The 119,371-nt window shown below is 39.5% G+C and overlaps 3 protein-coding genes across 5 annotated transcripts; 2 read left to right on the forward strand and 1 right to left on the reverse strand.

Annotated features, from left to right (window-relative positions):
• Window positions 1-11,305: 11,305 nt before the first annotated feature.
• ODF2L (outer dense fiber of sperm tails 2 like) lies at window positions 11,306-33,961 on the reverse strand. Its single transcript, XM_075424070.1, has 13 exons — window positions 33,848-33,961; window positions 30,790-30,852; window positions 30,485-30,556; window positions 28,580-28,696; window positions 25,463-25,648; window positions 24,010-24,119; window positions 22,486-22,621; window positions 21,813-21,923; window positions 18,076-18,234; window positions 15,933-16,018; window positions 15,685-15,847; window positions 14,581-14,706; window positions 11,306-12,575 (listed from the first exon to the last, which is right to left on the reverse strand). Exons 1-13 carry the CDS (start codon window positions 33,950-33,952, stop codon window positions 12,447-12,449), a joined length of 1,563 nt encoding a protein of 520 aa, XP_075280185.1. The 5' UTR covers window positions 33,953-33,961; the 3' UTR covers window positions 11,306-12,446.
• Window positions 33,962-47,354: 13,393 nt separating this feature from the next.
• On the forward strand, window positions 47,355-68,069 carry LOC104338842 (calcium-activated chloride channel regulator 1). The gene is made up of 14 exons (XM_009944921.2): window positions 47,355-47,519; window positions 49,208-49,348; window positions 49,508-49,658; window positions 50,326-50,443; window positions 51,169-51,340; window positions 53,080-53,307; window positions 55,127-55,351; window positions 56,784-56,961; window positions 59,326-59,432; window positions 60,770-60,994; window positions 61,156-61,423; window positions 63,025-63,189; window positions 64,072-64,299; window positions 67,363-68,069. Exons 1-14 carry the CDS (start codon window positions 47,361-47,363, stop codon window positions 67,782-67,784), a joined length of 2,787 nt encoding a protein of 928 aa, XP_009943223.2. The 5' UTR covers window positions 47,355-47,360; the 3' UTR covers window positions 67,785-68,069.
• Window positions 68,070-75,606: 7,537 nt separating this feature from the next.
• SH3GLB1 (SH3 domain containing GRB2 like, endophilin B1) lies at window positions 75,607-103,836 on the forward strand. 3 transcript variants are annotated; one of them, XM_075424854.1, is made up of 11 exons: window positions 75,607-75,809; window positions 80,310-80,451; window positions 82,627-82,755; window positions 84,062-84,195; window positions 84,583-84,675; window positions 86,753-86,839; window positions 88,270-88,293; window positions 92,582-92,671; window positions 93,204-93,304; window positions 98,342-98,573; window positions 99,564-103,836. In XM_075424854.1, exons 1-11 carry the CDS (start codon window positions 75,738-75,740, stop codon window positions 99,669-99,671), a joined length of 1,212 nt encoding a protein of 403 aa, XP_075280969.1. In that variant the 5' UTR covers window positions 75,607-75,737; the 3' UTR covers window positions 99,672-103,836. The 3 variants fall into 3 exon arrangements, with proteins under 3 accessions (XP_075280969.1, XP_075280970.1, XP_075280972.1); XM_075424855.1 differs by having other exon boundaries at window positions 86,753-86,791; XM_075424857.1 differs by lacking the exons at window positions 86,753-86,839; window positions 88,270-88,293.
• The last annotated feature ends 15,535 nt before the right edge of the window (window positions 103,837-119,371 follow it).

The following is a 119,371-nucleotide window of genomic DNA, read 5'->3' on the forward strand; positions in this document are numbered from 1 at the left end:
GTGCTGGCGCAGAACCAGATGTGAGGGAACCGCTTGGTCTGGATGCAGAAACCCTCCATGGGTGATGTCTTGCTGTCAAGCTGCTCAGACTCCAAGATCTGAGAGAAACAAGTAATAAGGAATTGGTCAGGACTCAATTTCATTTCCAATGAATTTGGTGTAAAAACATATTCTTCATTGCTCACATATATCTGCAAAAGTTGGGTGCTGCTGAAAATACATGCAAGCTTTGTAGCAGGAAATGTGTAAAAGGTCTTGCTTTGAATATTAATAATAAATGGAAAGCCTACACCTTCTTTGGGAACTGTTTAATATAGCTGTACTCTCTGGACTTCTTGGGAGGATTTTTTTCATGTCAATGCATTCTTTATTTTATGTTGGGAAACCTGAATGAGCCATGAATATATATATAGGATAGTATATATAATCGCATATGACAGTTAAAGGAAGTCTACAGGAACGACTTGTTTACACTGAGCAAACAATTTTTTTAAATGAACATCTGATATAAATTAATAGAACGTCAATCACATCTAGCCTGAATCAGCTTTAACTCACTATAGGAAAGGTATTGATATATTGTGCAATGCAGAATGGAGAATAATCATGCTTTCTTCCATTTGCCCTGAGACATTTCCATGGACGTTACAGCTGCCAAACCTTTCACAGCTCAGAGTTTCTATGGCCATTTTTGGTACCATCATTATCACAAATCATTAATAATATGAGACTATAATCAATTTAATTGGATACTGTGATACAGCAGCCTAGAGAGTTTAATTGTGAGACCCATAGGAGAATAACTATGTTTTGGAAATTTGAACAGAATCAACCTGGTTTGAGAGTTCATGCGGCTGACAGAAATAATGCTGTGCTGCATTTAATTTCCTCCCCCATTTCCAGTGCTAGTACTAAAACAATACTACCAAGAATATTCCTGCATAAGCCACCATAAGTATCACAGCAGTGTAAACCCTTATATCGTGCAGAAACACGAGAAGTACGCATGCTTTCTGAAACGGAATCAAACAGCGTCCCTTTGGAGGCATTTTGCTGTCATACCTCCATGGTGAAGTTGGTTGTTTTCATTATTCCTGCTGTGAATACAGGCTATTAACACCCCTAAAATGATTCTGCCCCTGTGAATATTTTTGTAAGAGCAATGGCTGTGGAAAAAGCAGACTGTAAAGCTGTCTAGAAAGCGATAGTAGCTTTAATGAGCAAATCCACGACAAACAAGACATTTAGGCATGAAAGTAGCAAATAGGCAGCCACAAGGATTTAGTTTCATTCCTAGTCTGCTGTATTTCTGGTTTTAGATGGCTGGAAGTACATTTTAAAGAGAGCTAGTGACACTAGCACGCAGCTGAAAAGATCATAGAAACCATTCGCAAGGTTGTATTGAACGACAAATTGTTTTTTAAAAAAAAAGTTATGTCAACATTTTCCAAGGTATAAACTGGATATTGTATGTGTGCACTTCCACGCCCACTCAGCTCCTAGCATATGCGTATGTTTGGAGAATGTAAGAATTCATCAAAATTTGGGGTTGTTTGGGAATAGATAGGAAGAAACCAAGGTTCTAGGTTCAGGCAGGTGCATGGTATTTATTCTTGAGGACTGATTCCTGGCCTTACTGACTGCACTGAACTCCTTGTCGCTGAAAAAACAGCAGAGAGAAACATCCACTTTGCCTGATTTTCTCCAGTTCACAAGCTCTCCAGCTCTGAAAGTCTGTTTGAAATTGTGAGGAAGGCAAAGAAGACTTCCAGATTCAAGCAAACTCTCCTTCCCTGGGGAAAACTCCTTCCCAGCCACCACCAGTGATGCAAGGGACAGAATATCCCGTGCCAAGAAAGAGCAAAAGGTTGCTCAGATAGTTCCAGCTCCTCATGATCCTCAAGGCAGAAAGAAAAGAGCTGGCTATTTTTGCTTACCATGGCTGGCTGTGCCTGAGGCTCAGAGGATGTCTTTGGTGGGGCAGGACAGTTTCTCGAGGGTGAGAGGGAGTTCACCAAGAAAGTGAATAGTCATGCCTCTTACCAGCACTCCGACTGGACCTACTTCAGTAGTCTGACAAGTGTGCATTTGGTCCTCTGCAGGATTTTCTTTTCTCCTTCTTGCCATACTATAGCCCCATTTTTTCCAATTATTATCGTCTGCTGTGATGCCCTGCCAGGAAGGACACAGGAGGTGGCGTGTGCCTGAGCTGTAACATTGAAAGATGCACTAGATGCAATCTTGCTAAAATTAGGGCCTGTTCACTTGCAAGCACAGCTTTACAAGAGTTTCTCTGTCCAACATATGAAGCATAGATCCTCTCGAAGCAAATGTAGGCAAATGAGCAAAGTCTGATGTATGGTGAGTATTCAGGAAGAATAAAGTAAAATAACAAAAAGGTAATTTCTTCCATGCTGTGAGTCTGAGATTTCCTCGGTGCCTTACATAAAGTTTTACTGTTTGATGCGTGAGTAGAATTTTCCCAATTTCAATCATTACCTCCTTTCTTTTATAAGATCAATACACTCATTAAGAAGAAGGGTGTCAGCTAATGAGGACAAAATAATTGAAAGGCTATTCAACATCCTTTTTCTTGAGCAAATGCTCCAGAGAGTCAACCCCAACTTATCATTTAGTTTCACAGAGTTTAAGGTTATGTTAAGAACTACAACCCCCCTGATTATTTTTTTAAAGGAATCCAAATATAGCTTGTTTTAATGTTTTAGTACCTAGCGAATAAAACAGCTGTCAGCAATGTGTTCTTCTGAGAGACATTCATATGCATAATAAGTCTGTTGTTTCTAATTTTAAAAATATGGCCATAGTCAATAGTCACCCGCAGACAGGTGTGCAGTCCAAATATAAATTCTGTATTTGCCAGCACATATGCACATTAAATATGAAGATGGTAATACTAAGTTTTACACAGTGGAACAGTAAGAGCTCTAAAATTAATATCAAATGCCTTAACACTGTCAGATGGTTACCAGGTGTCTTACCCTATGAATTTTACATCATTAGGGTCATATTTAAGAAACATGATTTGTGGTGCTACATGTCACTGAAATTGCCAAATTTAAACATTGAATTATGTTGGGTAAAATAACTTCTCACATTTGACAGATTTAAGTGGCTTAATGCATGGAAGTTATTTTTGTACTATGGGCTGTGTGAGCACTTCATACAGATATTTTCAAGTGGGCAAGTTAAGGACCTGGAACAGGATCACTGACTGAAAAGGTGCCACGCTTGTCTGTGGCCGGGTTGAATCGGTCCACTGTTCTCTGTAGTTCTGAATAAAACAATAACCCCAGCTTCAGAAACCAGCTGCAGAATTTTACGTCATGTACAGTGAGTAGAAAAGTAAGTGACAAAGCCCTGGCCATGTTGATGTCACTGGCAAAACTCCTGTGGAATTTTAATAGAAACTGGCCTGGCCATTGCCTCTAACAGGTACTGTTAGAATATTAAAAAAATGGATTAGGTAAAGAATGAGCATAAGAGTAGGAGTTGCTTCATTTAAGGTAACATTGTGTGAATTAAACTTTACTTTTTGTCTTTGTTTCTTCTCAGCTAAGAATAATAGCACATGAGGACATGTAGAAAAAGTTGCGTACAACCTCCAAGTAAGGCTGTGATACTGAAGTTCACAAATTTGTGAGTTTCTTTTCCCACGAAACTGTGTGCAAACATTGTTTTTAAAGAAGTAAGGGAGGGGAAGTAGAGGAATGAAACCAAGCATTCTAAGATATTTCTGTATGAGAGTATTATTTCATTTAGCTAGGAATAGCGTGTATGCCAGACAAAAAGAGCGTATTCTGAAACAAGGGCACAATAACTGCAGCCACAAATATTCACACTCTTGCTTTGCTTACAAAATCCTTTTTTTTCACGTTTCTGTGCATGCCTGAAATATGTCACATGTCCGGACATTGCTCTTACAAGTGTGGGACTGTGACTCGCCACCATGTGTGCCTTCATCTCTGGGCACTGGACAGAAGCACGTTCCATGAGTAAACAGGAGACCATCAAAAGTCATTGCAGAGGCAAAATAAACACAGCAGTTTACTGAGAGCAGTTTACTGCTTTGAAGGAAATGTCTGAGACAGATACTGACCCCGAAAGCCTTTATTGATGGCCTATGGATATTTAGTTAATAAAGTTTTGGTACGTTGAAGTTAATCTTGAGTAACGTATTGGTATGGAAACAATCTAGTTCAAAGGATGATTAATCCATTCCAGTGTGATAAACGTTGAGCAAGGATAATTAATACCAGATTTTTAGATTAAAGAACTTAAGTTTCTGAATGGCTAATCAACTACATACAAGAGTAAGATAATTCAGGAAGTCTGATCACATCTCACATGCCTCACCAGAGGCCTCATCTATCATAAAATAAATAATCCTGTTCTCAGGGCAACTTGACAGCACAGTCAGACATTGTACCTAAAACTATCCATCCCACATCTAGCCATCCATCCAAAACAAACAGCTTGGGCATTCACCTCGGAAGGGTTTCTGTAATCCATATGCTCTTTCACACAACTTTGCAAGTGTGTATGAGTCTTCATTACAATCTCCTGTTGGAAGCTCTCAGTTTGTATCTTCCCAGACCAAAGCAGATCTTAAATCACTAAAATCTGGAATCAAATCTGGAAGCCTGGGACATACCTTTAAATAATTCTTCCATGTGTAGAGTTCTTAGACGCATCTCTTCATACTTCAGGAAGTGAAGTCTGACATGCAAAACGAAGTGTAAAGTTCACTACTATAAACCAATATTTATCCAGGAGGTAATAGTTACAGTAAAAGTACAATTTTCCCCTATTTAAGTAAATGATACTCTGAGACTAATAACTAATAATAATAATAATAATAATTTTAAAACATAAGTTGTAGCCGAAAAAGGAAAACCCAGCAAACTTAGGATGGTCCTGAACAAGTAAGGAGATTCATAGGGAACATATGAGGGAGGGAGGTTGTTGTTGTTGTAGTCTTCCTGTAAGATTTGGGCTACTTGTGCTAGAGGCAAACAGAAAAAAATAGTACCAGAGAATAATTACTGAGTTCACACTGAGGTATTTTTGGCATGATTGTCTTGTTTCCAGTACTTCATTGGTGAAATTACAGCTGCCACTGAAATGTGCCATTTGTGAGAAAAATGAAATGAAATGGCTATTCAAAAGCAAGTCTTCACTCTAGAGTTGTATAATCCCTGGCAAGTACCTCATCCGGAGTTTCTGAAACTTCCACAGCTAATGTAAACAGCAAGATGTAAAGCACAGACAAAATGAAAATCAGCAACAAGTCTTGGTGCCAAATTACATCTTCACTTGGACTGTTGCAGCTGCAGCGAATAGAAAACCCAGGCATTAGACTTTAATGTGTGCAAAGGTATTTCTAATGTAACTCTGATCTGACTTCCAAAATAGGTGTTAGAAAATTATTTAAAAATGTGTTTGTTCCTGCCTAGTAAAAAGTTTGAAGGAAGGACTTCACTTCAAGAGTTTCAATATTGTTCAAGGAAAGGACCAAATCATCAGGGTGTCCTTTCAAAACCGTGGAGAGTGGTTAGATCAAGTAATGTGAATTTGCCCAAAGGCACAATGAGAAAGGAGGCTTAGGAGGCTTGTGAAAAACTAGGTGCCTGGGCACTTGAAGTTTTCATACTTTGTTGGACTGTTCAAATAAAGTACCTTCACGAAAGACACCTTCACAGAAAGAGCCACTATTTTTCTGTTACATGATACTGAAAAGCACTCCAAAGGGTGCAGAATTGGATGGATGGAGCAAAGTTCCTATTTTAACACTGAATTTTATTTTATTAAATACAGAGAGAAGACAGAAGAGAAAGGAAATTCTCGATATTCACCATTCAAAACCAGATATTATGCCAAAAACTGAGAAATTATTAGGCTGCTAGAAAGAAACAAGTCATTGTATAAAAATCATAAAGTCATCCTGTTTCCAGACATTAGCTGGGTAATGAAGAAGAGCTGAATCCTATCAAGCAACATCTTATAAAAAACACGAACTGCAGTCAATAGCACTGTTCCCAGTACCCCCAGCAGATGTGAGTATTGCTTAAGCACGCTAAGTTTGGGAGTGGAACCATACCAAGAATGCTATCAACAAGCAGTACCTAGCAGGATTCAAAGGATGTCTTCTGCAAAACAACAGCACCGAGTTTTTGTTTCTGTTGCAGGGATTTGTTTCCTTCTGGGGAGCTCGTTTTTGTTTCAGATCTTGGGATGATGGGTCTACTAGAAACGTTATTAGAAGACAACTGCATTTCGCCTCCATTATTAGAAGTGCACACTGAAAGAGAAATCAGCAAGACTACCACCTCTGAATGCTTCTGTCTGAGGAAATCTCCCATGAAATACTAGTATGCAAAGAAGTACATAAATGTCTATTTCTGCGTCTCACATGATTCATAAAATACAGTGGTGCTTCAGTATACCTGCATCGAATTACTAAGGGTTGGAATGTCATCCGTAGATGTCAGAACAGTATTTGAACTCACCATTTATAGAACTGGAACTCCATTTTTCTTTACAGGGTTACTATAGGAATATATCTCTTTAGAAATATCCATGTATTTCTCCTAAAATGTTTGTGTATTGTAGCAGTTTAATGTACTGATTTTCTCAAGCAGGGAGAGGAGGAGGAAACCTTACTGTGGAGGAACAGCCAATGTCCTGAAAAGAACCTGAAATGCCAACTTAGCATTTTTGCACTTCAGAATTGTCTTTGACTTTCCTAAACAGGCACGATGGCAAAATTGAGGCTGTTAAAAGTACATGGTTTACTTCAGTAGTTTATAATTCACAGTAGCATTTAGTGGGTGGAGTTGTAAATTAGTGAGTGGACTGCTGCCACAGCAGAGTACGCTCCTGCTCTGCAAAGGAGAGCTTTTGCTAAGAATAGGAACGCGGTCAGAGTGATAATGAACCAGGGCTCGGCATGCCTGAAACTCGATGGGAGATCTAGAGATGGTTGTTGGGCGTGTGACAACTGCTCTAGAAATTAGATGGTATGAAAGATTTTTTTGAAAGCTTGAGCTGGGTGAAAAGCATGCAAAGCTTAACCAATAAAACCTAGTTTCAATTTTTAGTAGTATCACTGAAAGGAAGAGTGGCATATGAGAAATTTATGTTGTCAATAAATTGGAAGGTACAGTTTTACAGTCAACAAAATGCTATGTTTATTCTGTCGTAAGAGGGAGGCAAGATCGCAACAGAGTCTCTCCACATAAAACCATCTTTTCTCTATGGCTTTTAAATGAAGTAGATTAATCTGCTATAAAAGTAACATGATACGCTGATCAGGTATTTGATCTGGTCTATCAACCACTCACACAAAAAAGGCCTGTTTACAAGTCAGTTACTTCCTGGAAAGATTATTATTGTTCTCAGTAAAACCAGCATTTTAAAGACACTAGATTTCCCTGAGTGGGAATGATTTACTTGTCACGAGGATGATATTACTTTGGACTGTTCGTAGCCGTAAAAGCCTCATCCAAAGGTTGCAAGCCAACAGCATTACATCAAGAATCCTGAGTGAAAGGTGCAGATAGATGCGGACAGCAATATAAAACACACTGCAGCTTCAAACATTTGGAAGCTTTACTACTGAATGACAGCTACTATATGATTACTGTTCAGCCACATGTACACAAGAAAATATTCTGAACCCAAATGCATACCAGGGTGACCTGTGTGACTGCAATAAATTCATGTTTTTGACTGCTTGAAATCCCTGTCAGTGGACATCAACATAGTGGTCTCACTTCCCTGGCCTTAAGGAACATGCTTCAGCTATGTCAGCCTTAAAATGATCCACAGGAAGCTTTTCTTGAAAAAGCAAAAAGAGATCTGTATGAAATCGCTGTGTCTACTTCACACCCTGCACAACCCCTTGCTATGGGGCCCTGCTTTGATCCCTGTTTGTGCTGGCCAGCCCCAGGCCTCCCAGCGCAGTAAGGGCTGTACACAGATGTTACACTGCTGAACGGCTTCTCAGCAGAGGGAGCCACATCACTTTTCCTGTAGGAAAATCATCAACAAAGTGGTTTTGTCACAGAAAGTCTAATCTGGCTCTTTTCTGAGGCAGGATACTGGATATGATTGTAGCAGAAGACATTTTGAGCTACATGAAAACAGTCCCTCCTTAAACTTTCCACAGAAATCCAAGTGTTGATTTCTTTCCCTGTTAAATAGACAAAAGGCCTTGCCAGAAGAAATGTTGTGCAAGTAATCTATCACACTTGATGGACGGGCCGTCCGTATGGAGCTCAATGATTGCTACATGTCTTCGATAAAGAAATCCCTTAAGGAGGCAGGTGTCCAGAGAGCAATCACCGAGTTCTCCTGTCTTGCTGGAAAGATTCCTTCTTACAACAGAATTTATAGCAGGTTTTGTGCCACAGATAGGAAAAAGATAAAGTTCTTCAATCAACCTTAAGCCACTAATAATAAGCTACTTGGCAGACAGGATTAAAGGGAGTAGGACCCCAAGTAGCTCTAAGACTGATGCTTCTGCTTTGAATTCTGTGTCCCCATACATTAAGAAATCTAAAGCATATGATAAAATAGTGATCATCATCTTCAAATCCTTTCTTTCTCCAAACCAGCAAGAAACCAGGCACTGACGTGTTACTGTCCATTGTATCACAGATAAAGCATTGCAGGAGCAGGGAGTCCAGGTCAACTCTTTAAGGTTTGCCGATTTCAGGACTCTACATGCTTACAATTTAACCTAATAAAAGCTCTGAAATTAGGATTGAATATGTCAATTCACTGGCTAGAAAGTGAATCTGCCAACCTCAAAGCACGTCATTGTTCGTAACTCTGAAATCCTGTCACATCATGACATGCACGCAGCAGGCACCGCCCTGGCGAGGAACGCCGTACAGATTTAAATGCAGTGTGATCTCTAAACTGCATTTGAAAATGCAATCTTGAAAGTTGCCAGTGTGGACAAAGCTGGTCAAAGCAGGGAAACCAGTGACAGGAGGATCCGTTCCCAGAGCCTGACTCCCCCAGCCTGGCTGATACCTGCTGGGCCAGCCAAGGCCCCACACGGAGCTTACAAGGGATCGAGAGCCTCACAGCTCATTAAATCCCGGCTATCTTCGGTGTGTGCTAGCCAGTCGATAACTGCCGTATGCGGGTTAAATTGTGTGTGTCCTGCTGGCAGCGTCTCTCTGCACCCAGCTATAAATGACAGAACAAACTGACCCAAAAGCAGGGCCATAGCAATCACAAGCCATTCCTGGAAAGCTCTACAGAAAAAGATCTATTTAATTATTTAACATGGGTAGCAAATAAAGCAATATACAGATATTGGGGAAGACCCGTAGCATTGTAGGTGGCTGTACTTGATTTACAAAAAGAACATTAGCGTCAGTTCAGCTACGGGCTCTCCTATGTACCTTGGATCATACTAAGTCAGCTTTTGTGGAAAATTACCACAAAATCTCATCAAAACAAAAAACATCCTACGACACCGACAATGTTTAACATTCAACTATGTACCTTTGTAAGTCTATGGTTAAAATGTCTTCTTACTAGGAAATCTCCTGAATACAGTGGGATAGAGAGTACTAGTGTTTTAATTCTGTATTTTTCTCAATGTTGTTCTTACCCAGCTAAAATCTCTTTCACACTTTCTCCTGGGCGAGCTCGTCACCGAAAGCATGGTCAGACTTTTACACAGGACCTCTGGTTTCTGCTGCTTTTCTGGCCGAGGACTTTCTGAGCAGCAGCAGAGAAACCTTCCTGCGTGCTCAGGGGCTGGTGAGCAAACGCTACCAGACCGAAAACATAACCACATCAGCAAGTACAGTACGGACCAGTGACTGCTGTTTTGCTAGTTTTTCTGTCCACATTCACAGCAGGAAGATGTTTCACCGAATTGTATTAGAGAACTGCAACACCATGTTAAGCATTTTGTTGGGGAAATGCTAAATCAAAAATCTCTTTTGAAAAAAGTCCGAGAGGTGAAATGCTGGTAACAGCATCGTCGTCAAGAGCTTCTCAGATCCTCTAGATATGAAAACTCCCAGCAGCAAGCGTAACCAGCCTGTTTCTTCCTAGAAAATTGAGAGTCACTTTGCTGTGTGACGCAGACAGTAAAAATACATTGCTTTAAAGAAAAATATTAGAATCCCAAAATGCAGTCAATTCAGCATAGCTGTATCCAAGAACTCTGCAGCATGACACACGGCTTGCTACGCTGTAAAATGAACAAGGCAAGAACTGCTCCAGCTGTATTTTACAGTTACGAAAAACACAAGCAGCAATCTAGAGTAAATGTGAGATCCTTAGGTAGTCAAAAATAATCTCATTCTTTTCTTTATTAAAAAAAAATTATAATCCCAGCAATCTGTCTCTAAATGAGCTAAAAAAAATTAAAATGCAAATAACATGATCAGCTAACACCAGTTCAAAAAGGAACCACGAAAAAAAAGTGATCTTTGTGACTAGTAACCTTATTTCTACCATGCAAAGAAAAAAAAAAAAAAATCAGCAATGGAGAGCCATAAAAACATCACCACCATTTGCAAAATGCTGTCTTCATTTTAAAGATATTTCTAAGACTTTAAAGAGCAAGAATGTATATTCCAGTGATTGAATATGAATAAAAGGAAAGAAAGTCTAGATTAACAGGATGGAAACTATGGATTGAACTGAAAAAATAAAAATTTCTAATTTTACAAGTTAAATAAAGTCATATATACTTTGATATACCTTAAATTTATTCTGTTTGTAGACATTTAGGGGTAAAGAGGTATCTGAAGCTGCCAGCAACTTTAATCATTCCAGATCTATTTCGTGTAAATGACACAGGAAGGAAAAAAAAAACCCAACAAACCAACAAAAAAATCAATCTCATTTCCCATATAGCAAAATATAGGCTGAAATCAACTTACTCTACATCTATGTACCATTTATCAATGAAAAGCACACAATTTGCCATTATGGCCTTTTAAAAACCACTTAAGGACTGGGTTCAACACTTGATTTCTAAAATTTTTCTTTCAGACATGATGACTTTCAAAAGGTTTTGATATTTTATAAGCAGCACAAGCAAAACTAAATAAATACAAATATGGTTGTTAAGTGTGTGCGTGTAATGCAAAAAAACCCCAAATTTAACAGAAATATTTGCTACTAGCATGTCATTATACAATAAATTATAACTTTATTTTTAAAAAGTGCACGCAAACAGATCATTAACACATATCAGTATTTGTTAGGATGGATAAACATTTGCAAAAAAAGAAAAAACCAGCAACATTCTACTCACCATAAATAACTAACAATGAAATACTATGTTTAACAAACAGGTATTGTTCGTGCATGAACTTATGTTTTCAGTCAAAAAATATATATTATTTAAACACACATTCTAAATTACATACATTTAATGTACTATTTTTCAAAAAATGTATCACAGCATATATCTATAAAACCAATTATTTTCTGAGTTGTTTTTTGTATTAGCCCTGTATCAGCCAAATCTTCACATGCGTTTAACCTGCGGCATAAGTCAGCCTTACTCATGTCAGTGAACAGCAGCTCTGGTACTCAAACATCGACAAATACTTATGTATCTTACTGGAGCTGTGCCACCGTGAAAGGGTATACCCACACCTTCAGAGCTTAAACTGTATCTGTATCTAAAATACCTTCCTACTTCTATTTATGAAATACTACTATAGTATACTCCTGATCATACATGGACACAGGGAAAACAGGCTGGATGGGACAGCCCTGCGGTGGCAACTATTTCATGCAGAGCAGAAGCGCGTGCTGTATCGGTGCTAAACTACAGGGAAAAGAAAGGAAAGGAACCTAATGCTCTCTAAACTTTTGCCTGTCTTGATAGATATCATTATCTTGGGCAACTAGATTTCTACAGTAACAGAAGTATAATGACCGATAAATATTACATAATTATTAATAATTAAAACATGCAAATTACCACACAACCAGTCTGTGGGCGTTCTCTTCCCTCATGCAAACTGAAAGATAATCTGTGATCATCTGCCTTTACTGGGGACTAAAAGGACGCACATAAGATTTTACAGCACAAGACCTAACACCTAGTAAACTCAGGCCAATTTACAACTTTGTGTGTGTACCTCACACTTACACACCTGCCACTACTGCCATGAAGTCTGCCTTTTCACTTCTGTTCCATAAGTAACACAATTCAAATCAGTCTTACCAGGTAAATTTTCCCTATGTGGCCAGCCAGTAGGATATACAGTAATGATCAACCTGCTTATCCCTGCCCACAACAGAAGTTTTCCTAGGGAAGAACTAACATAGTACTCAGTCCTGCAAAATACTAGAAGGCCTTAACAGCCTTGCCTCCAACAAGAGTTAGAGTCAAATATTGAAAAGTTTTTTTCTTATTAAATAAATTAAAAAATTCAGCCAAACATTGTTATGTATGAAGCTTTCAAAAACTGCACATAATTCTGGATGCTCTGGTTCTTGTTCACTGACTTCTGTAGGCTGTTCTCCAGCTCTTTCAAGTGTACTTCATGGTGCTTTTCACTCTAAACAAAAAAGACAAGTGCAATGCAAAACAGAAATAAAATAGTAATCAATAAAAATAATAATAAAAGATAACTAGTACCTAATTTTTATAAGCCTTATTTACCCACCAAAATTTTCAGAGGCTCCACAAAACCAAAGGTTCCCAAAAAGGCCTCAAAATACTGAAGCTTTATGTTCTGTCAGGACCAAACTGAACATGTTTGCATCAGCTTATATCCAAAAAAGGCCTGGGAACATTAAAACTAACCTTCTGAATTTTTATCATGAAAGATTCCTAACATCTTAAATCTATTATGGACTGAACTCTCTTTATCATGCTTATTTTTCAAGGAAACATCTGGTATTGATCTCTGATGCAACATGATTTCTGCTGCCTATAGTTCCTTATATAAAAAAAATGATTGATTAGCAGTATTACCTGCTCATTAGTTCCATACCTGATGCACACAATAGATCATTTGTTATATAAATACTACAGATAGTCAGGTATTTCCTTTTATGTCTATTACAGATTTCATATGCTACTTGGTTAAATAAATTATTTTTTAAAAAAATTGAATTATAGTCGTCAGATTTAAATCCAGTCTTATAAAAAAAAATCAGGTTATAATGACTAACTGAATAGAGTTACCCTCACAACCCTGTTTTGTTTCCAGTTTCGCTACAACAGGAATAAGACCATTTTATCATTTTCCATAATGCATTCTCAGTTATATGTAAATAATGTTTGGAATAAAAAGCAATTAATTACATCAGAACACTTCCTCTCTCAGACATTTATTTTTCACATTTCTATTTTAACTGTAAGCTTCAAATGGAAACCATGTGAAAATACACCTGTGAGTCTTTCTGGGACAAAAGACAAGAAAATTTTCTTTATTTTCTATTTTACTTTAACATAGTAAGAAATTCCCATTAAAAAAAAATATTTGAAGTAGAATAAAACACTAGCCAATGTCTGATGTTGTTTTAAGAACACCTGTGTCTTAGGGTAAATGCAGAGATTAAGTTACACTTGATACAAATAAAAAGTAATTGAAGAATACTGAATTCAGAACTACATCTCTGATGTCTTATTTTAATCTTGAATAGAGTTTGCATTTAGATGGGCTTGATTCTAATTTTGAAGGCTTCAAGTCAGAATACAGAATACTGTTTTTGAAAGTCTAGAAGACTGATAGTAAACCTTTCTAGTGTCTTCTATATTGATTTTAAACAGCTTTGTAGCTTACTATCGCTGATCACAGGACAAATCTCTAACTGTATCAAAACACTGATTAAAGCAAACGATTTGGTGTCACTAGTCTAGGGAATTCAGCTATGTCTGACATTTTATTAATAGAAATTATGCTGAAATTTTCTGGATTAAATAAAATAATAAATCAGACTTGTTTTGTCCATTTGTTTTCAGAGAATATTACTCATCCAAAAGACCTTCTCAGACTGTGGCTTTGCTGAATAGGTAAGTATCAACATATCAAAACCCGAGCATTTAAAGGCCTGACACTTTGAAAAATCAGAGTATCTCTTTTGTTACCAACTACATTTATGTGCAACATTGGTACATAAGATGAAAGTTTTTCACAAATTCCAGTAAGATCAGATTCTTGTAACCAACTCGGGGGGGTGGGGGGAGATACCACTGCGTCATTATGGAAATGTTGTGCACACATTCAAAATCTAGGTATGCTTAGTGAACATGATTAATCCGGGAGGGAAATTACAACTTCATACGTATTTTTTGATTTTTGCCTTGCTGCAAAAACTGGACTGAATAAGAGATGTAAACTCAGTATTATTCTGGTGATATAGCTACACTGGGCATCTGTTAAGTCTATTAGAAATGTCAATATACAAAGTATATTGCCAAGCTGAATTAATCTGCTGTTCCTGAAAGTGTGTATCAATTGTATTAGTAGTGTGTATTTCAGTAAAAGGAACTCCTACTGTAAACAGTGATGTGTTAAGTGATTTCTGAAGTCATAAATTGTTTTATTCACTCACATGGTGAAATATGCAGAGGAGTTGTTTTTTCTCTTCTTGCCCCTCTCTCACTTCAGTTTCAAGAGCTAGCATTTTTGTCTGCAGCACTTGTTCTTTGTACGACATTTTTTCCAGTTCTTCAGCCACCTATAACAGTAATGAGAGAGAAATGATGTATGTTCACTTTCACTTAAAGCCCAAAACAAATTATTGTCTTATATCTTAGCACTAATAGCTCTATTTCCTATTTGTCATCTAACACTTTAGTTATGTATTTTTAGCAGGAAATGTGTAAAAGCTCTTGCTTTGAATATTAATAATAAATGGAAAGCCTACACCTTCTTTGGGAACTGTTTAATATAGCTGTACTCTCTGGACTTCTTGGGAGGATTTTTTTCATGTCAATGCATTCTTTATTTTATGTTGGGAAACCTGAATGAGCCATGAATATATATATATAGGATAGTATATATAATTGCATATGACAGTTAAAGGAAGTCTACAGGAATGACTTGTTTACACTGAGCAAACAATTTTTTTAAATGAACATCTGGTATAAATTAATAGAACATCAATCACATCTAGCCTGAATCAGCTTTAACTCACTATAGGAAAGGTATTGATATATTGTGCAATGCAGAATGGAGAATAATCATGCTTTCTTCCATTTGCCCCGAGACATTTCCATGGACATTACAGCTGCCAAACCTTTCACAGCTCAGAGTTTCTATGGCCATTTTTGGTACCATCATTATCACAAATCATTAATAATATGAGACTATAATTAATTTAATTGGACACTGCGATACAGCAGCCTAGAGAGTTTAATCGTGAGACCCATAGGAGAACAACTATGTTTTGGAAATTTGAACAGAATCAACCTGATTTGAAATGTTGGTCCACTGAACTTTGTCATTAATTTCAATAGGATGAGAATTCCACAAAGAAGTTGAATTGTGCAATCCATATTCAAACATGCAGAAATTCCCAGTAACTTTTTAGTATTGATCCCTACATGCAAAATTATCTTATCTCATCTTTTCTTCTCATGCACATTTGTTTTTAACGCTATTTTAAAATAGAAAATAGCAAACAAGATTAAGAGATGTATTAAATCATCAATACCATTTTTCTCCCTTCTTCCAAAGCAGATTCCAGTTGTCTGGTTAATCCATTATATTCTGCAATTTTCTCTTCAAGCTGCAACTTACTGCACTGAAGACTCTCATCTTCTTTTTCGAGCTGACAAGCAAGTTCTTCATTTTGAAATTCCATCCTTTCTAATTGCCTTTAGCAAAACAGATTAATGTATTATAATTCACTATAGCAGAAAAGTGTAGGAATTAATTGCAGTCAGATTTTTAAAAAGTTACCTTTTCAGATCTTCATATTTCTTCTGAATGTGATGGTTTTCTTCTTCTAAGGAAAGACTGCCCATGGAAGTTACACCGTCTTCCTCCTGTGAAAATGACAATCCATTTCTAATTGAAGGCACCTACGTACGGGATACTGCAGAGGAAAGTAAGCTTACCTATTAAAATTCAATCAAACAATTTAACTGTAATTTCAGGTAAACACTGTCTTATATTCAAGTAAGCATTATCTTGTATTTAAAACAAATAAACTACAGCCAAGTGGCAGATTAAAACTTCATGTGAACACTTTTAACACTGAAAACCTGCTATGTAACAAAATGAAGTCCTAACAAAACCCACAGGCTGCTCAAGCAGCCTTGTGTATTAGAGTTGGCCGGGTCTAGCTCCTTGTGAACTTTGACTCTGCCACTTTAGATTCCAGCAAAAATCAGCTCCCTTATGCTACAGTCACAGGAAGCATGAAACACTGCGTATGTATACAGAGTTATCATAGCAGAACCGTGTAGCACCAGCAAAGAATTTCAGAAAGTAGACAGTATCAAAAAGACAATCAAGTTCACAAAAAGAGATGTATCAGTAGCAGAAGCTGAAGAAAGCAAGCAGCCAAACTGTCTTCCCCTGCCCAGCATCCAGACTGACAAACTTTCACATTTTCTTTTAAATCTCATAACAGTAGCGATGAGATTATTGCACTTGCTACCAGCCATCAACAGCAGATCAGCCACGAACAGCCACACCACCAGCCGGCTGGCACCATTATTTAAGGGGCAACCTCCATCATTCACTGGACTGCCTCAAGCAGTTTCATCCAGTAATTTGACCTAATTTGGCTGATTTTGTTTATGTGAATTACAAGATGTTCAGCTAGCAGACTGGTAGTAGCAGAAACCCCCAGCAGAGAGGTAGTAAACCGATGTCCTAGTCCAGCTGAACCCAGAAAAGGGTTTCTGCACACAGTCCAATTACTTCGAAAGGAATTTTCCTAAGTTCTGGTCATAGGATCAAGGGTTAGAATCTCTAAAGGATATCACTGAGATTTAATGCTGAAATTTAACTGCTGTTCCACCAGATTAGTGATTATGTTCCCAATTACTTCATTAAAGAGTTTTTTAAAATTATCCACGAAAATATGTAGTTAAATTTAAATTGAATACATCATTTTATATATGCACCTCAAAATTCATTGTTGCTTAGTTACCTTGCTAAGAAAAGATGGATTTATGAGCTCATGAGCATTCCTGGAAGGAGTATTTAAAATTAGATAAACAAGAAAAAAATTTGATGCTATGAAACTCATCTTGACAAGAAATTTAAAACAAAATCCAGAACTTTTTTTTTTTTTTTTTAATAAGCTTATAAATTCTGCAAGGACACAGAGATTCACCGTGTTCCAGCTGACACAGGAAGAAGATTAAGCCCCTTTCCCGTCCTACTGATTCAAACACGTTTGTCATTCGTGCTAACAGAGTATTCTCTTCTAACTCAAAAACACATTAAAAAAAAAAAAAAGAGAGAGAAAAGAGAACAACAAAACCCCCAAAACTTCACCCTGCAACTGAAATTGATGTCACAGAAAAAAAAAGGTGAGGAATATTCATATTCAGACATAACAGAAAATACAAGCAGTAGTGCTAAAATACTGCCAAAAATAGAAATGATCAACCAACACAATATAATCATTCAAATGTTAGTTACACATCCTCAGCAATATAATTTATGACTATTTATTTAAGCAAATATTGTCTGGTTTACAAATTAGTCATTAAAAATAAAACTAATGTGGAATTAAATTATTCCACTAGGTACAAACAATAACTAGACTTGCGCCTTTATTTCCAGGGAAGAATTCTGTAACACATCTCAGGACAGAAGTATTCAAAAAGATTAGGAATATACTCACTTAAAAGATACAGAATTTGAAAGTAACCAGTGTTATCACACACTGAATTCACGTAAATACAGTTGGCAATAGTTTTACTTGCATGATGCTATTTCTACAGAAGAAGTTTTTGATTTATGAAGCAAGTAACAAAGGAAACCGCACAACCGTCACACATGCTAATAGGAAAAAAAATGTTCCAGAGCCTTTCTTCCACATAATTTTCTCATTTATCTTTAAAAATAAGCATGTTCTAAGCACCTGAACCTGCAGGTCCCTAAGGGTTTTGCACTTCTCTGCACGGGTCCTTTCCCAGGATATAAGCTTTTCCTGATATCCTTGCTGCTTTCTCTCAGCTGCTTTCAGCATGTCACAGACATGTTCTAACTCCTTTAACTCAGCCTCCATTTTGTCCTTCACCTGCATAGTAGCATCACAGGAAAAAAATGTAAATACAAAACCGTAAATTAATTATTCTAATACTTAATGGCTTTCCATGTAAGTAATAAATCTGAAATGCTACACAAGTTGCACAATGTCACCTATTTTATAAAACACTGATAAAGTTACAAGTTCACCACTGGAGAAGTGTCCATCTCTGAGTACATTTCATTAAAGACTCAGTAACACTCATAATGAACATTTACAAAATTATGCAAGTGTTAGCAGTTCATCATGCAATATCCAAATTTTTATTTTATTTTTATCGCAATATATTTTGGGAGACAGCACACAGACACACTAGGCAGCATACAGGAAAAATTCTGACCATACAACTACTGCAGTATTTGAAAAGAGAGCAACACCAAAGAACACCTGAATGCCACAATGCTGTGCAAATATTATTTATGGGATCAAAAATATTTTTCTCCATTCTACAACTTCATCATGGAAAAATAAAGTTAGCATAAAAAAAAAATGAACATCTAAGATGCTTTTCTGTGAGGACTAATTCTGTTCTCTAAAACAGCACATTGCAGGCAATGCAAAACCTAGAATCATGGAATAGTCTGGGTCGGAAAGGACCTTTAATGGTCACCTAGTCCAACCCTCCCTGTAATAAGCAAGGACATCTACCACTAGATCAGGTTGCTCAGAGCCCCGTCCAACCTGGCCTTCAATGTTTCCAGGAATGGGGCATTGACCATTTCCCTGGCAAACCTGTGCCAGTGCCTCAACAGCCTCATAGTGAAAAATTTCTTCCTTATAGCCAGTCCAAACCTACCCTCTTTCAGTTTAAAGCCATTACCTCTTGTCCTGTCCCTACATGCCCTTGTCAAAAGTCCCTCTCCAGCTTTCTTGTAGGCCCCCTTTAAGTACTAGAAGGCTGCACTAAGGTCTCTCCAGAGCCCTCTCTTCTCCAGGCTGAACAGCCCCAAATCTCTCAGCCTTCCCTCACGGAAGAGGTGTTCCATCTGCTGGATCATTTTTGGGGCCCTCCTCTGGCCCCACTCCAACAGCTCCATGTCATTCTTGTGCTGAGGGCTTCAGAGCTGGATGCAGGACTCCAGGTGGGGTCTCATTAGAGCCGAGAAGAGGGACAGAATCCCCTCCCTCGACCTGCTGGCCAAGCTGCTTTTGATGCAGCCCAGGATATGGTTGGCTTTCTGGACTGTGAGCGCACATTGTCGCCTCATGTCCAGCTTTTCATCCACCAGTACCCCCAAGTCCTTCTGGGCAGGGCTGCTCTCAATCCCTTCATTCTCCAGCCTGTATTGATATTGGAGGTTGCCCCAACCCGGGTGCAGGACCTTCCACTTGGCCTTGTTGAACCTCATGAAGCTCACATGGGCCCACTTCTTGAGCTTGTCCAGGTCTCTCTGGATGGCATCCTGTCCCTCAGGCATGTCGACCACACCACTCAGTTTGGTGTTGTCTGCAAACTTGCTGAGGGTGCACTCGATCCCACTGTCTAGGTCATAGATGAAGATATTAAACAATACTGGTCCTAGCACAGACCCCTGAGGGACACCACTTGTCACCAATCTCTGTGTGGACATTGACTACTACCCTCTGGATGCAACCTTCCAACCAATTCCACATCCACCAAACAGTCCACCCATCAAATCCATCTCTCTCCAATTCAGAGAGAAGGATGTTGTGGGGGACCGTGTCAAAGGCCTTACAGAAGTCCACATAGACATCATCTGTAGCTCAAAACCTGTCTCTGCCTCAACTTTATTGCTTAAAAGAATATGTATTTTGATTAGCCGTGGAACTGATGAAACTGATTTTCCTACCAATTTTGTATTGTTTCCTGATGCTTAAGAATGTGGTAACTATGTTCTAGCATTCAGCTCCATCTGCTGAAAGACTGAAAACTCATGTCTGTATGGATTCTCTGTTTTAACTGCTAGTTAAGACAAACAAAGCAGTCTTACAGTAGGTTTGCTTCCTCATGCAACTTTTGCAGCTGTTCCGTGGAAGGATACAGTTTTAAAATCATCAACGCAAAATCACATTTTTAAAAGTGACAAAAGAATTCTCAAATTCTAAAATAGCAGCCCAACTCCTTAGGTCATTATTCTAGGAACCATTTCTCACCTGTCTGCAATTGTGTAGTATCCAAAAAAACCACCTGGTCTCAAGTAAGATTTAATAAAACATTCGGTGAATTTAAAAACAATTTTATACATTGAAACAGAAGAAAGAAAAAGAGCCAGTACCTTGTGACTTCTAGTAAGCAGACCACAACAATGTAGGGAAGATCAATGTCCTACAGAATTATTCTGAAGCATGCTTTATTACTGCAAAGCTTACCTGATCTACTTCTAGGCATTTGTTTTCTGCTATCCTTTTGTTTTCATTTAAGACAGTTTCATATCTGCATTTCAATTTCTCTACTGCTGTTTGTAATTTTTGTACCTAGGACAACATATATTCTTCACATACATTTGCAAGGTGTTTCTTTTAAATATAGAAAAGATATAGTCATTAGTATGAAGCATAAAGGAAAACCTTTGATTTCTAAATAGAATCTCACTATTTGTCATTATATGAAGTTATTTCTTTTCATTATCCTACTCACCACAGCAAATATGAAAGGGTAACCCGGTGAAGAGCACTCTGATAACACCACTTTGTTTTCAACAATGGAGAATGAGCTACAGTTGTGCTACAGAAGCAGCCAGCATGACTCGCCCTTCTCTCCCCAGATAACAAGTATCACCGACAGTTGCCATCTGCAGTCACCACAGCTACCAGCTAGGGAGTTTCATCCCACTCATTAACTAAGGCTGGCTGTTCCCTGGAACTACGTCTCCCATCTTAAAGCTAGCAACAGGCTTAATTGTAGTGATGCATTCCACAGACAAGGCACACAGGTCGTACTTAAGATTTTGTAACGTCTCTTTTCTCTTGTCAGTGATTTTAAAAAGAGGTAAGTGAAGACTACCAGTGAAATACTATAGCAGAAATACATACAGCTTTGAAAACTTTGAAAATTTCTTCTCTGTGAATAAAGACACACAAAAAAAAGCCCATTTTAAGTCTGATTTACGTATTTTGCTGGTACTTTCAATGTGGAGCTACCTATGTAAATAAAAAGACTCTTACAACAGTACTTGAATGCTGGTTTACTTTTCTTAGGAATGTGGAAATAAAGATATGACTAAGGAGAGGTAAAATATCATTGGATACATCCACTAAAGACATCAGACTCAAATTTTACTTTTTAAATATAGTTTACTGGGTTGCCAACTTGCTTTTTAGGAAGCAAATCTTTTCTATGCAAGTATGTAATTAGCTCTGCTGGCTTCAATGAGCTTCAACTGGGCTTCACATAATTGAGTAAGGATTATGCGTACTAGTAATAATGTGGAGACTATTCTTGGATATGGTTTGTAATGGCATTCTCTTCTATCATCCTGAATGTTACAACAGTATTACAATCACCATGAAAACAAATCTGTTTTATTACAAACAAAACCTTTATCATTTTCTCAAAACTGCTTACAGATATAACAACCATACTTGAACATTTCAAATATGCTACTCACCTGATTTTTATACTGTTCAGCAAGGTTTTCCTGCAGCTTTGCCTTTTCTTGCAGATTTAGCAGCTCATTTTCAACAGAAACAGTACTACTTTCCAATGTAGCAAGGGAAGCCTTGATTAAAACACAGAAAATACAAAAATTGTAGGAGTTTTATTAAAAGAACACAATCTACAATATAATATTACTAGCAAGTGACCTGCAGGCATTGAAAGAGGCAATTATTAATCCTGTCAAACAAAAATGATAGCCCACAGTCCATTTGACAGCTCATGAGTACATTTACTTTGGAGGATAAATACAATACAAAACCTGTAAACCCTTTAAAAATTGAAATTAGTAATTGAACTAAACTTAGTTCTTCAATTTGAAAGCAAGTTTTACAAACATAAAAGAACAATTTCTAGTTAAGCAATTTTGTAGCTACTGACAGTAAAACAAATGGCATCCTGGTTAAGCAGATAGATGATTAGACTCCCTTGTCTCTAGCTTTGCCATAGATTTCCACTGACAAATTTTCAATGTCTCATTTTCGCTTACTGTAAAAAATGGATGGCAAAACTTATTCTACAGGTTTGCAATCTCCAGACAGAAGGCCCGAAGGGAATTAATGTGGTTACTTCATAAACGTATCAGAAATGCAGAGCTATTCAACAGTGATTTATAATGATCTCACCTTTAATTTTTCATTTTCAAGGCAAATCTTTTCATTTTCAGAGTTAACAGAATTTAGCTTTCCAAGAATTTCCTCGTCTGAGTTTCTTCCCAATTCCTCCTTTCTTTTCAGGTCTTCCAAAAGGTTTGTGATCTGCCTTGTTAGACAGGCAAGAACTTCTGTATAATATACAATGCTTCCAAAACTCTCACTATGCAAATTAAATTCTACCTTGGCACTTACTCCTACATTGTTCTTATTAAAAAAAAAAGAATGCATTTAAGCATCCCAAGAGAGCAGTATCTATTGAAATAAGAAACTATACAAAAGAGTGGTCCACCAAGGAAGTGGTCCTAGCTCAACTATAAATAATTTCATTACCTAGAACACCCAAGCATACTTCCAGGACAACTATGCATACACATACTGTACAAAATGGAGTGAAAATATTTAATTTATGGGGTCTATCAGATAATGTCCTACTAAGAACATTCTATAGCTAGTTTAGAACAAGTCTTGTTAGAATGGTCCATCTCAAGCAAAGACTTGTATTTTCAGCTAAAATAAAACTAGCAAGAACAAGCTGGAAGCAGAATGAGTACTTGAGGTAAGGATCATACATGTTTCCCTTTTCTTATTCTTTCCTAGATGCCTCCTCGTACACACTGGAGCAACAGCGGGCTAGACAGATTTCTGGATGGATGTTGTGTACCTGCACTCCTGTTAAATTTTAAAATATCTGAAAGTATTTTCAGAAAAATCAGATTTTCTGAAACAAAAACAAAAGAGTCAAGCCAATTTAATTTGTCCTGGTACATATGTAAGCATGAATTAAGTTCTTTGCAAAATAAACATTCTGCCTTAGACCTAGCATAAAGGCACCTGCCAGTTTCATTTGCTTGTTTGAATTATAGTCCACGTTTCTACTGACAGAAAAGGCAAAAGGATATTTGTCACTGTCTGCAAAAGAAAATGGCATATCCTTCGTGTATATTAAGAATTGACTGTGTAGTTTCAATAAGGTTGAACAATTTTGTGTTGTTTTTGTCTATGAGAATAAACTGTTCAAATGCGCATCTGAGAGGAACCTTTGTCTGTCCTCTAGTGGGGTGAGATATTAGTGGAACTGAAATAATTTTTGCCATCATAAGTCTGAAGTAGAAACCAGAAGCCTAAGAACTTTCTTCTGTACTGCAGTAGACACGAGGGTTAATGCTCAAGCTGTTGAATCAGTTACTAAATAAGTGGTTCTGAGGAAGCAGCATAGTAGCTACCAGCAAGTTCAGGGTAAATGGAAGTATGAAGGGAAAAGAATACGATCCTTACTTGTATGGGGGAATGAAGTTTTAGAAAAAAGTTGTGAAATGCAGCAGAGGGAAGGCTAAAAATCTTAAATTTGTTCTACTTTCCAGCTTCTAAATTCTGCTCAGAATTTTAAAATAAAAATACTTAAACTTGTTTACATTCTCAACACTGAGTACTACACTGAACATCAACACTGTGACTACAGAAGCAAAAATAAAAAAAATCAACAATTTAACTTACTTCTTAATATCTTCTGTTTGAATTTCTAATGTTATCTTTCCTTCAACCATTCTATCATGCTGTTTTTTCCAGGCATCAGAAGCTGACAGTATCTCAGACAGTCTGACTTCCTAGAGAATATAGGAATTACAAATTATGTAACAAAAGAATGCCACTGAAGAATGCCATCTAGTTCTATAATTTTTTCTAAACACAAAAGCTATTTAATATAAGATGGCTTTATTGGATATCCCCAGTACAAAGCAATGTAAATTTTGTCTTGCCTCACAAGAGAATAAACAAAAGTATCCATATTTTAAAAAACTAAAGTCTAAGTACAGACTTCCTTTCAAGGCAGAGACACAGTTAAACACTGGCACTGTATATCAACTGTCGAACATAACAATATTTCAAAATTTAGGATGAAATAATTTTCTTACAACAAAAATATCTGTCTCCAACACATCTCTACTACATATAAATTACATAAATTAATACAGAAATAAAAATCTGCCAAAAGATTTTAAGAATAAAAAAATAATAGGTAGGTAAGAAACGCAAAGTTAGGTAAAGTCCCTCACAGAACTATGGATAATTCACCAATACATGCTATCTTGAAAATACACCAGGTCTTCAACGGGGAAAGAAAACAACAGTTTGACTACAAAATATCAAAAGTTCAGGAGCTAGTTGCAATCCCTCTGTACTGCTAAGTGTACTTAAAGATCCAATACTGTCTTCTCACAAAGATCAAAGGAACCAAAAAACATTATTAACCCTCTCCTGGTATACTAATTGGAAAAATATATACTGATTAATACTGATATATCCAAAATGATAGCAACACATCTAAGATTATGAAAACATACTCTTATTAGGAAATCTAAATAAGGCAATTAAGATTTCTGCACAGTTCTGATCCACCTGGCCTTTCTGAACAATTACAGACTGTAGGGATATGCAGGGCAAGAATCTAAGAACAATTTGGATTAAGGAAGTTTTGTACCTGGATTTCAAAAAGGTTCACAGCAAGCAGCTTAGAAACAGAAAGCTAAGTATCCACCTGAGATGTCATACACTGATAAATAAGAAAACACAGACTTCAAACCCCAGCCATGGATGCTCAGTTAGTATAGTGTGCTTCTGAGTTAGTCAGTGTATATCTACACAAAGGTCTAACAGGAAGACCAGGACAGGTGCAACTGAAAGCTGATCAGACTCCTCTTACTGCAGTTGAAGTGTACAACCTCATGGCTTAAGACACTCACTAAATTTTAACAAAACAAAGGCAGTGAATGTAGTAACAGTTTGCATGTCACTTATAGCAACCTTTTTCCTTAAACAAGGAGTAAAAACTAAGAGATACAAACATAGCATGACCAACCAACTTTTCCTATTTTCCACAGGTGAAAGTCTCCCAGTAGTTCAGTTTAAAACAACATAGCAAGACATTGCTCACAGTGTAGTTACTCACACTTTCTCTTATTCTGGAGGTTAAATTTTCCACAGCTGCTTCAAAGTGTTCAGCTCTTTGTTTCTGGGACCTGATTGCTTTTTTCAGAGCAGTCTTCTCTCTCTCACTTGTTTCCCTTAGGGCTAACATCTGGTGCTTGGATTCACCAACTTGAAGTTTCCACTCAGTTATTTTCTTTTCTAGAGTCTGCAGCATAATCAGACATCAACTCTTTTCAAATTCTATACCTTACAGATCATTTTGTGACATAACATAATCAGGAACATCAATTGTATTTATAATATCTTTGTATCTCAAAATTTGTGGTTGATACAAGGAGCTAGCCAAGGTACATACAGCAGTAGGCAAAAGCAAATAAATGCTGGGAAACTCATTATTAAGATGATCAAGAGAAGAGGTCAAGGAGGTGCAGAAGCAGGCAGGAGCAGAAGAAAAGACAGCAATCTAACCATCGCTGTATGCTCTTGGAAATGAATGCAGAATTTCAATGCAGAAGGCACGGCATGGATGTTACACCCATTTATGAGGAGGAAAATAAAAGCGGTTTCATCATCGCTAGTGACAGATTTCTACAAAGAATATCACCTAAATGACGCTACTATTGATATTCACTGATATAGTAGTAGCCTATGTTCTGAATCTGTAGTGAGCACACATGTAACTAAGGCTGGAGGTCAGTATAACTGCGTATGAAAATTCAATACAAAAGTTAAGGTCTTGGATTTGATTTTTTTTAAGTCAAGATGCTAGGAAAGGCCACAGTCTTTTCCTGAATATATGTGTTACAATATGGTCTGTAATTAGATGACAATATTTTCTTCCAAGATCTCTGACTTTTTCCCATGCATATAATGGCCCCACTCTTTTAATGAAACAGAATTGTTTAGTAAAGAAACTATTTTTTTACAGAAAGTTACATTTTGGGTTCAATGGACAGTAGAGCAGAAGATGGAAAAAGAAAAGATTAAGCACTTTCTTGCCCACAGCAGACAATTGCTTAAAGATAATTAAAATAGGCTATGATAGAGCTTAAACCACAGGTGTAAATCACACATTGTAAGGATAACAAATAACCATCATTTCCCAAATACTCGATTTTGCAGCACTCGGGAAATAAAATACATTTGCATTAAACGTATTTTTATTTAAATACCTGTAAAAATACATTGGCATTAAATGTATTTTAATGCATTTAATTGTATTATCAAATGTGTACAATGTGATTGAGATGAGAGCCGAGTTCTACCACTGTTATTATATTATCTTTTCTATTGCTATTAATATTTTTGACTACCTAAATTTTTACAGCACTCTGATGAAGGGAGTGTACTGATCCTATCCAACCCTGGAAGCTGGCCTCTCTAACTTCATGAGTTCTGTACTTTTCGTCTGCATATCATCTGTTGTTTAAATATGAATGGAAAAAGACCATTAAGACACTACATGATGAAATATCGTAAAAGCAATACCAGACTCTGCTTCAAGGAGAATCTCAGACACAATTATTTTAAAAGTGCTACAGTTTATCAAAACCACGACAAAGCTACCAGCAGACAACTACTTTCATAAAGACAAGTGCAAGTTCCATTCATATCACTTATTATTCTTCCGTCAAACTACAGCAATGTAAGTAAGCTAGCAGTGTAAAATTTGTCTCAAGTCACTGATAAGTATTCTAATTGTAAGAATGATTAATGCATTTGTTTCCTACTTCTGAGTCTAGGTCTGACATTTAACTTAATTATGTTCTACATGAATAAAGACCAGAATGGCATGCCATTTACCTGCTGATTACGTTAATGTGCCAGCCTTATTCAAGATACTAGTTGCCAGTTGCTATAAAATATGCATATTATGCATATGAAAGGATATCTGTCAGCATAGGTCCTGCTAATGGCCCCAGCATTTTTCAACAATCAGTGCAAAAGGTATGTGGTTTTCCAAGTAAAAGACGGTCTCGGGTACTTCAAAAAATTAAATTATAAAAACTCCAAGATACGCAGGAAGCAGTTTTCATATAGAGATGCTTATCAGGCATTTAATAAACAAAGACATGACTTGGGGGAGGCAACAGAAGAAAGCATTCAATAAATAGAGCAAATATAAAATCTGAGTCTATGTACAGACTTTAACTGTTGGTACAAGTAAACAACTGTAATCCCCTGTTATAACCGCAGGAGGTCACAATCACACTAAGTGTTTTGGGCATTATTCAGTGGCTGAGGTAAATTTAAATTGAGAATAAATTTCATAAGGGTAATGCTAAGCTTTCACAAGCTTTTGTACAGATATTAACAAAATCATTACAAGGATTTAAGCTAGCAACTGACTTCAGCACTTTTTGAAGAGCAAACAAACTTTTAAATAAAAATTGAATGAAAATACAGTTGCGTATCAAGTTACTTTAATGAAAATGTTGTTGGAATTCTATAATTGTACTAGGCAGAACAAGAAGAAATTTTTATTCAGAAGAAAACATGAGGTATTTATGCAGACATAGAAATATGTGGGGTTTTTTGAAATTGAGTTGCTATACATTCCTTAACAACTTCAAATGATGCAATTAATAGTGGATGTATGCTACTAAAAAAAGTTTGGAAATAAGAAACACATTCTTCTTTAGCCAATGCTTTCTCATTCAGGCCTATGTTCTTGACAAGTTTCAACTACTGAAATCTGAGGCTACACACAGCTCCAGCCTCTGACAGATGACCTCTTCCCTGACTTGTTCTAAAGCCAGTAACTGCTGCAAACGCCCAAATTTACCTCTTCATTTTTAGAACGGAAAATGGAAATAATTTTACCTACCTTAAACAAAGTGAGGTTAGGCATTAGTCTTAAGCATTTCTCTTTCAGTCAGTATTAAGAGGTTTATTGATTCCTTCACAGTCAATAAAAACAAACGTGGTGATTCATCACCCTTATCTTACAACAGAAACTCATTCTGGGGGACCATAAATGCTAATGATTTTTACTGTTTAGGATTTTTCTTTTACCAAGAGTTTGATTTCAAGTGATACTTTAAGAGTTGACACTCACCCTGAGTTAAATTCTGACCACAGTAAGGCTTTGCTAATTTTTTCAAATAAACTGAAACACAAGTAAAAATATGTTGACCTGTATTTTCACTTTTAATTCGTCATTTTCCACTTCTTTTCTTTGAATTTGACATTGCAGGTGAGCTTGTACTGACTTTATTGATCTTGACAGATGGTCTTCTTTCTGTATATTCACCTAAGAAAGAGAAATAAAAACAAATCTATTGGTCTATGGAGATAGGCTGTATGATGCTTTCTACATATTTCTACTTTGCCATAACTTCTAACTGACATTTGAATGTCTTCAAAAGCTGGAAAAGATAAAACATGCTCTACAAGTATATTCACAAGCAGTAACCTGTTACTAATGTTATTAATGTTAATTCATCACAAACTTGAAAGAATGTATGTATAATTGATGCCTTGTATTTAATCTGACTCTTTTAAGTAGTTTGAACAAGGCCTGGAAGCATGAACTCAGAAATCCAGGCTGAGCCAAGGCTGACTAAAATTGAGACACATTGATCAGCTCTGCCCTGACTAATTAGACCCGAACTGATCTTCATTAAATACCAAAGACCACCACCTGCTATTAGAAGCATTGATACATTTCGTTCAAACTCCAGTTTTGGAGGGATACATAAAGCATACAGGAATAGGCAACTTCTGTCACCAGAACTGAGGTCAGATGATTCTATGAAATTTCTTGCAACTTTATTTCTTTGGCTCTTTCTAAATAAGAAATAATGAAAACAAGCAGCAAGAAGTCACATTATCAGTATAGACTAGAAGACCATTGTAATATACCAGAGCAAGCGTTCATTACAGACACCAGTAAGAAAGGCAGACTCAGTCAGGTATTGATGAAAATGCTATTTATTGGAGATAACATAAGAAGGAACAAGGGGATAGCACAGATGATAATTTATCCTTTCAGATGCTGGGCACCTCAAACTGTTAAACATTAGATAGATGCCTAGTCAGGACACAGCATGCTGCTCAGATCCCATCAATACTGAGATTCACTGGCATTGTGGTCTTCGGAATCTTTATAGGCTTTTCTGTTCAGCATTTTTACTCTCAAGCAAAAGGACGTTTCTATCAAAACATGCTGCTGCACTTCAAGATAAAGACAAGGACATGCCAATTGCCAAGTGTGAAAGTGGGCACCCCCACAGGGCTCCTCTATTACAATCAACTGGCTAAGTTTATCCTGCAGCCAAGTGGTATGTTCTCTCGGTTAAGGAAACAAAAATTCTTAAAGAAGGACCATGGCACTCAAAATACCCCAAGGAGTTACAAAAATCAAAGTACACCATTGTTCCCTTAAAGGTTTAACTGAGCCTAATCTGTCTCTCACTAACACTGAACCACGCTGCATTGCATACACATAAAGTGCACTTCAGGTACAGAAGTACTATAACACAGATTGCTAAACTACCTGTGAAATAATTTTGAAACATTTACAGTACCTTCTTATGCAGGACAGACAATTTTTGTCTTCCTGTGCTGGTTTCTGCACTAAGCCCCTTCGTTTCGTTCAGAGAATGAATGAGGTCTTGTCAGTCTTTCATGATACTAGCTCTGCTGTCAGTCACTACTACCTTTCCCTATTCATTGAGCTCAAAGAGCCATAGAAACTAACTGTGAACTGCAGCTGTTTAGTTTACTCTGTATTACTTCATTACAAGTATTTTTTTCCAGAACTATTACCAATCTGTAAATGAGAAGCCAAATGCCATTAGTCTAGGTGTATGCCCCTCCCTGAACTGCAGGACATCAGTGTTAAAGGTAACTTGTATTCTTAACAGGTTTGGATACAGTCTTGATGGTTTTAAGATATTTCTGTAGCAAATATCTTTCAGGATTTTCCTTTTTTTTCATAGAACTTTGCAATAATTGCTTTTTTCAAAATTTTAAATTTGTAGATAAGAATCTAGTACATTGGGAGAAAGCATTCATTCCAACAGAACTTGTCACTCACCTTTTCAAGCTGAAGCCTGGATGAAAGTTCTTTAACATGTTTCTCCCTTTCAAATATTTTTCTCCTGAGATTCTTCATGGAAAAAAAAATAACAAGGAGATTATTTTAATGTCTGTACACAACAATGCAACAGTAATGCACACTGAAGAAAATTACAGCTGTAGAACTAAGATTCCATTTTGTGATGACAAACCGCAACTACTCACACTTTGCCACTGTCACTTGAACCTGTCTGATGCCACGGCATAGTCATTTTCAGATGTACAGCACAGAACAAAAAGAGACAAAAATTTTAATTTACTTACAGTATTTTGGGTTTCATTTTCACTTAACTTCTGCATCAAAGTGTCAAGGTTTTTACTGTTTAACTGCAAGACAGAAACAGGAAATATTAAAAAATTACTTCCCATTATAATGGATTTAGCATTTTTTCAATGGTTTTGAATTTGGTGCATATGATTTGGTACATTTTCAAATTTGGTATGTAGGAATATGAAAGCTCACATATTCACGAGCTACTTAAGAGTTGGTGGTTTAAACCCTAATGATTCAAGTTATTTCGTGCATAGAACTTCACAGCTGAAGAAAACAAACTAGGGTCATTCCATACACCAATTTCTTTCTGTAGTTAAAAGGACTCTAAATACCATAAATACTTAAGTGTTATTTAAACATGTAGTCAAATAGTAAAACTATTTGTACAACTTGTGATATTTTAATGATTAATGTTAAGCCTTAAAGCCTTTCAGGAACTTCAGTTAGGAGAATTTGAAAACTGACGCAGAAAGCATAGGCTGGGAGATCACAAAAATCAACCTACATTAACTGTCACTACAAATTCAAAAGAATTTATGTGTCTATAGTATTGTCAACTAAGTTTCTCATTTTAAAATGTCCGGTTTTTGGGGTAGGCTAACTTTCCATTTAAAAAAAAATAGACTTGTGGGACTTTCAGATTATAAATCCTAAACATTTTCATTTCGCTGGTGAGAGGATAAAGCTACTGCCTCAAGGTGAAAACTCTGGCATCAAAAGTTTTACTACAACTCCTTGCAAAGCATTCACCTTATCCTGGCCTGCATGTAATTCCTCAGAATGCTCTGTAACCTTGATCCCACGTTTATCTGTAAAGTCAGTACATAGACCCCAATTTTGCATCCAGGTTTCCATCTCTGCATGCACTGCAAACTTACAAACATCGTATTCAGCAGAAGTCCTATCCCTTCCTGACTACACTGAGTCAGATTTGCTATCAGGAAAAAAAAAAAAAAAGAAAAAAAACAAACAGGAGTGATATTTTGTGACCCCACGGTAATTTATCAGCAAAACCAGAAGTGCTTAGAAGAATTCCCAGAATTGAGAAGTGACCAGAAATCTAAAGTACTCAAACCATCTTTCCATTCTCAGGAAATTGTCTTCCCCACAGTTAGCTCTCTATGACCTTTCTCTCTAATGATCAACAAAAAGCCTCATGCTGTAAGACAGCTAGCATTCTCTATGAAAACCTGAAAATCAAGAATATTATCTTTAAAATTAAAACAAAAAGTTCAGAATAAACACCCATCTCAGCTTGCAAGAACAAAAGGTGAACTTCATGGCTTCCGAAAAAAAGCTAAGGAAGTCAGCAGTGACAAATCACATTAAATTTTAATAAAATGTACATTCTTTGCTCCATGAGGTTTCTGTGCGAGTTCCACATGACATTACTGTTAAACAGGAATTCATTGTGATGCACCTCCTGTTTTAACATACATTGCCTGCCAAATTCCTTCCAACTTTGCAATAACTTTCTTAGTGCACAGGACATCACAAAAAAGTCTTCCCGACACATCTGTTAAAGAAGATGTTAAGACTAAACCTTAGTTTAAGGCTCATTTAAGAAATGCACATTTGCATTGGTTCTGTGTTTATGCCTTACGTATTTTCTCATCTGGTGTTCTAGACTGTCAGATTCTCTGCTTAGATCAGTAAAAGATTTTCCATTTTGGATGGCTTCTGCAGTTCTATGATAATCCTTTTCATACAGCTGAATCAGCAAACAGAGTTTTCCTGCTTCTCCAGGTGGCACATACGTTTTTCCCTGAAATAGCATTCATAATTGTGTAGCATTTAGTATAACTCACAGTTAGGACACTGATCTTGCTAATTCAAGGATGTCAGTATACAACAAGTCAGCTCTTCAGGAGAATCATTTAGGATAAATTTTGAAGATCAAAGTCTCTCATTTATGACTTCCAATAAGGGTAAAAGCCTGTGGTATCACAGATGTACCCTCAAACTGACTGCTCGCAGAACACACCTAATCCACACGGCAAAGGTAAATGGTTTATGTCCAGTGAAGATGCAGGCCAAGTCCTGCTCAGACACCAATACTATGTTTCACAGCAAAGTTCTTCCAATTTGGAAACAGCAATGGCTCTTCTCTTTTCCCAGTCTGGAAAAGCTCCTCACCTTGCAGGGCTGCACACGAACATGAAGCTGCCCATGCCACGGCAAGTCCAGAGCCAAGCCTCTACTACCTAAACGCATCCCATTCCCCCCACTTCCTTGTCAAGCGCCAGGAACACGCCATCACCCTCACCCCTTCTCCAAACACCTCTCTCCTGCCTCTGCCCTCGCACCCTGGTGTGACTGATGCCCTTGTCAAGCAGAAAGTTATCTGTTTATTCCGCTCAGTGCTCCACTGATTACTCATTATTTTTCAGAAGCGGATTGTCTTGCCTCCTCCACCCACCAGGACCCACTTCTCCTGCTTTCAGCCTGTGCCAGGTGCATCTCCACCAAAAGGATATTTATATTCATACATCCTTAGCATAATCAAGAAAATGAGTAACAGAATTTTGGAAGTTCCCAACTAAAAAAATCACTTCCTCACAGAATCAGAATGTAGACTGCTCTGCTTCCAACTCTTGCCATAAGGCAAATAACTACACTCCAAATATCGAATGTTGTGGCTTTTTAATATACATATTTGCTTGTCTCAGTTTATTGCAGGCTTACATTTCCCTGCAGACCTGAACTTGTGTAACAGAGTACAGGTTTCTATAGCTTTCTCTTCGTTATATAACTGAAACTAAGTTCTTGAATTTAATTACTTCTAGTGAAAACAGCATGTTGGAAGATTAAACTTTGTGTTTCATTTATCCTAGCCCATCTATGTAAGCAGAAAGGAACAAGTAAGATTTTTTCCACAGTTCCAGTATACCGTTTGTATGTCCAGCACTCTCACTACCCATTTTTTGAACCAGCACCCACTTCCTGTTTGTAGCTAGGAAGTGTGTTTCGAAATACCTGTTTTGAATCGTTTTAACAAAGTAAATAGAATGAGAAAACCCAAGCTGAACAGGAGTAGAATGAACTTGCCTCAGCAGCATGAGGAAGCAGCAGCTTCTCCTGAAGACCAGAGTCCGACAAAGGAGCAGTACAGTTCTGTACAGGCAAAGACGAGGATGACCGCACTGATGACATTTTGTTTTAATGCTGTATAACGAGACCGCATACGTTAACACACACAGGTGTCCTGTGAATCAGTAACCGAAGCATTAGCAGCATCCCAGGTGGTTCCCACCAGAAAAACCAGCGCACCAGGCCAAGCAAACCCCAGCCTCACTCACCACAGGTAACGCAACTGACATCTCGCACGCACATTCATAACTTGCAAGCACTCCGGCAGCACTGAACTCACGCGCTCGGCGCACACAATCCAAACCCCTCAGCAGCACAGAACTGAACCCGCGCCAAGGACGGAGCACGGCCCGCGACGGCAGCTGCCCGCAGAGGGCGAGGAGCCGCAGGGCACCCGCCAGCGGCCCTCACCCCCGGCCCGGCCCTGCCCTGCCCCGGGCCCTCTCCCCTCGCCCAGCGCCCGCCTGCCTGCGGCTGCGGCCCCTGAGCGCTCCCGCGGGCAGCGCCCCCTCCGCACCCCGCCCCGCCGGCCCCTCACCGCCGCCGCCCGGCGGGAGCCGTTGCCCGAGCAACCGGCCGTTGCCGCGGCCTGCTCCTCTGGTGGCGGGCGGGAGGCGGCGGCGCCCTCCCCGCAGCCAGCCTTGTCCCCGGGCCGGCACCCGCGCTGGCGCGCGGCGCAGCGGGTCAGGCGCTCCGCGGACGGGGCCGGCGGAGGCCCGGGGCCGTCGGGGGCAGCTCCGCGGGCCCGGAGGAGCAGCATCGTCCCTTCCCGAGGCGGAGGGTGCGTGCAGGGCGCCCGGGGGGCCCTGCGTGCCCGGGAGGGCACTGCCAGAGCAGGACGGGCAAAGAACTTGGAGAGCTCTGGGCAGCTTTGGATTCCCTGGTTTGTTTTCCTTCTGGGTGTTTCCATTAATGTATTTTTTCTGAGGTTAATAAGTATTCACATAACCCGACTGTATCTGACGCTGCTTTGCCCTCGCATTGTCAAACATTGTAGAAAAGCCACATATTTTTAAATAAACACGTTCTGATGAAAAATAAACCGATTACTCTCACGTCACAGTGCATGAGAAAGCACTCCTAACGCTTGAGATGGCGCCTTATCAAACATCCAAGACATCACGATCGACATAGCAAAAGATCACTTTCCGATGATGAAGGGTGCAAAACAGAACGATCACGAGACAACTGTTACCTGCAACTGGAAATAACGCCCGAAACACACAAAGTACTTTTAGAGAGGAGACATTTTTATTCTGTGCAAGGTGGGAGATTTCCACAAACCAAGCACTCACAGTGACAACTACATTGCATATTTATACAGTACAAAATGTTAAAAAAAAATGTTAGTAATGCCTATAAGCTATGCTCTCCTAACTACAACTGGTTAGTTCCCTGCTCGCCTCAGTTTAAAGATACAGTGCTCTTAAAATTCACTAGGCATGCGCAGTGGGCAAGGAACCTTGCATGGGCCGGGGTCTCCAGCTCAGGGGGTGTGATTTTTAGTATTACAATGAGGATAGTTCAACTAAGTATATACAAATTCTCAGTTCTTCTGCCAAGTTTGCAACATACATAAAACACGCTAATTAACTGTCCTTCCCAAGGTCCGGTTGCTCCAGCATGTCCTTGGTTAAAGATACCAAACGTTTGTTCTTCTGACTGGAGATGATTCAATGCCTTCCACCTGCTAGCAGTCTCCTGGTCTGAACAAGTCTGGAACCATCAGGTGTTCCTTATCTGAACACTTGCTGCTACTCAGATACTTTTTCATGAGTTCTTAACTATCCTTAAATTATAACCTTATTCTTAACTGTTAGTTTGCCTTATTCAAATATATCCAAATGTTAGTCACCAAGGTAACAATACGAATGTGATCGCATGTATAGATACCTATGTACATACATACAGGTATGTACGTAGATACATAGATACATATGGTCATACACAATTATAATCTGCACAAAATTCTGTTCAGAAAAATGCATACCGACTGAAATATTGATTTTTAATATGCTAAGTGAAGATCAGTGTTGGCCACTCACATTTGAAATAAGCCTTGGCATTGGGAGAAATAATCAAAATCAACATAAAACATATCCTTTGGCATCATTTGTAAACATGCCAGTGTGTTTGTATTTTCTTCTCTTGCTGGCAATGGAATTTCAGAAGACAGAGCAGTTATTCCCTTTATACACTCTTTGCAGAATATTAGCTAGATGTGTATGCGCTGTAATAAAAATCAAAATCAAAGGTTAAATTTCAACCTTTTCAATTCGAGTAGAGATGAAAGCACTCCCTTCTCCATTCTGGAGTGAGTGCCTTTGTACCTGAATTACAGGGGAGGTTTTGGCTTTGCAGGTGCAAAAGGCCTGACGGTTTGTTCTCTGTAGGACCCGTAGCCTTGAACTGTGCACTAACCATCCCCGCCAGACCTTTGCTTCGGCACCACAGCATCTTTGGTGTCTCAGTCAGCTCAGACACAACGCGGAATTTTAGCTTCCCTGAACTTGCTATACGATTGACTTATTCTTAAAAGCAAGCAATGAATTGTTGAAGTTATCTAAAAATGTGGTGATTGCTTATGTAATAAAGCAACCACTATCCATCAGTGAGGGTTAATTAGCAAGATAATGAGCACTGTACCTCATAAACAAAGAATTAATTACAAGTTTCACTCCTCAAAGCTGTATTTTAATGACTGTGGCACAGTCTATGGAGTAGAAAATAATTAATGGAAATACAACACACAGTTCCACGATGGCATCATTGCAGGCCTTCCCAGAAGCGGTGTGCTGGAGAGAGGCTTCTTGAGATGCCACAGGAACTGCTGAGTGTTTGTCACGGCTCATGACTTTATCTGATTTAAAGGTACAACGGAACCTTTCATTTCTGTGTCAGAAATCCAAGACTCCACTGCCTGCCCTTGTTCATTGTTTAATTTTGGCAATAGCCTGCTGTCACAAAAGTCTCACAAACGCAGCAGATTTGCTGCGACCCTGTTTATATCCTGTTCCTTCACCATGCTTCTATGCACCGTGTTGTGTAACACTGACCAGAATTTCTTCCTCCCAGCAATCCTTAGACACTCAGTGCCTTACACAGAAATACACACCCGGCAGAGATGGAGCGATCACAGAATCACAGAATCACAGAATCACAGAATGTTAGGGGTTAGAAGAAACCTCTGTGGGTCATCTGGTCCAACCCCCCTGCCGAAGCAAGGTCATCTACAGCAGGCTGCACAGGACCGCGTCCAGGCGGGTCTTGAATATCTCCAGAGAAGGAGACTCCACAGCCTCTCTGGGCAACCTGTTCCAGTGCTCCGTCACCCTCAGAGGGAAGAAGTTCTTCCTCATGTTCAGACGGAACTTCCTGTGCTTCAGTTTGTGCCCACTGCCCCTTGTCCTGTCGCTGGGCACCACTGAAAATAGTTTGGCCCCATCCTCCTGACACCCACCCTTGAGATATTATAAGCATTTATAAGGTCCCCTCTCAGCCTTCCTTCCCACACACCCTTGTAAAATAGGCATGGTGGGTTTTGCTACTGCCCTGGCCTGTTTCTCAGCATCTCTCACTCCATGTCGCGGCATGCCAGCCTCTCAAGCAGTTAGACAGTAAAGTCCTTCACTCTACAGTGCACAGGGGCAGGGGGCACCGGGGTGAGTACCCCATGGAGTTTCCATGCTGTAGTTCTATTGAGTTCCCCACAGCCAGTCACCCACTCAAGGACCCTCATCTCTTTGCACAGCTGACTTAGCAGGAGCAGCAGATCATTCAGGGCTCTGAGCAACCTGATCTAGTTAGTGGTGTCCCTGCTCGCTGCGGGGGGGTTGGACTAGATGACCTCTAGGGGTCCCTTCCAACACAAAACTTTCTACGATTCTATGATTCTATGATTCTCACTGCTCAAAGAGCAGCAGCGGGTGTTTCTACACCCACTTAAGGCATGGAAGAAATAGAAGGCAATTCTAAGATACAGGGAAGTAGCAGGGAGGCTTTCTCCTGACAGCATTTTACACGGCAACAGGTCTGGGCGTCCTTCATTTGGAGATTGTGGATTCAGTGTTGGTCTTCTTAGGTTTTGGCCAAGGATGTTTGGGAACATCTTACCCCAGATGCAGGTTATAGTGGCTACAGGGATGCAGAACTTCCCTTAATATGTGTATTGACCTGCCTGGGTCAGAGTTGCCAGTGCTAATCGATCACCAGAAGTCCAGCTGTACTGGTGCCACTCCTCATTTCCATGTGAGTTACTTCCAGCTTAGTCATATATCTCAGCTGTTTTCAGGAGGCTTTTTGGATTTCAAAGGAGGCAAAAATAGCTTTAATTTATTTCTCTTTTACTGAACAGTCCTTAAACCCACTTGCATTCATTCCTCAATTTGGACTTTCTCCCCATGCAGTGCAACCCTGGGTGTGCGTGTGAGCGCTGTTTGTTCCCCTTCCTAAGGATGTGCATCTCCTACAGAATTGCTTGCTCCAGTTCCGAAATTGCTACAGCCCCTTCCTTACACTGCAAAATGGCCAGAGCACAGGTGAGGTCCCAGAACGAAGGCAGGTACCACAGGAGTCTTCAAGACTTGGGAAATGGGATAGAGACCTTAAGGGTAGAAGAAAGAGCAAGAGGACACATTACATGGTAGAGTTCCAAGCAAAAGGGTGAAAACAATTGAGAGCACATTGTACTTTCAACATTAAGATAGCTTAATTTTTATATAGTTTAGTTACAGAAATTCCTTTCCAAGAGAAAGAGGCACACTCAAACACATAACTTCAATTTCAGACAGACTTTTGGAAGGCCTGATTCTGTATCTGGCCAAATTCTCTCTCTTATCAGTGAAAGTTCATTAACAAGTCGCCCTGGAAATCCTGCCCTTCAGCAAGCAGAGGCAGAGACTCATTGTGCATGGGTGGAGCAGACAGCTGGGTTGCAGTTAGTGGGACATGAATAATACCTGCAGGAAAATGGAGAGTTCTTTGGAAGTGGTCGATGTGGCCAGCTGGAACTGTGAGCGGAAGCCTGGGTAGATGTAACAGGCCATAACAGATGCCAAGCCATTCCCCCCTGTAACAGCAGGGATCCCATCTCCAGCTGGTTGTTCATGGTGCTGCTCAGGGAAGATGCTCTTAGATTTACCAAACCTCTGCTCAAGCCCCAGCAGCCTGTGGGTTCCCCAGTCCTGGGCACTCTCTGTGGGAGCAGCAGTCCCTGTGGCTAAAACCTCCAGCTTTTCCGTGGCGGGAGGGCTGACCTCACCTGCCCACAGTTAGCACAGCCTGACCATGCCTTTGTAGAGGCCAGCCCAACATGGGGCACTGGTGGGCTCTGGCTCTCAGGATTTTGGCAGCTCTTGGCCGAGGATTGCTATTCAGGAGAGGGATGGGCCAGAAGGCCCTGACCCATGCCGTGCTGGGAAGCCGGGAGGGAGCTGGGGATCGGTGCCCAGTTGGGGGCTGCTCCTGGGGCAGAGCCAGCCGGGGAGGAGGGAGCCCGGCAGGCGCCCACCTTGCCCTCACACGTGTGCGGCTCCAGCCCTCCGCAGCGTGCACCAGCTTGGCGCTGGCATCCTTCATGCTCACGGGCAGGATTTGATTTTGGTGTTCCTGGTTATTGTCGATCAGGAATCAACACATGAGCCCTGTGAAAAGGTATGGCTCAAAGCCTGTTGCAGGGAATAGAGTGCAACATGTGCTTTTACACACATTTATTAGTGCACCCAGCGTACCTTAAAGGTTAAAAACTGGTGAAAAAGTATTCAAGAGAATGCCCTTAAGAACTGGCGAAATCATGATCTATGAATCACCATTAGCAAACACATAAGTAATGATCATCAGTAACAGCGTTAGTAATAACAGCTGTACAGTCCTGTTGGTTCTAAATGAACGACGAGACTGCTGGACTGTAAGCAACTCCAGGCTAAATCTATCCTAGTCCGTAAATGGAGTCCTTGCAAGCTGTTTAATCATTTTAGAAACCTGGTCTGTGACTGGTTTGAACAGCCTTGGCCTGAATACCCTGTCTGGTCTGAATATCCTTGTTGATACTTGGTTTCATTTCTCCACTTGGTTTTACATTTATTACAAGTCAGAAACCTTTGCTTATGAGTTCCAGTGTTTTTGCTTTTTACCCCCTCTTGCTTTCTTAACCCATCACCCCCTAATAACTCCTGGCTGGCAATTGTGCTGAAGACAGCAGTAATACTTGTCTAGGTGGAGTTTCAGCGTCATTAGGGAAGGCCTGGCAAGACATCCAAGGAAAACAAAGGCAGCTTGTTGCTACAGAGGCAGAAAAAGAAGTAGGCACCAGTTCGTAAGGGCTGATTAGTTAGCCTTGCTTCTCTACGTGCCACTTTTCACTTGTAGCTATCAGAGGCTGAGTGAAGGATAACAGAGACGTGTCCGACGTTTGCCTTCCAGTCTATGTGGGGTTCGCTGCTGTGGAGCAGGGCTTGTAGGCCTTGCTTGACCAAAGTCAGCGATCAAAGGATGCCCTGATTAAAGAATCAAGGTCTGTGGAAAAGTACAGAAGAAGTAAACAAGAACAGAAGCAAAGATTCATAAAGAAATGGGACTGAATGATCTGCCAAGAAATGCAATTGGCAAATAAAGATGTTACTGTGAGGAAGTTATATCCTCTACTAATGAGAAAATAGATACCAAATATAATCTGTAGCTGTCACCATAAATATCAGGTATAATCTGTAGCTGTCACTAGAAAATTGCATGTTCCAATGAGATAATCTTAAAAATAGTATATAAGGAACTGAATCTATGAATAAAGTTCGATATTTGCAGCATTTATATCGTATGCGTATGCTTTGTCCATCTTCACCCTGGAAATGTCGCAACAAGTCTATCTGAAGCAGAGGTAGGCACTCACTTACAAGCCCTCTGATTTGCAAGTGCCAACCCACTCCCTCCTCTTCCTCCTTCGCATACCTGCTGTTCTCTACATACATAGTGGCAGCTCCTGCTTGGAAACATGGCAATGACCTGTACACCCTACAACATGAAGTGGGTGGAAAAATGGGAGAATGTATCAATTTCTCACCTAACTTCCTAGTAAATGATTATTAGATATTTAAGCCTCACGGGGTAAATTTCCTAAACCATTTTACTTTTCTGCTTTGCCCTCAGTTGTCAACAACAAAAGACTTAAGAATACAGAGCTTAGGTTGTTTAACTCTTTCCTGTATGTTTCCCACACGTTTCGGTAGCATGTACTGCTGTGCAAAACCTGTGTTAAGTGTTAAAGGTAGCCTTTTGTTCCTAATCCCTTACTAGTGTGTCTAATGGAAAATGAAGTGCTGGTTTGTGGGGTTTGTTCATGTCAAATACAATGTCAAATATTAAATTACAATTTGATGCGTGGTTTGCTGTCATGTAAGTGTACATTAAAAAGCATTGCTGTTTTATCATACATTTCTAGAGACAGAATTCAAACACACAATAGTAAAAGAAACCAATTTTAAAAGACATAAAAGCTAAGACCTTCAAATGGTGTTATTTAAAGTTAGTCACACTTAGCCACAAAAGTGAATTACTTGATATTAAAACTGCCTGAGGTCGAGAGTTGCTGGCAAGTTGCTGCTCAGAAAGTCCACCACATAATTTTGCTGGTGATATAATGGCTGACTACAGTTACCATGCATTTGCCCTTCTGTTCTCCCTGCAGGCAGAGTCTTTGTCCATGAGTGGGCCCACCTTCGATGGGGGTGTTTGACGAATATGACAGTGATAGGCATTTCTATGCAGCTGGGCAGGATCAGGTTAAAGTTACAAGGTAATTCAGCATTTTCCTCTTTCTACAAGCCTTTAGTGGTGGGCTTTAGAAACCTGACTGGTCTTTTTCTGTAAATATTTGAGGTATCCCTTTTTCTTTTAGTCCTTATTTTATCACTCCGTAAATATCTTTCCTACTTTATGAATAGATCCTATGATTTTTCTCTGCATTCATCTTCACACGTTTCTGTGGTTGATGGATTGCCAGTGATGTTGGGCATTACTTTTTTCTGAAGTGACACTGGAGACTTAATCACTTCTATGCTCTGCCACCAGAGAGGAAATGGTGCTTGTACACAAATCCTCCTTCTCCCCTGCTCACGGTGTTTGTCTGTCTAAGCTTTTCCTCCTCGTCTCACCTCTCCCTTCTCTGAGTATGCTGCAACTTTGTGGCTTTCCTATTAAGCTTCTGGGTCTCTCTTGCTCCAAATTCATTTTTTTATCTTTGCTGCCTCTGCACTTCACCCCATGCTCTCACCGCTGCAGAAGTGTCTGGCTCACTACCTGCTTTTCTTCTCTGTCCATATGGCAAATGGACCTCAAGAAAAAAAGCTTTAGTACAGCGTTTTTTGACCTGAAACTCACTGCCATAGTGCCTGCACGTGTGGTAAACCCAGAAGCCATTGAACAGGCATTTTCCAGGGTACAGCAGGATTCGGAAGCAGTAACTACTGAATTAATAAAACTACTTCGGTAATTGTAAACTTTAAATCTGTAACTGTAATAATTTTACTCAGGCAGTAGACTGAAGCGACGGAGAAGTAAACAAATCAATTATTATTCTTGGTGTCACTTCACAATGTCTATTCATATCTTTTTACATAGATAACTGTTTTACATGGGCAGAGTGCAGACTACACTCCAAGCACTGTTAATGTCAGCACTGTATTCAGATAGGGTTTTTAACAGAAAATGTATTCTGTTTTATCCTTAGGTGCTCCTCTGATTTTACTGGCATCTACATTTGTGAAAAAAATTCCTGCACTGAAGGTAATTGTGCTGTTAGTAGGCTAACATGGCTTTTTAAGGAAGGATGTGCTTTTATTTCTGAAAGAAATCAAACTGCAGATCGTCAATAATGTATATGTGAAGTTCATGATTTGTAAGTACAAACACAGAAGAACATTTCTTTCAGTGAAACATACTGCTATAACATTTGCTATGTCCTCCTTTTTGAAATGTAACATTTATTTTGACTTTTATGTAAGTAAATCAACTGTAATGCATACTGTTATTAACGTAAAATGAAGTTTACCATCAGCTGATGTCTCAACTATATAAATCAGCAGTGAAGATTTATTTCCATCTCTATTTTTTTGTGTTACTCTACTGTTGCTTACTTCCAATTTTTGTCATTGTAGGAGGCTGAATTCTGTAACGAGCATAACCAGAACAGAGAAGCCCCAAATCTGCAGAATTGAATGTGTGACTACAGAAGCACATGGGAAGTAACTAAAAACTGTACAGATTTGAAAATAATCTGTTCTTTAGCTTTATGATGAAATAATAGATGATTTTGCTAAGAAATTAGCATTTCCTTGACTTAAAACACAGTACAAAAAGGCATCTTAACTTCAGTCTGCAGTCTTCTCTAACAGTTTTAACAAACCATCAAAACCAGAGGAGCTGCACAGCTTGCATACCAGAGAATAATTTTCCTGTTATTCTTATATTCTACACAGATGACTCTGGAAAGCGTAAATACAACCATTTTTGTTTGATGTTAATTTATGTCATTTTTATATCTAGGTTCTGACGTTGTTAAGAATGATGGGATCTATGCCAAGTACTTGTTTGCTTGCCCTGAGAATGGCAGATACAGCCTGAAAGTTCACATCCAAGCAAACAGAACTATCACGCCACAAACTGCAATGCCATGGAGTCATGCCATGTCTCTACCAGGTCACGTAGAAAATGGTACAGCAAAGTAACACAGAGAAAATTATGCAGCTATTTATTCCAGCACCTGTATACATGAAGTACCTTCATAAATACTGAGAGTAGGCATTAGCACAACAACAGCCCAGCTAAGGGGTATTTAGTTTTGAACGCTTTTCAAAACCTGAAAATTCTGTATTTCCCAGAAGAATATTCAGGGTAGACTGTAAACAGCTATAACAGGGCAGTATCAGTGTAATACAGATAGACAGGATTTGTGTTTTGCCTGTGAAAATAATAACTGTAGGTTTATTAACTACAGTACTCTAATCAGTCATCTTAAATTAAGAACTGATGCAGTTTTAGTAAACTAAACTCTCCTGTGATTATTTCGTAACAGTTATTTCAATTTCATATTAGCTTTCTTAGTAATTAGCACTCTTGCAATTGTCAAGAAATAGCTATTGCAGTAGAAATTATTGTACTTAATTGAGGTTAATGGATTTTTCAGATTTAAAATCATATAAATGAGGTGAAGTTCAGGACACCTGCATACTTCAAGAGTATTCACATAGTTAAGTTTAATCAGCATTTTTTAATGCTTTAGGTAAAATCAAGATGAACCCATCAAGACCCTCGTCTATTAAAAATGATATTCAGATCAGAAGAGGGGGTTTCCATAGAACAGCTGCAGGACGCTCCTTCATATTATCTGCAGTTCCACAGGGACCTAAGGCTGATGGATTTCCACCATGTAATATTATTGATCTTGATCCCAGAATAGAAGAAGATAAGTTCATTTTACCATGGACTGCCTCAGGAAATTATTTTGATGAAGGCCAAGATATGTTTTTGGCTTGCTATCCTGCCTCCTGCCCAAGGTGAAACTGCAAAATGAATACATTTTCTCTGGGCATTTAAAGTGAGCTCTCAGCTGTTATCAACAGTATTTTGTTGCATCTGAAAGCACCTGTGCAAGTGCCAGCTCAGTTTTTATCCATGCTTTGTAGCAGAAGCTGAAGACTCAATATTTCTTATTCTTCACTATTAATCAAATTTTGTTAACAATAAATGTCTCAACTGTGCTGTTCTAGCAATCTGGGGTGATACACGTCACACAATACAGGATCTGTAACAGAGTTTATCCGCACTGACACCAATGGGAATTTTGTGCAGTGGTTCCAGGGCTTTATTTTCGCTCTGCTCTTGCAAAGATTTCAAATGGAATTAGCCAATATGTTTTTAGAAAAAGCTTCTTCTAATTTTGATAGAAGGCTCACTTTCACTATGTTGTAGTGTTTAGCTATTCGTGGAAGAGGGACATATACTCTGTGAATGTAAGGAAAGAGCGGAAAGAAACATCATATTAAGACAAGAAATAGGAATTGTACTTCACTTAGTTTAAGGTCAGATTCAGTGAAGTCGGACATACTGAGAGACTTCAATGTGGGTTCATGATGACTGCCATCATCTATGAATTTCAGTGTTGTGCTGTGAGAAATTCAATCATTCAAGCACTCAGTTCAGGCAATAAATAAGTGTTTTGCAGATCCATCCCCCATGCTGCATTTACTTTTCCCAGTAGCTGAACTAACGAATGAAACTGATACTAAGTAAGTAGTATTTTGAAAATATTTTGAAATGAAAGTATTTTGGAAGAGATCAAAAGTTTGAATGATAGCTAACACACATGACAATATCTTCTACTATTTGAATTTTCAGTGGCCAATTATGAAATCAGAACAAGTGAGACTCCTCTGGAATTAAAAGGCAATCTTTAAAACACTAATTTTGCAAATACTTCCCCTCTATCACCAGAGCATGCTGGCTGCAAAAGTAAGTTAAAAAGTTTCGCTAACCAGCAGCGTGGAGGTGTTTAAAAAGGAGTTGGTCATTACTATTCTCACGGCTTCAGTGCCTGCTAAAGACAAACTGAAAACAATCTTTATTTTATATTGGTATGAAAAAAAGCCCAACCAAACCACACACACAAGAATTTAACTTAATTTTCTGGTCAATATGTCAGAAAAAGTGGGATGATATAGTTTAATACCATGACCATCAGGAGTTGTTTTCTAATACACTAGGAAAACAGATGGAGGTAAATCTTCAACCTGAAGTACTCTTAGATGCACATGCCTGGATATATTTCACACAGTAATTTTTAAAAAATTGCCAAAGACCTTCAGCAGTAGTTTACTTTCTTGATTATTGATAACTCTTACAATAACACGAAGAAGACACAGTATTTTTAAAAAACGTAGAGGGGATGACGTGCAAAATGATTGGAAAATCTGCTTAACGTCTGTTCCACAAAAATAATAGGAAAGCTGATACAGAATTCAATCAATAATTAATTAAAGGATGAAAATATAATCAGTGTCAATCACTACCACATTTATTCCACTTTTTTTTTAATGCAATTATGAATTTGAGTAGCCATATAGCTATATCAGGAGATTTTTGTGGACTGATTACTGTGTGATGGTCCAATAGTACTATGTGGGATTAACCAAGCACCTCCTTAACAAGTTAGGAACTACCTAGCTGAGAGATCTCCAAAAGTAACTGGTAGGGAATCATCATCCAATAGACATTTCTCAAGGGACAGCAAATCTGTGAAAGGTGTGGTGCTGTTAAATACTTTGTCAAGGAATTGCAGTAAAGTAGGAAGTCACTTCTGGAAAAGATTCTTCGACTATAAAGCAAGAAATTATGAGGAGGGATAGGACAGCCACACAGAGTAACCCGGCTTGCATGACAAACTCTTCTCACTCACCACATTTTATTTAAAATGGGATGGTTATTCATCTAAAAGCAAACAATGCCATTTAAAAGGGGAGATTTTATATACCAAATATTTTACACGGAACTTATCAGCATTTCACTGTCTCACTGATCTAATCTTGCTTTTTCTATTGTTGCAATTCCATATTACATAATTGTTGCATTGTTCAGAGTTATTTTTCCAGGAAATTCCAATTGTGTTTTTGCAATTATTTCTCTCTTCTAAAAAGAATAAGAGAGAACAGATCACATGAAGAGGTGTAAGGAAATTAAATTGGGTTTTTTTAGTTCACAATAAAATATCAAGCATTTCCTCCTAAAATTAGCACATAACTAAATGCAGCCAGCATATCTGATATAACTGTACTTGCATGGAACATCAGAGTCTTTTGCAAACTGCTACACCACTTTTCAACACAAAGGCAGTGTTAGGAGCAAAGAGTAGGTGTGAATCCCTCAGGGATGAGGCACCTCAGCGAGTGAAAGCTTGGGCTTCATGGAAAGGATAGTGTTACCACGGTGAGAGCCCCGGGACACCGACGCTAATCAAAATGGGGATCCGATGCAGCAGAGCCCTGCTCTGGAGTGAAGCTCAAGGGAAAGCACCACAGGGTTGGATAACAAAACTTGTGCTGATTAACATATCATACATACGCAATGTCCTGTTTGGCTCATTAGCAAACTCGCTGATGTAATGCAGGTCCTGTCCTGCGAATGTCGAGACCTGTAGCTGTCCATCACATTGGAAGCCATGCAACAGGGGTGAAGCGAATGACCCCAAATTACTGTGACAAGGAGATAAGACTCGCTTGGGACTCTACATGCTTGGATGGGAAGAAGCAAACTGTCCCAGGCTGCTGTTACAAGAAGATGTGCTTGGGACTCTACAAACTCGGATGGGGGAGGTGAACTGTCCTGGTTTACCATAACAAAGTCTTCTCACACCCTACAGGCGGTCATATAAATAAGACTGATAAGCCATCACTTTTCTAACCAAGAACATCGCAGACAGTGACAAGTAATGGGGCTGATGAGGAGTCTGGTATTTTTGCTGTTTTTTCAGCTCCTGCATGTGGCAAAAGTTTCTATGGTATGGCTAAATAAGAATGGCTATGAGGATTTGGTTGTTGCAATTGATCCCCGGGTGCCAGAAGATGCCAACATCATCCTGAACACAATGGTAAGAATATTTGCATTTACATGCATTGTTTCTCAGCAGTTGTGTCTTGACTTTTCTGCTTGGAAAGTAGCATGAATCAGGTCCAGCTCTCATTCTTGCAAATAGGTGTTCTTCTTGTTGTTTCAAATTAATCATGGATTAATCCCATAGTTACTAAACTAGTAGTTTCTAATTTGTCTTGCCATCTGTTGTCGCTACTAAGAGCACTAATTCACTCAGACAATGCTGTAATGTCACTGTTGGGAGGCAGACTGAAATTCCTTTAAGTAGTTGTCCAAATTATGTTTACCTGAAAGAATGTCCTACAAATGCTTGTTTAATAGCCGTTGATTATACTGGTGTTTGTCATTAGCTAGTATGTCTCATAATGTTCCTTTAAAAATTGTAAAAAAAAAACAGGGGGTGAGTTAGGTTTAGTGGCATTTCTGGGCTTAACTTTTATTGCAATCCATGTAGATGCCTCAATGGGTAAATTTTCCTAGAATAGGATGCTGGATGCCCAGGTTCTGCAGTATGTCTAATGCCTACTAGACCCTGATGTAGAGTTATCTCAGCCCCATATAATCTCTAAGATCAAGTACGAACGATACCATAAAATTTTTAACATTTCCGAATTTCTTTCATCTTGTGAGGTTTGCATGAAGTAAAAGTGATAGTCTGTTTTTTACCATCAGTCACTGACTGTCCTCACTTTTAACAAGAAGTAGAGTTTAGATTACTCCATCGTCATCAAGGGACAAACCACAGAGTGTTTTTTAGGGTAGACGTGTACAAGTGACAGTCACTGTTACTGTGAAACACCTACCACATATTAAATTCACATTGCAGCTGACCTTACGAGAACTTGCCGTTACACCATTCCTTCAGTTCCTTTCAACTAGTTAAAACTGCTCTGTTTATCTGCAGAGCAGGCAAGGAGTCACACTGGGACAGCTGAAGTGGCACGTCCCATCGCTGCTCAACTTCTCACAGTTAGCACTCACTATCACTCTCAGGCCTGGCAAACTAAATCTCTTCAATAAATCTATTTTAGCTGAATTTTATGTACATGCAACGTGGATGTTTGAGTCCGAAGCCTCTGTCACAGCTTGTTTCTGAGTTTATAAAAAGCCTATGGGATAGATTTTAGTTTCCTCCTCCCTGTTTGTTTTTTTTCCACTAAACATTTAGTTGTTAGTGGAGAGAAAAATAAACAAAGGGAATATTTTTTCTGATGCCTCTCCCCCAAGAGAGGTGGTAAAAGAGCAAGAGGAGAAGAAAGTAATGGCAGCGTACAGTAGCCAGAACACAAATAAGAAGAAATGTGAAAGAGCAAATTTGATAGAAAAATGATGGCATTAGTCAGATAAATGAAAAGCACGTGCAATGTTCTATTAATTTAAGGGTAAAATCCTTGTATTTAGTAGTTTTCATCTCACATGAAGGCTAGAAAATGAATTTTATCACAACATCTGATTAAGAGCAGGATTATAGAACTGGTGAGAGATTCCAAGAATTACAGCTTAGTCTTTGGCTTCTTTGTTTATTCTTTTCTTAGCGAAGATTGTAATACTTTCTTAATTTCTTGTTACGTACTTCTACTTTATTGTACTGGTGTTTCTTAATATGGCTAAATTATTCATTGCACATGCAATCAAATTTTTAATATTAACATCGATGTTAATATTTTATTTTCTTTTACTCTCTAGAACATGATGAAAAATGCTTCTAATTACTTATTTGAAACGACAAAACATCGATTTTTCTTCAAGTCTGTAAAAATTATAATTCCTAAAACGTGGAAGAAGAACACCAGCTATTCCAGAGCAAAATCAGAATCATATGATAAGGTACAATTTAGAGAACTCTTCATGATTAGAATAACAAGGAAAAGCTAGACTGATAAGGCTACATTATGAACCACAGCAAAATCTAGGACTAATTCTATTCAGCGAGAATAACTCTTCTCTACACCCATTTTATGTATCACCTTGGTGTTACTTTTTCAGGCAGATGTCATCATAGCAGACCCTTATATGAATCATGCAGATGATGTTTACACCTTACAGTATGGAGGATGTAAAGAGAAGGGACGGTATATCCGTTTCACACCTAAGTTCCTGTTAAATGACAATTTGACTAAGGTTTATGGAGAAAAAGGTAATACTGCTATTTAATTTAATTGCCTGTTTTATTGTTTGTATGAAATGGCCAAGATTTTTCTAAGTGATTAATGAGTTTGGGTATTTTAATTTACTTACTAAAATGAAAAAACTTTGAGAGACATATTTTTCAGAAGTAGTAAATACCTGTGAAATGTCTGAAGATAAATACTCAAACACTAGATCCAGAAGTTGCTCATCCCTTTGAAAACCTTAAATGGTTATTCCTCTGCACTTAACTACTGCCATTAGCAGTTGCCTTCTGTTTACGATCACTTACCAAATAAACTACCCAGTGCTTGTGTATCTGATTTTATACTACACTGTGTCAAAAAATGTAAGGTTTGCAGTTCTGTGGGACAGAAACCTCACAAAACCTAAAGTTCCTTAGGAGATTTTTGCCAACTTGGAAGACAGCCTTCCTTGGAAGACAGTTCCTGCCTGAGAGTGAAATATTAATAAAAATTCTAGTCCTGGTTGCTAAACTGATGCCTTCCTAGCTTTACCTCAAGGAAAAATTATTATCCCAATTGCTTAAATATTTCACAATCTTCCTGTATTACCTCACATAAATTATTTTAAATTGTTAAAGTGTCTAAGTAAAACATAGAATAGCTTTCAAACAGTTGTATTTAGAAAGTGCGTGTGCTATTCTTTTTGAACAGGTCGAGTTTTTGTCCATGAATGGGCTCACTTTCGGTGGGGAGTGTTCGATGAGTACAATAGTGACGTGCCTTTTTATCTGTCTAGAAATTCTGAAGAAACAACTGTTGAAGCAACAAGGTATTATTTTTTTCATATTTCTGCTTTTGCATTACACAGGTTTAAACATTTCAATAATGTTTTCTATATTCTCGTCATCTGTGCTGAGTTTGTAGAGTGTCCACGACCTGTTTGTATGATTAAAAGATGCTTGGTCAGTAACATCTATTGCCTGCCCTACAGCCCAGAAAACCACAGCTGCCTTCAGTGCTGTTTTGCAAGAGGTTCAGGAGATCAGGCTGGATAATCTTTTGCTCTATGTGCAATTGCAGACTTCAGCCACCATTTGTTTTGTACTTATTTAACACAATTATATTAAGGAGCAGTTATCAACCACACTGAAATTGCCTGCTGAAACCACTGTGGTTTTAAACAGTTTCTGCAAAGAGGGACAATAACTGAATGGATGTAGAGAATTAGTTCAGGCTTGCCTTTTTTCCCAGCTCAGGCATACAAATACAGTCTTTTGTATCGCAACTAATAGCAGGATGTCTTTCCTGCATAGCCTATAATTACCACAAGGAAGATAACAAAAGACCACAAGTGTTTTATGATTTTAACTATTTCTAGCTTAGTTTGAAGACCCTGCCAGGCACAGAGACAGCTTATCTACGTACTTGTGCAGTGTCTAGTACAGTGCTGTGTCAACAGCAATTTGGCTTTCGGCAGCCAAAGTTCAAATAAATAACCAGTTACAGACTATATATGTGTTCTTAACCAGCCCTGCCTACCTTCTCTTCCCTTAGCTGTCCAGCTGGTGTGACTGGTGTACCTGTTTTCCAAGACTGTAGTGGAGATAAGTGCGAGCTGAGACCCTGTAAACATGATGGTCAGCTATATGAAAAAGGATGTGTATTTATTCCAGATATACCACAAAGTATCTCATGTTCTGTTATGCATTTGTCACACATACCGTCTGTAAGTATTACTATACCTTTCTGGACTGAGGGTTTAGTAACATTCAGAGTGCATTCAGTAATTTCTGCTGCGGGAGAATGATCAGTCAGGTGTTTCTTTAATGAATTTCTATTTCAAAGAATATGGATGATGCTATCAGCTCTATTAATATCTGTTCAAAAGAGAAGACAAAGGAGCTACTGGAAATGATTTGACAGCTGTTTCCCGTCAATAAGGATGAGACATACTGCAGTTTTAGCATCCTTCTTGCTCCATGTTTGGAGAATCAGGTCAACAGGCATAAAAGGGAAGCATTCTTGCCAAATGCCTTGTCCATAAGATAACTGCAGTTTGTGATCACTCGTTCTCTAAACTGGCACCTGAACTGTGTTGCCCAGTTAGCTCTATTACGCTCCATTGCAGAGCAATCTGGGCTGTCTACCTATCCTTAACACAGAAGCAGTAGCCCACCTCTCTGGAAAGCACCCAGGACAACCAGGCAGGCCTCCTCACGTGAGCTCTGTGCCGTTCCAGTGTCTGGGACAGGGGTTAGCAGGACAAACAGTCTCCTTGCAGGATAGACCTCTGTGGTACAGGATCAAAATTCCTCCAGCTATTGACCTTATTTCTTTGGGCAAGCTCTTTCCAAGAACTTCATGAGTGTACTGGGCCTGGCTAGGATACAGCTAATTTTCTTCATAGCGGATCACATGGTGCTGTGTTTTAGACCAAAACAGTACCAATAACACACTAATGTTCTACCTTTAGCTGAACAGCATCAAGGCCTTCTCTGTTTCTTACTCTGTCCCCTGTAGTGAATAGACTGGGGAGTGCACAATAAGCTGGAAGGGGACACAACCAGGCAGATGACCCGAACTAACCTAGGAGATATTCTATACCATATAATGTCATGCTCAGCAATAAAAAGGGAAAGAGGGGGTTTTAGGAGGCTTAGCCATCTTATGCGCGGGACCTGGCTGGGCATTGGTCTACCCATGGGAGGTAGTGAGTGATTCCCTTTGCATCACTCTTTTTGTTTTGTTTCTTCTCTCTTCTTTCACTTATCCTTCACTTATTAAACACATTTTTTTGCTTTGTTTTCTTTTATCTTGACTGTAAAGTTTTTTTGCTTTTATTCTTCCATTACTCTTCCCCCGTTCTACTGGGGAGGGGGAGGAATTGTGGTGCTTATCTGCCCACCACGGTTAACCCACAACAATGGGTCATGGCCTTCCCTCAGCAGTATGCCATGGACATCCAAAGACACTAAAAGATTATTTCCTGCTTCTCTCAAAGTCTTCACTTTCTATCTTTTGCATCTTTCCGTATTCCACTCAAGAGAACTTACAGGAACTGGTTCAAGACCATCACCTTAAGCCAAGAAGTTGGTTAAATATTCAAGCTTCTAACTTGTGCTGACCTCCATACTGTTCAGCTACAGTATCTGTGTTAGCAGGCTTAAATCTAGTACGACCTCCATGAATCAGTGACTCCAATGATCTCAGTACTCACAGACTGAAAGCTTTGGTTCTGCCTGTCACACCATGCTTGTGCTTATGTAAAATCTGAGGCAAGTTCTTTGGGAGCACTTTCTTTGCTTCCTTTTTCTAAGACTCTGGCTGGTCATGGCACAGAAGACATTCGCTGGAGAAGAACACATCCATGTGTCCTGTCCCCCATCACGAACTTCGTATTTTCTGAGATGTTATGCTCACATTGTTGGGTTCAGAATTATCATCAGCTTCAATCTGGCTTTTTAGGTGGTTGAATTTTGTGATAAAAACACTCACAATACTGAGGCTCCAAACAGGCAGAATAAGATGTGCAACCACAAAAGCACATGGGAAGTAATTATGGAATCTGATGACTTTCGCAACTCATCGGTTGTAAATGCTTCTGCACCCCCCTCTGAGACTACGTTCACACTCCTGCAGAATGGAGACAGAGCAGTCATTTTAGTACTGGATGTTTCTGGGAGCATGTCAATGGTAAGAATATGCATTTTATAAGCAATTTTTAGCAAAAAACTGTAAGAAACAGAAAAAGTTACCAAAAAAAAAAAAAAAATCAGTCAGTTCTGTAATTAACTCCGTTATTTTAGAAAAAAAAAAGGACTACTCCTGTTCTCCCTGGTAATTTTGTTTAGGAATTCCTATAAGGTGTCACTTAAAAATCCTGAGACTGGTAGGCCGGACTTGGTCTTTTTTTTCTTGTAAAATCTCAGTTTTATATACTTTCTTTCCTTTGTTCCAGACCTAGAATGACAATGCCATTGTATGTCATCCAAGCAGAAATTGTATCATAGATGGAGTTTCACCCTGTGTTTCTGTTATGAATTATTCTAAAATTTAAAGTAAATATGTAGGTCAAAATATGTCAATAAATTAGTTGTTCTTTCCTCATTACAATATTGCTCTTTGGAATCAAGAATATGAGCTAGCATGATGTAATGTCATTTTAACAAGGCTGAGGTTATTTTTCCTTTTTTTTTTCTGTAAAACTTTGCATAGGTTTATTGTTTCATAGCTTCTTGTGGCATGAGATACTAATCTTCTTTATAGATGCAAGATGTGATAGATCCTTGCATATAGATCCCTGAATATGTGCTTATTTGCATAAATATCCTCATACTTCTATAACACTCTTAGGTGTCTTTTCCAGCCTATGATTCTATGATTCTATGATCTCTAGAAAGATGACAAAATTATCTGGGTAGGTAAGACAGCTATCATCTCATGATGAGTTTGAAACCTCTATGCATTCACTAACAGCTTTTAAAAATCAGCCTATATGTTCTTTTGATGACATACTGCATTTTCTTATCCATAACCTACCTCTTCCACAGCTCAGTAGAGAACCAATGACCATTACTCTCTTATTGAAAATACTGCAAATTCAGTGTTTCATTTTTCACAGGAATTCAAGCCTAAAAATAAGACTATTTATCTAAAGAAGGTAATACAAAAAGCTCAAACTTGTTGAGAAATATTCTTCAATGCTTGACAGCTATACCTTAAACCCAAATATACATGAAGAAGCATAATGCAGTATATGCTCCATTTCTTTAGTTATGGCATACATGTAAGAATTGTGGGATTCTTCCATTGTGCTCCATCAACAGATCGATTTCCAGACATGTTGTTCTAGTGCAGAGCTATTCTGGAGACTGATCTTCAGCAAAGAACTGAATTGTAATAAATTGTATTATTTTTATAATACAGATGTCTACCAATCATTGTACATTTTATTAAATCAGTTAGTAAATAGTGATGTATGCTAAAAACCAAAATGAAGATAATTATGAAATAAATACTGCAGGAAGAGCTAGCTCCAGAGATAAATGTTTTCAAATATGACTTTTTTTTTTCAGTAATCCCTTCAAATATTTGCATTTAAAATAGTCATACTTTTACCACAATATTATGCATATTTTCAAAATAATTAGTCTCTAGACTAACCTAGTCCTCAGGCATTGTTTGTGTTGTCTTCTTGCATTGCCATCACTCTATCAAAAAACAGAAAAAGTGACAAAAATCTTGATTAGGAATGAAGTCATAACATCAGAAAACGGACTTTGCCTGGTGACTTCTTTCCTGGAAGATGTGGTTTGCTGCACTTTTAAAACACCAGAATACAGTTTACATCTCCTCTCTTCTAGAACTGAACACACATATGAGTTACTTTATGGCAGATAGTTTTAAATTTTTAGTTACAACTTGATCAACATAGAAAATTCCTATATTTTGTGCATAGTCATAGCTTTTCAGAAGGATTGCATTCTAAGGATGTTATTTTCTTCACATACAGCGTGACCGCATCAGACATCTCCATAGTGCTGCAGAGGTATTTCTGCTTCATATTATTGAAATCAGTTCCTGGGTTGGAATTGTCACATTTAACTCTGACGCATCTGAAAAAGCTCCTCTGCAACAAATAACCAATGATGCAGCACGCCAAAAACTTGTTCGATGTTTGCCTAGAATTCCTAATGGTCAAACCAATATCTGTGCAGGCATACGTAAGGGATTTCAGGTAAAGTACAATGTGGAAATATCTCCTGGAATGTATGGAAAATGAGGAAGAAGTAAGAAACACACTTGGTAGCCTACTGAACACGGACTTCCTAAGCAATGGTAGAGTTAAGAAAGATAATATGATTCTTGACTCTATCAGCAGAAAATTTGGCGTAGAAACTATTTGGCATTGCCATTACAGAGCATTAGAAAGAGTATCATGAGAATACAGGCCAGATGTGACGTCCGTGCTTCAAAAAGGATACAGAAAAATAAAATCTAAATCCAAAATGAAGTACAAGAATGATCTAAATTTTGGAAAATCAGATTTCTGGTTGGAAACCTACAAAGCTTATTCTCTTTAGTTTGTTTAAGACGAAGTTAAGAGTTTACTTTAATACAGTTCTTTAATTATTTCTAGTGGAAAGAAATATGCAATATTGCAGTCCAGACTTTCACATGACTGGATAAACTCACAGCCCAGTCACATTGCTGGGTGTATATACAGAGAAAAGGCTGCAGACTAACATAACAATGAACGAACATCATCTTGTATTCCTGCAAACTCTTAAGATTTTTTTCTAGCAAAACGTGAGCTGAGGAAACACCAGAGATCTGACTCACGAATCACAATGATTCACTATGGTTCACTAGTAAGCCCCTAAAATTGTGAAACCACATACAAGTCATGAGACTGCGAAACAGTGGTGGATAGACACTATTGTTTATTTGTCTGTTTTACTTCCTCGGGCTGGCAGTCTGAAGTCCCAGAAAATGTCACCTAATTCAGGTGCAAAACTGAAAATCAGAAGCAACATGTAGGAAAAGGAAAGAAAGAGAGGAATTGTACAGAGAAGAATGAGACTGCTGAGATAGCTGAGAGTCCAGGGCAGAGAGGAGGCTCAGGACAGGGGGATGTCACGAGGAAGACTGGCAGCCAGACAGGGATGGAGCAGCCAAGACAGAGGCCTGCCCCATGGGTGCTCTACCTTCAGGTACCTCAGAGTCCACCCTTAGACACAAGTCTGTCCTTCTCTACTCTGAAATTTTGATTGGAGAATAAACACTAGTCCCAGATAGCAGACGTAAGTTTTTAATATGATGCCTTGAAGCATCCAGTCCCTAAACTAGCAAAGCATGTAGAGGCAGAATTCTTCTGACGTCATTGTTTTGGGGCAGGTTCCTTCCCTAGAAAAATATGTATTAAACATTCATTGTTTATAATTGAAAACTTACTAAATAGAAGTAATTAAATGCTGTGAAGTCAGTTGCAATAATTAATATTATAATGGTTTTAGTGTTAGAGAAAAATTCAAACACTTCTTAAAGAATAAATTTGTCTTATATGTCAAGTTAACAGTTTTAAATGCATACATTGATTGTGCTCTACAATAAACTAGTACTTAAAAATTATTCTGCTGCTTATATCATAAATTCTTTTCTTGATGCAGTTAATTGCAGGTAAAATGAATACTACATATGGTTCAGAAATTGTGTTACTGACAGATGGAGAGGACTCGGGTATGGCAGCTTGCCTTGATATGGTGAAACAAAGTGGGGCAAAAATTCACACTATTGCACTGGGGCCATCAGCAGCCAAAGAATTAGAAGAATTTTCTAAACTAACAGGTAAATATTCTAAATGCACTCTTTCTCTGGCATGCATATTGAAGCATGAAAATGTAAAAGCATGGCAATTCATTGGTCTGGAAAATAAGAAATTTAAAACAAATTTAATTTTACAGAAATTTGGTTTTCATAACAGACTTTTTTAATACAAAGAAGCAGAACACTATAGATCCATAGATTCGCTTTGAGAGCTGTCTTGATTTTAAAAAATGCAATAACATGACAATACCCTACTACTAAGGAGATTTAATTACAATATTTTTATATAACATGAAAAGACATGTCTAGAATTTTATTTCTGGCATTACATGCAATGGCTAGAACTTTCTATATGATATAATTTATAAGCATTTTTTATTACATAAAGAATAATAATTTTCTTCGATTGTTGCAGCTGAAGTGCACTGGCTAGGAAACTGTAAACACAGTGACTACTCTTTTCATTAGCTGGTGTAGCTGTCAGCTGAGCTGGAGCTATGTAATTAGTTTGAAAACAACCATTTAAAAAAACTATCCATAGGGGTGCTGCTTCCTGCTACAGCACCTGCAAATGCCGTGGAAGAATGAAAACTCCTTGCAGAGATCTAGAAAGCAAACTGACTCCAAACAAATACGGTGAATAAATATTCTTATTTGAGAGGTGCGCATGCTGTACATTTTCAGACTACAATCCCCTTGTTTTAGCAATTGAAATAACTTAAAATGCCCTTATGTGCTCTTCAACATCATTAGATCAACACGACTATGGGAGAGTCCAGAGCTGAATCTTGTTCTGGCCTGTATTTTAAGACAGAATTTGTTGTTTAAGCTCCACTTGCAGAGGTGCATCAAGAAGAGTGTGGCCAGCAGGACGAGGGAGGTTCTCCTTCCCCTCTACACTGCCCTGGTGAGGCCTCATCTGGAGTACTCTGTCCAGTTCTGGGCTCCCCAGTTCAAGAAAGATGAAGAGCTACTGGAGAGAGCCCAGCGGAGGGCTACAAGGATGATTAGAGGACTGGAGCATCTCCCCTACGAGGAGAGGTTGAGGGAGCTGGGCTTGTTCAGCCTGAAGAAGAGAAGGCTGCGAGGGGACCTTATAAATGCTTATAAATATCTGAAGGGTGGGTGTCAGGAGGATGGGGCCAAGCTCTTTTCAGTGGTGCCCAGCGACAGGACAAGGGGCAATGGGCACAAACTGAAGCACAGGAAGTTCCGTCTGAACATGAGGAAGAACTTCTTCCCTCTGAGGGTGACAGAGCACTGGAACAGGCTGCCCAGGGAGGTTGTGGAGTCTCCTTCTCTGGAGATATTCAAGACCCGCCTGGACAAGGTCCTGTGCAGCCTGCTGTAGGTGACCCTGCTTCGGCAGGAGGGTTGGACTAGATGACCCACAGAGGTCCCTTCCAACCCCTACTATTCCGTGATTCTGTGATTCTGTGAGTTGTGAGCCAGAAAGAACCCAGACGGTCCTTCAGCCTCTAGTTTTCAACCAGCAGGCCTTCCTGCTTAGAAACAAAAATCAGTTTTTCCAAAGATACTGAACAGATCTCTGAGCTCACACCTCCTCCAGCTCACACGACTCCACGTGTTGTCTCCTGAGACAGAGCCATCCACCTGACGTAACCTGCGCACCTTATGCCAGTCTGTGCATGAGGGGCAGGGGTGAGAGGTGTTCGGTGGTGGGGAGTTGCTGTGGGCAGCCTCTGCACACCCAGAGTAGGCTCCCCGGGGTTCAGCGCTGCACAGCAGTCTCTCCTCTACTCTGGGAATCCAGTGACCTGTGTGTTGGGAGCAGAGTGATAGCTCAGTTTATGTCTGGAATGTATGATCCTGGTGTTGAGAGAGAATTGCAACAAATGCATGAAGATGCTTCAGGGGAGCAGTATGAAGCCACATTCACAATGAATTCACTAAGAGACCTGCACTGAGCATGGGAACCTCCATTGGACTAGAGCTGCTTGAACACAATATTCATGAGAAGAGGCCTAAACTTCACATTTGGAAATAAAGAACATCTGGATTTTGAGCATCAAAAACCACAGAATGCCACTGTGTCTTTTCTGCGGAGGTATTTTCAGAGCAGAATTTCACTGAAGGGATGGAAATGTGACTCTGAAAGTACTAAGAAAAGTCTAAAAATGCTGATCTGCTGCAGGGAGTGATTTGTTTGCAAACTGTGCCAGTGACAGATAAAATGAGTTGATCACGCAATCCAGAATTTACTATGTCACATGCATTAACATGTTAATAAAAAGATACATTTCTTTTTTGATTTCATAACAAATTGGCTGCCTCAGTAGAACATTCAATACCAGAAGTCACACAAAATTTAGCAATTTTAAAGTAAAAAATTGTATTCCTAATTCTTTTTCCCTTGTCTTTCAGGAGGTTTAAAGTTTTATGCTGTAGATGGAGTTGTCCCCAGTAAACTAACTGAGGCATTCAGTGCAATTACATCAGGAAGTGGAGACTTCTCTGAACAATCTATTCAGGTCTGAATTTCAACACTTCTTTTTCCTGCTGTGCTTTTAGTTGATCAGTAATTGAATTAATTTAGACATTAATGATCATAATTGTCAGTGGCTCAATTTGGAAATAGGAGCAAGTACATTTTTTAGTGATCTCCTACATTTCACTGCCATGAAATACATATATAATTTACATAATTTATATAATTCCTGGTTTCACAAAATCAAGAAAATGATTTCTGATAATTGTCAAAGCCCAAGAGACTTTCAGAGAAAACAGAAGAAATTCCCCAGGATTAGCTCACTCTTATATGAAATGTTATCTTTTAGAGCATTTTAACAGTCTAGCTTAAGTAACAAAAATACAATTAAAAATACAGCTTCTCTTCTATGCCACGTGCATTATTTTAACATATGAACTTTTAGACTTTTCATTTAGGCCAGTTGTTAATTAGAATTTATCAACTCATTCCTCACTTTGTTAATAATTTGACACAGATGCTATGTTTTATCCAAAATGTACCACTCACTAAGATAGCTAGTTTATAAGCAGCAGTCAATGTAGATTTGAAAAGCCGGTCTGGTATTTTTTAAGTTTTTATGTTGCCTTTAATAGACTTTTCTGTACCATCTATACAGGAAAAAAATTAAGTTTATGACAGGCTATTTTCTAACTGCAGAGTTTATTGTTTATAAAATTGGAGTGATGAAAATACACAAAATTATTTTAATTTTAATAAAGGAAATATTGTTTATTTCTCTCTTCCATATATTCTTCTCTGGTTTGCTGTTATTTCTGTCTCTCTCATTACTCACAAGCCTTACAGTTCATATGTGGAGACATTTTCTTTCTCTCTTCCAGGATTTTAAGACAGACAAACTTCAGTGGAAATACAGCTGCTGGCACAATGCTTTAGATAGGTAGATAAATAGTTTAGACAGAGAAATGAAGGACTTAACCTTACCGTAACTATTCTGTTTACCATAATTTTACACTTAAAATCAATGTTACTATGCAAGCATCCATTTCATAAAGTGAATCTGGGATTTTATTTGTTTTCTTCATTCAATAGTTGTGCCAAATGGCTCTTCAATTTCCAGTAGCCAGAGACAGCAGAACTAGAAAGCCTTCCATCTTCTCTATATAACTCTGAGTTATAAATAAGTAAGCAGAGACCTTTATTCATGCTAGTTACCAAAAGTCATGCATGCTTTTCAATTCTCTCCTCCCAGACTAATCCATTTTAAGTCAGCAATGAATGGATACAAAGTTGCACAATGGATGAGGAATCACTCTAAAAATATGTTAAATGCTTCTTTACTAAACAGCAATATGACAAATTTTATTTCTCCAACAACAGCTTGAAAGCAGAGAGCTAGTTGTTCAGCTTTCTGAATGGATGAATACTACTGTGCCTGTTGACAAAACTGTGGGAAATGACACTTTCTTCCGCATTTCATGGAGTCTGTCTCAGCCATTTTTTTTCCTGAGGGACCCCAAAGGAAAAGAATATGGAAGCTCAAACTTTACAATCGATAATTCAAACCCAAACACAGCAAGACTCAGTATAAGTGGCACTGCAGAGGTAAAGACTGAATTTTCTTTTATTTTCTGAATTAACATTTCCTATAGACGAGCATACAGCTTGTCTTTAATTTTTTTTTGTTATATAAAGGAAACAATGACCCTGTTAGAACATGCAGCTTTTTCACTTGTTTTTTATATTTTTTTGTATTTTATTTGCAGGTGGGTGATTGGCAGTTTTGTATTAAGAACATTCGTACAGAAAATCAAGCTGTATCAGTAACAGCTATCTCTCGACCAGCATCTTCTGATATTCCTCCTGTGAGCACTGCAGCTCACATGGATAGGTCAAATAGAGCATATAATCCAGTTGTTGTTTATGCAGAGGTTAGCCAAGGGTTTTTGCCTGTTCTTGGTGCAGCTGTAATAGCCACCATAGAGAAGGATGGTGCAGCAGCAGTAACCCTTGAACTTCTTGATAATGGAGCAGGTGAGCTTCCATATATGTAGCAAAAACCTTCGAATTTTGCATTTTGGAATCCAAGTCTGCATGCTCTCCTCAGATTTATCAGTAAGGACTGAGTCACGGCTATGCTCCAAACCAAGAAAAAAATAAAAAAGGAGACAGAGAACTTTACTGCTTTAGGACAGAAGTAAGCTACAAAGCTTTTTCTTGGTGAGGAAAACAAAGACATGGGCCTTTACCTGAAAAATTGTTCCGCATTCTTTCCTGTGCTGTTATTGAGGGTGAAAGGAGAAAAGCTGTGCATGGTACAGGGTACATTGCTCGTATCTGCTTTCTGAAAGTGTACTTCATGTAATCATCTGCCTTCAAGAGACACAGTAAAAAGAAAAGGATGTTTTGCTAGTCCATCTCATATTCTACAATGCTGGACTACAGTCTTAACATTAGCTCACCACACATTAGCTTTATGCCTTTTGTATGTTAAGTAAGTGCATTATTCTTTTCAAGAATACTCTTTCTTAGAGCAACAGCAAGACACTCCTGGCATTCAGCATCCCTCAATCTCTTTTTATCTCTCCTCTTCCTTTTCTCTCATCACTGCTGCAGCCCTAAAGCTTTATGAGTTCAGCAGTAGCCAGCAATGCCTCCTTATTCTGTCCTTGCTTTCACATTGCTGTACTTAAAAATATAACAACATTTCAATGCTTTATCCTGTGTTTCTTAAACATCTATTTGCTGAACCCATAAGGTTATTTTTATGTTGCTGTCAGGCTTTAAAATAGTTAGGTTGGATGCCGCCAGCATATGATCTACCGCAGTCAGTCAGTGTCCTGGGTTCGGCCAGCACAGGGTTAATTTTCACCGGACTCCAGGAAGGGGCACAGCCGGGCGGGCTGACCCCACCTGGGCAAACAGAGCCGGGTATTCCATACCATGTGCCGTCATGCGGGGTTCCGGTGGGGGGAGCGGGGCGGCGGGAACTCACTCGCGGCTCGGGAGCTCGAGGCGGCGGTCGTGGAGGGCGGCTCTCTGGGTCGTGCGGTTTGTGCTGTGTTTTCTCCTTATCTGTATCGTTGTTGTTCCTGTTCCCTTTGTTTGCTGTTCTGTTAAACTGCCCTTATCCCGACCCACCAGTTTCTGCCTGTTTCTTTCCATTCTCCTCCGCACCCCGGCGGGGGGAGTGGCGGCCGCGTGGCGCTTTTGTTGCCAGCCGCAGCCAAACCAGAACAGTCAGGTACAACTGCACAAGTTCACTTAAAGAGGAGAAATCCTGTCTTGATGAATTCCTGGAGAAAGGTTAAATTATGACATTTTTCTAATTTAAAGGTGTTTTCTGTAGTAGATGGCCAATAAGTATTAACTTGGTGGTTCCATACAGTAACAAGAGACTTACCTAGTTAAAAGTGTTAATGTGAACTAGTTATTTTTACCAAAATACACATGAAACACAGGTTGTCACAGTGAGACCACTGCTGTTTTTAAAGATGTCCTATTACAAAAAACACTGCCAGGTTTTCTGCATAGTAATGTTCAGGTTTTATGTTTACGTATGAACAGCAAAAATAACCTTGTTTACCAGCATGTATCTTGTTTGAGATATTAATTCTCAATAATTCTATACCAAGGTGCTGACATGATGAAGAATGATGGAATTTACTCAAGATACTTTACTTCTTTACAAGGCAATGGAAGATACAGTCTAAAAGTGAATGCCCGTGGGACAAATACAACCACCAGACTTAGCCTCAAGCAAAATCGAGCCCTGAGTATACCAGGCTACAGAGAAAATGGTAAAGAGTGTTTATGAAACAGACAACTACTTGCATGATTTGATGTACGGGGTTGTAAAGGTTTAGCAAACGGGATCATTTAGATTCACAAAAAATGCATTTGATCTTAAAAGATGTTCCATCTATGATTTTCACTACAAAAAAGCCTGAACAAAACAAACCATCTCCAACTACTGTTTCCTATGTATGGGTATAGCACAAAATGTTGTCTTTAATCTGAAAATTATTTTCTCTTACAGCCATGAGAAGGCAAAATATTGCTCAGAATCTGTATCTTGGCATCTCACAATAGGGATTTCAAATATAGAATTCTTATTGAGACTTTAAAATGGGGATTTGGGGCAAATAAATTCAGTGTGTAATATTAGTACACTAATGCTGCTAGAAAACTTAGCGTTTGAGATTTCTTGATATTTTAGTACTTTTTTATCTGAATGCTGAAAAAAGGTAGTTGTTGCAATTTAATATTCTCACACTTACACATTGAGAAATATAGAAAGATCAGCATAAAAATTGTCTAAAATACTCAAAAAGTATGGCCTATGTAACTGAAAGTCTCTTAAGATGTGCAATATGGGTGAAGAGAGAGAACTATCTCATTGCAGCCATGGCTCACCAACATCTGCAGCCTGCTTTACTGGTTGCATAACTTCCATTTTTTACACATTTCAGACTTTGTCTGCTTTTTGGGTTTCCTAAATTTTATGCTGAGAATCCTGAGATCACCTTATTTTCTGTCTTTACTTCACTAACCTTCCACTAAATTTGAATAAGCTAACAAAAACTTATAGGATGAGAACAGATAATAAGATATAATAAAATTTAAAAGAAAATGCAATTCAGAGTTCTGTCGCGATTAAAGTTGAAAAATGTTTTAAACAGGTAAAATTTATATGAATGCACCGAGACCTAAATTTGCTGATAAAGAAATCAAAGTCAGGCTGGGAAGTTTCAGCAGAATTTCAATAAGTTCTCTTGTAGTGAATACAGAAGGCGATTCTGCTCCTATTTATCCACCCTGTAAAGTTACAGACCTTCATGCTCATACAGAAAACAAAACAATAGTCTTGTCTTGGACAGCTCCAGGAGGTGACCTTGACAATGGAAAAGGTGAGTCAGACACTACATTTTTGTGAGATAAGGTTATTATTCTTATTTGAAAGGACATACTCTGAGGACCACCACTCAGGGATGAGGGCTACATCTTTCCCACCCGAAAACGTAACCAAGTAGAAAGTTACCCTGTTGCATGATACCTGTTTTGGTTCTCGTTAATTTTTGAGTTAAAAAAACCCCAAACTAGGTAAACCAATATTATAAACAAATCAAATAAATAAAATTATAATACAACCATCAGAGACTTTAGCAACAAGTCTTAGTCTATGTCTGTGCATAATTAAAAAAAAACCCAATAAAAATTGGCAAATGTGGACAATACAAAGCTTTAGTCAAGATATGAATGGACCACAGAGATGCAGTAATGTTCTATCTAAAATACTCATTTTAAGATTGTTGTTTAGGAAAAATGAAACCTCATTCCAGATGAAATGTACAAGCATCTCCTTGCATCAGCCAGAGATTGTATGTTAACATATACAATCTACAGTTATGCAGATTACAGCTTCAGATAAAAATTTTATATTTATCTAAAATTTTTAATAACCAGATACACAAGGGAAAAAACCTCAAATAAATTAAAAAAAAAAATCTCAACTTCTTCTATTGCTATTTAGCAACTATAAGCCTAAAAATTTTTATAGCTATAGTGGTCAGGTATTATAATTTAAGACAGCAGGTCCTACACTGGTTGGGAGCTGGGCATATCATGCACATCTCTCTGCTGTCTAAAGAGGAAAAGTATTCCTAAGAGGAAGAGAAGGGGAGGAGGGGAAAGTGTTGAAAAGTTACAGACTTGAAATAGAAAGAGCAGAACCCCCCCAAATTCATCAAACCCACTTATCGCAATGTACCTACCAGTTCTTTGAGTACAAATGGGAGATTCATTTTGTATCTTTCACAGTTTTTGCTATCAAAACCTCATCCTGAGAGAGAGAATACGGACCATATATAAGGCTTGACCCTGCTATCTACATATATATTTTTAATTGCCATTTCACCTTCTGTTTGTATTTGGACAGCACAGTTTCTCATTCAGCTACGTTTTGCACAGGCCTGCACAAAGCTAGGAGTGTTGGTGAAACAATATTTTTAAGGCCAGGGAAAAGAAGGAATTCCCAGACTCAGCAACGATAGACCTTTGACACTGTAAAGTAAGGTTTAAAAGTAAACTTGCCAACCCTCCAAGCTTAGCGATACAGTCAGCAGTAAAACAGGAATCACACAGAATCACAGAATCACCAAATCACAGAATGGTAGGGGTTGGAAGGGACCTCTGTGGGTCATCTAGTCCAACCCTCCTGCCAAAGCAGGGACACCTACAGCAGGCTGCACAGGACCTTGTCCAGGCAGGTCTTGAATATCTCCAGAGAAGGAGACTCCACAACCTCCCTGGGCAGCCTGTTCCAGTGCTCTGTCACCCTCAGAGGGAAGAAGTTCTTCCTCATGTTCAGACGGAACTTCCTGTGCCTCAGTTTGTGCCCATTGCCCCTTATCCTGTCATTGGGTACCACTGAAAAGAGCTTGGCCCCATCCTCCTGACACCCACCCTTCAGATATTTATAAGCATTTATAAGGTCCCCTCACAGCCTTTCCCTCAGAGGAGAGATGTTCCAGTCCCCTCATCATCCTCGTAGCCCTCCGCTGGACTCTCTCCAGTAGCTCCTCATCTTTCTTGAAGTGGGGAGCCCAGAACTGGACAGAGTACTCCAGATGAGGCCTCACTAGGGCAGTGTAGTGGGGGAGGAGAACCTCCCTCGACCTGCTGGCCACACTCTTCTTAATCCACCCCAGGATCCCATTTGCCTTCTTGGCAACCAGAGCACACTGCTGGCTCATGGTTAACCTGTCATCCACCAGCACGCCCAGGTCCCTCTCCGCAGAGCTGCTCTCCAGCAGGTCAACCCCAAGCCTGTGCTGGTGCTTGGGGTTGTTCCTCCCCAAGTACAGGACCCTGCACTTGCCCTTGTTGAACCTCATCAGGTTCCTCTCTGCCCAACTTTCCAGCCTGTCCAGGTCACGCTGAATGGCAGCACAGCCTTCTGGTGTATCCACCACTCCTCCCAGTTTTGTGTCATCAGCAAACTTGCTGAGGGTACACTCTAAATCTTCATCCAGGTTGTTGATGAAGAAGTTGAACAAGACTGGGCCCAGTACTGATCCCTGGGGGACACCACTTGTTACCAGCCTCCAACTAGACTCAGCGCCGCTGATGACAACCCTCTGAGTTCTGCCATTCAGCCAGTTCTCAATCCACTTCACCGACCACTCATCTAGCCCATACTTCCTGAGCTTCCCTCGGAGGATATTATGGGAGACAGTGTAGAAAGCCTTGCTGAAGTCTAGGTAGGCAACATCCACTGCTCTCCCCTCATCTACCCAGCCAGTCACACTGGCATAGAAAGCTATCAGATTGGTCAGGCATGATTTCCCCTTGGTGAATCCATGTTGACTACTCCTGATAACCTTCTTTTCCTCCACTTGCTTGATGATGACCTCTAGAATGAGCTGCTCCATCATCTTTCCCGGGATGGAGGTGAGGCTGACCGGCCTGTAGTACCCTGGGTTTTCCTTCTTGCCCTTTTTGAAGATTGGAGTGACATTGGCTTTTCTCCAGTCCTTGGGCACCTCTCCTGTCCTCCAGGACCTCTCAAAGATGACAGAGAGTGGCTCAGCAACGACATCCGCCAGCTCCCTCAGCACTTGTAGGTGCATTCCATCGGGGCCCATGGATTTGTGGGCATCCAGATTGCTTAAGTGATCCCTCACACTGTCCTCCTCGACCAAGGGAAGGTCATCCTTTCTTCAGGCTTCCTCTCTTACCTCCAGGGCCTGAGATTCCAGAGGGCCAGCCCTAGCACTAAAGACTGAAGCAAAGAAGGCATGCATTAACTCTGCCTTTTCTGCATCCTCTGTCACCAGGGCGCACACCTCATTCAGCATATCATTAGCACTTTTTGTTACAAAGTGGCTCTAGAGTCTGATACTGTCACCACAAATGGGGATATTAAAACATCTATATTAGTTTGTTGTTAACATGCATTCTTTTTTCCCTAGCGGATCATTACATAATAAAAAGCAGTGAAAATATTCTGGAACTAAGGGATCACTTTGATCGTGCTACTTATGTGGATTCCTCTAACCTCATACCTAAGGAGGCTGGCAGAGAAGAATCATTTAAAATTACACCAGAAAATTTCGCAGTAGAAGATGACACCATAATCTACTTTGCTATACGTGCTGTTGATGATACCAACTTGATTTCAGAGGTGTCTAATATAGCACAAGCCACATGGTTCATTCCTCCAAAAGCATCTGTGCCTTTAGATTATGACAGCAATGATGATGCTGCTAACAGTACAGTAAAAGTGGCAATCGTAGCTCTGTGTGTAGCAGTTGTCTGTACTATTTTAATTTCAACTCTGTGTGTTTTAAAAAAACAAGCAAGAAGACTGCAAATAATACAAAACCATGTGTAAAATAAAATTTAAAAATGGAAGGAATTTACTGTAATTTTTGCTACACAAGTTTCAAAGCAGGGAGGAGGTATTTGTATGTTCAGCAAATAAATGCACTGGTTTTAAACACAGGTATTTGTCTTTTTGATAGGCTTATAGATTTAGATTCTCCAAAGTGTGTCTTATTCAAGTACATGTGTATTGATTAAATGTTAAACATGAAAGCATGTACTCAGAAATATAGTAAAGTATAATGTGTGTACTGTAATTTGTTTTGATGTGAAAAAAATACTTAACTCTTCTGTTGCAGGATTTTTCCAACGTAGTGTGGTTTTTTTCTTAAATAAAGAAGGCAAAGGAATATGATACTTTCCTAATTTTTTATTCTCCACATAGCAATCAAGTAAGGCAAGGTGGGAAAGAGATCAGAAATATCTTCAAGTAGTGCAATGATTTGCTCTGTATCTTTCACAAGTTTTCAGTTAGGCTTAGTGAGCCAAGAACAAAAATATGTACCTCTAGGATGTTTATTTTTCAAAAAATATTTTAAAATATGTACCTCCAGGCTGATATTTTTTCAAAAATATTTAAGTATGTACATCTACAGGTGTGTGAGAATATAAATACTTTCAGAATGAGAGCTGCAGAGTATATGCAAAGGAGCACATGGAAAATGTTCCTAGGTGGAGACTAAATAAACCTTTATATAACAAGAGGTAATTTAAAAGCCACTAATGGAGGAGTGTGAGGGATACAGGGAGAAGGGTGATAAGTATGACGCTTACCAAATTAACAAGTGGCTCAAACCAGAACGCTTCACACTTTACATGGCCAAGTACTTTTTACCGGTGCTTTCCAAAAACAGGGAAAAATGTACAATAGCAATGAAAAAACATCAAATTATCATTCATAATCTAGCATTACCCAGTAAATATACCATGTCCAGCAAACATGAGTACGTTCATTTACAAGCTTAATACTATTAATGCAATTCTAATAGTGGGAATTACACTTCAGAACCAATACATAATTTTTATAAATAATATAATATAATATAATATAATATAATATAATATAATATAATATAATATAATATAATATAATATAATATAATATAATATAATATAATATAATATAATCCCTCACCAAGTTTGCTGATGACACTAAACTAGGTGGTGAGGTGGATATGTCACAAGGGAGAGCCATCTCACAGAGAGACCTGAACCTGGACAAGGTGGGAGAGTGGGCTAGCAAGAACAGTATGAGCAGAGAGAAGTATGAAGTCCTGCACCTGGGATGACATAACCAAAGAGCCCACTACAGGCTGGGCAGCTGCCTTGCTGGGGGTCTTTGTGGCCAACAGGCAGAACATGAGTCAGCAGTGCACCGCTGCAGCAACAAGGGCAACTTGGACCCTGGACTGCATCTGCATGGGCATTACTAACAGAGACAGAGACCTGATCATCCCACTCTACTCAGCACTTGTCAAGCTGCACCTAGAGTACTGTGTCCAGTTCTGGTCCCCACAGTTCAAAAAAGATGTGGACAGACTGAGGAGGTCCAAAAAGTGGGTTATGAAGGTGATCAAAGGGCTGAAGAACCTGCCCTATAAGGAAAGACTGAAGGAGTTAGGTCATTTCTCCCTGGAGAAGGCTCAGGGGGACCTCATCACACTATTCCAATACTTAAAGGGCGGCTACAAAGTGGACAGAGGCTCTCTCTTCACAAAGATCCACATGGAAAAGAAAAGGGGAAACAGGCAGAAGTTGCACTAGGAGAAGTTTCATCCTGATACAAGAAAGAAATTTTTTACAGAGAGAACGCTCAGTCACTGAACAACATCCTCAGGGACATGCTAGAGTCCCGTCACTGGTTTTCAAGATGGAACTGGACAGGGTGCTAGGTAATTTCATATAGGCTCCCTCTTCCACGAGACGTTGGACCAGATGGTCCTTTGAGGTCCCTTCCATCCTAGGCTGTTCTACGATTCTGTGGTTTTCCTGCATACACCAACAAATCTATGCAAACGTTGAATAATCTGAAGTTTTCTTGTCTGTCTTTACATCTGAAACATCAAATTTTGCTCTTTGTTCTACCTTATCTTTTACATCTTAACAGCACCAACTTTTTAATATTTTAATGGAATTTCTCTCCTATTTAATGGAATTTCTTTCCTATTTATACACTTTCCACAAGTTCTGCTTTTTCTTTATCTATGTTTCCCATTTTTTGTGGGTTTCCGTATTTCTACATAATGCCATCTCTTGATTAATCATACTATTGGATGTGTTTTCAGATCTAAAATTCCATTTCACCGACCAATAATAAATGTCGTAATTTCAGTTCGTATCAAGGCCAGAACAGCTGCCACATTTTAGAGGAGAGAGGCTCCTTTGGAGAACAGAGTCAGAAATCAAAGAATTATTTGCTGATATCAGTTTCCTCTAATAGTTTTTAGGTCATTGAATGTGCATTTATTCAGAAATATTTCCTTTTGCTTGCTGCTGAAGTGTCTTCTTATTCCCTAACGTATTTCTGCTGCATACAAATTGTTTGCTAGGAACGACATCATACAATCAGAATCAATGCGTTGCAACGCTGTTTCTGAAACTATTTCCTAGTGTTACATAAAAATATGACTGACCTGACATAGCCAATCTCCATGATCCGAGACAACTCATCCATTACCTTGCAGACACCCGATCCTGCCCGCCCAGCGAGCAGAGCTGCAGCAGCCTATTGTGTGGCGACACTGGCATCTAGTGGGCTCCCACAACACTTTCAGTTTTCCCAGACGTTCCAAAAATCAGTTTAGATCAAAGCATCTCTCTCTGGGATACCCTGACATTAATAGAAATGCATATTTAAAAGTATAATCAAATATGAATAGTCGAAGGTTGAATTCAGTACTTAAGGCTGTCTCTTACTACAGGAGCATGAAGAACATTTATTTCAATTAGGAGCTTCCGTTTACTGATCTCTGTAGTAAAAGCTCTGAAGAGCTCAGTTCAAGTAACGCGGGATTCAGCACTCCCCCATCTCTGCAAAAGACCGACAAAATTTGCTCTTTCATTCTTCCTGACAAGCAAGGGCAAAATGACGGGAAGACCGTTTGACTGATTTCGATGATTATGTTTATACTAACAGTGTGTATGCTCAAAAGCTACGTAGGCTGGGGTCCCAGTCACTGACACAACTGCCATGTCAGTTCAGACTAGCTAGAAAAGGCGTGACAGTTAAAAGTCAAAACCATACAAGCTTTTCTCCTCAATATGGTCTTCCCAATGCTCTTAAAATAACTTCAGCTTCCAGCTTCCTACACAGACCTCACAGTGTTCCAAGGAGAAGGTAAATTTAACTGTTCCTATGCCACATGTGGAGAAACCGTAAGTACAATGTGATGAAGTGACTTTCTCACTGTCATCAAAAGGAAAGTGGTAGAGCTGCAAATACACCTTCAGTTATTGAACTATTATTGCACAGCAAAAGGAAGAAACCCCAAAACTTTAATTTTTATTTCTGTAGGGGCCAGTTACGGCCTGTAGAATTTTCCATACAATTTTCCTCCAAGTATAAGATAGACAGCTTCTTCTAAGATACACAGCTGGGGTGTGGGACCAAATTATTATCCTGCCTGGCTATCATACTAACCCACTACGGCTCCAGGAAGTACGATACTGAAAGAACAAAGATCACAAAAACAACACATGATTTAGCTAGTCCAGTTCCCTGAAATTTCAGGACTTTTGCCTACTGAATGTTTTGCCAGTTGCTGCATGCAGTCCTAGTACAACTCCAGTTTAAGTGTTTAGGGGAAGCACAGCAACAGCTGCTGTAACGATAAGTGGAAGAGTGCACTAGTGTGAAAAGGAGCATTAATTCTCCCTCAGAAAGCTGTAGCTTCTGAGCGGAAGCGTGCTGTTGAGAACAGCTGCTTTCTGGTTCTGTCAAATCCAGTCCCCAGATTTTTCAAGAAAGCCTGATTGTACACAGGCCAGGCAGCTGGCACTACTGATTTTATAATATTTGCCTGATTAGCAAGCTAAGCTCACAGTTGTTAATGTTGGCACAGAAGCTATGGACTCACACACAAATGTCCTTACCTATTTTAGTAAAACAAGCTTTGAATATTAAATAGAGGTATTCTGCTCCTTTTATTTTTATGTCTTTGCATCACATTAGTTAATGTGAAATCAAATTTATCTTCAGATTTTCACACCAGTCACAACTCTGCCAACTAATACTTGAAGAATAGCAGCAATCCTGGAACCAGGTTTTCAGAATCACAGAATCACAGAATCACAGAATGTTAGGGGCGGGAAGGGACCTCTATGGGTCATCTAGTCCAACCCTCCTGCCGAAGCAGGGTCACCTACAGCAGGCTGTAGAGGACCTTGTCCAGGCGGGTCTTGAATATCTCCAGAGAAGGAGACTCCACCACCTCCCTGGGCAGCCTGTTCCAGTGCTCCGTCACCCTCAGAGGGAAGAAGTTCTTCCTCATGTTCAGACGGAACTTCCTGTGCTTCCGTTTGTGCCTGTTGCCCCTTGTCCTGTCACTGGGCACCACTGAAAAGAGCTTGGCCCCATCCTCCTGACACCCACCCTTCAGATATTTGTAAGTATATATTAGGTCCCCTCGCAGCCTTCTCCAGGCTGAACAAGCCCAGCTCCCTCAGCCTCTCCTCGTGTTATTACCAAGTAACACTATCAAAGTTCTCTATATAAATTCTACTTCTGGTCATAGACAGGGATGTTCCAGGGTCTGTTTATATCGAACACTACAATGCTGTAAAAGGTTATTTCTTCTTTTGGACATGTTAGAAGCAAGGCTGAAGATCAAGCAGCAGCAAAGTACAGTGTTCAGCATACCTGCTGGTGTATTGGTCACCCACCTTCTTCTTAATCGTCAGAGATGCGAGGACATGGCATGCTTTAATTTCTTTTTCAGCCTGAGACAACACTGTAGATTCTCTTGTGGCTTATACTTCAGTACTTCTAGAAGTGACCATCCCTGCTGTCTACCGTACACTTCTGAAGGAAGATACTGTTCCTTCAGTACATGTGGCAGAAGTAAACGTGCTGACTCCTCAGCTGTTGCAGCTGATTTTATCAGAATGAGCTAGGGTATCTCCACACACTGTACATTCTTTGAATTGAGAGCTCTCTCAGTCAGTATCTGGTTTGTAACTAAGCCTGCATGCTAGGTATGGCTCTCCTTGTCTGAGCCAGTTGTATTAGTTTATCCCAAACCCAACCCCCCGGCTATATTTTTGGCTCTGAATAGCAGCTGTAGAGAAGGGCCACATTTCCCACTATAACCAGGTATTGAAGCTTCCAGTAAAGACAGGGCAGACAGCCTGCATGTGGTAATCTCTTGAAATGACAACATGAATCTCCGAGACTCAGCTGTTAACACCTGAATGCATGTTTTTTCTAGGATGCCAAAAAAATTTCCAGACTTTGTCCTGAACACTATGTCATAGGCCTACAGGGTGCAGGGAAAGAGAATTTCAAGAAAGGGAGTAACTCAGTAGTGTTTTAAGAGTAGTAGAATACTGTGGAACTCAGGAATCATGGAGTTCCAGGTTGTGATCCAATAACTGAATTTATTTTTACATTGTAGGATAAAACAGGGAAAAATTATCCAAACTAGGGTTTTCTATGAAACACATAAACATGCACTAGAACAGAGCTTCCACTTAGGTTAGTGTAGTAACCATTATCCTGAAGAGTTATTTTCTCCCTCTCACTCATGTTCTGACTGCTTAAACATTCATGAAAAGAGGAAGGATGTTAAAAGTGAGAACTGAAAAAATACATCCAATGCCTTACATATGCGAAACAGCCCATCTACTAAAGGTGGAAGTACCATCTACTTCAGGCATTTTACTAAGAAGCGGTACTGTTGTGTTTAGGATTCCTTAGGAAAGGAGCAATTAAAAGTAGATATTCCAAATCCTACAAGAACACTCTAACCCATGGGGCTTAAAGGATGGGAGTCTTGTTCCTCTTCCGCCCAGGTTATGCTAGAAGGGGGAGGTATCTAACCATTCGCTGAAGGCAAAAGCGGAGTGTCAAGGTTGTCAGTCAATATACCACAGAAAGCAGCACTTTCCTCTCTGGCAGGTGAGGCTCACATGTCATGGGCAACAACAGGGTGCAAGCTTCAGAAAAGAGCTAGCAATATCTTGTTTTGGGAAGAGCTAGGCTGTGTTGGTTGCTGTCAGTTCTAGCTTGAACAGACCACTGTCCCAAGGCATTACTGGGGTACCTCTCACGTGAGAGGGTGCTTCTGCCTCAAGGTCAGGCACCACTGCTCTCAGTTGTTTGGCACCTCTGTCTTTTTGTGGAACTCCATCAGCAGGAGCTGCTGACGCTTAGCACTGAAGAAAGCGATTAAATGAAGTAATTTCATCTGTGTGTCCAAATTCAAGATCTTTGATGTTGCTGTCTTTTCACATATGCTACACCGATATAATGACAAATCATAATCAGCTCTTACATGACCACGTAGTGCTGAACATGACAAGAGAGAATCGTGGGACCTTTATATGCTAGTAAAACCCATTTTAAGAAACAGAAACAAACTTGCCGTACAGTTTTTATTTATTAACACTTCTACCCGTATATAAGTTAGACAATAAAAGCTGAAAAAGGTAAAATGTATTCAAGCAAAGCAAACACACACACATAATAGCTTTCAGGCCCTCTCCTTATCAGTACTAAAGGTACAATGGGAACTTTACACAGCCTGGGTTTTGTTTTGGTTTTAATTCCTGGAATCTGACCGGCATGTAAGCAAGATTGCTTTGATTGTTACAGTTATTTCCTTTCTCTGGAACTCACTTCTTGTCATAACGCCCTAGGATTTCCTCTGACTTTATCAAATTTAGCCAAACATGACTTACTATTTGGGTTATGAGGTAAATTACTTAACTGAATGACCAGGATCATTTTCAAGCTGGAAATATTAGTTTGGTGCAAATGATGCCACACCGTAAATCTGTATTCTAATTGCTAGCCCATGTCAAAGGTCCTTTCTTTTCTTCTTGGGCATTCAAAAATCATGATGAGAGATGTTAAAATGATAGAAATTATTAAAATTAGAGGCTATTTTCTTCTAATTTGCTTGATTGCTGGCATTGTTATGCTACTATATTCCAGGTATTTTCAAATACTCCCTTTGTGATGCTGTGGTGCTGTATTACAGTCGTGTCTCAGGACACCTTTATCTGAACAAGCTCTTTCAGTGAAGAGCCTTTTTCTGAACGACTCCTTCAAAATCCTTTCCCGGCTTACATTTTCACGGGCTGTCCGAAAAACTAACTTTCACGAAGACCAGCTTTGACTTACAAAAGGCGGGACTCCAGACACGGGGGCGGGGGGAACTTGTCCTCTCAGGGCCGGGTCCGATGGCGCCAGCCCCGGCGGGACAGGCCGGGCCGGAGCCCCCCGGGGTCTCCGCGCGTAGGGCTGCAGACAAACGTTACCCGGGCGGGCCATCGCCGCCCGCACAAGGGGACTGACTCTGCCTTTTCCGCCCGCCCCGCCAGCTGTCTTTACGGTAAAGGCCGCGGCCGGCTCCGGAGAGCCTCCCTTCCCCACGACCGGCAGGCGGGCCGAGACTCGCTCCGGAGCCGGCCGCGGGCCCTGGAGCACACCCATCGCTGCCGCGGCTCCCTGAGGCGGCGACGCGCGCCACAGCCCCGAGGGCCGCCCGCCGCCAGCGCCGTGACGGAACCGGACGGGACAGGAAGCACCGCCCCCTCACGGCGGCGCGGGGCGGGGCCGGGGCGGGCGACGCCACCGCTCCACCGGCCGATCTGGGCTCTGCGGCTGACGCCGCGGCAGCGGCCAATCGGCTGCAGCGCCGGGCCGGGCCTGGCACCGCCCCCTGGCGGTTCCCCACAGGAACGGGCCGCACCGGCCGCCGCCGCCGCCCGGGCTGAGTCAGCGCCCCCTCCCCCGCCGAAGATGAACATCATGGACTTCAATGTGAAGAAGCTGGCGGCCGACGCGGGCACCTTCCTGAGCCGCGCCGTGCAGGTACGCCCCGGTCTCCCGCCCGCCCCCGCCGGGGGCCTCGCCGGGAGTGGGCTTCCGCGGGGCGGTGGGCAAGGCCGTGGGCTGGCTCCGTTGGGCCCGCCGCGGGGCCTTGCCCGGAAAGCGGCGGCTGGGAGAGGCCGGGGCTGGCTGCTGGGGCCGCGGGCGGCCGGTTCTGAAGGAGCGCCAGGCCCGGCCGCACTGGCGAGAGGCGAGCCCCGACCGCTGGCCGGGCAGGGCGGCGAGGGGCCGTCGTGAGGGGCCGCCTGCTCGGGCCGGCCCTTCCCCCGCGGCCCCCTGCTAGTCCGGGGCTTGGCAGGCCCCGGGGGCTTCGTGCAGGCTGGTTGCAAAACAGCTGGCCTCGGGGGGCGGGCGGGGGGGCTGCGGCAGCCCAAGGTCAGAACAGGCAAAGCGGGGAGAAGGCGGCTGGGCTGGGGGGAGCGAGCTGAGCAGGCATCGCTGCGAGCAGGTGCGGTTGGACCTTGTGGGTGAGAAGGACAAAGGTGTGTCTCGTCTGAAATAAGCCGGTGTTTGTACCGGCTGCTAAAAATGTTTCCTGCTGCCTGATCGGTAAAATTCGGGCTCTGAGGTGACGCGTGAAAATTGTCTGTGTGCTTATGCTGTTTGGTTTTATTTTAGTTTTAGCATCGTTTTTAAGCGTGTTTGGTAGCCCATTGTTTCTGAATCGGTCTTCCCCTTTCTTCACGCTGAGGGCACTATAATTGGGTTTTGTTCCTTAGCTGCTGTCTTGAGCCGTAAGACCCTTTCTTTACATGATCAAACCTGAAGAGGTTTCCTGTCGGGAGGTGGACATCCAAGCAGTGCTTAGCAACCCACGTTGGTTTCTCCTGAGCTCTCGCTGGGTCACAGTCACATTTGGAACGTGATTAAAGTTGTTATCTGGTCTGATCAGTCGGATGTATCTCCCTAAATCTCAATATTTAGGCAGAACCAATCATCAGCAGCAGAGCTCTGAAAATGCAAACTCGTCAGAAAACAGTGTTGCTCAAATTTAAATTAACTTCCAGCAGTCTTTGGGGCTTCTCTTTGTGAGGGACGTCATTCCAGGCTTCCCCCCCCCCCCCCTTTTTCTTCAAGATCTGCGTTTCACAGACCATCTCTTCCTTTCCAGCCTCCACCCCTTTCCCTTTTCTTGCTGGACAAGGAAGAAAGGGAGATGCAGTTCACCCTTCATTGTAAGATCCTGTGATGGGACCTTGTGATTTCATCTCTTGTATCTTGACTTTTTACATTTTAATCAGCTTATTACATTAAGTCTAGCGTAGGGTTTTTACAGTATGTCATGATTTAAAGGTGGCGTGAGGTGTGGTTTACTCTAGTATGCTCTGTCTGCATTGTTGGTTTACATCTGAAGAGCTATGTTAGTTGTCTGCTTAATCTAAACTAAAATTCAGTGGAAATATGGAAATAATAATTTTGCTTTACCAGCTGCCACTTTCCCCTAAAATGAGAAGGTTAATGAAGCTATTGAGGGGGAGGAGCAAATCTAGCATGTTCTGACAGTCCGAGTAACTCATGTTCTGTGTGCTACTGTTGCTTCCCCTATTGGTTTTTTTTTAAGTTACTGTGTAAGGCCTACAGATAATATTAAAGGGTAATGATTTTGTGGATTTTTTTAACATCTGTGTGTAGATTTTGTGCTGTCCAGTAAAAATAACAGTTCTGTATATTGAGTTAAACTCTTGCGTTCAGGCATTGCTGGATGACATGGTATGACCTGACACTAGTTGCTTTGGGATGTTAAAAACAAAAGACCCACCAAACCCTATAAAACAGTTCAGCAGCATAAAATGGTATGTGGGAAAACCATCTAAAAATTCTGTTTCAACTTACGAGATGGTGAACGTCTTGTAAGTATTTCAGAGGCTTATCACATCTCTCTGTTTGTTACAAGGGGACTGGGACTGTTTTACCCACAACCACCTGATATTCATGTTCCAGGAAACCTGTTCCTTCTGTGGATGAGATTATTCTATGTTCAGGCTGCCATATTCTAGTTAGTAGTCTACAGAAAAGTCGTGCCTACTGGCCATCTTCGTCCAAAGCCTACCCTTCTGCCAGGGAGAAAATGCTTGGAAGGAGTCGTTCACAGTCAGTCTTGCAGTAGTTGCAATGTGTGGAACAAAGTAGCAAATGGTTATAGTTAGTGGTACTTGAGGTGAAATAAATAATAAATAAATAATGCCTTCCTCTTGCCAGGCTCTGTAATGGACAGGCTGCCTGTGTAGCAAGCAGGAATGAGGACTCTTACTCTTTGGGAGCAGGAACACTTTCATTGTTCATGACTTCTGCCTGAAGTTAGAGGCTTATCTTAATGTAATTTCTCCTTCTAGTGATTCTGCAGTGTAGGCTTGAAATGTCGATTGGGCTGTGATAAGCCAGTTGTATACAAAACAGTACAATTTCCTTCTGCATGAGCTGGTCATGTTTGGGCAAGTTGTGTGTATATATGTTTTGTATTAAGATAGATGGATGGATTAGAGGGCTAATTGATATGATTTGTTCAAGCAAGTGCTTACATTAAGTATCTCCGTATGACACGTTTTCCTTTTTTTTAAAGGTTAAAACAATTTTTAGAGCTCTAATCAAAGTAGAAAAAGATCAGTATTAGCCTATCTTGGAACAGTTTTTTCTAAGCAGGAGAAAAATTCTTGATTCATAGCACCACCACCTTTTGTTTGTCCTTAAGGGATGCAGTAATGTCTGAAAAAGGACAGAAAACAGAAAGACCAGCTGAAATTTAGGTTTCAGGGTAAGAGAGATGGGAAATCAGAGTGGCAGCGTAGTTGTGTTACACAGATGCTGGAAACCATTCTTCTGTCAAACTAATGTTTACCACACTGCTCAGTGTTGCTAAAATTAAGTTTTTCCTTGAAGTGGATACGTGAAATCTAACACTGCAATCTTGACACTGCTGAGAAGATTTATGGAAATATTAGTGGGAAAGCCCATTTTATGTACAAATACTCTTCTCTGTAATTAGTAAAAAATAATTTCAAACCCATTTATATTGTATTACAGTGAATCTGTACAAACTTTGAGAACAGCTTACAGTACCTGACATCTTTTTAAAGAGCCTTTTAAACAATAGTAGTAATATATCCATAAATAAATTCCGTTCTTCCCTATACTGCAACTGAACTTTCTCACAAAGGCAGTTTGCCTTTATGTAGAACTGCAAATGCCGCAGCATTTATCTAGACTTTAGATGTGCATGATGTCAAAGTTGGTTTTATTCTACATGCAGTGGAAATTAAAACAAGCTTGGACAATGCAATTTACTTGTATTGTATTCTTGTTTCTTATAGCCATTGTTCAAATGTCCCACCAAAGAACTTGTTAAGAATGAAGTTTGGCAGTCAGAATGTTTCCGGTCCTATTATGTTCTTAATTGGTAAGCTTGTTAGGGATTTAATCATAAGCCAGGTTCTTCTGAAAATGCCTGACTTTGAACAGGCTGTCAAGTGATGAGATCATCATCGTCAAGAGGAACTACCGCTCTGAAGAGAGGCGGGCAAAACCCTTGGTTCTGGTTTTGCTTGGTTCCCTGATGTGAAACGCCTGGCTTCCCCCGCTCCCAGAGAACGAGGATTGAAGTACAAACTGCTTGTGGATTAGTGAGAGTTGGCATGGATTTAATATCAAGTGAAATCAATCGCCTGTTGGATTTATTTAGCTAAATGGAGTTACCTTGTATTTCATTGTCACCGAAAACAGAGGTTGGAAGTGAACAGCAGAGGTCATCTTACTGTTTCTGTAAGGCATAACAGGATCAGTTATATCTAAAGAGTTCATCAAACATTGATTTTTCCTATTCTAAAAAGCAAAACACCCCCCACTGCCAAAGATAAATATTCCGCAGCTTCCCAGGGAAGTCTATTTTAGTGTTTAATCCTTGTCTTTAAAAGCTTTCTTTAATGTGTAATTCTAAATTAAATCTTCATGCTAAAGTTTAAACTCACTACTTTTTGTCCTGTTTGCTGGGGACAGGTCAACGTATTTTAGCACATTAAAGGCAGCTGCAGTGAGAATCTGTTGTCTCTTCAGGTTTTACTGTGGGAGAAGGGACAAACTTAATTATGAAATATACAAGATTGAAGTAATCTTTTAATTGTCCTTGTTACCTCTGAACTCTCCTTTTGGCTCATGTTTCCCAGAGCACTATCAAAATTGGACAAAATGCTTCAAGTGAGAACTCTCAGTACCAAGTAGAGCAGAGGATTTTTTCATAGTGTTGTAAATTACCTTGCTTGTCTTGGTCTGATTAACACCCTTCCAGCCCTTTTTTTCCCTGATAGTAAGGATGTGTTGTTGAACTTAACACAAATTTATCCTTATTTTTTTAATTGATGACTGGATAACAATTATATCTGTGAAAACATGATCTGCAACTAATGTGAGTGAATAGTTGCTGTCGTAAACTTGTCCTGGGAAATGATTTCTATGAACTAACTGAACATTTTCAACCTGTCTAACTCATAGTTCACAGAAGAAAAGCTTGGTCAAGCAGAGAAGACTGAACTGGATGCTCACCTGGAGAACCTTCTCAGCAAAGCAGAATGCACTAAATTGTGGACAGAAAAAATAATGAAACAAACGGAAGTATTACTGCAGCCAAATCCAAGTAAGGAGCTTTTCAAGTTTTTGTTTGCAACAAAATTAATGGATTTGCCAATGTTAATGTTTACTGCAGCAGGTATTACTTAAGTTATGACTAAATATAGCCGTTTTAAAACTTGAAGACAAGAGTTAAGAAAAGCACATTTTCAAGACCCACTCAGAGTCAGAAACACTACACCAATTGTTGGTACTTCCTTAACCCTTCAAATGGGAAAAGCTTTAGACAGAGCTCTTTAAAGTGTAGCATTGGTTCCATACTCTGATCGATCTCGGGTTGACTGGTTTTTGAGTTGTTTCCTGTTTAAATGAATTTCTTACGTTAATTCCAGAAATCTTGGGTAGCTGTAAGAACTCTGAAGTTCTTCTTGGAGTAGGTGCAGTGGCTCAAGAAATTTCATTACTGTTTCATTACTTTAAACTGTCTGCACAATACAATTCAGCTTGAAGCAGGCAAGGTGAACTGAAGTGCCCATCTTTAACAACTCCTTTAGTAAAGAATTATTAGATCACTATACCATACTTAGGCAATACAGTAAAGCTTCAAATATGTTTTTAGCACTGATGGATCCCTTACTGTAACAGAAAAAACGTAGGTAGAAGAAATGTAGTTTTCTGATATGTTAATTTTATTTGTTTCTGAAATTGCTGCTATGAGTAATAACGTTGAGGATATCAGTTTTAGACTCGTATCCTACGGTTATCTGTGCCATTTGTGGGAATTGTACTAGAGTTGGCAGCTATAGGAATTTGCTTAGTGCATAGATCTAGATTTCAAGTCAAGACCTGGTCTGTAGTCACTGGGCAAACTACTATTACCAAAAGAAATCCAAGCTTCCTTTAGGTTTGCTTAAATGGTAAAATTATGATACCACTAATACCTCTGCACTGAAAACATAAATATTCTCCTTGTAGTGACATACTGATTTAGGATTTATTAGTACAGGTAAATCATTCACTGATAGCATGTCTCTAATGCCAAATAGATAAATTCTTTATAGTGCTCATCTTTGAAGTATTATTTGGGAAGTCTGTTGCATCATTTAGTTCCATAAAAGCAGTATTTAAAAAACAAACGTAAAAACCAAGACAGCTAATCCTATGGGAAGGATGCAGTAGAACTGACGGCATATTCCAGCTCAATTTCTACTTTTGTCTAGGCCACAGGAAATAGTTGTCTTGTTCATTTAATTCAGTATTTGTAATAGCTACCTATGTTTGTCTGTCAGACTAATTTTTGTGACCTTCTTGAGAGAGTAGTTAATCCAGTGCTGATGAAGGTTGTCTAGTTAACAATATTATTTTTGGTTGCATTGAAGTGGCAGGTTTGTTCATTGGAGAGCCTCTTAGTGGTTGTCTGCACTATTGCAGGCTGAAATTGGTTTATACTGACTGCATAAAAAAAGTGAGCTAGTTATGAAGTCAGAACAATTGGTCAGATAAATCAGGTATTGCATCTGAGGACTTTGTTACTGTAATTAACAGTGTCCCTGTTTGCGTCTGTGAAGCTTTTTCACCTAAGAAGTGTACTGTGGCTTAATATTACGACAGATGGATATTAATGATTGTATAGTCACAAACGTGTGGGGTTTTTTTTATAATTTTGTGGTTCAAACTAAGGAAAGATGCAAATATGAAATGAAACAGTTTCTAGTATCTTTAGTGGTATGTTTCAGAGCATTTCAAGGAAGCAGGGGGTGTGAGAGAGAGAGGATATAATTTCTAGGGCTACCAAACTCCCAGAATATCTTAATAGACAACCTATAGTAGTTGTTTGAAGTTAATTCCTATGCTGCTAATTCTAGTGAACAATTTTTACATTTTTTTCCTGGATGGGGGAAAAAAAGACTGGTTGGTTTTGTGTAGATGTGTTCTATTATGCTCTTACAGTGAAGATTTCTGGACAAAATTCTGAAAAACTGTATAAATGTGCTGATTGAAGGGAGAGGAAAAGTGTAATTTTTCTTTCACAGATGGCTTTAAGAAGCACTTGAACGTAGCGTGACAGACATGGAATACAGTCAGTTTCCAAGAACAGCATCTGCAGCTTAACATTGTTCACTTAACATTGAGTTTACTGTCTGGATTTTGAAATTATTTTTTCTTTTTTCTTTTTTTTTGTTTCTGTTTCTGGCTTGTGTTTTGAGTTGACAGTAATTATTTCAAGTAAATATTTTTTTAGATGCCAGAATAGAAGAATTTGTCTATGAGAAGCTGGACCGCAAAGCACCAAGTCGCATGAATAATCCAGAGTTACTAGGCCAGTATATGATTGATGCTGGGAATGAATTTGGCCCAGGAACGGCCTATGGTAAGTAGAAGCAAAACAATATATCTTGTGTTTCAGAAATTAAGAGGGAAAAAATGCACAGATCTAGTTTTTCATAACAATGTAAAATGATATTTCTTGTCTTCCTTTAGATAAAACAGTTCAATGACTTTTTTATCAGTTTAAGATGACTTGCTGTACAACACTGAGCATTAGAAGATAAGTGATGAAGTTTCTATCCAAATCTAGAAATGGAACCTGCTGCTGGAATGATAACCATCTTTGTGGATGGATAATTTTCTGTTCTGTTTCAAAACTGTAGTGGGAGGGAAAACTTTTGTTCTGGGAAGAATGAGTTCTTTATATCTGGAAGTAACAAGGTTCATTTTCAAAAGAAGGAAAGTGCACTCAAAAAAAGTAAATGTTTTATAGAAGACTTATGGATACAAAATCAATAATGGGAAGCTTTGTTCCTCTAACTTCCACATGGTTTTATGCTGCTATCTGTGGCCTTACTTCTGATCATCAGTCTCAAGCCTTGCTTTTTAACATCAAATAGAGTTGTACTTAAAGGCACATTGTCCCTTAACGTGCAGGATTTTTAGAATTCAAGCGAGTAACATAAACTATTAGCAGAAGGTATGATGCACTGTTAGTTTTCATGTGGTGTCACAAAATACTTTAGTTCTCTGAAAACTTAATGTCAGTTCTACCTCCGCCATGTCAGTCTGTTGAAACGTAATAATAATAACTGTATTCTTGATACATTAACTTCAGTTTCAGTACCTAACTCGCAACCAAATTTCAAAGTATTGTTCAGTTAATGTAAAAACGCGATTTAGAAGTTGGAGTAGATGGTGGCAGAGAAAAGCACATTATTTTCAAGTAGCGAAGTGAGCTTTTTCCTTGCTACCAACTGCTCCTGACTTAAGCAAAAATGTGGTATAAGGGAAGGAGACTGTTGGAATAAAATAAGTAGGTACGATATCCAGTTCTAAAGCAGGTGTTCACAATGGAGTTGCCATAGTTGGTGCTACTTCTACAATGCTGTATCTGTTCTCATTGAAATCTTGCCTTGACCTGTGATTGTTATTAAGAAAAATGGTTTGGTTCGGTGTGTGGGTTTGTTTGGTTTGGGTGGTTGTTTGTTTTGGTGTGGGTGGGTATTTTTGTGTGGATTTTTTTGGGTTTTTTTGTAGCTGATTAGGATTTTTTTGAAAGTCCTTGTGATGGCACTGGATTATTTTTCAAACTGCTGGCCTAAACTTTGCTGCCTGTAGAACCTTGTTTTGTTAACCACCTGTCTAAATCACTATGAAACTAACTTTTTTTTTTTTTTTCTTTGCAGGAAATGCACTCATTAAATGTGGAGAAACACAAAAGCGCATTGGGACGGCAGACAGAGAACTAATTCAAACTTCTGCTATAAACTTTCTCACTCCCCTAAGAAACTTCATTGAAGGAGACTATAAAACTATTACTGTAAGTTGAATTGCGCATTCGTCAGCATTTCACGCCAATTGTAACTGTATATTTTCAAAATGAAGTAGTAGATAATTGTGTTATTGATTTCCTTAAACTAATGTAGAAAAACTCAGGTAGAATTTGTGCTGTTGGTGTATTTTCCTTCCTTTTGACCAGATAAAATCAAAATAATTCTGAAAACTTGCTTTTTGTAAGTACTGTTCTATTAAAAGTATGTATCTTCAGTATAAAATTGGGAGAATAATTAGGACCTAATTCTGCCTCTCTGTTCAACTGAAGAACCTCTTTGTATGTGGTACTTCATTAAAAAAAATTCCAGGTAGATAGGCTTTTGCTTTTGAGTATGTGTACCTATTCTCATGAACTAACCTAACTCGCTTTCAGAAAGAACGTAAACTGTTACAAAATAAAAGACTAGATTTGGATGCTGCAAAAACCAGATTGAAGAAGGCAAAAGTTGCAGAAGCTCGAGCTGCAGTAAGTAGAATATTTTTTAATTTGTCCATAACTTTCAAACTTACTGATTCTTATTTATAAACTTGTCTGCTTGGTTATGTTTCCAGTCTTAGCTTCTTACCCTCACTATTTTTCTAGATACTTCCTTAAAATGCCTCAGTGGTACACAAGGAAATGAAAATGAATTGCTGGTCAAGGTTTTAGATATTCCATCAAGTTGAACTTACTTGACCAAAGTAAATATTCTCCCCTTATTCTATGCTAGATGAGCCTGTAGTGCCAAAAATGACGTGCTACAGTCTGCCAAGATGGTTGTAAATATGAATTATTCAGAAGTCAAGTTTTGGCATTTGAATCTTTACAAGTGTTGAAGCATGACATTCATCCAACTAATGAACCTATCTATACTTCTCTATATCAAAAAAATTTGTAGTTTACTCCTTCTATATTGTTTACTCTTTCACACCACCAAACAGGGCGAGACTCTTCACCTCACATCTCTTAACCATTTTTATTCCCTCAAGAAATGCTTATTCAAGGAGATTAAAATTACTATAAAGTAAAAAGCTTTTGCTTTTTAAACTCTTAAAATGCCTGTAAATGGAGGAATAGATAATAGAATGTATGCAATTTTAGCAGGGTGTGCTTACAATATTTTCATAACTATCTTTTGACTGCATTCCTAAAAGTGCAGCAGTTAATGATGGACGGTGAATGTTTTTTTTCCCATAAAGGTTGATGCAGTAGGGGTCGCGCACACAGATGGTGAAGGAATAAAGACAGTTTAAATACAGGGACAGTGTGCATGATAGAGGCAGAAGTGGGACTGTCAGATTTTGTTGGCTTTTCTAAATGGATTGCTGTCCTGAAAGATCTCAGAAGTGTCATCGCTGAGGCTGAGCTCCATAGATGAAGTGCTTTGCATCTTTGGGATGGTGGTCCTTCTGAAAAAGCAGCATCATCCCTACCTAGCAGTTCTGCTTCTGTGTCTCAGTCCTCCATGTCATGCGCACTGTCCCTGTATATTGAAATTGTCTGTATTTTTCAAGTAATGCATGCATTTCCCTTTATATTACGTAAATTTTATGAAAAAATGTTACTCCTTTACTTGTCAAATTTTCTTAATTTGTAAGGCTAACAGTGGAGAGTAGAGCAGGGTTTTAGTCAGCGAGCAGTGGAATTTGGAAGCAAGGGATAGTAAACTATTCCTTTGCTTGGATCTGTTCAGAGTTTGGTTTAAAAAAAAAAAAATTCATTATTAACTTCCTTTGTGGTGTGGTAGCAGGTTATATACCTTACTTTCTAAAGCAATAGAAAGATCATAAGGAAATTAGTCACCTTGAGCTTAGTATTAAAAGAAAGGCTCTATACTTGAGTGTTAGTTCCATCACTAGTGTAATCCAGAGCTTAGTGCTTGGACAAAGTTATTGCCAGTTGCTGCTGATACTGCTTCACCAGTCTTAAATGCAGCAAGTAATTCACTGTTTTATGCACAAATAATTTGGCACTGGTAGAGCATGAAACTCTAGGCCTCTTAGGCACTACCTTGCCTGTACTTCAATTTTAATTACATTTTAACAACAGTGTGCATGTTTAAGAAGTAGCAGGTTGTAGAATTCCCAGAGAAGTGAAAAAAAATTGCGTCTCTACTTTATCCTCTGCACTATAGAAATAAAAACTAACCTGGATACAGGTGTGATGCGAATGGTTCATCTTCTGCTGGCTTGCTTATTTATAAAGGAAGATATCTGACAGTGCTGAACTGATAGGCTAGCAAAATGTGTTGAGTTATGATGCAAACTTTTATGTGTCACTACTTTCTTTGACAGGGTGGAGTGATAAGTTGCATCTACATCTGATTATTTTTTCCCCTGCTATAAAAATATGAAATATTTGATGAAATTATATTCTCCTATGCTTACTGTACAACTCGGATAGCTTAGATCAGTAGTTAAAATAGATAAATAACACTGTTTAGATTTCTACATTCGATTCACAGTCTGCTTAGCTTAAGCCTGCAGTGCTTTGTGCCAATAATCTGTTCACCTGCTATATTTGATGTTGTAACTTGCTTTTGTCTTTTATCTATGCACTTAAGCAACTAAACACCTCTCAGCCTGAAGAGAATAACATTATGGTAAATGTCTCTTACGTGCTCAACTTGCTGCATGTAAAATGGCTAAAGGTTTGTTGGCCTCCTGTGTTCATTCATTTTCCTATCAAATGTTTCCTCTTGCTATCCAGCTCATTTGGTCTTGTTTCAGATGTTCTCCACTCCAAACTGGATTGGTATAGTGTACTAAATACCCTTATGTCAGTACAGCATTAGATGTTCTCTTTATCAGAATATTTCTGATAATCTGAGGTATACAGTATTATATTCTAATTTCTATGAGTTTATGAATTGAAACTTAGGATGCAAAGAAATTGACTTTTTTTACATTACTTCTGAAATGAATTTCATCCATTAGAGGGAAAGGAATTATTTTGTTTTCCTATTTTTTTTAATAGGAGTAGGAGTGAATTATGTGAAATAGCCAGGAATATGTAGAAATTATTCCCTTCAAGCAATGCTTTACAAATAACTGAAACTGAATAATGTCACATAAATTAATGGCTTAAATTGGAGTACAGTATATCCCAGACTTGTTGCAAGGACTCAATGATGCAACTGCTTTTAGCCCCGTAATTGTGAAAGTGGAAAAGGAGGGGGTTAATTAATTATGTACAACATAGACTGTGCTGTTCAGCCTGTCCTGGTTTTGGGTCTGGGATCTGCACAGCATGGTGGGCCTCATCTCAATTAGTGTTCCAGATTTCTCAGTTGTGCTCAGATAAAAGAGCGAATAAACTTGTTTGTTACAACTTGCTTCTGCAAATTTTATGCGCATTTCTTCCTACTGAAGTCCTGATTGTGTCATCTTCTTACAACCGCAGAAAATGAAGATTACAGTAGAACTATATTGCAAGAGGGAATTAGAACAGCAAGCTGAAGTAATTAACTTCTACAGTAAATTCCTTGCAGTTCTATCATTTTTCTGTACTACTCGCTACTACTTTAATACTCAGTTTGAGATACCTCTGTAGCATTTTTAAATTAAATTTAGGTTTCAGTAAAAATGCTTGTGAAATAGGAAGCTGGTAATGGAATTAGCAAGAGGACTCACTCATTTGTCTGTTTCGGTCTTTACTTAACGTAGTGTTAAAATGAGAATAGCTTTCCATAGTTTTCCAATATTTTAGCATATTAAGGTAATTTAAATTCCTCCATAAGGTAATCTAGTTTGTCTGATTCCTGTAATTTTCTAAGTAGCTATGTCTTATGTTGTGATAGCTTGTTTCAAATAAATTGTTGTAACATGTAAGTTCTAAAAGTCATACTCTTCACTGTCTAACTTATTTCACAGATGTAGTACTATCCATACTCATTGTAGTTTCATTGTATATGAAGAGCTTTGGGCAACTGACTTATAGCACTCCTCAATTCCCTGTGAAGGTCTGAGGATGGAAAGTAGTTAAAAGCCAAAGTATGGTTGCATCCTGTATTAAAGTACCACCAATGCCTAAGTTTGTATGTTTTTATGTCCCCCCCTCCCCGATTTTAATGCTGACTAGATGTGGGCTGAGGAAGTGACAAAAGTAAGTAAACAATTTAGAAATTGCAGTATTCTGAAACCATAACTTGTGCTGGTCTAATGTAATAAAGGATATTGCATTGATATTGCAAGGATATTGTTGATTTCAGTCTAATGCCAACAGCCTGATTCATATATACTGGTTCCCTCTAGGGCCTTTCAAACTTCAGTGGTGAAACAATGCCTGGGGCTTGTTTAATAGTAAGCTGTTTCTGGCTGTCACTTAGTACTGTGTGATTCTCATGTGACAAGATACAATAGAAAAAGAACTACAGGACTGGTCTCTCAAAAATCTACTGGTATGGTATCCTGTTAAAAATGAAATCTTCAGAATGAGCTTATTTAAAAATTTCCATAAAGGTTTGGGTCTAGTAGTCCAAGCTGTCCTGAATAACACTGATCTTCAACTTTTAGCCAGAATGTGGAACAGTAACCAAAACGCTGGACTGCATGCAAGAAACTCGGAGAAATCTGTTTTGGGGGGGTGGTTTTTGTTCCCCAGCTTTCTCCCCAGCATCAGTAGAGAATCCTGTGCTTATCTTAGACAATTGAAGTTAGGAGGTAGGCACATCTCAAAACTGCACCTGGGCTGAACACTGGTTCGTAAATATAGCATTAGCCTTGGGGTGGGGGTTGCAGCCTTTTCTTGTCATGCCATCCCTTGCACAGGGACAAACTCAGTGGGGTAATGGCGTGCTATGCGATCGCTGCTCCGGTGCCATGAGAAAGGCTGTTCTTAGGCTCGCCAGCTCTGACAAAGCAGTGTTGGGAACAGGCTGTGAGAAGCTGTGCTAACAGTTAAGAAGTTTATTAGGGGATTTCTGTACAGGAGGGGAACTAAAAATTAAGGGTAGTAATAGAAAGTAAGGGTAGCTGGAGGGTAGGGGCTTTGCAGTATGCTTTTTTAAAGGGAGACTAGATAGGCAGCTGTGGGAGGTGTAAGGAGTTGCTGTTGGAAGCTGGGCTATGGAGCTTTGGGTGAAATTTCGGGGGTTGCAAGAGAAAACAAATGAAGGCTTTTTCTCTTCTAGTTTTGTGAGTTATGATGCAAACAGGGGAAGTGTAAGGTGAGAGTTTATGGGGGAAAAAGGAGTTTAGAGACTGAACTGTAAAAAGGAGGGTTAGGTCAACTTTGATGCCAAAGTTTGAGAATTATTTTACTATTTAAGTGAGGTAACTATTTGGAAGTAGCAAACCTGTCTCCTGGAGTACTTTATTTTGGGAAAAAGATGTCGGGAGCAGTACTGCTGTAAGAAAAACTAATCTTGAAGCTATAAGACAACGATGAATAAAACTAATTGCTTTTCAGAGACTATGACAAGCAACTTTAAGGATAGTGAAATCTAACATTGTGTGTCTTGGAGAGAAAAAGAAATAATACAAAGTGTTTAACCATAGCATAAAGGAGACTAAAAGCTTTAAATCATGTAATAAGTTATGTAATTCAGGGTTCCCCTTTTTTATTAAGCATATAAAAAGCAGAGACTGTTGAGAAGAAACTACAACACACATTTTCTACCAAAGGAACAGTAACCCATTCAGGTTTCTAAAGGCAAACTGTGTTTGAGAGTTGGGGGAAGAGATTCATAGAAGTTTTCAGTTTAAATCTAAGAAAGTTCCAAACAAGGATTTCAGACTGTCAGGTAATCTCTGGATCAATTACAGGGTTTTTCTGAGTTAGAAAAAAAGATCTGCATGGTGTTAATAACAAACTTACTTCAGTTTAACTTCCCCTCTGAAATGTGGAATTAGAGGATATTAAATACTGTACTATAAAACACAGGGAGTGGGTACTGATGTTACACACTTTATAAACATACAAATTTTGTTAGGAGTCTTCTGAGGTGTCTGGTGTCGTCGATGGAAAGAGCAGAGGCTTTTAGCGCATGTTCAGCACTTTGAGGTTGGGTTTTGAGCATCAAGAGGAGCTCCTGTCTTTCACTACAAAGGAGACTTTTACTAATAGTTTGTCTAATAAAAAATTAGGAAGATGATTTTGTTTCCTGTGCTTTTATGATTGTGTGTTTGCCCTTAGCTACAGGATTGCATAGTATTTCTGAGAGGTCATATATTCCTATGTGAAATTTGGGGAGATTATGAACTTCTGAACATTCATATTCAGAAACATGGTTCATATTCTGAAATTGGGGAGCAAGTACCATTTTGAGGGATCTTCATTGGAGATACTTGGCAAGGCCTTCTAATTGTTCTAAAACCAAAATATGACTGCAGCTGGGGGTCACTGTAAAGTTTAGGCTTGTGTTTTGAGCTCTTCATTCTGTTCAGAAACAAAGTTGATCAGGCCATAAGCTTTCCAGATTGAAAGTCAGTGGTTCTTCACGTTTACCACAAGGTGTAGAATAGATACGCTGTCCTGCTACTGTTTGCCTAGCAGTACTGAAAATAGGGATGGGCAAAACAGATTAAACACATCATGACATAATTCAATTTATGTAAATTGCTAAAAAAACACTACATGGGGCTTTTGTAAAGATAGGTATTTAAAGCCACTCTGTACTGGCTAAGTTAATACATGTGACCACATTACTCGCTTTGCCTTTTCTTATAGAAAGTAGTTGACTTGCTAAAATATTGTTGAAACAAATAGAATTATTCTGAGAGATATTTCCCTTTCTTGTAAGTCTGTATTCTCATGTATCTACTTACCTGGCAGGAAGAAGGAAACACATTAGCAAGTGCTGACTTTAGAGAAGGAAGAGACTAGACTATTTATCTCCAGATAGGTTTACCTAAGGTTTTGCTGATTGTTTTTAAAGGACATGAAGATGTTGCTAATACAGAAGGGAATTATTTTCTTCCCCTCTTGGCTGTCGGGTTTCTTTGTTTTCCTCTGTTTGTTCTTACATTTCTCTCAGTGACTGCCAGATGTATTCCACTGATATTAATACAGATTTGATATGAAAATTCCAAGTAAAGAATCTTGCCTCAACAGACTTTGAAAACCTAATTAGTTTGTAACTTGAACATACACTGCTATCTCAGTTTTCAGTAGGAAACAGGACTCTATAGCTACTTCCTCGCTGTTTAATTAATGTGTAAGCCTTCTCAGCTGCAGTGACTTGAGATGAAAAACATTTCTTGGGTAGCTGCATCATTCTTCTGTGCTCATTGCTGAAATTAAGATCCTTCCATGTGACTTTTCATATTGATTAACGTTAGTGGAATGCAAGAGCAGAATGTTTGCAAACAGATAAAATCCTTTTGAAACCAATGTTTCATTGGTATTGCCTCATTAAGTTTCCTGAAAATATATTTCCTTACTCGGTTTTGTTGAGAGTAGTAACTGCTGCATCTTGGAGTAACGCAGATTTTTACCTTTGGGTCTGTTTTTAGAAACAAGGTACTAAATGCATGTAAGCATTGTGACAAGGTAATCCAGATTCCAGGCTGAGTACATTCTGTCTTGGAACAGTAAATTTTACCTATTACAGCATATTTCTATATATTTGTGTGTTTTGAGTAGTGTCCTCCCCACCCCCCCAAAAAAATACTCTAATGTCAATTTGTGCTAGGTGGAAGTCCTTTAAAACTGCTGTAACATTGTTAACTTATTTAAAAATTGCTGATAATCATATGTAACAAGGAATAAATTTGAATAATTTAAATATGAAACAAATCCAGTAATTTTAATAAAAATTTTACTCTAGTTGAAGTAAGAACATTTGCTATAGTTTGGATTTATTTGTTTTTAAAGACGCCTCAATTACAAGCTCCAGAAATAGTTGTAGTAGCTTGATGGCCAGTATGAGATTTATGAAATACCCTATTAAAACTTATTGTCATATTTATGTACAGCTGATTGCTGTGCAGTTATGTGACAAAAATAATGCAGGGTTTACCGTAAAGTATTTGGTCAGAGCCCTGTGAACTTGAAGTATGGAAAACCATTATGTTGTCCTTGGCTGCCACTGCTATGCTGGCAGAACCCATGGTGCAGACACTGTTATGCCAATGAACTCTTGGTTGTTGTTAGGAGAGGTGGGGTTATACTGCTGGCAGAAAAATGCCTGCCTTCTGCATACGTTGACTCTGTGTGGTAGGTGTCTGATGATAAAGCTGTTGGGTGTACAGGGCCTCAGCATTTCTGAACCCAAAATGCAATTACTCTTTTTGCCTACTAAAGATCTGCAAAGAAAAAGCACGTATTTCAAACACCTGAGCTTTTGATTAATGCATTTGTATGAGTAGCTCTGAATAAATTGGAACTGTTGCAGTCAGAAGGTGTAACGGAGTGCATTGTACAAACACCTAATGTGCATCCCTACTTTTAGTCTGAACAGGAAGTACGAATTACTCAGAGTGAATTTGACCGTCAAGCAGAGATTACCAGACTTCTGCTGGAAGGAATCAGCAGTACACATGTGAGTACCCAAAAGGGGTAGAGGGGGAAAGTCAAAATCAGGCCACTTGCTAAAAATAACTACAGTAAGCTGCTTGGAAACTGTGGGCTATGAGGTTTCACTTCAGCACGTTAAAGCATTGAACTGTGTATTTTTTAGTTTTTGAGTTATAGTTTAGTATCTGCTGAATTTAACTTTAGTCTCCTGTTAAACTTGAGAATGGAGGAGCTTTCAATTTTATCCTTTAAACTCAGTTTCCCATTCATCAGGTGAACTGAATGTTGAATCCACAAAAAAGTGCTAAAATATTTCTGTTCTGAGAACAATATAGGTAAATGGCATGATGCTTGTACAGCACCTATTTTTTGTGTTCAAATATATTAATTTTTGTGACATTTTATCCCATTTATCTGGTAAATCCAGGAACTGTGCCCATGTGGCATAAATCCTTATGTGCCTATATTGACGTTACCACATGATTAGTAGACCAGGCTTTCTAATGCAGCATAGTACTTTTACAGAATAAAAACCTGAATTCTTTGCTATATTGTAGGCACATCATCTTCGCTGTCTGAATGATTTTGTTGAAGCTCAGATGACGTATTATGCACAATGTTACCAGTATATGTTGGATCTTCAGAAACAACTTGGAAGGTAGTAACACTAAAAAGTTCAGAAAAAAAAACCCCATGTTTTTTTCCAAATTCTTATGAATAGTAGGAAAATTTACACTGATATAACAGTGGTGAACAGGCAGGCATGCTGGACTGAAAGGAAATATATCTCTTCTCAGGTAATTACTAATATGCGATTACCCCAGTGCAACTACGTCCCTAAGCCTACATGCAGCACTAATGCCTTTTGAAGGTTGATTTACTGAGATTTTGTATAATTTATAATTGAGGAAGGTGAGCCAATAGTAAACTCATTTAAAGGTGCAAAAAATAATTTCTAGAGATTTACTTGTAATCATTCAGTTGTCTTGTGCTTCATGTTACAAATCCACTGTGCAGTGTGGGGTAAGTTTTTGTACTGCCCTTAAATTCCTGTTACCTCTTAATTTGCTACATGGTACTACCTGATTTTAAATGGAACTGCGTTCTCCACTGTTAAGTGAGTTGCCAGCATAGATACTGTATCTAATCAGTAATCCAAAGCACTCAGGGTGGAATGAGCAAATTCATCTAGTTCTACTGTTTTGTGGGTTTAATATTCTTAAAGTGAGAGAAGAAACTGTCTGACATTAGTTTGTGCTCATAATCCTTTTTTTGTGATTGGTGGTGATGTAAAGAGATCGACGTGCTTACTTTTCATGAAGTTTCCCTATTCTAATTAATCTTTACAAATCAGCCTTTCTTAGGGTTGTACCAGACCATGTTATGTAGGTGAGCATATGCATTGAAGGATTGTCTGTACTTAAAAGTTTACTGTAGTGTCTATTCTCAATAACTATCTATATAAAGTATCTCTGTTTATGTTCTTCATGACAAGGAAGTAAAAACAAAAGCATTCCTGAGTCTTGTCCTTTTCCTGACTTGCAGCTTCCTGTGGCGTTTGATTTCCTGGCCTCAGTTTGTTTGAATGGGTAGTCTAAAGACTTTTCAAAAAAAAAAAAAAAAAAAAAAGCCTTTAAAACTACATTCGACTGAAAGAAGTATTCAACTACAAGATTTGGTACCACATAAATGCAAGTTGTAGAATTGAAAGCTTGGAAGTAAACATTTACTGGATTAAGGACAAGCACCTCTAAATTAGAAATTAAGTGAAGTATATTTACACAACTATTATGAGAGGGTGTTTTTAAAATCTGTACTCTTATCCCAGTATGCTTACCAAACAGAAATTTTTAAGCATAATACCCTTAATCAAAGGAAGAACCTATTCCTGTTTAAAATCTCTAGCTTTAGGATGTATAGCATGTCCTAGAACAGTTGTCTGTCTTTAAAATGTATGTAAACTCCTACCAGGTATAAAAAAATACATTTGAAGAAAATACTGCCTTTAGGAAAACAGAAGGATGTATCTTTATGTGGCTATGATTTGATTATTATTTTTGATAAAATTATTATTACTACTAGAAGACCAAAAGCATGGAGACTTTGCAAAATCCTAAATGCCTCAAACAGCCAAATGAAGTTTCACTGCCTATGTGGATTAAAATAGTAATGGTATTAAATCTTGGGCGTGTCTTTCCTTCTTTGTGCAAGGAAGTCGCACTGAACTATTGACAGAGAGCACTGGGACAGGGTCTCAAGTTGCACTCCTTGCTTTGGAATAGTTCCTCAGTTTATAGGCATACGGTGCGTAGCATGTGCATTAAATAAACAGATGAGCAGGATACGTGTAATGGTCTTCCTATGTTCCGCATAGGCAGATAATAGTACCAACTAAATAGCTTAGGTGCTCAGCTAGATTTTGGTTGTATTTGCCAGCACTCTATTAGTTAACAACGGATCTGTAGTGCTCAGTTACACATGCTCTTTTTACACATCTAAGAATGACATTGTGCCATATTCTCATATGAAAGCCAAGAGCTGTGAGGGACTTATTTTTGTTTTGAGATAATTGGTGAACCAAAGGTATTCAGCCTCTAAGTGAGATGGTTTGTTGCTTGAAACAGAAACCTGGTTCTCAGAGTAGATGCATATTATATGTTTTACCTGGGTCAGAATCTAGCACATAAACCCTAACCTGCTTCATGCTGACACTATTCAAGTTCCAAGGCTAAGCACAGATTTTCCTGATGTATTCTCCACAGTTGGCTGTAGTGAAAGTGGAGGAAAAACTTGTGCTCAGTTCTCTTTATATAAATAGACATGGTTTTATGGAGGTTTCCCTTCAAGGCAGCATCAGCTGCTTATTCCTCTCCTGCCTCCCCCTCCTGGGGGGCTGCCTAAAGAATCAAATCTCCCAGGTTAAAAGCAGTCTTGCTTCGGTTTCTTAGTTCCCCAGAATGAACTAAACAAATCTATTTCAAATATACTGGTACGCTGGCTGCTTTTATTTTTGCTGATAACTGCTTTTGCTCTGAGTTTTCTCAGCTTCATTGACAGCCAAGCCTAAGCTTTGGCATAATTATCTTTTCAAATCACCCATGACTGGTCCCTGCTCTACAAGCTGTGAAACTCGTACTACTCAGGTGTTCAAAAAAATCCCTTAAAACCTCTGTATAGCTGAAGCTTTCCAGTAATGTGCCTACATATGGCTTTACGAAGAGTGACACTTGATGCTTGACTGATTGACAGAGTGGTTATAAAGCTTTGGCTTTCTTCTCTAGCTGAACAAAACCAGTGACCCTTTGAACTGAGCAGAATTATTTATAAGTACTTACTGTGTTAACAGAGAACAGGTTTGGCAGTATACTAAACAGTAAATTAGCAATATGGAGAAACAGCTGATTGTCATTTAAAATGAAATCCCTCTGTTTGAATGCCAGCTAATGAAGTAATAAACACATTATGAGGCACAGCTGAGTTATCCCTACAAAAATGTGGGGTCTAGCTTTTCTTCCTTTTGTTCTCCTCATTTGATTTGCTCAGGGAACATGGTGAACTGGTTTGGAAAACTGATCTGGCAAATGATAAAGAAAAAAAAAATTCTATTTGGTGGAGTTGCAGTCTCCTCTTGGTGAGTTGAACCAGCTCTATGATCAAAATAAGGTTAAGGTAGGCCGGAGAGGGAAGTAAGACTTGCTCCTTTGGACAGTAGTAATCTGTCAAAAGACAACAGTCTCCTGAAAGTCTATACAATTTTTTATATGCAATTCAGTCTAACTGTAAAGGGGCTAGTTCTGTCCTTCACAATATATTCCTGCTGTTTGCCTTTAGTCAGGTATAACAATGGGATGACTGCAAGGTGAGCGTGTTTAACAAGCTGTTCTGATGGAAAGCTAGCAGACTTCTTGGTGATTTTTGTTAGATCAGATTGTTGAACCAACTCAAAGCAACATATTGTTAGATCTGAATCAAGTGACAGAGAATGAACATTTGCACAATAAAGCAGTAGAGGAGTGCATCCACCCTGTTTGGTGGCAGGGTAAATATACAAGAGTAAGCACAGTCTGAAACTGTAAACTTGCGTACAGCACCACTGCAGCTGATCCAGGTTTGAGTTGCTTTAATACCACCTATATTCATGGCCACACAATCCAAAAATTAGTCACTATATTGATAGATTTAGTTTTTACCTGCATCATCTCCCTAAACCAGCTACTCTTACGATAATGTGAACACCAGTAATGCTGCAGATGTGAGTCTAGGAGTATACTGATTTTGATTTGTGTATTTAAAGTTGCCACTGAACTGCATCTTCAGGAAGAACTTAACTGGGGAGCATAGGTGGAAAGGGATGAGATGAGACTGTTTTCTGACAGGGTCATACGCACAATATGACTAGATCTTTATTATGTCAAAAGAGTAGGCAAAAAAAGGGCGGGGTTTAATATGTCCACATTCCAGATATTAATGAAAAAGCATCTATTTGGAAGGACTGATGAGGAAAGTTATGTGTTGTAATTGACTGACTAGTTGATGTGTAGAGTGGTCAGAAGAGTGGAAGGAAATGCAGCTACAGTTCCATGTCATCCTGACTCAGTTTAATTTCTATTTGCTGACTTTTTCACTCCATCAGCTCTGCCACTTTTCAAAACCTTAACTGACCTGCTTTTAAAGTAGAACCAGACGAATGTTGGAACAAAGGAAGGCAGCAAAGATGACAAGGAATGACTACATCAACTGCTAAACAATTAAGTTTAGTCTGCCATGGAACTTCATCCCAAGATGTAAGGCAGAGTGACATGAAACAGTCTCACCACTCGTCGTTGCCCTCCATGCTGTCCCATTCCCTCTTCCCTGTTTCACCGAGACCTCTTGCTGCTTTGCTCTCCTCTCTGCTCCGGGTTGTGTCTGCTTTGGCTCTCACCACAGATTTTTGTGATTCAGCTCATTAACTTAGGAGAAGATTATACACTTTTTCCCTACTTTTCCCCCCCTCCCCCCCCCCAGGCAGGTTAATGAGTTGAACTGACTTCATGGAAGGGTTTAGCAGACACTGCAGCTGGCACAGAGCAAGCAGCTGCCTGACCTAGAAAGCAGGGGCTTCAGCTGATATAAGATCCTCTTTAGTATAACAAATATTTTTGTTTTACAGCATGCAGTTAGCTGAATCAACAAAATTATTTCGATTTCAAAAACAGTTTTGAGGGTTTTTTCTTCTTTCAGAGGGAGGCTGTGTTTTTTAAGCTGTATTATATTTCCCAGATCTGATTCATCACCACAATCTTTTGTGTAGCCATATAACTGAGGAATGAGCAGGAAGAGGTGAAGGCTACTGTTACTGGCAAGCTGTCAAAAGAAATGTTTATTAAAATACAGTCTGAATTAAGTCTGACCAACAGTGCTTTCCTGGCTTTGTGCTTTTTTTTTTTTTTTTTTTTTTGGACACAGTTACGAAGTTTCTTTAAGGTAGCAGTATTTCTTTTAGAGTATATTGGTTTGGTTTATACTACAGATGAGGAAGAAGTATCTTCATTAAGGTTTATAAAATATTAGTGCTATTCTATTATTGCTGTCTTCTGGTGTTTATTCTGTAGTTGAAGAAAGCAAGAATGCTAATTTAGGCATGGAGGCATGTATAACTCCCCATGTAGAACTGATTCACTCAGAAGTCTTCTTGTTTGATTTTCTCCCACAGCTTTCCATCTACTTTCCTCTCTAACGATAATCAGTCTTCCTCAGCTCCTGTGCAGAGTGTTTCTGCTCCCTCAGTCTTGGCCTCAGCCTCTGCTTCGTTGCCTTCAGTAAGCAAATCAGTAGTTACTTCAGGCATCACTGAACTGAAGTCATCAAGTGGCAGCAGGAAAGCTAGAGTTCTCTATGACTACGATGCCGCAAACAGCAGTGAATTATCACTACTTGCAGATGAGGTAAGACTTTTCTATGTACCTTGATCATTTAAAAGTATAATCGGAATGCTTGTGACTAGCCAGTTAAGATGTGCTACATCAAAAAATCCGTGCAGTTGATTTTTTTAATTAAACTTCAGTAGTACTCTTAGAGCATTGTCCTGTACCTATGTACCCTGATATTCTATAGTGAGAGTTAATAGTTGTTACAACAGCTTAGCTTGTAAGAACGTTTGCTAGACAATCGAGATGCAATTCTGCTCTTCTTTTTAACCTCACCTTTACCACTGTTATCGATACAATTAGTCTTTCAAGCATTAAATACTGCAATTTGGGAAGAATGTAAAAATACAACCACTTCTTGTTTTGATGGTGGTGGTTGTGCTGTGCTTATTCCTGTTCCAATTCAATTGCGCTCTTAGGTCAGAGAGTCTATACAAAGCAGGCAGAGATGTACAATAAAGCAGGGTGCTGGAACAGAGTTCCACCTAGTAATGTGACTGTAGCTTAACCCTGAAAAGAGCATCCACAAAGACGTTTTCAGACTTTTTGGGTTTTTAAATATGCATCACTTGAAATATTTCTATTTGACTTTTTTCTTATGTAGACAGTGACTTAGAAGCTGTGGCCCAAGATTTTGTGTTAAGATGTAGCACATCAGCATCGTCTGTCTTTCAGTCATGCACTTGAAGATCCAATGAACTTTCTTATAGATTGCCTGTTGAAGGCAATATACAAGACTTATAGATTAAAAAATAATAGAAAAGAAACAGTAATGAATAGAATTGCATCAGGAAAAAAAGGGACTTTAAAATATGCTGCTATGTCTACTTCTTTTCCGTGAACCAGTGAAATAATTTTTGTGAGCACTAGATTATGTTCCATAGATGCTCAAATGCTCTATTTAACTTGGTTAATATAAATTCTGAGACCTTGGAAATCACATGAAGGTAGACTGTAATTTTTTTCCAGGCAGATAAAGGTTATAATAATGTGTTTCTGTTTTTTTAGGTGATAACAGTGTACAGTATCCCTGGCATGGACTCAGACTGGCTGATGGGTGAAAGGGGAAATCAGAAAGGCAAAGTGCCTATTACTTATTTAGAACTGCTAAACTAAGTGGTTGGCCCGAATAAAGACTGTCAATTATGGCAACACCATATTTATATACAATTAACGTTATGTAAGCAGGTTTAAGTGTCTTCCATACTATTGTCTTGAGGGACAAATACCAGCCATTACAAACTGGCTTTTCTGCCAGCATGGTTGCATGGTAAATACTCTATTCAAACTTAATGTGTTTAAAGCTTTTACTTCATGTGCCAAGAACATGTTTCCTACAGATCTGTTTCTACTGAATTTTTCACTAATACAAGCTTCTACTTTTGAGTAATCTAGATTGAAAGCAGGAGGTACTGTTTTCTACTGAAATTTTTCATTAATGGCAAAGCTTTTCTTCACTTAAAATAAACTTATTGTGTACTGATATAGGTGTAATGCATGTTATTTGAATAACCTAAACCAAAGTGAAACAGAAACCTTAAAGAAGTCCGTATGGTTCTCTTCATAGCACTTGTGGAATTCAAATGTGCTGAGGCATGTGTGGCTATTTGCTGAATAGAACTGGTGCGTTCAATTACCTTTGGAAAATGAAAATGGTGGTTTTCTCTCTGTTGAAAATTTAAGGAAAATTGCTAGTATGTTGAAATTTTAAACTGCACCTAGGTGGATTGACGCAAGCTAGTGGCATACATTCTGACTTGTTTTTAATCGTGCCTTGTATTTTTTTCCCTTGAATTGCTTTGCAGAAAAGAGGCTAATTCAGTTTGATTAGTAATTAAGATTCTTTCAACTGCAAATCAGCCTTTATGTTAATTTAAGCGCTGCATTTTGCTAACCAAAATATACAGTGTCTCTACGTTTAAGTAGTTCTGTAGAATATACACAGATGAGTATACATTTGTTCAGATTGTAGGTTTTAATGAAAATCTGCATCCACAATTCTTACGCAACAGTTTGTTATGTACTAATTGGATTCAATTAGCATTACATTTTTTTGCTTTGTAAGAGGACCTCCTTTAAATATGTGGGAAGGAAAACAAAATTTTGTGAACCTACAAATGGCTTTAACAAAGGTAGTGTTATTTGCAAACAACATAACTTTTTCCTAAACATTGCACCCTGTAATATTTCATAAATAGCAGATTTTTAAGGCTGTAAAAAAAAAAAAATCCCCTCAATCTATCCTTTTTAATCTTTTTAAGTTCCAATATATTTAATTAACTGAGTTGGACTTGTTGAATGAAATGCCTTCCATTGAGAAGAAAATTATTCTCCTTGCAGAAGATGCAACATTGACAGAAATCCACTTGAGCTCTCGAGGCATACTGGTGCCACAAGCTTAGCTAACTGCTTCTGATCAGCAACTTTGTGTGCAATGACAATTCTTTAAACATTTTTTTGACACTGTAATTGCAAACATGTAGTGATGAAACTTTCAGTGATACAAATTACTTCAGTGAGATGTATAAAATTGTATTCATTTAGGTGATGTGGTTGTTTAATGAAAAGGTGATGATTTTTATTATGAATTGCACTTCTAGAAATAGTCTCTTTCATTTTTAGAGTGCAGAGGTTACATTAAAACAAATACATTGAGTTGCTTCAATTGCAACCTTATTGGCGTAACTGCCAAGAAAATTCTAGGTTTATTTGGTCTGTTAAAAGCAAAGATTAGAGGAAACAGTAGTGATGAATTAGAAATAACCATGAAGAATTCATGATGCATTCAATAAAATCAGTAGGAAGATGAAGCCCTTAGTTTAGAAGGAAAAAGACCGAACACTTTAACCACAGTGGTGGTGACTTAATTTATAGAATATTCAAGAATACTTATGTACAATAATTCAAAAATGTAGTTGACTCTTTGCTATACTGGACCATTTACTTCCTATTTAAATGCAATAAAATGTTATAGAGCAGCATTTAAAAAGATGGTGTGAGTTCAGTGAAATGTAAGTAGTACAGCTATGTGAAGGCAACATTTGGCAGCAAAATTACTTTTTTTATGTGTCGGCAGCTTAAGCTATGTGTGAGAAATTGCAGTTGACCCCTAGTCTAACAAAGCTGCAAATCCATATTCTCAGTTTCAAACGAAATCTGATTTTCCTTTTAAGTAAAGAAAGTTGTTACTGTTTTGTTAATCTCACCTATTGTGAGGTTCTCTGTTGTACCATTGAGAAGGGAAGCTGGTAGAAAACTTCTTGTTTAAGCTAGTATTAAATTGAATAGAGCTTTATTGCAGATATTTCCAAAACTTAACCTCTTTAAGCGCCATTTTGTGGGGATCTTCCAAATAAAAATTGAGTGGACTTTGGTTTTGCTTTCTGATTCAATGATTTTTTGCAACAAATATGGAAGTAAGTGAAGTTAGCTTTGGGTCTCTCATTTCTTTGGTTAATTCCCTGTTTTCTTAGAACAAGCTTTGTTTGTTGAAAGAAATGAAGAAAGGTAAACCAGGCTAGAAAAACCCTATATGAAAGTTCCAGACATTTGGGAAATCGGATTTCAAACATGGGAGAAGAAAGTGTAGAACGTGGATTACCTTGTTAACTGGTTTGGCAAGATAAGTGCATTCTGAATTGATACCTAAGGATGTGTGCGTGCATTGCTGTTCAACATGCACCCTTTTTTCTGTATTTACTGCCATTTTACTTCATTTTTCTAATTTATGTTAAGATTTTGGACAATTTCAACCAGAATAGCCATCCCATGTATACTGTGTAATAAACCTGAGTGAGTTTGCATTGAAGATTAGCAGCTTTTTTGGCAGATGGATAATATTTGGTATCATTAGTGTGAGTAAATGAATTCGTTTAGAAAATGAAATACTAGCTTTAAAGAATTTATACCATAATTGCTGGTTTTAATGCTTTCTTAGTCAGGCTAAGCTTGAAAAGTAACTCCTACTGATCCTTAACAGAAAGCCTGTTTTGGACTTTTTGCAAACCATGAGATTTTTATAATTGCTTCTGTTTCTTCTAGAGTAGCATTGTATCTTGGAGCAGAATTCTCTAACATATGGAAATTTTGGCTACAGGTAAAACCATCATTATATAGCATCTTAATTCAGGCAAATGTGTGTGGGAAGGTGGAGGAAAGTAGGAAATATATCCATGAAGTACATGACTGCAAAGATACCGAATTTAGCACAGGGCTCTGCCCTAACTAATTAGCCTTCCGAAACGGAAGCATAATCAGCCCACAAACAACACTGCGTTATTACAGCTCTGCTGCCTCTGGGGTTAGCGCTGGCATCTCTGGATCTCATATACAGTATGTGAATTAGTATGCTGCCATATCAATTCTTACAGTGTCACTAGCTCCGGTATGTCTATAATCTGCAATTTATTGAACATTAGGGAAGCTGCAAGAAAAGATAGAGTTAAGCCTGTATATTCTAGTTGTTTAAGGAACACTGTAAGGAGAATGTCTTTCTTGTTAAAATGCAGACACTGTAGCAGTAGACTAAAGCTGTAATATCAAGGTTTGAAAAATGCAAAGTTTAACAACTGTAGGTGCCCTGCTAAAACAGAACTTGAGAGCATTACTTACAAGCTGCTTTGGCAATGACCAGCAGTCCATACACAACAGAAGCTTCCAAAAGGCGGTTGTGATGCTCTAGGGGAAGAGAAGCAAAATGTATAAAAGTGATTCAGATTAAATACTTGCCTATGGTAGTTGTAGCTTGAATTTTTTGTATATAGGTAGGTATACAATTGGACCCTAAGTTTGGCCACAGGATGCAGCTTCATAAGTGCCATTTGCTGTATTGTTGTCAGTAGAAGAAACATACATGACAGTTCCACTTCTAAATCTGGCTTAGGGAAGAGGTTGCATTAAAACCATTTTGGTTCCTCTATCAATAATACATTTAGAGTTTAATCTGGGAATTAATTATAAGGCATCAATAGATTAAATGAGATTAAATAGTAATCAATTGATTCCTAAGTGTTTGATTGTCAGCACTGAATAATGGCTTCTTCGATCTCAACTCAGTCCTTTTTGGAAGACTGTGAAAGAGTGGCCTGAGGTGTATTCGAGGGGCCAAGATGTGATCATATATGGAAAATTAGTTAATTTGCTTTTATAGTGCTTCAAAATAATTAGTCGTACAAAAACTTGATGTACTGTATGCAACTTCCGTGCATCTATGTGGAATGTGGCTTTTCATGTATTACATCTGGCCTTTTCAGTCTCCTCTTAAAAGAATGCTTTCTACCAAGCACCTTCGTTAAAGTTCATTTTGTGAGTTGGACAAATGTTTTCTGTTCATCCTTAAGAGCTGCACTAATGAATCCACAGGACCACTTTTATCACAAATTCTCATTTTAGTATCCCATGACAATGCTTTCCACTATTGTCTCAGTCGATCATGCCGCAGAATAAGCATCAGAAGTACAACGTGTATAGCTGCTTTTGCTGGAAGAATATGGTCATGATTGCTTGGTTCCAGCAACGAGTTTCTGCCATCAGCAGTTTGTCCATCTGGCTTTATGACTTGGCAGCAACATAGACGTTACAATGATGTTTCCTTTCAAGCACAGGCATTTGAGAATATACGCTGACTCCAACAAATACCGGTAATTACACAGTACTATTAAATACAAGGTACTACACAAGGTACCCTAGCAGAATCCGCTGGGGATGTGGGTTGCTTCATAATGGTTCTGCTCTTTCTTCAGAAGTCATTATACCTTTAAATATTAAGATGTCCATGTTAAAATTTAAGGTTTAATACAACAAGAAGTCTCCTTTGTATAGAACTTCTGTAGTGTAATAATCCAGTAATCACTGGAAGATACATTTAAGACATAATAGATTGAACAGAACCAAATTAGTGGTGTACTTTAGATTAGTGGTGCCTGAAGTCTGGGTTTTTAGGAGTCTGTCTGGCCACACTATCTTGTCTTAGAATAATTCTCCTGTTTTTTGTATATCTGGTGGTACTGAATACAGAAATGCCTTGAATTTATATTTTGCTTTGTTTGTCTTCCTTTCTTAGCTTACTCCCAGGTCTTACTCTTGCTCTGAAACTGGCCGTCAAGGCTTTTGGAAAACTCCCCTGAAAACAAAGTCAAGTATTTAGAAGTAAATAAGCAGCTCAAGAAGGCAGGAATTGCTAATTGCGAAAGACTGCAGTATTAGAAGAAAGCTTGTGGATTTTTTACAGAGCAGTGAGGGACAGGGGGCACATGCACTGATCAGCAAGACACGTGAATGATAAATTTCTTCCTCACAGTGTCTAGTACAACAGGTTCCTCTAGTGCAAGATATAGTCTTCTATATCCGTGCAGATCTGTAGGTCAAACCTAGAGGAAGACTATATTTAGGACCTGTTGTGCTGTGCTTTAAAGGATTCCTGTCAGATGTGGTGAGGGCTGAATTGGTCTGGACACTGATAGTCCGGCTGTGGTAGGCCTGATCTTTATTCACACATGTGGCATCACAGCCAGGGGTTTATATATGATGACTTAGGAAAGCAAATTGGGCAGGACTGGCCTTGTCTACAATGTTGTACAGTAGAGATGTGGGTACTCCAGACTTTACAAGGAGCTGGCGTGGGCTTTCTGAATGATAGAACATACCAAGAATATATTGCAATTTGGAAAACATGAGAACAAATATAAAACTTGTTAGGACTTACGCTGGCTATGTTGGTACTATGCAAACACCTTGTCTGAAATTTCAGAAGCAAAACTGTTATTCACTGTAAAATGTTTTAGTACTGGTGTACACGTAATACTGTCAGAATTGATTGGAATAGCTGAACTGTGCTTCTTCCTACCTTGAAAGCTGGGGGGGGGCTTAAAAACTGATGTTGTGAAATAGATCATTTGTCTGGGATTTAAGCCAGGTACTGCAGTACTGTGGGATTGTATGGGAACAGCAACAAACTGCTTCTTCCTTTGTTTTGATTTTAAAAGCCCCAAGAATTTGCCGTTTCAGTGTTTTACACAGAAAGGCACTCATGACAACCCACAAATACAAAAGGTTTATGAAACAAAGTTCTCCATTCAAAAGACATATTACTTCTCTGATGCAAATTTCTGGCAGGAGTCCCATTAGTAATTTTTATACTTCCACCTGGAAGGAACAGGCAAAATATTCCCATTTGTATTCAGCACAAAATCCTTGAGCATAAAGGGAAACGGAGTTTCAGTTCCCCAAAAATGGAGACTGAAATTGTTGGTGGAAGGTAGTGAAGCCTTGTGAAATTCTGCAGTCCTACCCGATACCTTTTAAACCATCTTTCAGAATTTGTGGAATGTCTCCACCTAGCCATGCAACTCCACATTAAACTTAGAGCAAAAGGATTTAACGTTTAAATGTCTAATCAGTAGCTGATGACAATATGTTTGTGGCTTCCCTTACCACAATTCAAACCTAGGCTTTACGGGGCCAGGTAGTTACCTGTTCTGAAATACATACTTCTGCGAAAGGGAATAGGGTTATCAAAGCCCCGTCAGCCATAAATAAACTAAGTCCTGGAATCTTGTTTAACAAAAACTCCTGTGAGAGTTAGTAAATGACATTTGTCCCTATATGAGATAATGAAAAGTTAGTCATTGCCCTTCTGGCACTATGGTTACAAGTGCTGTCTAAACCAGGACTGCAGAATTAGGCTGTCATATTTTCCATAGACTGACAAATGTACGTATGTATTTTGGGTCAAGGTCTACTGAGTCCTGTGAGACCAGAGTTGAATCCCTATATCTCAGACCCACTTGAAACAATTTTAGTTTTTTGCTCAGTTTCATTCAGTCTAAGAATTGAGGAATTGCTGAAAATCCTTGCTAAACTTGGCTTGCTGCCCAGTCCTGATCCATTTCCTTTTTCTTTAAGTAGAATTCCTAGCTGGGTATGTTCTTATACAATGGGCTGTAGCCGTTTAATCACACAGCTGTCAATGGAAGTACAAGGCAGTACACTGCAAGCTTGTTAGTCTCACTTAGCCACGTGGATTTGTGTTTGCTGGAAATGCAAAGGCGTCGGTCAAGCTGACAGACACAACCTCAGTTGTCTTCTGTGCTACTGCCCTTGCCAGTGTTCAGTGACATGGAGCAGTCAGCATGGCATCTGGCAGTGGGAAACCCATCCAAACAAACTGGGTATCTTGGTGAATTCTGCACCTTTGCTGAGGGAGTGGCCAGGAGATGTACCATGAATACAAACGCTAAATTATTATATGAATCTTAGGCCTTTTATAAATAGTTTCCAGCCAGAAGTGAATGATAAGAAACACATTAGCATGGGGAGCTTGCATGCAGTTAATAATTTGAATGCCAAGATATTTTTTCCTCCTGACAGCACAGAATTGTTTTATAAATTTTTAAAAAATGTGAAATAGGTGTTTGACATGAGCGATTAAGGGAAGCTGTTTAGAATTGCAAAATGAATTAAGGCTTTAAAATGTCTTTACACAGTTATAGGTAGAAGCAAAAGTACTGGAATTGCAATTTCCTAGCTTGTTATTCCTTCTTTGAAAGGAGAAACATTTGAAACCAGAAATAATCTTCCAATTTTACTTCTCTGAGTTAAATTGCTCTAATTCTACTCAACAGTGATATTGATATACATCAGGAGTCTTACAAATAGGGTGGTTTTTTTTGTATGTTAGAAGTTTCTGAAATTTTGAAATCCCCTTTTTGGATATTTTGGGGAGTTATGTTTTATGCATCTTTGGAAATGGGAAAGGCCGGTGCCACTGAGGCTGAATTTCGCATTTCCCACATCAAACTTTACACACTGTCCAATGGAAATAGCATTGGTGTTTCTCCATTGAGAATATTAAGCATCTAGGGAGAGATTCTAGGTTTCGAATCCTGTTCCCCCTGCAGAGAAACTATTCATTATTTTCAGCGTAATGCCTCCATCTTGCTGATCATAAACTTCCTTTATAAAGGTGAGTGTCATTGTCTCTGTTTACCTGGGAGAAACTGCAGCACAGAAATGGGGGATGATTCGTCTCTGTTGTCTTAGTGATACAGTGGTTGAGCCTACTGTTTCCTGATGGCTTGTGCCTTAGTCATATCCTCCTGTAAAGGTTGGCTCAGAGATGACCTCTCAAGGGCTGTGCCCATATTTTGTATTAATAGCAAGAGGGAAAAAATACTTCAGATAGAATTAATTCTCACCCATTGTCCTGAAAGGAGACCTTGACATTATTTTATCATTTTCCCAAACTTTCATTTTGCTCTGTTGCTTTGGTTCTTGGACAGCCTGTTTAAAAAAAAATAAAAAATTGTTCAGCACCAGTTGTGAGAAGATGTGGCAGCTACTCATGAGAACACGGAAGGAGACAGGGTACAGCCTGGATCAGAACAGACATATTTGCCCTCTGCTGATAGAATAACTGCTAGTGTCAACTTAGTAGGGATTTTTTTTTTCCTGTCAATTCAAAGCTTTCTAGCTTTTTTAGATCTGTAGATCTCAGTAGTAAGATACTTCCACAGACAGTATTTCTCTCAGAAGCAGTATACAGTGACTCTAGTGCATCGGGTGAAGATATGTAAGTTACTGTGGCTCCCCTGAGGCTTTTCCAAGTTTCACTTGACTGAGCTCACAAAGCTGGTAGCACTTGAGTTTGCAGCTGTGAACGACAGGAACCAAAAGGCAAGCTGGGTTCTGCCTCCACCAGACCTGCTTTGTTGCTGTACCACTGGAGGCTGAAGTTTTTGTGCACCATTTGTGCCACAGGAGATGGCTTCTTGGAAGTGCAGACTCTTCCTCTTGCCAGCTTCCCAGACAGGCTCAAACGCTGCTGTTACTGGTGAACAAGAAGATAAGAGGTTGTAGGGCTGTGGATCATGCAACATGAATGATTAGAAAACCAAAATCCAAACTCCACCTGTCAGTGTCCAGTGAAAACCCTGTGGTTCCAGCTGCAGTTGCAGTTGGGGTCGTTAGGTAGTTGTGTTTGCTAATATGCTGAGAGGCTTGGAGAAATCTGTGGTAGCAAGGGAGGAACGTAAAGCTTTTCGATAATTGTGTAATCCTGTGAAAAAGTCTGTAGATAACACACTTTTTTTAAAGACATGCCTACAGATAAATAGTGTTCAGTTAAATTTGGCATTGAGTGGTTGACAGAATAAATAAGAAAACTGGTTCAGATGAGAAATGAGGAGAGTCTGGTTAAATGTGAGTTCATGGGTGGTGTGCGATGAGCTAGACTGGTAACTTAATGTATTTAAAGCATTGCAGATTTTGACTGTGTGTGAGACTTGTGTGCATGGTGGCTCTTCCTAGACGGGATGTTTTCAGACGCTTTCTGTGCCAACAGCTGCTGTAGGCTACTGCCTCTCCGACCGTAGAGGACCAGAGCCAGTGGCATTGGCTTCCGTGCTCCACTGAACGGCTCTCAGCGTATGCAAAATCCTGCATATTTTGAATCTAACCTTTATTTGCTCTAGTTTAAAAACATGCTGATGTTGCTGTTCTTTGCGCTGGCAAGGTGTGGCATACTTATGAGTCTGAGTCCAGCAAACCTTTTAAACGTGCCTGTATGAGTAGGATGGTTTGTACATTCAGATTATGTATATTTGTAAGGCCTTTGCTGGATGGAATCAAATGCTAACTGCTTTGCAGTGGTAACCATTTGGGGAAAAAAGTGGAGAACAGTGTGCCACAGAGTGGGCTAAAATAACACTGCTGCCAAATGCCGACTCTGTCTCAATGGTGATTACTGTAGGTGTTTGTCATCCTGTCAGTTCTGCAGCAAAAATCAGTGTAACAAATATGATAAATATAATTTTTAAAACCACACAGTAGAATCATGAACAATGGTGACAAGGGTGTCCATCCTTAAATGTGTATCTGCAGGGATCAGGTGCTGTTGTTTGTCAAACAGCTGTGCTCAGAGGGAGGGAGACACTGACTGTGGAGTTGGGAAGGGACACAGTTTGGTTGTCTGTGTTGGTGTTTTGTTCCATGTGAACCTCCCAGTTGTGCTTCGGTTCATGTCATCATGGTCTTAGAGTGTGTGGTCTGACTTCCTGTAATGTGAAATGAAAGTGGGAGATGTTTCCTGGGAGCACACCTGGAATGTGCTATCATGTAACACTGGATTCTCAGCACCAGCTGTTTTGCTCTACAGTCCTCTCCCTCTGTGCCATGCTAACGTACACAGAGGTGCCAAAGAGCGGCGAAAACTCTTTTCAGAAAGTCTCCCACCTTTCTGAGCTTAGATGAAGGTTTTTACCTGTTTTTAAGTCACCCTTGAAATGATACGGCTTTAAGCACGATTGCAACTTTCATTTGTCTCACGAGCAGTGGCATTCGACACACAGGCAAACGGCCTCCCTTCTCCTTAGAGAAAATTACCACAACCGATGCACTTTAAAAACCACTTAAAATGCCAGCATCTTCATACTGTGCTCCTGTGGCAGCAGAAGACCTGTTAGAGGTATGGTGACTGGCTCTGCCCCTCGGAAGGCCCTTTGTCCATAGGGATGAGGTTTCTGGGTGTTGCTTGGTGCTTGAACCACAGGAGGTTGCTAATAGGCAACTTGTCGCTCAGACACTTTGCTGCAGGGCAATTCACATGTGCACCTTTCTGTATTTGCAGTTTGTCTGCTAATGAGAGCAGTTCTTACCTGGATGGCGAACTTGAGATTACATGAAAACCCTTGCTGCCACAGAAATTCCTCCAGAGAGTTTCAGTAGCTTGTTTCAATACAGAGTTTATACACTAACCTTGTCATTACGACAAGTAACCCATGAAAGATGTCTGTAGTCATGCTGCTCCAATGCAGACACGATTTCTGTCATGCACGTGTGATCTTCATGGTCAAAATGGCCCTTTTCCTCCATCCCTGGTTTACACTGTTAATGCTCAACTTGGTTTGAATTAATGAAGAAGTGTGCTGTCCCTTTGATCTTGCAACCAAAGATGCAAAATTGAACTGTGGTAAAATTTCTCAACGAATACAGACTCACAGTGTGTAAGTGATACTCCTTGTGAGTACATTTTAAAGGAATAATTACCAGCTAAAAAGGAGGAGGGATGTGATGATGTGTATCGCACTTGGGCTCAAGCGACCTGCAAGGGACAGAGCCCTGCCGATGCGTGCTCAGCTGAGGCAGGGTCTGTCTTTGTCACCGCGCTCCCATCCTGAGCAGGACCTGCCTGGGCCCAGTCCCAGAAGGGGTGAGAAATGGGTGAACAAACGCTCCTGCTATTATTAAGCATCGTGGCTTTCCAGTGTTTATAGATGCACGAATGGTGAATAGCAGCAATGCTCATGTTAGGCTAAGGGTTGAGTTTCACTTTCCCAGAAATAATTTATGGCAAGCCCCAGCTGTTACAATGATAAATGACAATAAATAAAATAGTTTCATGGTGAAGAATCTGTCAGTAAATTGGGAAAAGGGTGAGCCGGGGAGGCTGCAGCTGACTGGCGCTGGAGCTGTGCACAGCTCTGAAGCTTGGGACAAGCCAGCTGAATGTCCCTTCAGGCTTATCTTTTTTTATTTAAAGGAAATATAGTAAGAAAAGCCTACTCTTACACCCACTTCCTTACATGATTCTGTTTCTCAGATCACCTTGGGAAAATGTGTCAGCCGGACATTAATTGCTCTCCTCCGCTGGCGAGGCGACCAGTCCCCCTTGTGGAGTGAGGGCAGCCAAGATGGCGCCGGGCAGCCGGTCCCAGTGGCCGCTGAGGAGTGCGGACAGAAGTGGCTCTCGCCCTTTGTATCTACACGTCTCTCCGTGTGGGTGTCAGATGTCCTGTTTCGTGGCAGTATGTGCTTTGCCTGATGGCAGGAGTTGCCTTTTCTTCCAGTGATGCAGAAGTGATCCGTAAGGCTTATTTCTTGGCCTGGCAAATCTGTCTGAGGGCCAGTGACAGCTGCCATGCTTTTCTTTGGGAAACCCCAAACCTTTGCAGGCAGGATTAAGAAGTAAAAGCTCTGCTTTTGATTTCGTTGCCACGGCCCATCAGAACAGCAAATCTGGGGACTCTAGTGTGATGGGAACAGGCTGCCAGCGCAGGCTCCCAGCAGGAGCTGCTGCCGATGCAGAGGTGCAGGCGAGCCGGGAGGTCATGGGGAGGCCGTCCCACAGCAGCCGGTGACTCCTCTGTCTATTCCACACAATGGGGAAAAACAGACTATGCATCTTCTTTGTCATGGTCCCTCAGCAACCTTTTGGCAAGACAGAGGTGGCACTTGGCCGCTCTGCTGGTGTCCCACTGCAGGGCGGCTGAGCACCCCGCGTGGGGAAAGCCGGGCTGGGCTCCCAGGGACGCGGGTGGCCGAGCGCAGAAGGGAAAAGGCATAAAACTAGACACTGTGTGATGGATACAGATAATCTAATGAAAGCGTTAGCAAGGCTCCCCTCTGGAGACACGGCTGCTTAGTTTGGGGCATGCGTGGCTGGCTGACGCTGGAGTGTGAATGCGGTGTTTCCTGGGAGCAGAGGGAAGCTGCGGTTTGTCACTTCATGGTAGCGCTGCTCGGTCAGAGCTGGGGCGGGGGCGGGGGGGGGGGGGCGAAGAAACAAGCTGGCAGCATTACGAGTCGCAGAGTCTGACTGGAAATGCTGCAGGCTGGAGCCTGGCTGCACTAAGTACGGAGGCTCTTGGGCATTTCACCATGAAGCACATCCACCTGCTAGTTACAGACGTGTCTGTGTTCTCAAAACCTCGCCTTACTGGATCGGTGCTTTCCAGAAACTGGGTCAGGTAGGCTGAAATGTAGAGTAACACTGGAGAAACCAAGTCATTGATTGCAGGGTAAAATATTGTCTTGACTGTCTTGTTCTCTGCTTATCCTGTCCCAAAAAATCTGTGTTTGCCCATGGGATTTCCAGCTTAGTCAGGAACGGTAGCCTAGAGATAGGTTTGATAGACATCCGGCCTTAAAATTCCATACATCCTACAACAGAGAAAAGTGGAAGTTTTTCTCTGCCTGAATTTAAGGTGAAGAATGCTTTAGTCCGTGGTTTTAGCCACTGCTCTACTGAAATATCTACATGAAGATAATACTGAGTTAAAAATAATTAGACTATAGCAAATCATGAATGCCCTCCTAACCATAGCTTGGCCCCAAGCATGCAGAATCAAGTAATAAATGATATATTTTCCTACCGGTCTCATGTTAAACTTAGGGGGGGAGGTACAAGGGCTCCCAGATAACCAAATTAAATCTAACCTCAAAAAGACCATCATCAAGAGAACATCTTCCACTGTCTTTTCAGGATAGAAAACTTATGAATAACAGTATTAAAATTATCGAGGGATGCGTCTAGAATTACTTCGAAGGAAAAATTTGCAGCTGACCTTCAAGTTTCTATCGCAGAGAAAAAAAAAAAGGCCAGTGGTCCCCTTACAAGTCTTCCACTTCTAGCTGCCACTGAGATTCTCTTCTGGTAAGGTTTTACCCACCCATATTCCCATTTTTGTGTTTCTTGGAGAGTGGTTGAGGTTACCTGGCACAGACTGGCATGCTGCTCCAAGCCATGAAGCTGTGCGGTCCCAATGTCCTCCCTCTCCCTTCTTGGTTTGTGGTATTTCCAACTCGTGGTTGCACCCTGGCATGCAGGTTTGCGGCTGTCACCTGTCCTGTGGAACCCTTTGTCTGGGGTTACTGAGAGCTACCATGCAGATTGCCTTCCCACGCGTAGCTTGCTTTTTAGAAATGATGCGGCATTCCTTTATGCTCTTCCTAACCAGGCACCTGCTTGAGCCCCATCTGCCTGGTGGGTAGAAGAGTGCTGCAGGATGTCTCTTCCCTCTGTTCTCACCCATGAACGTGGCTTTTGCTGGGGACTTCAGAAACTGTTTATTTTGTGCCTGAGGCGCTCAGCCCCGAGGGGATGCATTTCCAGCTCCAGGACATGTACTGTGCAGCAGTGCTGGAGGCTGGCCGAGAAGGTCGAGGTATGGAGCTGCTCTAGTGAATCGTTTTGGAAATGTTACGGATTTACAGTGTAGAAGTCTTTATTCCTATATATGCCACCACAGCCTCCTGTGAGGACTGCCATTATGCAGAAACTGGGAAATACATTCTTAGATGAATTTGCGGGTTTACAGTAAGACTGATTTACTCCTTCCCACTCCATCCAGCATGACTTATAGTGGGATTTCACCACAGTAAAAGCTTGGGAACAATGCTGAGAGCTGAGATACTCATACTGTGCTCTGTTAGGATGCTGACTCACCATGAGTGATTCCTGCTGCTGCTGAGTGATTCAGGCACTTTAAGACAGGGCAGAAATATCCCAGTCTCTGGCGCTTGATTCTGCTAGTTTGATTATTAACCCTTATTTTTTTGTGATGTAGTTTGTCTGGCCCACAGCTACTTTTCTTTACAAGAATAACTTACTGAAAACCTACGTAATTAATATAGCAGTAAATTAAGTATGGCTTTTAAACCAAGGAATTAAGGTGCTCTATTTTGAATACAAATCTTTGCTGTGTTATTGAGATTGGAACCCTAAGTTATTTATGGGAAAATATTGCTATTTTATAGCTTTGTAGTATCCATTGATTTTTACTAAACAACTTTATTATTACTGAAATTACTGCTCCGTTGTTATTGTCCTGCTGCCTTCAGTTCATGCCCTTGTTCCTACTAGATGTAAAACCCTGACTGTTAAGTGTTGCTATGAAGACAGGAAATTTTCCCCTCCACTCCATTTCTAATACGTCCTTTCATTTGCTGTCACTTCTGGGAGATGTTCAGAGCAAAGACTATCTTTGTATTCCAGCAATGGATAAGGACATAACTTTATGTCAAGTGACCTGATCTTCATCTCAGTCTGAAAGCAGTGAGCAGGTAACCCTCAGGGAGACAGAGCAGCAGCACTGAAGGCACAACCGCAGCACGCTGCAGCAAAGATGTGGTGTAAGCCTGCGTCAGGGGGCTTGGTAACACTGGCATGTGCTCTAAGATCCCCTCACCCTATTTATAGCTTGTAATGGTGCTCATACCAGTGTGTCTTGTTGTATTTCTTTGAAGCTAGTCAGGCTGTGACTTCCCAAGGCACAAAAACGTATGCTTTTACCTATCTCTGATGTGGTACAGACCTACTCAAACTTACTGTGGCCACCAAAGTGCTTATCCTGGCAGGTCTGCAACTCTTAACTGAACTCCTGTGCACCAGGACCAACTCCCTTTCTGCAAAATCTTTGAACTGTTAGGCATATATGGCCTCTGAAGGCTGTCAGGATAAAATACTAATATTGTTAGAATCTTCCAAAAGATACACAATGAATATGTTATTAATACAGCTTTGTACTGGGCCCCTGTAGAATATACGTGTGGTGTGTATTTTCAAGGAAAGCAATTCCTGGTAGGAACACCGTCTGTATGAGGGTACATACGTCACTGCTGTCTGCTCGAAGCTGATGCATTAGGCTGTCTAGGTCATACGGGGCCACTGCATTGCTGCAAGTGCTTTGAAACAAATACGCTTGACAATGCAGCCCCAGAGCAGACAGAATGGACTATGATTCAAAAGAAGTGCTTGCATGATGCAGGGGTAAATCATGGTCAACTCTTTTGATCTCGGCTGCCTTAGCAGTGGGAAGTGTTGAGAGACGTACTCCAGTTCTCAGTATGTAGATGCTTCCTGAACTTGGGTGTCAGCAGACACGAGTGCTGCTGTATGTAAGGCTTGCAGTGTACAAAGGGGCAGCTGAGACATGTAGTTGGATACCTTGCTTCTTGGACAGCAGGAAAGCTGACAGAACTCATTTGGCATCAGGAATCCATTTCAAAACATAACATAATCAGGAACTCTTTGAGACAGTCTGTGTTCACCTGGTGCCACAGTTCCTATTTAAATCAATAAATGCAAGAATACTCTGACTTCTTCTGTAGTTTGTCTCCTGTCTGAGCTCACCAGGTGAGTAATTTCATAATGCATTTCCTTCTGTCCATCCTTTATGACAAGTGGTAAGGAAATAAAGTACTGGAAATATTACCCAGCTATGCTCTGCCTAGACTTGTTATGAGAGCGCATTTGGGAGGGAAGCTGGTGTTCTGAACCACAGGTGCTTAATGACGTAACGGATCAGTAGGCTCTCTTTGCTCTTGTCTTCTGGGCCATCTTGGCTCTTCCTCCTTGAAACAAATGCGCTGTCATCTCTAAGTAATTGGGCTGGGCCTTTATAGTTAGCAACTCAAGGAAAAGCACACACAAATTCAGAAGATGGTGTTTTCTTTAGCTGCTTTTATGTGAATATTGTCTAACCACTCTGCGTTTTAGCATTTGAGGGACCCTTCTCTGGCGCATGACAAATGTCAAAGTCCATTTACTTAAAGTGGCCAAAACACCCCTAGCAAAGAAAATTTTGTGCTTTGTCTAACCTTCCTTACACATTGCAAGAAGCAGCAAATGATACCATTCCTTGCAATGCACTCTTGAAACTATCTCAAGTTAGATTTGAGCCTCTTTGCCTTTATGGGTAGAACATAGAGAAGTTCTAATACAGCTCTCAAAATCCCACTTCCATGCTAAGGAAGAATGACAATAAAGCATTTTTTGGCTTTTTATTTCTCTTTAGGTTTTTTTGGGGGAGAGAGGAGAATCTCCCCTGGCTCAGAAGATTTACTTTGCTTTTGAACGCTTGGGTTCAAAAAAAAGTTACATTCTCAATAGGAGCCCAGGTTTCGTTTTTTTTGTGTGCTCTTCATTAAGTTGGCAATCTGTTCTTGTTCTATCTATGTAATGAAACAAAACAAAGACTGAGTTGGATACTTACTTTCTTTCCATTATTTTAATGCCTGCTGGAAGGTTTCCCTGAGCTCCAAAACAGACTTTTGTCTGCTACAATCATTTTGTTCTGGTTCACACTGCAGGAATCTATGACTAAGCAGGTACCCAGGAAACCCTTCCAAGTAGCTTGTACACTCTGCTTCAAATTCAGCTACACACCATATGTAGAAAATGGAATGTACAATGCTTTTTTTAAGCAATTATACTTTCTCCTGTAAGATGAGTTGCCTTTCTTTTTTTCTTCTAAAACGATAGGAGCAGTAGATGGACACTTCATGTTTCAACTCAGTCATGCACGCTTGCCGCTTTTATTCTTCCTTTCATTAACTCTCTCAAGATTTGGCACAACGAAAGCATTATATAAGACTAAGTAGTTCTTACATAAATCTGAGTGAATGCCTCTCATGAAGTACTGGGTGCTTACCACAGCTATAAGTAAAAATTAATCACTTCCTTTTTAAAATGGGAGCTTTAAACCTTGTGTTTTCTGTAGTTAATTGCCACAAAGCCAAAATAACCTTTAGAGCTCTACAAATTTTCACAGCTGCAGGCTGGAGGAAACCCCCCACACTGATAAATAGAAACTTAAGAATTTCCAAAAGAAATTATTCCCCATTCCAACTGCCTCTTTTAGCACAAAGGCCCAGCTCATTTTCACCAGAATGTTAAATGTTCCTAGCACATGTCTGCAGAGCCAAGAACCTGTGGATCATTTAAAGGACAGAATGAGAAAGAATAAAGCAAGCACCACGTGTATTTGACAGTTCAAGAACAGTGTGGAGAACAGTCAGCAGGTCAACAAGCACAGGTAATTAAGCTTTGGCTAGAGGCTAACAGACTGAGTAGGTTCAGGGCTCAGCAGCTCAGTAACAGAACCACGAAGACTCTCGACATGTTCCTATATAGAGGGAAATACAGGGATGTACCTGGTGCCTGCCTTTATGCTAAGGGAAAAAGTATCTTTTCACAAGGCAAGATTAGTATGTGGAATAGGAATCGGCCAATCAGGAACCTAGGAGAAAAGATCATGTCCAGTCTCCCCGATGAAAGTGAGAACCAGTGCCAGGCAAGGTAGGAGGCTGCAGAAACAGTACTGGGACTGCAGTCATAAAACCCAGTTATGGTGGAAGAGAAATTCTTTGGCCTGCCATCCTCCTAGGAACACTCTGGGATGGTTATCTCCTGGTACAGGAGTGAGTTCCTTGCTTCAGTGAAAGACAAGCAAGAGCAGGACTGAAGGATCTGGCACTGGAAGAGGAAGTTTGCATAGGGAAGTAGTGGTGTTACTCACTCCCAGATGTAAGCCGTTTTTCCTTTTCTCTCACGAAAAGCAGGGGATTACTCTGGGCATACTAGCACAAGATCTGGGTCCGTATGGATGAGCAGTTGCCTATCTCTCCAAACAACTGGATGCAACTGCAAAGGGTTGGCCTGGATGCCTGTGAGCCATTGCAGCTGTAATATTAAATATACAGGAAGCCCGAAAATTTATCTTGGGCCAGAAAATGACTGTCTTGGTGTCCCACACGGTATCTGCAGTATTGGAAGCAAAAGGAGGACACTGGCTTTCTCCACAAAGATTCCTGAGATATCAGGCCATACTGGTAGAACAGGATGATGTGGAGATTATAGTTACTAACATTGTCAATCCAGCTTCCTTTCTCAGTGGAAACACAGGAGAACCGGTGCATCATGACTGCTTGGAGACCATTGAAGCAACCTATGCAAGTCGCCCGGATTTGAGAGACAGCCCTATGGAAAATGGAGAAAACTGGTTCACAGATGGAAGCAGCTATGTTCTGAGTGGTAAGAGACACGCGGGGTATGCTATTACCACCAGTCAAGAAATCCTAGAGTCAGGACCTTTGCCCATAAACACCTCTGTCCAAAAGGCAGAGATAATTGCTTTAACCCATGCCTTGGAATTGGCCCAAGGCAAAGTTGTGAATATATACACAGACTCGAAGTATGCCTTTGGAGTTGTGCATGCGTATGGAGCGATCTGGAAGGAAAGAGGATTATTGAACTCTCAAGGGAAAAACATCAAACATGCAGAAGAAATTTTGAAACTACTGGAGGCAGTTCAACTCCCCGAGAAAGTGGCAATCACACATATTAAGGTGCACCAGAAAGTGAGCTCAAAATTGGAAAAAAGAAACGAGCTGGTGGACAGAGAGGCAAAACAGGTGGCCAAAAAGGAGGTAAAAACTGAAGGGGCTTTCATCCCTGATGGATGAATCTCCCTAGAAGGTAAGCCAGAATATACTAAGGAACACCAGAAACTTCTCACAGATCTAGAAGAGTCATATAATGAGGAAGGATGGGCTCAAACCCCACAGGGAAAACTAATCATTCCCTTCTGTCTGATATGGCATTTGATAAGGAAAGAACATTAAAAAGGCATTGGGGGACAAAGGCTCTGTACATTTAATTAGAGAGATTGTGGCCAGAAACTTATACACCACGGTGAGACAGGTGACTCAGCAGTGTGATCTTTGCCTCCAGACTAATCTGAAAAATAACCCTAAACCAGAAATGGGTCAGACTGGAAAAGGTAATGGGCCTGGGCAGCTATGGCAAATTGATTTCACTGAACTCCCAAGAAAAGGGGGGTACCGATATCTATTGGTATTAACCAATACATTTTCAGGTTGGCCAGAAGCATTCCCGACCAGGACGGCTAAAGCTCGAGAAGTGTAGCCTTTGGCGTTGCAAGAGTACAGGAGATTCTTACAGTGAATGGAAAAGGAACCAATTATGATGAAAACTGGAGTCCAATAAGTATTTTGAAAAGATGCTGAATAATGATGTACTATAATAGAATAAGAATAGTAAAAGAATTTACTAACTTTTTTGAAAAGGGGGGACTGAAGGAAGGGGTTAAAAGAGATTTGAACAGAAGTGGCATTACCTAATGTTGCTGTGCATTTAAAAAACTGATAGTGCTTATCTATTGTCTAAATTAACTGAAGCAGAGAGTCTTGCATCTCCATACAAAGGGGTTAGTTCCTGATAGGGGCTGGGAGTCACCTAG

Source organism: Opisthocomus hoazin, chromosome 6, assembly GCF_030867145.1.
Source record: "Opisthocomus hoazin isolate bOpiHoa1 chromosome 6, bOpiHoa1.hap1, whole genome shotgun sequence".
NCBI lineage: Eukaryota > Metazoa > Chordata > Aves > Opisthocomiformes > Opisthocomidae > Opisthocomus > Opisthocomus hoazin.

Excerpts from the sequence above, each read along its gene's own strand:
- ODF2L (XM_075424070.1), bottom strand. The coding sequence starts at position 33,952 with ATGTCATCAGTGCGGTCATCCTCGTCTTTGCCTGTACAGAACTGTACT. Across the intron at positions 30,853-33,847 it reads TGCTTCCTCATGCTGCTGAG|TTAAACAGTAAAAACCTTGA; the intron begins GCAAGTTCATTC and ends TCTGTCTTGCAG. Across the intron at positions 25,649-28,579 it reads AATTAAAAGTGAAAATACAG|ACTCTAGAAAAGAAAATAAC; the intron begins GTCAACATATTT and ends ATTATGCTGCAG.
- LOC104338842 (XM_009944921.2), top strand. The coding sequence starts at position 47,361 with ATGGGGCTGATGAGGAGTCTGGTATTTTTGCTGTTTTTTCAGCTCCTG. Across the intron at positions 50,444-51,168 it reads ACAACTGTTGAAGCAACAAG|CTGTCCAGCTGGTGTGACTG; the intron begins GTATTATTTTTT and ends CTCTTCCCTTAG. Across the intron at positions 61,424-63,024 it reads ACTTCTTGATAATGGAGCAG|GTGCTGACATGATGAAGAAT; the intron begins GTGAGCTTCCAT and ends TTCTATACCAAG.
- SH3GLB1 (XM_075424854.1), top strand. The coding sequence starts at position 75,738 with ATGAACATCATGGACTTCAATGTGAAGAAGCTGGCGGCCGACGCGGGC. Across the intron at positions 82,756-84,061 it reads TGGCCCAGGAACGGCCTATG|GAAATGCACTCATTAAATGT; the intron begins GTAAGTAGAAGC and ends TTTTCTTTGCAG. Across the intron at positions 88,294-92,581 it reads GGGCTGAGGAAGTGACAAAA|TCTGAACAGGAAGTACGAAT; the intron begins GTAAGTAAACAA and ends CCCTACTTTTAG.